This window comes from Globicephala melas, chromosome 11, assembly GCF_963455315.2.
Source record: "Globicephala melas chromosome 11, mGloMel1.2, whole genome shotgun sequence".
In the NCBI taxonomy this organism is placed as follows: domain Eukaryota; kingdom Metazoa; phylum Chordata; class Mammalia; order Artiodactyla; family Delphinidae; genus Globicephala; species Globicephala melas.
Window position 1 is genome coordinate 78,447,060 of NC_083324.2, and position 143,419 is coordinate 78,590,478.

At 43.6% G+C, this 143,419-nt stretch overlaps 5 protein-coding genes across 8 annotated transcripts; 1 reads left to right on the forward strand and 4 right to left on the reverse strand.

The window, feature by feature from the left end:
• Nucleotides 1-2,584: 2,584 nt before the first annotated feature.
• GSTA4 (glutathione S-transferase alpha 4) lies at nt 2,585-29,211 on the reverse strand. 3 transcript variants are annotated; one of them, XM_060308969.1, is made up of 8 exons: nt 29,099-29,211; nt 28,023-28,127; nt 20,858-20,909; nt 19,248-19,380; nt 18,225-18,366; nt 16,268-16,399; nt 13,011-13,148; nt 2,585-11,226 (listed from the first exon to the last, which is right to left on the reverse strand). In XM_060308969.1, the coding sequence occupies exons 2-7, from the start codon at nt 28,110-28,112 to the stop codon at nt 13,026-13,028; spliced, it is 672 nt and encodes a 223-aa protein (XP_060164952.1). In that variant the 5' UTR covers nt 28,113-28,127; nt 29,099-29,211; the 3' UTR covers nt 2,585-11,226; nt 13,011-13,025. The 3 variants fall into 3 exon arrangements, with proteins under 3 accessions (XP_060164952.1, XP_030726329.1, XP_030726327.1); XM_030870469.2 differs by having other exon boundaries at nt 2,585-11,256; XM_030870467.2 differs by lacking the exon at nt 2,585-11,226 and having other exon boundaries at nt 12,547-13,148.
• A 3,531-nt stretch (nt 29,212-32,742) lies between these two features.
• On the reverse strand, nt 32,743-67,291 carry CILK1 (ciliogenesis associated kinase 1). Of its 2 annotated transcripts, none has more exons than XM_030870465.2 (13): nt 67,054-67,291; nt 63,649-63,703; nt 59,119-59,240; nt 58,047-58,126; nt 51,546-51,678; nt 49,899-50,070; nt 47,225-47,392; nt 44,664-44,975; nt 43,102-43,292; nt 42,840-42,988; nt 40,640-40,768; nt 37,252-37,374; nt 32,743-36,286 (listed from the first exon to the last, which is right to left on the reverse strand). In XM_030870465.2, exons 1-13 carry the CDS (start codon nt 67,152-67,154, stop codon nt 36,132-36,134), a joined length of 1,890 nt encoding a protein of 629 aa, XP_030726325.2. In that variant the 5' UTR covers nt 67,155-67,291; the 3' UTR covers nt 32,743-36,131. The 2 variants fall into 2 exon arrangements, with proteins under 2 accessions (XP_030726325.2, XP_060163805.1); XM_060307822.2 differs by having other exon boundaries at nt 44,640-44,975.
• On the reverse strand, nt 67,184-84,363 carry LOC132598107 (uncharacterized). The gene is made up of 2 exons (XM_060307823.1): nt 84,221-84,363; nt 67,184-67,326 (listed from the first exon to the last, which is right to left on the reverse strand). Exon 2 carries the CDS (start codon nt 67,301-67,303, stop codon nt 67,184-67,186), a length of 120 nt encoding a protein of 39 aa, XP_060163806.1. The 5' UTR covers nt 67,304-67,326; nt 84,221-84,363.
• Nucleotides 84,364-87,568: 3,205 nt separating this feature from the next.
• On the forward strand, nt 87,569-109,256 carry FBXO9 (F-box protein 9). Its single transcript, XM_060307701.2, has 13 exons — nt 87,569-87,793; nt 90,781-90,867; nt 93,270-93,423; nt 96,084-96,143; nt 97,574-97,673; nt 99,681-99,811; nt 100,821-100,935; nt 103,462-103,580; nt 103,778-103,868; nt 104,453-104,548; nt 105,002-105,095; nt 106,654-106,805; nt 108,665-109,256. The coding sequence occupies exons 1-13, from the start codon at nt 87,791-87,793 to the stop codon at nt 108,771-108,773; spliced, it is 1,311 nt and encodes a 436-aa protein (XP_060163684.1). The 5' UTR covers nt 87,569-87,790; the 3' UTR covers nt 108,774-109,256.
• Nucleotides 109,257-122,103: 12,847 nt separating this feature from the next.
• Nucleotides 122,104-138,441, reverse strand: GCM1 (glial cells missing transcription factor 1). The gene is made up of 5 exons (XM_030871098.2): nt 138,367-138,441; nt 127,142-127,394; nt 126,000-126,112; nt 124,239-124,367; nt 122,104-122,838 (listed from the first exon to the last, which is right to left on the reverse strand). Exons 1-5 carry the CDS (start codon nt 138,439-138,441, stop codon nt 122,104-122,106), a joined length of 1,305 nt encoding a protein of 434 aa, XP_030726958.1.
• Between the last annotated feature and the right edge of the window lie 4,978 nt (nt 138,442-143,419).

Here is a 143,419-nt window from a genome sequence, read left to right on the forward strand (position 1 = left end):
ATGTATTTCTTTTTAATAATTAAAAAATGCTATTCTTAAACTACAAAACCTATGGTCACCTATTAGAGAAAATGTTTGTAAGGAACTGGAATAGAAGCCAGGTAAAGTCTGGCAGTGGCAGGAATCATAGAGAGAGGTCTGAGGATGGGCGACACATCAGGAAAGAGGCAGTGCTGTCTTGTAATAAGGAGGAACAAATCTGACTCCATATTAGATCTGGTCCTTTTCCTGTGCTTAGTCATGCTGGCTTTGCACCTTTTGTAAAAGAATGTTGCCTGTGGCCTGAAATATACAGGATAGCCTATTTTCAGGGCTCTAACCTTTAAGAGTCCATTCATATAGAGATAAAAAGTTGCAGAACAGAGAATAACATTTGTCTTGTTGAAGGTTTACAGGAACATTGTGACCTGACCTACTGGACAGCTGCAAGAACAAAGGATTCCTACACCAGAAAGTTTGCAGCAACTGACCATGCCCCTCCCTCACCTTCCCTTTAAAAGTGCTTTGCTGAAACCCTTTGAGGAGTTCAGGGTTTGGGTGCACAAGCCACCCATCTCCTTGAATGGCCCTGCAATAAACCTTTTTTTGCTCCAAACTCCCACATTTTGCTTTGTTTGGCTCACGGTGCATTGGGCACATGAACTTGTGTTTGGTAATACTCTGAGCAGAGGCTCTGAGCAACTGAGGGGCTTCATGGGGACCCCTGGCATCAGGGGGACTTAACGGGGCAGAACGGTCTGGTAGGAGCTGGGGAGGAAAACAACACAAGCAGACCTGTCAGCCTTGCTTCTTTAGTAAAAACACACTCAAAGCACTACAAGAAATGGAAAGCACTAAATGTTTATGCTAGAAATCAAAATAATCTATTCTTTCTCCCTCCATAAGGTTTTACTTCCTAAAAATCCTATCTGAACAGAAATCTCATGTCCTTTCATCACCCTTGGTTTACTCCAATTCTGTTTGGTTGGAGCTTCCATAATTACACTTTGTTTGGGGATCCTGATTAAAATTTCGGTCCAAATGCAGTACAGCTCTAACAGAGCTTCCGTTTTTTCAGATTTCACTCTTTATTCTCATCAGCAGTAGGAAATGTCACAGTCCTGGATCCTGGAGGTGGAGGAGGGGACTTGCTGCGCTGTGCACCCCCCTCCCCCAGTTCTCGTCCGCCCCTCCCCCACTGCCTCCTGGGCTGAGGGGATTGGAGGGCCCTGGGAGGCGGGGACTTGGGGGGGCCATCTTAGATGTCTGCCCTACCCCGCCCTTCTCCCCGCCGTAGGATCCGAGCGCGCAGCTGTCACCGACCCGGACCTGTGCCACACCCGCCTCGGCCAAATAGATCCCTGCAGCCTACCTTTGCAAAGACAGGGAAATGCCGGGTTTTAGCTTTCTTCACTATTAAAGCTGGGTTTTCCTCTTTTTCCTCTGGGGGTTAGAACGCAGCCAGCGCCACCATCATAAGGTTCAGGATGCCATGGGCATACATGTAGATCCCGACAAGACAGGTGGACTCTCAGTCGGAGAGGAACCTTTGAGTATGGGGTTTCCTGATTCGCCACTTTTTTTGGTGCAATTAGATATTGGGGAAATGACTTTTTTTTTAAATTGAGGTAGTTGATTTACAATGTTGTGCTAGTTTCTGGTGATTCCGTTATACATACATATATGTATTTGGGAATCTTATGTGACTCTTTGTGCTCACCGTTTTCCCCCACTTACTTCTGCTCACCCCTCGCACATTCTCAAGGCACGTAGGAGGTTGAAGGATGTAACTCGGGAATCCAGAATGGGATTCCAAGGGACAGGATCATTCCCCTCCCCGCCACCACCTCCAAGCCTTCCCTGGTGCCCAAGGTAGCCCCCAAAGCCCAGGGTTACAATGAAGGAGACCCCACTTTAGATAAACAGGATTGTAATCTGCAATCCTACCTTCCTGCCCAAAAGAAGGAGACTTTTTTTCTGGTCGTTAATAACCAGCCACTACTTCGTGTAAAAGTCTCAGCAAATGTCTGTGTGCCCCATTGATGGCTGTCTCTAGCCAGCCAGCTGCCCTCCCTCACCTCTTAGCCTGGGCTCCACAATATTCTGAATTGGGCTCCCAGGTGAACGATGGAGTCTCAGCAGGACTGCAGTCCCCACCCCAAACCCGCCCAGGAGGAACTAGAATAGCAGAGACAGAGGAGGGGCCCAATATCTTTTTCAGTCTCACACCCTAGCCAAGAGCCAACTGTTCCCCGGGATTCAGCACTGCAAGACCCTAAGGAGACGGCCAGCTCCTGGGAGGCAGGGATCTTGGCATGGTTCCTCCACCTCCTACAGAAGCAACCCCATGTTATCCCCGACACACAGTGGCTTTTACCTCAGTGAGCCACTTTGAGAGACAAGTTTCTTCATTTGTTAAGATCTCTGTGTTGGATCTGTCATTCTTTCTTTCAACATCAAACATTCATGGAGCTCCTTCTCTGGCTACAGTTGTAGGTTTGGACACTCCAAGCATACAAAGATAAATAAGATGCAGTTCCTGTCATCGAAAACCTTACAAACCTTCTATCTGGTGATGGGAATAACCACACTACCAAGAGGTAAGTCAGAATGAAATAAGTGTTTAATAAAAGCATAATATAGTATTACAGGAATAGGTATGTATTACAGAATAGATATATATAAATATGTTTGGTTATTTCAGCCCCTCCCTTCCCTGCCCCATGGCATAATAGGTTAAGGGCCTAAACCAAGTCCTTTAGTCCTTTTTCCTTGACCTCTAATGAATTTAAACAAAGATTAGGATAAACCACAGCTTGGTAATACAGAGGACCAAGTTTATGCTTCAAAAAGTAAACCCAGTTCTCACTGTTAAAAAAAGTACATTGTCAAAGCTTAAAAGAACAGGTGCAACGGAAATATTCATTCTGCCCGTGGGAAACGAAGAGCCGGGAACAAAGGAGTTTTTTCTGGATTTCACCCAAAAGGCAAACACTCTGAGAACACAGCTGCTAGAAGAACCAGAACCCAGGGGGTCAAGCTGAGTCTAAACTCACGCCCACCTCTTCAACTCTGCTTTTTGTACTGACCTTGACAGACAGGTTTGTCCTGAATTAAACACACCTGGTTCTCCAAGTAGGCTCCGCGCATGAAACTTTAGACCTTGGAAAATGAGACCCCACCTCTGAAGGCTGTCGAACTTCACCTGGGTGCAGCTTTACCTGAGATGAGCAGGGGTATGCATGGCCCCACCCAGAGCCCCAGGTGCCCAAGGCAAGGTGGACAGAAAGCAGCCATAATGGCATGAAAACCCTTGGATTGTGGGAGTGTGGTCCTTGGGTAACAAACATGCCCTAAATCTTTTTTCTTTCTTTTCCTTTTTTTTTTTGTGACCATAAAGCAAGCAATGATTTATTTGATAAAAAATAGAAAGCATAAGCCACAACTTTGAAAAATGCACTTATCAGTATTTAAAACTTTGTTCCTTAAAAGGCATTTTTAAGAAAAAGAAAAGGCAAGCCAAATATTGGGAGAAATTATTTGTAAAGCATATCTGATAAAGGGACTCATCCAGAATATATGAAGAACTCTTATATATCAATAATAAAAACAAAAATCAACAATTAAAACAGTGGGCCAAAAAAAAAAAAAAAAAACCAGTGGGCAAAAATGTGAGCAGATAAAATAAAAAATTTTAAATATCTTTTAGAAAATGTGGAAGAACACGTATCTGAGTTAGGCTCTGGGTAGCAGGAAAATCAAAGACCTACATCCAAATTTCAGCTCTCCCTCTCATTTGAGCAAGTTTTTTTAACCTCTCTCAGCCTCAGTTTCCTCATAGTTCCTAATTCATTTGTTTAGTGATGGAAATGTGATGTGTGCAAATTGCTGAACATAGTAAGGAATCAAAAAATGGCACGCGCGCGCGCACACACACACACACACACACACAAACACACAAACACACACTCACGTATCTGTATCTCCAGATTGCAGCAATAGTCACATGTGAGAAAAAAGTCAATTTTGCTTCAAAAAGGAGCGGAAGGCATTCTCTAGAAGTGTGATTTTGGACCAGCAGCACCAGCTGTACCTGGGAACTTGTTAGAAGTGTAGAATCTCAGTCCCTGGGCCAGATCTACTGAATCAGAGTCTGCATTTTTCACAAGCTCCCCAGGTGATTCACTTGTACACAGGCAAATCTCAGAGAAATTGTGGGTTCAGTTCCAGAACACAGCCATAAAGCGAATACTGCAATAAAGCGAGTCACTTGACATTTTTTTGGTTTCCCAGTGCCTGTAAAAGTTATGTTCATACTATACTGTAGTCTATTAAGTGTGAAATAGCATTATGTCTAAAAAAACAATGTACATATATTAATTAGAAAACACTATTGCTAAAAAAAAATTCTGGCCATCACCTGAACCTTCAGCAAGTCATAATCTTCTTGCAGTAGTAACGTCAAAGATCACTGATCACCATAACAAATAGAATAATAATGAAAAGTTTCGAAATACCCCAAGAATTACCAAAATGCAGCACAGAGACACAAAGTGAGCATATGCTGATTGGAAAAATGATGCTGAGAAACTTGCTTGAAGCAGTGTTGTCTCAAAACATCCATTTGTAAACAGCGCAGTATATGCGGAGCACAATAAAACAAGGTGTGCCTGTAACTAAAATCGAGTTTGAGAAACCAGGTCTAGAGTGAGAACCCAACTAAACTACACCTGGGGCTCAGTGTGTGGCCCCAGGTCCTCCCAGGGTCTGCTGGGCAGGCACGAAGTGCAGAATCTGATGTTTAAAAAGCAGGCTGATGGACTTCCCTGGTGGTGCGGTGGTTAAGAATCCGCCTGCCAATGTAGGGGACACGGGTTCGAGCCCTGGTCCGGGAAGATCCCACATGCCGCGGAGCAACTGGGCCCACGTGCCACAACTACTGAAGCCCGTGCAACCTAGAGCCCATGCTCGGCAACAAGAGAAGCCACCGCGATAAGAAGCCTGCGCACTGCAACGAAGAGTAGTCCCTACTCACCACAACTACAGAGAGCCCTCGCACAGCAACGAAGACCCAACACAGCCAAAAAATAAAATAACTAAAAAAAAAAGCAGGCTGAGCAAATTGTGATGTGCAGGAGTGTATGAGGCTAAGAACAGAGAAAGGGAAGGGGAGAGGAATGAGGGAGAATTATAAGTACGTTTCCGATGTTGGATCATTTATATTGACCCCCTTTAAAAGAAGAATTCCTAAGATGCGAGGCCTCCTCCAATCCCCAGGTTTAACCAAGTACCAGGTGTGTAGGTTCCAGCCTTGGGCAGGTCTGGAAGAGATGTCAGTTTCCTCAACTCTAAAATGAGGAGTTGGTTCAGAATTAGATCATCTTCGTCTCCTCCAGTTTTAACAATCTTTCTGGTCTTATTTCTCTTCCCTTGTATTCATTCGCCCTGTGCTCCTATCTGCTGAACACACACGTTGGGAAATCAGCCAGTCTTCTGGGGTGAAATTCTACTGATAATGTTAACAGTCATTCTGGATAATTTAGGCAAAACAATGCACATTTTTCTTAATTTCAGTTAGGTAAAAAGCAGGCTTTTATTGAATTTTCTAGATAACGGAAGTTTTAAGGGATTAACTTAAGAAGTTGCCAGTTTTAGCAGATGCTTGGGGCCAAAATACAAGACGCCAATTCTTCTTCTTTTTTTTTTATTGGAGTCAAATTGCTTTACAATGTTGTGCAAGATGCCAATTCTAAATCTATTATCACTAGAAATATCCTTGACATTTACTCTGGCTTCTCCAATGGATAAGAACTGCCTAGCTTCGTAACAACCAGCAAGATCAAAATCCGTCACCAAGACAAAAAATGCTCCGAGAGAATCCTGTATTCCCCACAGAATTTAAATATGCCAGTTTGGAAAGAGGTAGCATTATTCTAGCTTTAAGTGTATAATGTTTCAGAGAAAGAATATGTTAAAGTTGAAAGAACAATATTAACAGCACAACCAAGACTTTCAGTATAGCTTTAACATTACAGCTCATTTTTTAAAAATTAATTTTTAGTGGAATATTGTTGCTTTACATTGTTGTGTTAGTTTCTACTGTACAGCAAAATGAATCAGCTATACCTATACATATATCCCCTCTTTTTTTGATTTCTTTCCCATTTAAGTCACTACAGAACACTGAGTAGAGTTCCCTGTGCTATACAGTAGGTTCTCGTTAGTTATATATCTTATACATAGTATCAATAGTGTATATATGTCAATCCCAATCTCCCAATTCCTCCCACCCCCACCTTTCCCCCTTGGTATCCATATAATTGTTCACTAGGTCTGTGTCTCTATTTCGGCTCTGCAAATAAGATCATCTATACCATTTTTCTAGATTCCACATATATGCATTAACATACAATATTTATTTTTCTCTTTCTTATTTCACTCTGTTATGACAGTCTCTAGGTCCATCCACATCTCTACAGATGACCCATTTTCGTTCCTTTTTACGGCTGAGTAATATTCCAGCGTATATATGTACCACATCTTCTTTATCCATTCCTCTGTTGATGGACACTTAGGTTGCTTCCATGTCCTGACTATTGTAAATAGTGCTGCAATGAACATTGGGGTGCATGTGTCTTTTTGAATTATGGTTTTCTCTGCTTATATGCCCAGTAGTGGGATTGCTGGGTCGTATGGTAGTTCTATTTTTAGTTTTTTAAGGACCCTCCATACTGTTCTCCATAGTGGCTGTATCAATTTACATGCCCACCAACAATGCATGAGGGTTCCCCTTTCTCCACACCCTCTCCAGCATTTATTGTTTGTAGGTTTTTTGATGATGGCCATTCTGACCAGTGTGAGGTGATACCTCATTGTAGTTTTGATTTGTATTTCTCTAATAATTAGTGATGTTGAGCAGTTTTACATGTGTGTGTTGGCCATCTGCATGTCTTCTTTGGAGAATGTCTATTTAGGTCTTCTGCCCATTTTTGATTGGGTTTTTTTTTGTTGTTGTTTGTTTGTTTTATATATAACAAACCCACAGCAAACATTATTCTCAATGGTGAAAAACTGAAAGCATTTCCTCTAGGATCAGGAAAAAGACAAGGATGTCCACTCTCACCACTATTATTCAACACAGTTTTGGAAGTCCTAGCCATGGCAATCAGAGAAGAAAAAGAAATAGAAGGAATCCAAATTGGAAAAGAAGAGGTAAAACTGTCACTGTTTGCAGATGACATAATACTATACATAGAAAATCCTAAAGATGCCATCAGAAAACTACTAGAGCTAATCAGTGAATTTAGTAAAGTCACAGGATACAAAATTAATACACAGATATCTCTTGCATTCCTATACACTAACAACGAAAGATCAGAAAGAGAAATTAAGGAAACACTCCCATTTACCATTGCAACAAAAAGAATAAAACACCTAGGAATAAACCTACATAAGGAGGCAAAAGGCCTGTATGCAGAAAACTATAAGATACTGATGAAAGGCCACATTTAATTGATTATGAATGATTTCTCTTCTATTTTTCTATTTATGACATATTAGCAAAATACTTATTTGGTTGGATTTGACATATTAATTAGTTGGATTTGACATGCTACCAAAGGGAAAGTATCCTACAGGGAACTAGCCCCCCGGGAAAAAGAGCTCAAGTGTTTACATGTTATTTTTAAGACACAAACAACTGAACCCTATTCCAGGGTGGGGAGGGAGTAGGGGTTACTTACGTAATAGGATGGTTAGGGAGGTAGTTCTGTTCCAAGCTCACATGCTAATAAGCCTCTTCTGTGGAGAGCCCTATATTTCAGTTATAGAAATGAAATTTCCTTTCCGTTAGGGTCTAATGGATTGATTCATATTGACATCTCCCCAAGGCTAACAAACTTACTTAAATGAAAAATACAGCTGAGCCGAGAAGGAGACTTCACCCCAGGTTGCTTGGAGAATAAACAAAGTGAACCACTGCATGGCCCACTGCTGTTTCAAGACTGGAGCAAGTCCTAGAAAAATTTGTGCCTGGACTTGACTTAGATACTCCTGCTTTCAAGTTGGTGCCATCCCCTGGGGAGGCAGGACCCCAGAGGAAGACCCCAGTGTCACATCATTTGGACGGAATCTTCCAAGCATCCGACGAAGGCAGGAGGTTGAGTTTACCCGTTAGGCACCTGGCACAGAGTGGGTGATGCCTGTGTTCTTTCCAACTGTGTCCAAAAACATGAGATTTGGCAGAGGAGGAAAAAAATGTAATGGCTCAAGAATTAATAAATGCTTAAGTTCTACCAAGCGTGTTATCAACTGAAGCACCACCTGACTCTTACATACTTAGTTCTAAAATTACATTTAACGTGCGACACAGTGTGGGGGGCATTTTAATGTATGATATTATGCACATTTCATGCACAAGCAATGAAAGTCTTCAAAGGTTTTGTCTAGATGTACATTTGCATCTCGTTTTCATTTATGTATCGACTCGAAAGAAAAAAATATCTCTGCCTTTTATTTAATATAGACAAGTTTAGAAATAATAGTCATTAAGTTAACCATAAAGTTAAAACAACCGCTAACTACAAGTTGCAAATTTGGCCATGAAAACTGTCCAACCAAGGCCAAAAAGAGTGGATAAGAACATCACCACTAACCTTAGCTTTTCCTGGCTCTTGTCTTGGGGTGCTGTGGGTGGATTAAGTGAGGGTTTATAACCCTTTCCATTCTAATTGAAATCTCCACCCCCTCAAGGGATTGGCCAATGAGCATTCCAGTTTGTACACACCTCTGGGGCTTCACTTTACATCCCTTGTTTGGGTATTTGATAGAGCATCAGGATACTCAAGTAAGAAGAAAGTAAGATTCCACTAGCTCATTCAACAAATATTTACTAAGTACCACTCTGTGCCAGGTACCGTTTTAGGCCCTGGGTCTACAATGGTAGGCATGACAGACCCAGTGTCATCGGTGGTGCTTACATTCTAGTTGGGGAAGATAGGCAGTATAAATATATAAACAAATAAATGCAGTGTATTCAAAATAATAATGGTAACAATATATCACATGATTATAGCTTATGAATAAATGAGATCTACGACAGTAGTGTTATAAGTGGTAGGAGGGAGGAATTGGGAATATAGTTATAAGGTACCCGCACTACCCGTGAAGTGGTATAGTGTTATTTCAAAGTGGTCTTAGTGTAGTTGCATAAACATATTGGAAACTTTAGAACAACCACTAAAACTTAAAAACAAAAAAAACAACAACTATAATTGACATGCTAAGAGAGGAGAGAAAATGGAATCATATAAAATGCTCAATTAAAACCAGAGAAGCACTGCAAAGTAAAGGAGCTGTTACCGTGGGGGATTACTGGACTGAATGTCAATATTATGACAGTGTGAGTGTGTTTCGTGTTTGGTAACTGCAATCATTGTTGCTTTTGTTGTGGTCATCCATTTACAATGCTTGGTGTCAGTTTATTTATCTCTTGAAAAAATAAAATACAGTGTGTGTGAAAATAAATAAATAAATAATAATAAAATAAAATAAAACCAGAGAAGGCAGAAAAAGAGTGGAAGACAAAAAAAAGGTGGGGGGAGAAACAAAGAACCAGGGCAACAAGTAGAAAACGGCCACAAACATGGTAGAGATTAATGCAACTACATCGATAATCATTTTAAATGTGAATGTCTTAAATGCACCAATTTTAAGACAGAGGCTATTGTGAGTGGCTTAAGACCCAATTCTATGTTTTCCATAAGAAACCCACTTTAAATATAAAGACACAGATTGATTAAACAGAGAAGATTGCCGGGGGGTGTCGAGTGCTCTGAAGAAAATAAAATAGGGTGGTGAAAAAGAGGTATGGAGTGTGTGGGGTGAGCTACAGAGTTCGTGATCAGAGGGTTCCCTTAGGTGGGGATGTTGGCGCCTAATAGAGCAAGGAGCCCACCATGGAATCTTCTGGAAAGAGGGAACATGAGCAGGTATGACAGCTGGGGCTGGCGGCTGTTTGCCGCAGACACTGCCCCCTAGAATCCCCCTTCTGCTGACCCGTCCCCAGGAGCCTGGCACCTCCATGCATCGCCCCGTCCCCCAGGCACCTGGTCCAGAGCGTCAGGCGTTCCCTCAGGCACCCAGTCCGCCAAAGCCCCTCTGAGTGGCTTAGGCTGGGTCCCAGGCTCATTAGGCGCTGCAGGTCCTCCTCTGTCAGACACCAGAGCCCCACACCCATCCAGCTCCCCCTTTTGTCGCAGACACTGGAGGACCCACGAAGGCGTGCACTTCTACCCCGTTGGCTCAGCTGCTGTGGTGTCTAGCCGGTGAGCCTCGTGGGTGCCCTCTGCTCCGGCTCCCGGCCTCACGGGTCCTACCTAGTTCATTCCTGAACGCTCAACACACTGACGTCTTTGAGGACAACCATCCGCTGCCTGACCGCCTGCTCTTTCACCGGAGTCCGGTGGCTCGTGAAGATGGGAGGGTGGAGGGTGTTGAGACTAAAGGGTCTGGACCCAAAAGCTGGGGGACTCCACCTGTGCAGGATGGGGAAGGGGAGATTGTTTCCAACGTGGGAAGTGAACTGCGCAATTTAAGGTCAGGTGACCGTGAGCAGAAAGACGTGGGAACCTGTCTTCAGAGGAAGCAGCTTGGCCTGTCCTATTTATTTTCTCTAATCCTCCAATTCAGTGCAGAAGCCAACTTCCTCCCTGGTTGTTTTCTCAAAGAGCCAGCCTTGAGGGCCCTCTTGTGTCTAAGAGAATTAAAACTCCCAAAGCACTGTTTGCACTACGGCTTACAGTCTACACAGCAGGCCCTTGAGTAATAGTATCAGGCAGTGGCCCTGGGTAGTAAAATCCCGCCCAAACGGTCTTAGCTCAAATTTCCTGCCGTCCCATAAAACTCAATGATAGAGACCCCTCGGTGTAATCACGTCAATGTCTGGTTCCCACGTGTAAATTAATCTCCAAATGCGTGTAAAGCATTTCCCCTCCCTGAAGAGTTGGAAGGAGTAATCCAAAAGCCCGCCCTCGCTCAGAAACCAACTGCAGGTTCAGGGAGTGTCCCCCAAACACCCTCAGGTCTGGTAATCTGCTGGAAGTACTCGCAGAACTCACAGAAAACGGTCCTACTCACAGCTTCGGTTTATTACACGGAGAGGATACAGATAGAAATCGGCCCAGGGAAGAGATGCACAGGGCAGAGTCCAGGAGTGTTCCAGGCTCGGAGCGCTCAGAGGTCTTCATTCTGCAGAGTGACGGACAGTGCTAACTCCTCCTGACAAGCATGTGTGACAACAGAATTCTGTCACTGGGGAAGCCCACCCGCGTCTGAGTGCAGAAGTTTACAGGAGCGCCATCGTGTGGGCATGACTGACCGCCCACGTGGCTGATCTGTCTCCAGCCCCTCCAGAGTGGAGCTGACCCCACATGACCCGGAGCCCCTGCCCAACATCATGTTGTTGGTGCGGCTCAAAGCCTACACCTGAAATCATATAGCTGTTATCTGGCTGGCCCAGGGCCCCGGACAAACAGAGATACTCCTATCGGGCGTGTCTCTGGATAGTAAAATCCCACCAAAATGGTAGGAGAGGTTCCAAGGCTTAGAGATCACCTCCCAGAAGCCAAGGCCAGACCTGTCTCTGGGGAAGGTGAGACTCTTTACTGCATCCCCATCCCCATTTTCTTCTTTTTGTTCTCTTGCTCCCAGGAGGCTGGCGGAAACATCAGCCGGGACCACCAGTGCTCCTCGGGCCCGTCCGGTGGTGCACCTGCTGCCCTGCCTCTGCTCCTTTAGTAGTTCTAAATATTAGAGCGACGACAGAGTGCTTGCATTGTGAAAATGTGAAGACAATCTTCACGTCTGCGTTGCATTTTCCTCTAATAAAACCCTGAGGGGCTTGCATTGACTGGGACAGGCATTAAGGATCACCTCGCAACTGTCTGTTTTTCACATCTGGGCAAAAATCCCTCCTGTAGTAAGGAATGAGTGTGTCCACTTTATGAGATGTGGATCAAACACTTGCCTTTTTCCCGTTTTTAAATTCCTAATTATTAGACACTCTTAAAGCGGCAATTCTTTCTTTTCTAAAATTACTTCTGCTGTTGACACATCTATCTTGCCTACTGCGTGGTGAATTTTTTCTAAAGCAAAATATTCTGATCTAGGCCTCTGATCTAAGGTTTTGTCTCCTGGCACCATGCTTGGCACATAACAGGTGCTCAATTCATATTTGAGATGTAAGTCAACACATGTTTAAAGCAGTATTAATAAGCCATACTTTTAGTTCTGAAATGCAAAAAATTAGAAGCCTCCAAATAACCATTTGGGTAGTAAGAGGACAAAAGTTAAATATATTTATATTTTCTTATACTTGTGTCAAATATAACTGGAAGGATTATACAAATGATAATGATGTTTGCCTGTAGGGAGCAGAACCAAAGAAAACTGGGGGGACAGGGCTGAAAAGAACACTTCCAACTGTATAGCCTTTTATACTTTTTTGATATTTGAACCATGTGAATGTATTCCAAACGATTTAATTTAAAAATTCTAGCAGCAGGGCAATGAATTGTAAATCCTTTATTTTGGCAAATATCAATGGCATTCATTACTACCATGGATCTATTATTATTATAGCTCAGAGGAGAGTTACTATCTAGTGAATTCCATTGTTATTAGACACTGAAAACAGGAAGAGACTGGAGGGGGTTGAGAATGGGATAAGGAGAGGAGAAAAGAAGCTCAGGGGACAACATGAAGTCCTACCCATCCTTGTTCCCAGAAAATGAGTAGACAGAGCAGATCTAACTTAAATGCCAGCCCCTCCAAAAAGGTGTTCAGAAGAGGTCCCGTAACAATCACTCACTGGACAAAAAAGGTTGATGTTTCTAAAAGAGATCTCCTTGACATGAAAGACCAACTTAGGAACAATATACACAGCACCACGACAGAGCTGGATCACGGCAGCCTGGCTTCAATTAAGACACAACTGTGGACACAGCGATTTCTGGGGGACAGCGCTCACTCACGGCCGTGCTGCTGTCCTACGGCATGAAGATGTTGTACACGGTTCTCACGTAGATGTCATCCGGGGGAGGCTTCCTCTTGCTGCCAGGTTCAAGGAATTTCTTAATTGTAGGGATATTACTTATTTTCACTGTGAACTCCTGCAAAGGGAAAACGCAAAAGTTCAAGGCTAAAAGCAAAGGTATTCATTTCTACGAAAATAGGGCGGTGCAAAATGGCCCATCAGTTTGGGGTTAGTAGATGCAAACTATTACATATAGAATGGATAAACAACAAGTTCCTACCGTACAGCACAGGGAACTATATTCAATATCCTGGGATAAACCGCAATAGAAAAGAATATAAAAAAGAATGTAATAGATATGTGTATAACTGAGTCATTTTGCTGTACAGCAGAAATTAACACTGTAAATCAACTATGCTTCAACAAAAAAGTAAACAAAAAAAAAACCCCAAAATGGTCCATCAGAATACATTCAATAAATATTTGCTATAGAGATCCAAATAGAACTGTCATCCAGCACCTGTTTAGGGTCTGATATCTTGGTATGATCATTTATAATCTCTGCCAACAGTGGCTGGAATCTAGGCCAGGCTCTATACAAATCTCACAGTTCATACCAAGATGTGAACTCTTTTCAGAGACAGAAAAATAAAAAAGATACTTAGGATAGGAGTATACTTGCTTACATGAAAAAAGGAAGGACGAAAAAGACATAGGAAGTACCTTAAATGTATTGATCTCAGAAAAAATGCATTTAAATAAAAGTCACTTAAATAAAATTGTTTTAAAAATTCATCAGATAGTACAAGTTACATTTTAGGATTCAGCTGCCTTGACAGTTTTACTCCTATTAACAAATGAATCCTCTTTCTGGCTGTGTGTGAAAGATGGCCAGTTGCATTTTTTTGTAGCCAAGGGCTCAGTTATCAGATACCAGATATTCACGTTAACTGTAATGGAAGACAAAAAATCTTATTTTTCATTCATAGAGTCAAATCTTACCAATTTTCAGTAATTAAGAAGAAAAATCCACTTGATCTGGTGAAAATTCTGAACTATACAAAGAACTGTATATCCATCATATATAAGTATTCTAACAAAATCTTTCAAAATAAAGAGGTCACTTATTTAAAAAGCTACTATTTATTAAATGTCTACTATGTACAAAGCACAGCCTTAATTAAGCAGGCATACAAACATTCATACATATATCACTAATATTAACAAAAACTCTAATGATTATGTCAATTAATTCTATGTAAATATGACAATCTTCTCTTCTTATTACTTATTTGAACTATTTGTATTATGGTATTTGTATTATTTGTGTTATTACCAATAATTAGAAGCTTTTTCCAAAGGATTTATCGTTTCAAGATTTACCTGGGGCTTACACATGTCATGTATAATAAAAATTTTGTGACTTTTGACTTTTTTTTCCCCCTTTAATCAATGCAAGAGTGACCCTTTAATTTAATCAGATCTGGTGTTAGATTTTGAAGTCCTTTAATATTGATACTTGACCTGTTCAGGTATTAAATTTGTTTACACAGAAGTACCTGGGATTTAAAAACAAATTGTTAGCATCATGGATGGAAAATGTCCACAGGTCCTTGGGCCATTTCAGGGATCTATTGGTATTAAAGTCAAACTTTAAAATGCCCATCTCGTGGCGCCACTGGTGGCGCAGTGGTTGAGAGTCCGCCTGCTGATTCAGGGGACACAGGTTCGTGCTCCGGTCCGGGAGGACCCCACATGCCGCGGAGCGGCTGGGCCCGTAAGCCATGGCCGCTGAGCCTGTGCGTCCAGAGCCTGTGCTCCGCGACGGGAGAGGCCACGGCAGTGAGAGGCCCGTGTACCGCAAAAAAAAAAAAAAAAAAAAAAGCCCATATCTGTGCCTGCAGGAAGAAAGGAACAGAGAGCTAAACTATATAATGGCTATTTGCCTTGTTGAAGATTTCTGTTCTCATTTTCTGGGTCTATGTATTTAACCGGTGGTTGCTGTCCTCATTAGTATGTCCAAATGATGTTCACTACACTTGGGAAAAAATTTTTTTTTAAAGTATATGTGTTGCTACTCTTTGGAGATTTAGCGTGTGTCTCTCTTGGCTTTTGATAACTTGGTCAAAGATGTGTCCATCTGGTCTTTATAGGGGGTTGGCAACCTTTCTCTATAAAGGACCAGTTAGTAAATATTCTAGGCTTTGCAGGCCACATGGTCTGTATCAGAACGACGCACCTCTGCTGTGGTAGCACAGAAGCAGCCTTAGACAACGCATAAGTGAATGGGCCTGGCTTTGTGCCAATGAAATGTATTTACGGACACTGAAATTCGAACTTCACATAATTTCATGTGTCAGGAAGTATCACTATTCTTTTGATAGTTTTTCAACCATTTAAAAATGTAAAGACCACTCTTAGCTCAAGAGTGATACAAAAACACGTGGCAGGCCTGATTTGGCCCAAGGGGCCAACCCACCAGCACAGAAGAAAGCCCATTGCATTTGGAGATAAAAGGCTAAGATTCTAGACAAAGTTGAGATACCCATTAACGAGGCCATCAGGCTGCTGACGTCTTTACCCTGGGTCTCTATTTCTTCATATGTATTCAATATATTGAAGGCATTGGATGAAACTTGCTTTTTAAAGCCCTTTTCTGCTTCTAAATTCTATGATCGATCCTGCAAGAATAACATCGAAACATAAACTGAGTCACGCACAAAAGTCTGTCCTTGGAATCTGAGGAAGAAGAATGGTGAGAATCCTCTGGGGTGATGTTTAGGGTGCCTCTTATTAGCTCTCAGAATTCAGACTCCAAAATTTCCAATTTGAGACCATGTTATTTCTGAGAAAGGGAGCCACACCCTGATGACGAGGCTGTTTTTGACGGTGACTCTCGGGTCCTCCCGTCAGCACATACAGCACAAGCAGATGAGCAGCCCCTGGTCCCTACAACTACGTCTACAGCAGGTCCCTACTGGCAAACTGTGTATGGAGTTTGTTGCAAGAGTGTTAGTCATGCAACAATACCGAGGGACAACTTCTTTCACACGTAAACGATCTTTCAGCTCTAAGGGTCTGGGAACCAGAAAACCAATTTCAAGTCTGCACCTTCATTTCATTTTACTAACTAGAACCTAAAAGAATTACACACACACATGCGCACACACACACATACACAGCCTACCAAACAACAGATATCGAAGGAAGGCCTAAGAGTTCTGGGCCAATCTTCTCAAACGTTGTTTTATGTACCTGGAGGTGAGGAAAGGCAGACAGGATATTAGGAATTTTCTCTTCTAGAGCCAAAATGGTCTGGAGTAGAATTATGTCTGCAAGGCTCAGCTGATTACCAACAAGAAACCTTTGTCCATGACCCCGTAAAACCTGCAGGGTATAAACATTTTACATTGGTTATAATACTTGAGATGGAGAAAATGATGAAGCTGTGGAATCAGTGCCGTATCTGAGAAGGGCTGAAACTACAACCTTGTCCTTTTATCCTGTTACGAATAACATCAACTAAGAAGAAGTTCCCCATATGAGAGGGAGAGAGCAAAAAAGGTGCAGAAATGAAAGCATCCTTAAGTATCTGCTTCACATCAGAACGAGACCCTAAAAAAGGGAAGGAACTAGGAATTCTAGATTTAGCATCCAGGGCTTTAAAAGGATACCTCTATCCCATAAATGTATCTACAGAAAAGAATTAGCCCTGATGCATTCAGGGGGAGTGATGTAAGACGTAAGCCACTGGTCCTGTCCAAGGAGTCTGATCTCATTTGCCAGTTCTGTGTTTCTGTGTGTCAGGACTCACAGTCATAAACTAGACATGACAGTAAAAAAGCAGGCTTCCTTTCACATCTTCTAAGACAGGGAACATTGAAAGAATGAGAGTTCATCCTGACTCCCATTTTGAGAGTAACACAGGTGCAGAGATTCATAGGCATAGACGGTGATCGGGAAGGGGCAAGGGACAGTGGTAGAACAGGGAAGATGCCCTTTGCGGATGCCCATGAGTGTGAGTATGTGTTTACGTGTGTGTGACCAGGACCCTAATATGACTCCAAATCAAACAGAGTTACTGGAGCCAGACAGGGAGAGCACGAAGAGTCCAGAGTTGCAGTCCTGGCTCCTGACTTAGGCATGTCACCCAGTCTCTCTGTGATTCTATTTCATTACGGGAAAAAGAAGGTGACAATTATTTAGCTCATATGTTCGGTGGAGCCCTGACACAGTCTGGGCCACAGGGACAGAGGAACTGGCAGTGACCCTTCTCCAAGGCACCTGTTCCTCCCTCGTCCCAGCACATTTCTGCATCATCGTATTTTACATTCACAAACTGCCTATGGGCAAGATGCCACGAAACCAGGCTTCCCTGGTGGCACAGTGGTTGAGAGTCGGCCTGCCGATGCAGAGGACACGGGTTCGTGCCCCGGTCCGGGAAGATCCCATATGCCGCGGAGCGGCTGGGCCCGTGAGCCATGGCCGCTGAGCCTGCGCGTCCGGAGCCTGTTGCTATGCAACGGGAGAGGCCACAACCAGTGAGAGACCCGCGAACCGCAAAAAAAAAAAAACAAAAAAAAAAACAAAGAAAAAAACTAAACAAAAAAAAGAGGCTACGAAACCAAGGACAGAAACACTCAGAAAATATCTCTCCTCCTTCTTACATCTAATTCCACATCAATGGCCAGAGGAAGTCTGCCAATTCCAGATTTTCACATTCTCTTGGTTTTTAACTAAAGCGTTTAAAATAGTCCCTCTGAGTTGAGGAAAAGAGAGGAGGAGTTTGAAGCTCAGAAAAACAGATACGGTAATGAGACAAGAAATAACAAAAGAGAAAACAAAAAGAGCACAGGGAAGAGAAATAGAACAGCAATGGTTCTTCTCTTTATACCAAACTATCAGGTAGGATGACGAAAGAATGAATGAAGTAGGTGGTTTCTTCTCTTCTGTATCGTGCACGAGGTGGCACCTGGCTAATGTAAGCAGTGACAACGCACACATGGGTGAGCCCATCTTTTCCCCAGAAAACATGGAAGACTCTGGAAGAGTCTGGGAGGCTCCAAGACATCCTGGCTTTGTGCCGATGGCACCTGTGAGCCCTCAGGATTCCAGGAGGTTGGTCTAGCAGGGCTCAGCTTTACTCCGCCTGAGTAGAAAGGGGTGTTTGTGGTCTGGTGATGCCGTGTTCACAGGCTTCACTGCCACCTACCTTTTCGAACACAGGAAAGTATCTGATTATGGCCTTCTGGGCCATGTTCACCACTTCCTTTTGCTGATCATCTGGTTTGAGGAAAGGATGCATGATAATCAGTTCCAGAAGATCCAGGGTCCCCTCCACATACATGTCAATCCTTCAAAACACAAAAGAACGTTTTCTCAGTCACCCCTCTCTTTGAACTCATTGGCTTCCACAACTAAGCATCTAGAGTGTTTTTCTCTTAAGGCTCTGGCAACTTAAGCACCAAGAAGCATTCATCTCCACCTGTCCCTTTAGAGCCAAGATGCAAAGTCAATTCTAGCTGCGATTCAGAAAAATCTTTCAGAAAAACCTGTCACGCATCTCAAAGCACGAGAGCCACGAATGTCCTCTCTCCTGGTCCCTACTCTGCCGCCCCCACTCCAGCACCCGGGCTTGGGGCGGGTGGAGCTTCACATTTGTAAAAATAGTGGGTATTATTTATAGGATGCTTGGTGTGTACCAGGCACGGTGCTAAACACTCTCTATCCGATATTTCATTGAATCCTATGGCATTATGAGGAATATGCTGTTATTATCCCCACCATACTGGAAACTCATCAGGACACTGGAGCGTAACGCTTTGCCCTGGGTCATGATCCAGGAGGTACAGGGACCAGGCTCTGAGTTCAAATTATCATCCAGTGCACAGTATCCTGGGCCTTGAATGTCACAGCAGCTTTCTATTCCTAATACTCAGCGATAATACATTTGCAAGAAAGGTATAAAAAAAAAAACTATCAAAGCATTTAAACGTGTTGAAACCTACACCACACCCCAGAAACAGGCTCTAATATCTGAACTCAATTCCTTTCTCTCATTTTACTCAGACTCTCTGTACTGATTTTCTAACTGGTCTTGACCTTTCTGGGGCTTTGTTCCCTGTTCCCACTAACGATACAGGACATGAAGTGGACGGGTGTGCTGTAGAGGACGACTAATCAGTTAAGCATCGGTAAGTGGACAAGTGAGAACACGCCAGAGGGGCCACAGTACAGGGTTCTCTCCTTGAGATCTTTGCCGAAGAGATGGTGCTTTTCTGCTATATAGTGGAGGATGCTCCGGGTCTGCACTAGCTTCATCCCATCAATTTCAACCATTGGCACTTGTTGGAACAGCAGGTGGTTACCTGGGAATGGAAGCCCAGAGTTAGAAGTGATCTCTTCCCTGCACCCCCATCAAAACATGCCCTGCTGAATGAAAAGGGACAGTGGGATCACAGCCTTAGTGTAAAGCTCCCCCCACTTCATTCAGGGGTGCAGACTTAGCCATAAAACAAGCCCGAAAACTAGCATTGATCCAAATCTTCCCTTTTGACTTTCACCCCAGGAAAAACACCTAGCTCCAGTGACAAAGGGTAGGGGAGGTGTAGTGAAGACGTTGTTTTAGAGGTGCGCTGGCCAATACAGTAGCCAGTAAGCAGCGTGTGTATAGTTAAACCTAAATTTAAGTTAATCAATTTTTTGGTGTGTGGCTGCAACGCACAGCTTACAGGATCTTAGTTCCCCGACCAGGGATTGAACCTGGGTCCACAACGGTGAAAGCCCAGAATCCTAACCACTAGGCCACCAGGGAACTCTAAAGTAATCAAACTTTTGAAAAATTTAAAACTCACTTTGTTAGTCGCCCTGGACACATTACAAGTGCTCAAAAGCCACATGTGGCTGGTGGCTCCTGCGCTGGCCATTGTAGAACAGAACATTCCCATCGCTCTAGAATGTTCTATGACTGCACTGCTTTGACAATCTGATCATGAAACCCAAGTCACCAGCTGATACTCACGTACAGGTGTCCACTACCACAGTCCACCTACCACCGAGTACGCTGTCACTGGTCAAAAAGTAACCCACTGCTTTCTTCAAGAAGCCTGTCTCAAACACTTTCCCCACACCAAATGTCGGGGAGAGTTGCAAGTATAGCATACGGCCCAGCCCTGGGGGGGCTCAAGGCTTGGGGGTGCATGCGGGTCGAGGGGAGATATGTACTCAGCACAGGCCTAGTGACGCCAGGCAGTGTCACTCATGACGGGGGCGTCACAGCCCTGCAGAGCTGGTCCCTCTCCGAGGAGCCTTGAGTTGGGCCTCAGGATCCTGCTGATGGCCGGGAGGGAGGATGCTTACAGGGGCCTGGGTGTGGAGGGGGAGGTGTGACCAGGAGTTAAAAGGGGGCCTTTCACTGATGTCACACCTGTTTGTACTTATTTCAGAAAGCAGCCCAGTGTAAATGGTGACTTTTACCTGCGTACTTCAAGCAGGTGCAGATGCCTCAGGTAATTCAGAGGAGGTGGAAAATGAGGAGGGAGGGGATGAGGGAGAGGAAGAAAGGGGGGGAAAGGTAGAGGAGGGCGGGGGAGGAGAGAGAGATGGAGAAGGGCTGCCCACTGGGACAGAGGGAGGAACTGGCTCCTTCCCTTTCGCCAGCTTTTATAGAACTACTGAATACGAAGAGACTTCCTGGCAATTTCGGCTACTGTTTCCTCTTGCTTGTCTGGTTTTAGGATACTGGTCTGGATTCTTAGTGCAGCAGTATCTTTGCCCTTCCACGTAAATATGGGTTCTTAGAAAAGAAAATCAGCATTACCGACAGCAATACATTTTGATACTCACCATCCTGCAACTTCTGCAACTGTTCTTTTGTTTCTAAAAAGTCTTCATCAAACTAAATTCAAAGAGACACCCCCCCAAAAAAAAGAAGCGAAATGTCATTCCAGGTTCAGGACTGAAAATACCAAGTTAAACTGCCTCAGAAGCAGAGAGAAAGAGCATACTCAGTACCCACATCTTGTTTCTAAATATCACTGGACTCCCAGAAGCAAAGGTTGACTCTGTTATGTCAGAAAGTGAGGACGTACTCAAAGACTAACGGGTATGTCAAAAGCAAAGGCATGCAGGACCCTACCCGAGGGATTCTCTAGCCACATCTGGGACAATTTAAATATCGAAAAGAGTGATATCAGTTATGGATTAGAACACAACAAAAAAATCCCTGTGTCCATAAATGATGATTCTAAAAAAAAAAAGGGAGAAGAAAAGCTCTCTTTTACAGAATTAGCACTAATTAATGTAGAATTATTCCTAATTAATGATAAAATTAGAAAATCACCAATTTTCACCCTATAATGTAATAACTGATTCTGACAAGGATCATAATGGATGTTGAAATCATTGGGTCATGGGGCATAGAATATTCACACAATCTCAAAGTGTCACCCCACAAGTTCCTTATTATGACAAAGAAAAAACACCTCTGCAGATCTGGAGATCCCACCATCCAACTAACCAAGTGGTCAAACTCAGCTCCCCACTGGGGGACATCCTGAGACATCACGTGCTCCCTGCTGTGACACAGTGAGGACACTGCACCACTGCAGAAAGAGCTCACCAACCGATTTCACTTGGATCAAACTGCAAGGTGAAAATGGGGCATATCCAGGATGTGGGACACTCTGTAACATAAATGGCCTGTTTTGTTTCTAAGCTCCTCCAGGATGTGCAAGGTTTGGAAACTGGTCTGGGGAACTTTCTGCCTCTGCTGTTCCCACTCTGTGGTCCTCACCACTTGTCTGGCTCCCGTTTCCTAGCCATCTATCCTCTTCCCGACCAAAAGCATGAATTCTGCTCTCAAGGGCAAACCTTTATTTAAAAGGGAATCGACTTTAGCCAGGTAGCCCTCTTCTGATAATTCTTTATGTCATTTGGCCTCCAAGTCACATAACTGATCCCTTACGTCTGTTGGCAGAAATTCATGCAAGAGAGTCAATTCCTCCTTCACACATTCCTTTTCTGTTAAGTGAAGGGTAGGGAAGAAATGAACAAAATGCAGGCTCTGTTCTATTGATAGATGAAAAGAGACTAGAGAAATAACCACCAAATATCTGAATCTTGATTAGATCTTGGATGGGGGAGGGGCAGTTATAACTGCTAAATAGTTAAATAACAGTTACATAGACTTTTGGGGGACGAGAGGGAACTTCTGAATATGAATTGTATATTAGATGTTGTAAAGTTAGTGTTAACTTTCTTAGTTGTGACAATGATATTGCAGTTATTAGGACAATTATTTCTTTCTTTCTTAACAGGGAGATACATGCTGATGTCTGTAACTTACTTTCAAGTGATTAAGAATAAATAAAGCATGAGAAAACCAAAATTCAAAAAGAGTCATGTACCAAAATGTTCATTGCAGCTCTATTTACAATAGCCCGGAGATGGAAACAACCTAAGTGCCCATCATCGGATGAATGGATAAAGAAGATGTGGCACATATATACAATGGAATATTACTCAGCCATAAAAAGAAACGAAATTGAGCTATTTGTAATGAGGTGGATAGACCTAGAGTCTGTCATACAGAGTGAAGTAAGTCAGAAAGAAAAAGACAAATACCGTATGCTAACACATATATATGGAATTTAAGAAAAAAAAATGTCATGAAGAACCTAGGGGTAAAGCAGGAATAAAGACGCAGACCTCCTAGAGAACGGACTTGAGGTTATGGGGAGGGGGAAGGGTGAGCTGTGACAGGGCGAGAGAGAGTCATGGGCATATACACACTAACAAACGTAGTAAGGTAGATAGCTAGTGGTAAGCAGCCGCATGGCACAGGGATATTGGCTTGGTGCTTTGTGACAGCCTGGAGGGGTGGGATAGGGAGGGTGGGAGGGAGGGAGACGCAAGAGGGAAGACATATGGGAACATATGTTTATGTATGACTGATTCACTTTGTTATAAAGCAGAAACTAACACACCATTGTAAAGCAATTATACCCCAATAAAGATGTTAAAAAAAAAAAAGAATAAATAAAGCAGAGAGAGAAGAGGGAAGGAAGCAAACATGGCAAAATGTTAACAACGAGTCAATTTAGTTAGAAGGTGTCCACTGTACTATTACAACTTTTCTGTAGGTTTTCAAGTTTTCAAACTAAAAGGCTGGGGGGGGGCGGGGAAAAACACTGAAAAGTTTCTTTTCTTGTGATAGATAAAACTCGTGCTAATGTACTGATGCCCTTCACATGCCCACTGAGTCCCCAGATGGTTCCCCACCAGCATCTCTCCCTGCGCTGCTCCATCATCCCAGGAGGGGCAGAGCTGACAGCATAGACATGGCCATTCTCTCTTCCACCTCAACGGGCATCAGGATGTGTAGGCATGGCTTCTCCTACTCCCAGCGTCCTCCCGTGTGAGGAGGGGGCCTCAGTGTCCCTAGAGGCACTCCATCTGTGGCCCAGGAAGCAGTAACTTCAGGGCAAGAATGTTCTGGGCATTTGTCCAAATGCCCAGCTGGTCAGGTGTGATGTTGGTGGTGTTCCCTCTGCACCACGGCTCTCACACTTTTATGACCACAATCATTTATAAAGCACATGGGAAAGCGTGTGTGTGTGTCTCTAGGCTCATCCCTCAGAGATTCACATCCAGTAGTTGGGAGAGACCAGAAATGTACATTTTAAAAAAACGAGTCCTTCCAAGCAACATGGATGGACCTAGAGATTAACATACTAAGCAAAGTAAGTCAGACAGAGAAAGACAAATATCATATCATATCACTTATATGTGGAATCTAAAAAAAAATGACACAAATGAACTTATTTACAAAACAGAAACGGACTCATACACATAGAAAACAAACTTATGGCTACCAGGGAGGAAAGGGGGTGGGGGAGGGATAAATTAGGAGTTTGGGATTAACAGATACACACTACTATATATAAAATAGATAAACAAAAGTACCTACTGTACAGCACAGGGAACTATATTCAATATCTTGTTATAAGCTATAATGGAAAATAATGTGCAAGATATATATAACTGGACCACTTTGCTGTACACCCGAAATCAACTATACTTTAATTTAAAAAAACTTTTTTTTTAATTCCTTCCAAATTGTTCCGATTCTGGTTTTTGACTTCTGGGAACACGTAGCAAAATGCATGCTCTCTCTCACTAGAGAAGCTCTCTTCAGTCAAACTTTATAAAACTTGGTCTGTAAGAAGAATCTAGCACCGGAACAGGAGATTAGAGGGTAGGAGAGGGAGGAAGGGAAAAAGTCCCCAGGCAGAGCTTGGGGGAGCTGGCGACTGTCTGGCTGCTGCTCCGGGCTGTAAGGACAGACAGACAGCGTGTGGCTTCCATCCACGCCATCAGCCGTCTCTGTGCCCTGATGGGGTGCCGTTCCCGCTGGGATCCCTGGAGAAGCGCCCGTGTCCACACCACGCGCTCCCTCTTCGCACGCCCCCTTCTTCTAAGTGAACTGCCTAGAAGTCCTGAACGAGGAGCTTGTGGCCTTCACATCTTCTCTTTTACTGTTCATCCCCCTCTCCACAAGGAGGATCTGACCAGGTTCGGGGTGGGGGGGGGGTGGTCTTTGGGCACACGAAGCTCCAAGCAGCCGAGAAGCAGCATCCGGCACGGAGCAAGGTCTGAGGACTCGAACCGCGCGTGAGATGGAAGACGCCGACGCCCTGAATTAGGCCAGGCTGTCTCTCGGCAGGTGCGAGGTACCTAGTTACTGGGATGCGTGTGCTTTACACATCAGCTTCTAACCGACATCGTGACCCTGGGAATCATGAACCCACCCAGCGGCTGCCAGCCTGGCCCTCCTGTTTCAGATCTGTCTGAGCACAAATGTAGCTGAAAATGTCACTGGGCACAGAAAGGAAAGGGACCCCTGGTACCACCTTTTGGGAATTGTTCCTGCAAACCACGTGGTCAGCCCTCGTGAAGGAGGCCAGCCTAGCTCCCTCCACCCTGGTCAGAGGAGTGGGCTTGAGACCCACGCTGGGCTAATTACTGTACCCAACCTGCCTGCCTGGTTGAGGGTAGGTAGATCACATGACCCATGTTCCTTTTTGTTTTTCTTACTTAGGGTTGGGTTTCTATGACTGTAGCCAAGAATGCTGACTCACAGCAGAGCAGGAGGGGCAGAATGAAGCTAGGGAAGAGGAGCTTTGACAAGGGATTCTAGTACATACTCATATAAGACACCCTCTTCAAAACCTATTAGATAATTGCAAACTCAGAAGCATACAGGGGTTAGACAGGTGACAGGTGATCAAAGGACCAAGAATTGTTCCGCTTTCCTCTTAACACAATTAGAAAATATGTCCTGAGACAATAGGGAATGATGGGGACTGTGCAGGCTAGAAAGGTCCATCTCTAGGGACCGTCCCTACTCAGAAGCAGCAGCTGCTGCCCTATGGAAATGAGGCCCCAGGATCATCAGATCTTCCAACTTCTCAAGAGAAGTCAGAAATCAGAATTTGTATATAAAAATGATATCGATTAATTTAGAAAACTGTAAAAACACTGTGTGGTGAGTTATAACGATAGGTAAGGAAACCAAAACCAAACCAAACCAACCATAAGAAACAAAACCCCAAACCCATCAACCCTCATTTGTCACCTCTGGAGGCTGCTAGGGTAACGACTCATTATTCTGAAAATTGATAAAAGTGGCAGAATCAAGCATCTATCCTGCTTTTCTTATTTGAACTGTACTTCGAGGTAATTAAGTAATCAGTGAACAATTACTCTTTACAAGAGTATCACAGTTAGTAAATTTAGGTGAAATGATAGAAATAGAAAAATCACCATTTTGTAACCTCTAACAATGGTGATGATCAAGGCTGCAAACGACACTTGAAAGGGTGATGGAGGAAACTTCATAGTGTGTGGAACAGGCTAAGGTCACAGAAACACACTGATCAAACTCAGCAACGCTGAAAATGAGACAGGCAGACGTCATGCACCCCGGATGTCGCACAAGAGAAATATGATCGCAGTATCCCCTCTGCCGCAGTCTGGCAGGAAAAAAAAAAATAGAGATAGAAAGAAAAAAAGGAGCCTGGAGTTGATCAGACTTCTGGATCCAACTAGTAGTTTACAGGAAATATAGAGAACAGAACATGTTAAAATGAGAGTAAAGCCGCCAAATCCAGAATGAGGGGCATTCTAAACGCAGTTTCTTCCACAAATGGCACCAGAAACAAATGCAGACACTTGGCACCCAGATCTTGGCTGCTAATACCATTTTCTAATAAAAGGGACCAGGGCTCTTTGGAGAAGTACTAGGGCTAGGGCAAGGAAAATACAAGATTAGCCTGGAGCATCTTGGAGTGTCAGAAAGTGAGAAAATGTTGAAGGAAAAAGAAAAAGTAAAAAGGGCTACATGGAAAGGACACAAGAGCCAACCTGAAAGAGCCTCAGTGGCCAAAGCTGGAACTATGTGAGCAACAAAAGAAAGTATTATTGAATTTTAATCGAAAGGATAAAATAAATATACTTAAATTCATGCTGATATAAACAAATGATGGAATAAATAAATAAATGGGGGTGGGACAAATCTTCCTTACATAAGAATTCTAAATGCAGATACCAGGAGGTAGAGCTTAATTCCCATCCTTGGGAGTGTGGGCTGAATTTAATGATTCTCTTCCAAAGAACAGAGGGAAAATTAGTTGATGAATGAAGGAGCCAAGTGACCAGGCTTAACTGCACCAGTGACGACTCATGATGTCCTGTAACCCCTCATATGATGTAATAAGGACACTTCACTCCGTGGTTTTCTTTCCTCAAACTCGGTCTAATCATGAGAAAAACATCAGACAAACCCAAAATGTGGAGGATTCTACAAAAAACCTGACCAATACTTTTCAAGACCGTCAAGGTGGTGAAATAAAGGAAAGACTAAGAAACTGTCACAGATGGAGGAAAGCGAAGGAAACATGATGACTAAATACAATGTTGGATCCTGGAACAGTAAAAGGACATTAGTGGAAAAACCAATCAGATTTGAATAAAGTCTGTAGTTTGTTATGCACCAATGTTAATTTCTTGGTTTTGATGTGGTTAAGATGTTTTCATTAAGGGAGACAGAGACAGTTACATGGGAACACTCTGCACTATCTTTAGAACTTTTCTATTAATCTGAAATTATTTCAAAATGCAAAGTTTATTTTTTTTAAATGCAGAGGAAATGTTACAGATTTTTTTAAATACTGAAAGAAATGTAATCAAATGCAATGTGTGGACCTGATTTAGATCCAGACTGAAACAAGGCCTGTTTGACAATCAGATTGTTAGCTGATAATAAGGAACTGTTGTTAATTTTGTTGGGTGCAATAATGCTATTGTGGTTATGTTTTAAAATGCTCATCTTTTAGAGAGCAAAACTGAAGTACTCACAGATGAAACGTAAAATATTCCAACAAAGCAAGCAGAGGGGAGGAGATAGGTGAAACAAGATTAGCATAAAGCTGATGGTTGTTGAAGCTGAGTGACAGGTACCTGGATCTCATGGCAATGTCCTATCTTTGCTCGTATTTGAAAATTTCCATAAACAAGAAGCTACAAGAACAGAACAAAAACAAGACCAAAACCACTGTGGGCCAAAACATACAGGAAGGAATGCAGACAAGATAGGAAGGCTGCCAGTCTGAAGCCACTGGAATAAATACGAAATTCACCTAGAGATTCTATATCCACAAAAGTTCTGGCTGTTAACTGGCAAATTGCAGGTTCGTTCCTTTTCTCCTCATTAATAAATATCTACTGGTGGTAGATCAGAAGCCAATGATTAAAGCTGGAAGTTAAATACAATTTCATCAACTACACTCCATTTATAAAAAGAAAAAGTCTTGAGGGGAAGGACTCTTCTGACTCACTGAAGCAGATCTGTAATATTAGTGGGAGAGGACAGGGCTCCGCCATTGACGTTTCCCTCAAGTCTCAACGCTGTAGGACAAATCTGTGCAGAAACAGCATAGAGGTAGGGTACCTCGACTCCAGCGGCAGCTAAAACCCATCGCACGGATTCCATGCGGCCTCGTCCATTTGGATAGTGGAGTTTGGGCTTCGTAGCCATCATGGCCTTTCAGGTTTTCTGAAAAACAAACGCAGCAGCTCCTCGCAAAAGAACAGCCTCAATTTCGAGTCCTCAGCCCAGAGCTCAGGCGCTAAATGAATATTCAGGATTTTGGCACAGAAAACTGTTTGGGGGGTTTTGTGGTGGTTGGAAGGGAAGGGATTTTGTTTTCGTTTTTTTAATTGCGTTTTCCCTCACTCAATAAAAACAGACCACCATTTTAAAACTTAAAAAAAAACAAAACACTTGGCTTTCATACCGTTTCATATCGTTACGATTTATTACTCTGGATCTTGGGAAGCTGGGGCCATTTGCTGTAAAGACATCTATCTGTACTAGCAGCACGGGACTTCACAGAATCAGAACATCATATACTTTGACCTTGAAAATCTGTGATTTCCCAAATTCGGCCTTCACAGTCCAGACGCCAAGGGCCGCGGAGGAGACGTACACACCCGTGGAACCTCTGCAAAAATTCACTTTCACACGCGTCAGATTTGAGCCTCACAGCAACAGGGAGGTGGGGAGGCCGAGGATTACTACTGTCCGTAAGACTTGCGTCGGTGGGCAGGCCCGCGGTGGCGGCCCCGGATCCTGCACGCCCCCGCCCCGCCCGGACACGGGCCCCCCAGCCCCGGGTGCGCCCAGGCCACCGATCGGCGGCCGAGATAGGCTCCCGGCGCTCCGCGTGGCCGCTCAGCCCATGCGGCCCGCCCCGGGGACCATCCGACCCTGCCTTCCACCCAGGGTTGCCGACTCCATAGAGCGCGTTAATCATGATACGCACACCGAGCCAAACAAGACCCCCACCCCAGCCCAGGGGCCCCCGTCTGCCCAGATGGGGGCGGGGGCGCAAAGGACCGGGGCAGGAAGACAGGAATAGGATGAATGCGGGGTGGTTCCGGGATGGAGAGAGAGTGAGAAGCTCGGAGCCAGGAGAAACAAGACGAGGGGAAAGGGCAGGTGGGGGCGGCAGAAGGGAGACAGACCTGGGTCCGCTCGGAGTGACCAGAACCGCACAAAGCGCCCAGCAAGCGGTCTGCAGCCAGGGAACCCGTGGGCCGCCCGAGGCGCTCTCGGTGGGCGAGGCTCCGGAGGATTTCACCAATAGACACGGCACTATTTAGCATGCCCCTCCCACCTGCAAGGCATGCTGGATAATGTGAAAACAACCCCAAATTAAGCCCGTTTTAGCACCAATTTTAGCAATTTTAGGGATTAAGTGATCATTTAAGTGTTAGTTAGGTTAAGACTTTAAAGTGACTTTTAGAGATCCGACTAGACAAACAAGTAGACCTATGCAAAAAGTTAAAAATCTCTTCAGGTTTATATACCGCATGCTCCAGCGTGTTCTTTCGGATGTGAGGGCGATCTGGCTGCGACATCTGTCACCCCATTGATCGCCAGGGTTGATTCGGCTGATCTGGCTGGCTAGGCGGGTGTCCCCTTCCTCCCTCACCGCTCCATGTGCGTCCCTCCCGAAGCTGCGCGCTCGGTCGAAGAGGACGACCTTCCCCGATAGAGGAGGACCGTTCTTCGGTCAAGGGTATACGAGTAGCTGCGCTCCCCTGCTAGAACCTCCAAACAAGCTCTCAAGGTCCATTTGTAGGAGAACGTAGGGTAGTCAAGCTTCCAAGACTCCAGACACATCCAAATGAGGCGCTGCACGTGGCAGTCTGCCTTTCTTTTGACAATGTGACAGACAATGTTTTTAAAAAAGGATCAAGTAATTCATACAGAAGAGGTATTTTTGAAAAGTAAGCGAAGTTTTATATATAGCTATGTAACACAACTCATTTTTGAAAAGTAAGCAAAGTTCCATATATAGCTATGTAACAACTCATTATTAAGTGTGTGATTATATAATTTATATATAAAATATATATTCATTTATATATTATATACACATATATTTTCTATATAATATATATTTTATATATTTATATATACATATATTTTTTTCTCCTCTCCCTCCTTCTTTCTTCCTTGACCCAGTGAATCGTCTTGAGCTTCTCCTTCATTTTGCACACTTTCGACAAAACTGCTTTAAGCCACAGGTTAAACATAGCACCTTCTTGGATGGAAGGAAGTAGGGGCCTTGGGGTAGAGGTATCAATGGGGCTAAAAAAGTAATTTGGCTGGTAGATAAGTTAGAACTTTAAAATATTTTAAAACCGTCAAGGTTAGTATAGAAAAATTCACATGAATTTTAAAGTTAAAAATATATGCCTCCAAAAGGCCTTCAGAACTCTCTCTTGCTTCTAGAGGCAGCTTCTGCTATTTCTCAGGCTATAGATGTTGTTGATTATTGTTTTCACCCAGGAGGGGTTTTTGAGAGTACCTGGCTTGAGAAGCCTGTGCTGCTGATCAATTACAGCAAATAACAAGATCAGATTTTATTTTCCATAGATTTCTCTGGCAGAAACGTGGAGGATGAATTGGGACTGTGTGGGGTGGGGAAAGAGAGACCTGTTAAATGTCCGTGTGAATTATAGTAGCATCAAAAATTTGAAGAAGATGGGTAAGAAAAGGTGAAATATTAATGAGGTGGAAAGGAGAAAGAGAAAAGGTCGAGAATGATGCCCCCCCAACACACACACACACACACACACACACACACACACACTTCCTTTTCCACCTTCCTTGTTTATTTTTCATAACATTTATTGTCATCTAACATACTATATTTTTAATTTATTTTGTTATCTGTCTGAAATTTTGATAGAATGTATATTCCAAGAGGTTAGGGATTTTCATATTTTTTACAATATACTTTTGTATATCCTGCTCTTAGAATAATGCTTAGCACAGAGAAGGCGTTCAGAGAACACTTGTTGAAAGAATGAATGAATGAATGAATGAATGGACGATACCTTGGTTCTAGCTCCATAAAGGTTTGGGGGAAATAATCATGAGTAGGTTTGTCTTTCATTCCTGCGAGCCGTACAACTGGAAATGTCCACTAGACAGTTGAAGAGGCCGGTGGGAGGTTGGGGTGAGCAGATGTAAGCTGTTATATTCAGAATGGATAACAACAAGGTCCTACTGTGTAGCACAGAGAACTATATTCAATGTCCTGTGATAAACCATAATGGAAAAGAATACTAAAGAAAGAATTATATATATGTATAACTGAAGAACTTTGCTGTATAGCAGAAATTAACACATTGTGAATCAACTATATTTCCATAAAAAAATAAAAATAAAATAAAAAAAGAGGCCAGTGACAACTCAGAAGAGAGGACTGAGATGGATTAACTTGCCAGCAAAAGGGTGAGTTTATCCAGAGAAAATATGTAAAGTAAGAAGAAAAAACAAGAACAGCTGGGCACACCAAGAGTCAGGAAAGTCACTTTCAAATACGAAAAGCAATATGTGTTCAATTTCATTTTTCTAACTCTGACCTAACACAGAGATTACTCAAGTTGACATAGGTAGGAAGCCATATATATTTCTTTTTTTTTTTTAAGTGAAAGGAGGTTTACTCAGAGAAATACACACTCCACAGACAGTGTGGGCCATCTTGGAAGGTGAGACAGGCAGAAGCCATATTTTCCAAACCTGCTGAAGGTGGTCATACTTTATCAATTTTTTCAACCCACCTTTCTACAAAGATTCGCTTTCATTGAACTAGGTAGGACAAGCATTATTATAAACGTTGTTGATCAGCCAAACCTTTATCTCCATTTTCTTATTTCTAATTGGTTGAACCATATCAAATTGTTGGTATTTTACTAATTTTTTCTAACTTACAAAAATGGACACTTCATACGTCCAACCTAATAAATTAGGGGTCATATCATCCTAGTAATCTTGTTTACCCGAAAGAGAAACTAAGGCAGTGTCATAAGACTCTCATTAAACAAGCTTGTGGAGAAATTAAAAACTCCTGTTATTTTAATTCTGCTATTCTACAACAGGTATGCTTAGGTCATTCTGCTCCTTGGAAGCCCCTGAAATCATTCTATTCTTGGAGACCCTTGGAGTTGCTCTCAGCCTGGGACAGTCTTACTCATGGTGTCTTTCTACCTACCTGATATATATCAATATATTCAGAGGCCCTGGGAACTCATCTCAGTCTTTGACCCTTCCCCCATCCAGGTCCGTGGATGTTCTGATGGCGAAGGGCACATCACCTACGGATTCACCAATACAAGGTTAATTGGTAAATCATGTTCCCTCAAAATTCTTTTAAGGTTTCAAAGAATGTTTGGGAGAAGAATTTCCTGTGGAATTCTGTATGGAATTCATGAAGTTATGAGTTTCTTTTGAAGGTTTATATTGTACATGTGAGTGTACTATGAAAGCTAGAAAAACGCAAGGTAGGTATTAATCATGATGAAATCAGCAACAAGAAATTGTGTTGACCTGCTTTTTTTTTTTTTCCAAATATTCCTACTCACCTAACTTGCTAAAAGCTAGATTTAAAAAGCCTCCACATTGCAAGATAATGCTTCCTACTGCTAGTCTAAGTGTATGCTTTCAATTTCACAGCAGTAACACTATATTAAGCGTTAAGGAGAAGTTACAGAATATCAAAATTCCAAATTAGGAAATAGTAATGTTACTGTTTGATGGGAGAACATACAAACAAAAACAGAACACTCAAATCAATTTTTCTTAAACTGTAACTTTATTTGGAGCAGAATTTTCCTTAAGTAAAGTTAACGTTTTTAAACACCTTAGGACAAACTATTCAAAAAAGGAACATTTTATTTCAGAAGGGGTTTGAGTAAGTGGTTTTCTGTCTTCCTACCTTCCCATCATATGAATATTTGCTTTATAATTAAATATATTCTTAGTTACTCCCTTGTAATCAAACCAGGAGACTAAATTGCTGTCAGCATTGAAATATCCACATTAGAAGACCGTTCAGGTCATTTTAAATTCACATTAGCACAGTGACTATAAGAAACTGATAATACAGATTAACGTGATATTTGCCCCCAGTTTGTCTTCTATGGGTTTCCATGAGAAGGTCCTCACAATAAATTATATAAAATACAGTACTTTGGTTGGAAATTGTAAAAAATAATTCTAAAAATTAACCACATATATTAAACAAACAAGTTGCTACAGTATGCTTTAAATGATATAAAATAATTAGTATGTCAAACATTTTCTTATAAACACATTGCTTTGGATCATACATTGAGCTGAAACATACAGCCTGCATTCTTTTTCTCTCCTAAATGGCCCAGAACAATGGCTTGATGCCACCTCGTGAAAAGACATGGTGCCTGTGAACTCCAACAGTACTGGTAATTCGTACTTAAAAACAAAACGATTCTTGCGTTACGTGGGTTGCCTTGACTGTATTCAACTTTTGATGACTCCAGATGATGACATAGCGTCAGTTTATTAGACGTATATAGTCCTTTAGGCAAGAGATGTGTCTAAAAAATTGCTTAAAAATCAGTTTTCTTCCTATTTAAATCATACATGAGCTGGGTGAGGGCTTAGTAATCAATGGCAGCTTATTGTCAAATTAACAATCACACCAAGAGTAGCTTTTATGCCCATGCAACTTTCCCTGCAGTTCACACACATACCCTTTGGCATACCACTGTCACTGAAACTTTGGGCACTGTACCATTTCCTGACGTCCCAGAAAGCTTTCTGCCTGGAAATGAGGTACAGACGTGGATAGGTACAGTTAAACTCATCACTCTTCTTGGTGTCTTGCAGTAGATTTTGTAAGTCTATAGTCACTAAAAATATAGGCAACAGGTAGCATTTCATTTTCACTTAACAAAATAATGGTGACTATTTGCTTCTATAGTAAACAGCTTGTATGCTCAATTTATCCTTTACCCGTTTCAGGGCGGGGGGGAAAAGAGAACTTTATAGGATTTTGCTAGTTCTTTAGAATTGACATTGTTTTTTCAGCCTTCTAGTTTGCTCAATGCAGCGTCAGCTACTTGACTTGCAAATGAATAAACATGTTTTGCTTCCCAAGGGAAGTTGTTTGCTGATAAACAAATGAAAGCGGAAGAAGAAGAAAAGTGAAATATTTTCCGAATTTGGGCCCTACAAACGTAATAGAAAAACAATTTTATAATGTGTAATAACCAGGTAACTGGGTTTTTCAATTAAAAAAAATGTAATGACCTTAACATAAGCTAGAGGGCCAAGAATATGGTATTCACAATCCATCTGGTTCTCTAGGGGGTATTTACAATTTAAAACCAGCTTTCCAGCAAGCTGGGTAAGCTTTCAGATTAATTTACTTTTTATACATAATACAGAAAGGGGAAATAAATATTAACCTCATAGTAAAGGACTCATCTCTGAAAACACATTTTCTGCTGCTTGAGATAATGAGAATATAATACAGAAATGAATTCAGCTTCAAGTTGTGCTTACATATACATCTTTATTTCCTGAAGCTTTGCTGCCAGTTTGTTAACAGGAAAATATTACCTCTCAAATCCACTTCCATCGTGTGCTTTTCTCACGCCCCCAGCGATCATGGTGCTTGGTCAGGTATATTTTTGAGCCAGACTCTCCAAAGCACAAATTACTCCCTGATTTTAGGTGAGGGCCCCTTGGGAACCAGCCTGATTTGTTCAAGCTGCAACATATTATGAATACGTCAAAGCAAAAATTTACCAACTTACTAGGTTGAACCATATCAAGGTGCCGATATTCATTTTAACCGACAAAGATGACAATTTCATTGGCTCAACTTGCTATATCCTGGAAGCAAATGAGAGTGACTTGAGCCCTGCGAGAAGGAGAGTCAATATACTCCGGAGACTATGTCGCGTTTACAGACGGTGACCTTCTCTCTTGCCTTTCAGGCGACCATGAGTGGAGGCGAGTGTGCCCACAGAGGTGGATCAGAGTGGACGTTCTGTCTTTTTCTGTCTCCAAACTAGCTTTGTCATTTTCAAAATTGCTGTAAACATTCCTCTCAATGGAACAGCCTCTGCCCACCATATAGAGTTCTCACTGTTGAAAGAAACTACACAAGGGTTAAGAGTTCTTTGAATGTGGCACGTGACAGACACTGACATCATGGTAGCTGTGACTTCCCAGACCAGTGGGACCTCTGCCATCTATCTTTCCTGCTCCCCAGATTGCCATGAAAACCGAGCTAAATGCAACATTCTGAGGGTTAGGATAATAAAAAATCTTCTGCTGCTTTGAAACTTAGCTTTTGGATCATGTATCTTGGCAGGGATATAGTTTAAGTGACCGTGTTAACCTTTATGTGGAGAACATTTTGGCTTGAAAAGCTTCCTTTTTGTGGGTACTTATACAAGTTGATTTCAAAAATGGAAGAAAATAGAGTATCATGGCATAGCTTGGTTTCAGCTGGATATCTCCAACCACCAAAAAGGGTGTTATAAACATTTCTAAAAATATTTACTTAGAGTTCTTTCATCTGGGGAGTAAAAAGAAAACAAAGTGAATTATGTAATAGTACTTTTAGAACAGCACAGCGGTATCAAAAAGTCAAACCAATAACATGGTATTGAGAACGGCAGATGGTCAGTTTTCTGGTGCTGAGGTCAGTCCAAAAAAGCCTAAAGTACCGAATATGCCACATTTAAAATTTAACCACTTCACAAATATCTGCACACACTGAGGGAAAAACCCTTCATCGTGTAGCCTTAAATTGCACCCCTGTTGCAATACTGCATCATTATTATTCTATTTTTAAAAATCTGTATAAAATATTATCTGGAACCCCAAAGGAAAATCAATTAATCTTTAAAAACTTCCTTACAAAGTTGACTGTATAAAATGCTAAAACATAATCCATATATACAAAATGCTGCTGTTTAAGAAAATAATGGGACCCAGTTTTAGAATAAAATAACTTTGTACAAAAAAGGTACTGCATTCAAATCAATATTAAAAAAAAAACTTTAAAAATGAATATTGAAATGTCTCAGTTCAGAAGAATAACTATAAAGTGTTTGCTTTTCCACCATCTGAAAGTCTCTTGCAGGTAGAACACCAGCTGGCTGAGGGAGAGTGTCCTGCTGTCCCCTACAAAGGGCTTCGTGACAGTCATCGCCGAGATGCATACTTAGCAGCCCAGTCCGTCCGGCCGTGCACGGGCTGGGCAGCCGGAGGCCGGGGCAGCGACCCGGGAGTGCTTCTAGGTTGGGTGTGGAAAAAAGGTCGCCCAGGATGAGGTCTCACAGCCTTCAGGGAAGAATAACCTGCAATGAAAGAAAAAGGTGGGTCTGACTGATACGGGACCCATGCAAACAAAGTGCGGCAAAGAGCATCCTGGTGACAAAAATATTAGCAAAGGAGAGCTGAAGAGCAGCCGCCTCTTCAGGGTCCTCCCTCCCAGTTAAGGACAACCCCATTCTATAGTGGTCAGGCCAGAATTACTGGTGTCATCCCTGACCCTTCTCTTTTTCTCAGATCCCACTTGTAATTTTCAGCAAATCCTATTGGCTCTACCTTCCAAACCTACCCAAAACCTGGCCCAGGTCAACCATCACCACCGGCCCAGGCCAGCCTCATTCCTCACCTGGATAATCGTGACAGCCTCCTGGTTGGTTTCCCTACTTCCACCCTGCTCGCCCTTTCAGTCTAGTGACAACAGGGCTTGAGTGAGCCTGGAGATAGAAGTCAGATCCCCTCACTGCCCAGCTCAGAACCCTCCGGGGGCTTCCATGTGGCTCAGAGTCATGACGACGTGCTTACAGTGACCTGTGGGGGGCGCCCCCCATCACCTCTCTGACCTCCTCCTCCTGCTATCCTCCTCTTGTTCACACCATTCCTGCACTCCGCCTCCCTGCTGTTCCTTGCATCTACCAGGCCCATCCTACCTGGAGGCCCAGGCACTAAGAGCCTGCATTATAGGGCTTTCTTGCTCACCTCCTGTAGATCTTTACCCGATGGTTCCTTTGCAGTGAGGTCTTCTTTGGCTGCCCTGTGTAAAATGCATTTGCACCCCACACTCCCTACTCCCTGCTTTAGTTTCCCCTTAGCACTTTAGGAGCATCTTATTTGGTCTACTTATTGTCTGTAGAGTACAAGTTCCAGGAGGACAGGAGTTTTGTGTCTCCTTCACTCGTGGACCCTAGGCCTACAAGGTCCAGCACAAAGCAGCTGTTTGATAACTGTTTGTTGAATCAATTCATGAATAATAATAATCTGAAATAGAACTTACCAGGGGAAGGGTCAGGTATAGGTGCCACGTGGACCCTCTGCACAGTAGAACCGATTTCTTTTTTCAGAAAGGAAGGGATATAGTTTCCAGCCAGTCCACTAGAACTTGTTGAGGTGGAACCAACTGATTTGCAAAAGGAAAAGCTTGTTACTGCCAAGACATGCACAGGACACCAATGGGGGTAAAGGACAGTGGGGCAGGACAATAGAGAACCAGGTTTTGACTTTCAGGGGAAAAGAATTAGGATAAAAACAGTGAATTCCGAGCAGAGCATTCCACCACACTACGCTGCTGGAAACGCTGGGGGATGGGGCGAGAGTGTGCAAGACGGTGCTGACCCTGTAGCCTGTACCCACAAGGAGGCTGGTAGGTTGGTTTGCTTAAAAAAAAGGGGAAATTTGGAATTTTCTGTTTGTAATAATAAGTTTAAGCTGTTCTGGAATTTTCTTTTTCTGCTCCATAACATACAAGAGTTACCCTTCCATGTCAGTATATACAAATTCCAGAATATGGTTAAACCATAGCTCATTTAACCATTCTCTTATTGATCAGCATACAGGTTATGTTAATTATTTAGCTATTATAAGTAATTCTATGCTAAGTATTCTTGTCCAGAACCAGAAAATTAATCCTTATTAAAATATATTAAATACGTTCACTTTTTATGTCATTTCTGTCTTGAGACAGTTTTAAGGGCAGGAACTGGGTGCTATTCATCTTAGTGTTCCAGGCGGTTCATGGACAGCCTTACATATAGCAAGTAATCAATACGTATCAGATGGGTGAATGTGTATCTATAATCAAGGTGCACACGGAATAATGAAGAATGTTATACAAATGGAAGTTATATCCATTCGGAAGAGCTCATGAGGGGGAGAGCTGCTCTCTGTCTTCACAACACAGAGCATTCTTGGCAATTGCTCAAGGCAGAGCGGGAGCAAGGGTCTGAGCTCATGTGTGAGGAGCTGTGCTGGTCAGCCGGAGCACATTTTGCAATTTTGGTGACTAGACAGATAAGAAGAAAAATGGGAAGAGAATTTGAACAAGGAAATCACAGAAGGAAAAAGACGTAGAGTCAGTAAACACAAGAAGATGATCAACCCTCAGTCAATGGGGCATGCGGGTTGAAGCCACAGTAAGATGCCATTGCACACCCTCAGATGAGTACCCGTTGACAATCTCAACAGTACCAAGAGGCATCAAGGGCAGAGCACAACTCCCACACCCTGCTGGACAGCAGCTGGGCAAAGTCCAAGATGAACACAGCCTTTAAGCTAACACATTTACGTCATACTCAGAAACCTCACACGTGCACACCACCTATAGGGGGCATCAATGTTCACTCCGGTGCTCTAACTGTGAGAACTGTCAACAACTTCCATGTTGGTCAAGAAGAGAAGGAATGAATAAATTATGTTCTAAGTGTCCATCAACAGACGAATGGATAAAGAAGACGTGGTATAGATATACAATGGAATACTACTCAGCCATAAGAAAGAACAAAATTTTGCCATTTGCAGCAATATGGATGGACTTGGAGGTCATTATACTAAGTGAAATAAATCAGATAAAGACAAATACCGTACGATATAACTTATATGTGGAATCTAAAACATATTAACAAAGAAACAAAATTGAGTTATTTGTAGTGAGGTGGATGGACTTAGAGTCTGTCATACAGAGTGAAGTACGTCAGAAAGAGAAAAACAAATACCATATGCTAACACATATATATGGAATTAAAAAAAAAACGGTTATGAAGAATCTAGGGGAAGGGCAGGAATAAAGACGCAGACGTAGAGAATGGACTTGAGGACATGTGGAGGGGGAAGGGTAAGCTGGGATGAAGTGAAAGAGTGGCATGGACTTATATACACTACCAAATGTAAAATAGATAGCTAGTGGGAAGCAGCCGCATAGCACAGGGAGATCAGCTCGGTGCTCTGTGACACCTAGAGGGGTGGGATAGGGAGGGTGGGAGGGAGACGCAAGAGGGAGGGGATATGGGGATATATGTATACGTATAGCTGATTCACTTTGTTATAAAGCAGAAACTAACACACCATTGTAAAGCAATTATACTCCAATAAAGATGTTTAAAAAAATATTAACAAATTAATGAATATAACAAAAGAAAAGCAGACAGATATAGAGAACTAGTGGTTGCCAGTGAGGAGAGGGAAGGGAGGAGGGGCAGTATACGGGTAGGAGATTAAGAGGTATAAGCTATTAGGTATAAAATAAGCTACTATGGATATATTGCACAGCACAGGTAATATAGCTAATATTTTATAATAACTATAAGTGGAGCATAACCTTTAAAGATTGTGAATCACTATAGTGCACACCTGTAGCTTATATAATATTGAACAGCAGCTATACTTGAATTAAAAAAATTATATTCTAGTATGAATAATAAATCGTGGTATCATACACTTATATATATTGTATATGTAATACTATACATAATGTGATATATATTCTATGGATGTATAATTGCTGCATATGTAATATAATTATTAAAATGAGTGGAGATCCAGGATTATATGCATATAAATTTTAAAACATGCAAAACCATACTAGGTATTTCTTGTATACTAAAAACAAAGCATGGGGCTTTCCTGGTGGCGCAGTGGTTGAGAGTCCGCCTGCCGATGCAGGGGACACGGGTTCGTGCCCCGGTCCGGGAAGATCCCACATGCTGCGGAGCGGCTGGGCCCGTGAGCCATGGCCGCTGAGCCTGTGCGTCCGGAGCCTGTGCTCCGCGACGGGAGAGGCCACAACTGTGAGAGGCCCGTGTACCACAAAAAAAAAAAAACATGAACACGCAATGGACAAAGGCAGAGAGAAGAGGAGTCCAGATGTTTACTTGGCACGTGGAAGGCGAAGCAGCCCACAGCAGGGGAAGCTGTCTACTGGGCACGGGGTGTGTCTTCCTGGAGGACTTCTGAAATTCATCTGTCTATTATAAAAAGAGTAGGCAGGGGCTTCCAAACCGTCCACCTTCCAACCAGAAGGGGTTCTGATGCCCCGGGCTAAGGCTGGGCCATCAGACAGAAGGGAGAAGCCAGAGCAAGGCAGACCCAGTGAAGCGTGGCCCTGGAGGTCGCCCACCACAGAGCAGGGCCTCGGAATCCAGACCCGTAAGACTGTTTTTCCCTTGCACCAGGGAAGACTGCTCTCGTCCCCTGCTACTCTTGACGGCGGAGCCGGAGGGAACTGGCGGAGTCCCCAAGGCCTCCTGCCAGGTGAGAGAGGGCAGCACGGGCCTGGAAAAGAGGCCCAGGGTTTTCACGCCAGAGAGGCCCTCGTGGTTCCACGGCTTGTCCCCCTGCCACATCCAGAGAATCTGCTTCTTATCATTTAGGGGTTAATCATCATTACTCACCTGAATTTATTTTGCTGATCACTGATACCATCCCTGAAGATTTTCCAGACAAACCAGAACTAGACCATGGATTAGATGGAATAAAGTCCTTTCCTGGATTCGGGAGTATGCCGTTCCTTATATTTATTCCTAATAGGGAAGAAATGTTTTTCAAATGCAAAATTTATATTTAATCTTGCATCACATGTCAGAGATGAAACGAATGCAGAATCCAATTTGTCAAAGACTTCCCGTGTTTCAACAATCAAAGCAAAAACTGACCATGATGATGTCATCAGATAGGTGGCAGAGGAAAGATGCCATCTTCGGGGTGAGTGTGCTGTCTCACTGGTGGGTGGCCTGACAGACCTCAACTTCTACCAACAGATCTGTCCACGTCTGATGTCTTGACCACCTGGTGCAGTCCTGGGCTTCTGGGTCCCTTGGCCTTCCTACTCATCTGCCTTCGGAGACCACTGCCTTTCTGTCAGCTGCCCAAGTTCTTCTCTTGTCCCTCCACACCCCCAAGCCCAGCTCTGCAGCCCTCTGCTCTCCTCTTTCTGAATTCTGAGATTCCATCCTCTCAACCTGACATGGACTATGGGAGGTGACTCTGGTCTGTACCAATGACCCTCACCAACTCCCTCACGCCCAAGGCTGCCTTGACCTCAACTGCAAGCAAACCACTGCCCCCCCCAGACCACCCACTTCCCACTCCTATCAGGCCTTGCAGGTAGCTTTCAGAACAGAAAAACTCAATTCATCCTTTACCCTTCTTCATCCCCTAGAGCCCAAAAGAAATAACTCTCTCTGCCTGTGCTCACTGCAGCTGGAGTCTTTGCCCACCCCCCCCATACCCTGGCATCTGGGAAGTGGCAGGCCAATCTCCTAAGGCCACAGTGCCAAGCCTGATGAGGTCTGGCAGTATTTAGGAGGCCTGTTCCCAGTCAAGAGTGGGGAACCAGTGCATCAGCAGGGCCTCCATTCCCCGCCCTAGGTCTCCACCCTGGGTCTGAGCACCACTGTCCCCACCTGGACATCAGCGACAGCTTGTGGGCCCCTCACCCATGCAGCACACAGATGTCAAAAAAAGCACGTCAGTCCACCAGCTATGACCCTTCAAGAGCTTCCAGTGGCTCATGAAATAAAATCCAAATTTCTTATAAGACACCCAAAGATGCCTCACGCGTCTAACACCTCATCCTCTCTGACGGGGCTCAGGCCATATGCTGGCCTCTCTCAAGCCAAGCCCTTTCCTGCCTGCAGGCCTCTGTACTGGCTATTCCCTCTGCTCAGCATGTCTCTGTGCACCTGGAGTTCTTTCCCAATCGCTGGGGCCCAGGTCGGAGTCGCTTGCTCAGAGAGGCCTTCCCCGACTACTCTGTCTAAAGTACTGCCTCTGCCCCCATTTCATCACCCTTAACGCCAGTTGTCACCATCTGTGGCTATGGTGTGTCCATTTATTTAGGGACTGTCTCCCACCACTAGAAAATACGAGGGTGAGGATACTGTCTACAGGCTGCTGGCTAGAGTCACTGCATAGCCTGTGATGTGAATGGAGGCCCTAGAGGTGGGCAGCCTAGTGGCCCCTCCTGGCTATTGTGTCCACCAGATTCTCAGTGCCCAGCATGGGACGCTGTGCAATACGGATTTACTGATGGAATGAATTTGAGAATGAACGGTTGGCTAACACTGTACGCTTAGAATACGGAGAATGCGAAGAGAGGTCTGGGTACCCTCCAACTACAATGTTTTCACTTAACCCCTGTGGTACAGCCACATGGGGTGACTAAGCTCCCATCTGCTTTCCTGAGAAAACACACAGGGCTGGTAGTTTCTGGAGAGACCTTGGGCAAGCTGCCTGGTTCTTCCTGGTTACTCCTTCCCTGGGGACTGGACCCGGTTTCCTCTACCAAATTTCTTATCTTAGGCAACTACAGAAGATAAGAATGTGAAGCCTGGGAATTCCCTGATGGTCCAGTGGTTAGGACTCTGCACTTCCACTGGTCAGGGAACTAAGATCCCGCATGCCATGTGGCCAAAAAAAAAAGAAAGAAAGAACGTGAAGCCTGGGCTTCAGCTAGTATTTCTATGGTGGTCCCACCAGTTCGGAAGAGAAGCCCCAAGCACTTGCAATCCAAAACAGGATCTTTGTGAACACGTGATTCCAGGGACACGATTTCTTATCAGTGATCAGAGCAGAGGCAGGAATGTTTATTACCAGGCAGGTACCGGGAGTGCTTCAGGTAGTGCTGCTTGGCCGCCGACCTCAAGGTGGGCGTGTCGCACCGGGGATAGGATGTCTGGGTTGGGGCACTATTTCCGGTGCCCACGGGCTCTGAGGGCTTCAGGTCCAGAACACTCTCAAATCTGAGTGGGGAGAAGATGGTTTCGGTCAGCACGAGCTGGGCAGCTCATCGGATATAAAGATGACCTCACAGACCCCAGGTGCAGTCCGTGAACAGACAGGAGCCCACACTTGCCTGCACAGAGTCTCATCGCTCTGTCTCTTCTTGTTTTTCAGGTCAATCCTGGTGAACGATGGGCTGAAGTCCGAGTCATCTAAGTCAGCCCAGCCATCAGAATCCTTTGCTAACCTGGAAACGAGACCCCACCTTCTCCTACTCTTTGGCTTGATCTCACCATTTTTGTGCTCCAGGCCAGTGAGAATTCTCTGTGTATACAAGGAGAGGGGGGAAAAAGCAATACTTGGCATTAACGGAGCTCACCCACGAGTAATCCCCATTCTGAACTTTCTCGGTTATGTAAAGGAGGCTTCTGGGGCGTTTCCTTCCCCAATATGCAATACACTGTTTATTGGAAAGGACAACGGTGGAAAACACAGTCCCGGACCTGTGTCATTCATCCTGCACAGATTACATCAGTTTTCATTCAATGGGGACGCTAAGCTGTGTAAGATAAGGATTTAAAAAAAGAAATTTAAGGTACTTCTCACGTATGAGGAAAGTGGCTGGATGCTGAAACAGGGCTCATCTCTGAAAGAGTTAGTGTGATTGACACTGTCCTAAACAGAATGTAAGAGAATATAGCTAAAGTGTCAGTCACCTGCTCTTTTATAGAAAACGATGCAATTAATGCCTTCTTTGCCTTCTCAGTAGACCTGGATCCTAGTTAACTGCAGAATTAGCTACAGTAAGAAATTGCCAAACACCCACTGCTGCTGCAGGGGGGCGGGGGTAAAGGGGACAGTCTGGAGACACCATCCCTGTAACCTCATGCTGCCCTAGTCGGGAGCCGGCACTCACTGAGTGAATGCTAGTCGACAGATAAAGTATTATTTTTGCATAAAGGTGTTAGAAGATCAGACTCTCAGACAGCACTATAAGGCTAATGGAAACCAGACTTCCATGTCAGATTATTATCTTATTGACTAACACTCACTGTTTCCTTTGGAACAGCAAGAGGAAAAGAAAGAGCTGGGTTCCATCAGCAGCCTGGCATTACCAGCGTCGACTGAGGGCACCGATAGGAATAATGATCTACAAATATTAGTGGGGCACTTGACGATTTTCAAAACATCTTCACAAGCAGCAGGGCCTTTGATCCCCATGAACAGCCCTGTCTGGTGGGCAAGACAGGCATTAGGATCCTCCTTTTCCAGATTAGGACACTGAGTCCACAGGGGTCGATAATAACAATGACTAGCGCTCTCATTATCCACCCCTGTTTCACAGATGAGGGAGCGAGGAGCACAGAGGCCAGGTACCCTGCACAGGGTCACAAAGCTATGAAACAGCAGAGCCGAGATGCGAGACCCTAGTGGTCTGGGGCCGCGTCCAGCCTTCGGCCACCACCCCACGGCCAGGCCCCCAGGCGCGGCACTGTAATTCACAGGCAGAGCCAGAACTTGAACTTAGACCTTTAACTCCAAAGCCAAGGCTCTTTTCACAATTCCATGATATTGCAAAACAGATCTATGATAATTAGACCTTATCTGCTGTAAAAGAAAATATTTCACTCAGTAAGCAGGGTCAGAGGAGGGACAGGCCAGACACAGGGCTCTCGAGCGAATCTTCCTGCTTACTGCCTGGGGATGCTTGGCGTGGAGGGATGGCAAGAGCAAAGGGCTTGGCTTGTCCTCTGGGAGGTGATCCGTCCTGGAAGCCTCGGCTTTGTAGGGGTATGTGAGATGCTGAGGGGGCTGGCTGGCTTGCTGCTGTCTCAAAGAAATGCGCGTGTGTGGCTTGGTTGGGGGCTGGGCAGGAGGGACCGGCTTTATGTGAGGCGGTGGGGCTGCCTTTTCCAGACCGTCCTTCTGTGGTCTTCCTGAATCCTGAAGGCTCTGTGTGGTGCTGCCCAGGGGGTGCCCAACCTGGAAGTAAGGATATCGAAGCGCCTGGAACGACACATAAGGCTGTTTTAGGAGAAGAATCTGGCCAGGAAGGTTGACACCATTCAGGGTTGCTGGCTAGATGTCACGAAATCGGTTTACTACAGTTGCTTAGCCCAAACCAATTATAAAACAGCAACCTGAATCTGTAACACCCTTTGTGAATTTCCTTATCTAAAATAGTGTAAAATGTACGGACTGGTTGCCACACTCAAATTACTTGGGTAAAGCACCCAGGTTCACTGCTATGCCCTTTGCTACTTCTGCCAGTATCCTGGCTTTGTAACTTATTTGCTGTGTGTCTTAAACATAATATTTCACCGTTCTAAGCCCAATTCTTCAGTCCATAGAAAGAAAAAAAATAAAATGGAGAGAGCCATGTATAATGATCCAGGAAGACTCTGAAAAATCAAATATAAAATAAGCAGGTACAGATAAACAACAAGGATTTACTGTATAGCACAGGGAACTATCTCCAATATCTTGTAATAATCTGTAATGGAAAAGAAATGTATATAAAACTATCACTTTGCTGTACACCTGAAATTAACACAATATTGTAAATCAACTATACTTCAACTAAAAAAAAAATAAAATAAGCAGGTGCATCTGCTTTAACACCAGAAACGCCAAGAGTGTAATGCATGCTACAGTTAAACCTTGCCCATCAAGATAATCATGCTCTCTGGATCGCTGAGGGATAAATCTTAAAGTGCTGGGTTTGCAATTCTTTCTGAAATATTCCCTAGTCTTTTTGAGTGGAAGTCATTGAATACAACATAACCTTTCTCGATCAATCTGGGACATAGCTATAAACACCTGTAATGATAGTAAGTGTAGATACAGAGGCAAATAACATGGATACTCCCATAGTGGTCCTGGACCCTGATATCTAACTCGGAAAGGCTTCTCTGTAGTCCCAGGTATTTTTGCAAGTCTCAACTGACTTGGGGGTATTTTTAGCTTTTCTGATACTATGCTTAAAAGTACACATTCCTCTCTTGGTTCCTGGGTTCCTTACAGAATCTTTTTCTTTTCATCTCTAAAAAACTTTACATTGTAAAAAACTGGGTTCATCAGAAAGCTTCCTTCCTGCCCTGAAACCATTTGTTTCTCCAACCTTCTTGAGCCACCCAGGGTCTTGGCTGTTTCTTCTTTGAGCCACTGGACAGCTGCTTTTCTCCCATGCCTTAATCCCCCCAGCCATCAGCTCTCAGCTCTCACAAATTCTAACGTCATGTCGGCCCTATCTTCAAGTGCCCCTGTCACTGTCGCTCAGCCAAATCACTGACTCTGATTAGAACTGGTCACCTTTTTGATTCTCTGAGCAGTGGGATTATCAATGAGACAAGCTGAGAAGGGGCCAGGTACAACTACCACAAAAAGAAGCTGGCAGGAGGCCTGGCGGTGTTTGAAGCCCATGGCACTGCGTGTCTCTTTTGGGTGTACTTTATAATCTAAGTCAAAGTGGCCTTGGGGGAGGGCGGATTGGGAAAACAGGAGGTATGGAATTGGGAAAACAGAAGATGTGTCATCCACGTGACAGAACTGCCATTGATAGTACACGATCTGTACTAGTTACTGGTAGAGGTATTAAGGCAAATCACTTAAGCTTTCTTTTCTTTTCTTTTTTTTTTGCAAATCACTTATACTTCCTGAGATTCAGTTTTCTCATTTATAGAATGAAAACAGTAACACCTATCTCATGGAGACTTCACAGTGTTAAAATCACATAAAAACATACTAAAGCATGTGCAAACTATAAAGTGCTATAAAATGCTAATTACATTTATTATCCTAGCTCTCTCTCTCTCTCTCTTTCTCTCTGTCATCTGTAAAATGAGTGATTTGGATCTTACAAGATATTTTCACTTTGAAACTGCCTTTCAACAACCAGTACTGCCTTATAAACAAACTGCTACATCATCTTAACTCATAGAGAATATATTTGAAAACATCTGCCAAAGACAGGTGGATATATGTTTATTTTCATTTTCACGTATACGGTGATATATGACGTGAATTGTACGGCAATCTTCAAAGCAACTATATTGTTTACACCTTAACTACTTTAGACACAGACAGTTTCAAACTATTTTAAGTTCTTATACCTTATATAGTTCACCATTAGTGGTATTCAATACTAGTTTTCACACATAATGCCTAATAAAATACTTCCCATGAGATTTACAGGAATTATTCACAGTTAGACATGAACTTCAAGAGAAACGCATCTGAAGAAAATGGAAGGAAACCTGACTAGCTGTTGGCCGTTTCTTGGGATCCCACTGCAGCATGTCTCTCAGGAGATGAACTGCTTCGCTGCTGGCATTTGGAATCAGGGTCTTCAAGTTATTGGGCACACAGTGGGGCCAGCGGAAGTTCATAGCACTCGACAGTTGGTAGCCTTCAGGCCAGTCAGTCTGAAAGAAGGAAAAGGTAGAAAATCTCGCTCAGCCAATTGCTGTGATCGGACTTTATAATCTGGCATGTATGACGTGTCACTGCCACGTCCATACTAACTATGGTGGCGGTGGCACTGTGGGTACTGAAATGCAGGAGGATGCTGACAGAGAGACACAAAGAACAGGAAGACTGGGGAACAGTGGGAAAGACACTGGATTTGCCATCAACTTTTTTTTTTTTGGCTGAATCGCGTGGCTTGCAGGATCTTAGTTCCCTGACCAGGGATTGAACTTGGGCCACGGCAGTGAAAGCGCCAAGTCCTAACTACTGGACTGCCAGGGAAATCCCCATTCCAACTTATTTTATAACTTTAACACAAGACAGTTCACCTCTTGAGATTTGGGGGTTGAACCAAATTAGTATTTTCCCAATTGCGTTCCATGAGACATAGGTTTTAGAAACTGCTAATGAGATTTTTTTGGGGGAAAAAATAAAACAAAACACCTTGTTCTTGGTCAAATAAACTTGTGAAAGCCTCCATATTACTATATCCCCATCTTGGTGAGTCAAAGTACAAACGCTTAGAAACCCAGCAGTCAGGATAGCTATTAGTCTCAAGTCCTCCACTTTTTCATGCATCAGACCTACGGGGCACTCAGCGCTGGAGCGAACGACGGAAGGTGCTGAGCAATCAGTCTTTAAGATCCCTGTTAGCTCCAACAAACTCCTGTTTTATATGACACATTCTGATGTAATTGCTTTTTATTTTTTTAAAGTGAAGTGGCAGAATATATAGCTTGTATCATTCATTCACTTAGAGTAGTTACCGAGGGCCTCCTATATACTTAATGTTGTTGGGTATCCAAAAAATAATCCAATATAAATCCTGTCCTTAAAGATATTATGGTCCGAAAGAGAAAACAAGACATTTATTTTAAAAGCACAGTAACACAAAATAAAAAGTAACAAAGGTCACAAGAGAAGTAGAGATACAGTCATCCAGAGGAGGGACAGATTCCAGCAGGAGAGTTTGGAAATCTTGAAGAGGTGGCACTAATGATTCCGTCAGATAATTTTTCTTTTTTTGCGGTACGCGGGCCTCTCACTGTTGTGGCCTCTCCCGTTGCGGAGCACAGGCTCCGGATGCACAGGCTCAGCAGCCATGGCTCACGGGCCCAGCCGCTCCGCAGCACTTGGGATCTTCCCGGACCGGGGCACGAACCCGTGTCCCCTGCATCGGCAGGCAGACTCTCAACCACTGCGCCACCAGGGAAGCCCCCTTCAGATAATTAAAAAAAATTTTTTGAGGGTCTGGTTTGTACCAGCAATGGTGCTAGAATGTGTAAAATAAATGCAAAAAGAAACACGAGACAAATCTGTTCCCTGAGTGAGTTTATGGTCCAGGAAACAGATTATGTACACATGATATATTAATAACACAGAACACAGCTGAACATGAAGAGATTAGAGGAATAGGGAGGAGAAAGATTACGAGGGTCTTGGAAGAAGAGTGGGATTGGGGCACATGAGACATGCACTTGGCAGAAGCGGGAGATTCTAGAGCACAGAGCCAGGAGGGGTGCAAGTGGCGGATAAGGGATTAGAGTTAGGGGGCTGGGCAGTAGATATTTTTAGGAGGGGAGGACAGTACCAGAGCTGTTCTTTAGGGGAATAAGTCTGGTCACAGACTGGAAGAAACGCTGGAGGGAAAAGACTTGAAGGCAGAAAGACTGGGGAGGTGCCCCCCTCCCCAGACACAGGCAGGGCTTCAGTCTGAGATACCGGCTGGAGATAGCAGGATCTATGGGCCAGCTGCTTGGATAAAGGGAAAGGGGAGCAAGGGAGAGAGGAAGAAGGTAAAACTGAAACTCAGCCTCAAGGCTAGGCTCTGGGATGTGATGGGACCACAGGCAGAAGTGGGGAATGAGCGAAGGAGGCTGGTTGGGGGCGAAACAAAAAGCAGTCTGGGGCTCCCCTCGTGGCGCAGTGGTTGAGAGTCCGCCTGCCGATGCAGGGGACGCGGGTTCGTGCCCCGGTCTGGGAGGATCCCGCATGCTGCGGAGTGGCTGGGCCCGTGAGCCATGGCCGCTGAGCCTGCGCGTCCGGAGCCTGTGCTCCGCAACGGGAGAGGCCACAGCAGTGAGAGGCCCGCGTAAGCAGTCTGGGTCAGACGTGCTGAGTTGGAGGTAAGGGTGAGGGTGTCAGGGAAATATCCCAGAGGAAGATGTAAATTTGTGACCAGAGTTATAAAGGAAAGGGGGAGGGCTACAGATCACATTAGGAGACGTCTGCACGGATAAGAGTTGTAGCCACGAGAACGCAGAAGCTCTGCAAGCGAGCGGAGAGGACGCGGGCAGAAAAGCAGAGGAAGCCAGGACGTCTTCCACTGCAGGGTAGGAGAAGGGCGTGGAGGACTACCCAGGGCGAGGAAGATCCAGAACGAGCCGGTGCTGCCCAGGGCGGGGGGCAGGGAACACAGGAAGCTGCAGCTTTGTCCCACAGGCCTTTGTCCCACCTCATTACCTTTTTGGGTGTCCCCAGCACTTGGCAGATTTTGAAGATTGTGTCGATCTCACTGGCCCCGGGGAAGAGTGGCCGGAGGGTGTACACCTCTGCCATGATGCAGCCCACGGCCCAGATGTCGATGGGGGAGCTATAGTTTGTGGACCGCAGGAGCACCTCCGGGGCCCGGTACCTGCAAGACCAAGGAGAAGCTAGTTCCATACCCGCTGGTCAGAAGCAAACTAAATACACACTCAGCTCCTCAGAGCGTTTCTGTATTTCTGTTTTCTGTCTAGTTCAGGGCGGTGCACGGACTCATCAAGCAACAGCTGTAGCTGCAGCGTAAAGCTGGACTCCTCTGCTTCACAGGCTTTTCTATGGAGCATTTCTTGACAGGCCTCTGCTCTATAGCATTTTCGAGAAATACAGACAGTGAGAGAGAAGAGGAAAAGAGCGAGTGAGAGAGGAGGGAAAAGGAGCGAGAGAGAATATAGAACTAGTGGTCTGTAGGCTCTTCTTGGTCATGGCCAACTGCTTAAATCAAATTCTTAGGGCCTGAAAGTTTTAATAACACCAACTGGCTGATTTTCAGACAGGTCTTTGGAGAATCTTTCACACAACTCTTTTAGGAAAAGGTCTTCTGGAAGCTCTATATACAGAATATTATTTAGATTATGGAAAAGCACAAGGGACTTCCTTTTTAAAAAAGTTTTTTATTGAAGTATATTCGATTTACAGTGTGTGTTAGTGTCTGTTGTACAACAAAGTGATTCAGATACATATATTCTTTTTCAGATTCTTTTCCATTATAGTTTATTACAAGATATTGAATATAGTTCCCTGTTGGACTTCCTTCTAAAATTGTTTACAACACAAGCTTTTTTAAAAAAAAATAAATTTATTTATTTTTATTTTATTTATTTTTGGTTGCGTTGGGTCTTTGTTACCACGCATGGGTTTTCTCTAGTTGCGGTGAGCAGGGGCTACTCTTTGTTGTGGTGTGTGGGCGTCTCACTGCGGTGGCTTCTCTTGTTGCGGAGCACGGGCTCTAGGCGTGCGGGCTTCAGTAGTTGTGGCTCAGGGCTCTAGAGCACAGGCTCAGTAGTTGTGGCGCACGGGCTTAGTTGCTCCACAGCATGTGGGATCTTCCCGGGTCAGGGCTCAAACCCGTGTCCCCTGCACTGGCAGGCAGATTTTTAACCACTGTGCCACCAGGGAAGCCCCTATAATAGCAGCTTTTAGGCTTGTACAATGCCAACATTCCTACACATATGTGTTTCAAATGGTGTTCTTAGTGGAAAATTAGTATTTGTGACAATAATATTATCCTCAGTATAATCACATGGTCTTTAAATGGTCTTTAAAAATAAGAAATGCAGGGCTTCGTTGGTGGCGCAGTGGTTGAGAGTCCGCCTGCCGATTCAGGGGACGCGGGTTCGTGCCCCGGTCCGGGAAGATCCCACATGCCGCGGAGTGGCTGGGCCCGTGAGCCATGGCCACTGAGCCTGCGCGGACGGAGCCTGTGCTCCGCAACGGGAAAGGCCACAGCAGTGAGAGGCCCGCGTACCGCAAAAAAAAATAAGAAATGCAAACATTAATATTATCCTCAGTATAATGGTATATTTTTAAAGAAGTGCAATTAAATCCTTTGAGGAAGATGGTACTCACCATCTGGTAGATACATAGTCTGTGTATGGAGGTCTTGATCGGATTTCTCGGGCCAATCCAAAGTCTGCAATTTTCACGAGTTCGGGTCCCATACAGAGGAGGTTCTCCGGCTTTAAGTCCCGATGGAAGAAGCCTGCGGAGGTGGTGGAGAAGGAATTCAGAGGCAAGATCGTGCCTGCATTACTCTTTGCAGCTGTATTGCTCTTTTCATGACAGTGATAGTCTGGTAGGACACTGAAGGCTCTGTACATTCATCCCAATGGTAATGCAGAGCCCTTTGGACCATTCATCTCCCCTTGACAAATACAAAAATGTCGAATCATTCAAAAGTTGATCTTCATAATTTTTTTCCAAGAGAGCAAACTTCTTTTAAAATATCAAAACTCCATTATGGGCTGAGATAACTTGGCAAAAAGAAATTGTCACTCAAAGAAAAAAATATCATGCCTACCTTGCCCCAGTCAGCCAGAAAGAATTTGAGATTAAAACCATTTCAAAAGACAAGTCTTATGGCTACTGAGAGTTTACAGCACAGCAAAAACACAATCACATTTTTGGTTTAAGAAACAAGGGATTTATGAATAGGACCTACTCGTATATGAGATTCTGGTGTGTGTTGCAACAAATGTTTAAATGTCAAATACTGATGACTTTGCCCAGTAAAGAAGCACAGGGGTGCATCTGTAATTCGCATTGTGAAAGGCAGAGCTAACTCACGGGATGGGAAGCCTGTCTCAGCTACCGCAGGGCTGTGGGGGTACATGTAGGAGAGACTCAAACACCCACTGATCAGTATCACATGCCTCTGAAGACCCCAAACCTTCCTCTTGCAGAGAGTACCACTGACAGACATCATTCTACCTGAGTCTAAGTCTCAATGGGTCATCAAAACCGGAAATACAGCTGTGTCAGCGCTGCTGACGGGGTTACTGGTTACCTGCCACCATCACCAATGTTGTGAAGCTGGATTCTACGAGCGCATTTACGGGAGGAAGGAAGAGCTATCTCTGAAGACGTCGGCTATTCCTCACCCACCTCTGTGCCGATGTGCTCAAGGCTGCATCTCTAACGTGCCTGCTCAATCCTCTCCAGACCTGTGTCTCTGATGGGACAGCTGATGTCACTGTCACCCTTGCACTGACCTGTCCCAAACCACTCTTCTCCTCTCCCAAATTCTCTCTCCTTCTTGAACGTTTGATATGACATCCAGGTAGCTTGTAGTTATGCTGGATCCATCTGTCCCCAGACAGTAATGGAGCTGTGTCACATTTTCCATCAAAATACCTCCTATCTGTCCTTTCTGCCCTTTCTCTGACTTAAAAATGCAAGCAGTTATGAGAATGGGATCTTTTGCCAGTGCATCCAGCAAGGCTCCCGTGGCCCCTAAAACATATGACCTGCGAGACCGATGGTCTCTCTTCCTAAACACTCAGAGCATCAAAAGCATGGAAAAAAGAGATGGCAGACAACATTTTCTTACCGAACAGATGGGAAAAGTGAGCCATGGGGGTAGCGGGGGATGAATTAGTCACGATCCTACCAAGAAGTGTGTCAGAGCTCTTGCCCTATCCGGCTCTGTTCTGTCCCTGTCGATCCAGACAGCCAAATCTTGATTTGTGGTGCTGGGCCTCTCAAGTCCACATTCACCCTGTCTCTCCTCTTAGACTCCCTTTTTCTCCTCTAGTTGGGCTACACTGTTGTTTCCAAACGTAAGTGGCATTTCTCTGATAATGAAATGTCCTCCACCCCCAGGCCCCACTGCAACTCCCCCTGCCACCATCTATATAACACCCACTCAACAAACCTGCATCTTCTCCCTGTTCAGTTCATCCTATCACATCAACTATACTCAGATACAAGCATCATTCTTGGACTCCAGACCTCGGACCTTGCTTCCACCCAGGTCACGCTCCAGTACACACTGACCACCTCCTCCCATCGGTCAAGCTTTATCCTTTCCCTGCTAACTCATCTTTAATCCTACTTCCACAGAGAACATGGGCACTAATGAAATGAGGAGAGAGAAGATTCTGGTTCCCCATTTATCCCTCTAAGCAGCTTTCCTTTCTATGGCTCATACTTCAGGCCCAATATAAACTATCAGAGGGAAAATGGCTAGGAAAAAAAGTTGAACTGCAAACAGACTCTTTAAAAGTGACTGATGAAAACTGTATTTGTCAGTTGACATATGTCACCTGTTATACTGTATTCGAGGATAAGCCTTTATAACTAGGAAGCATTTGTGAATATGTCTGTAGAATATCTGGCCCTCTGTTCTTTTCATTACTGAATAATAGCAATAATTATTATCAGCCTTATACCCATGAGTTCTATTCCTTGGTAATTTAAGGTATAAGACCCTCTTGTCATGTACCTTTACTTTTCATCTCTATTTTAACGAAGCATCACGATTTTATCACTATGAGAGGAAACGCTGCACAGTGGTTAAGTGTGTAGACCGATCGGGTTGCCTGATTTCAAATCTGGCTGGAAAATCACTTAACCTCTCTGTGCTTCACTTTCCTCCTCTGTAAAATGGGGAAATAACAGCATCTACCTCATGGGGTTGTTTTGCAGGATTCAGTGTGTTAATATTTGTAGAGCTTTCAGTGCAGCGCTTGGCACATCTGCACCTTGCAAGAGCTTGTCACTGTTAGTAGTACGAATCCTCTCATTTTATCTTCCCCACAACCTGGCAAGGGGGACAGGCAGACACGGCTCCATTTGTTGCAGATAAGAATTAAGGCTCGCGAGGCCGGTGACTGCCCACCCCCCCCCCCCGGGGCCCCCCCGCCTGTGAGGAGGTGGCACTAAGTTCTGATCTGACTCCTGGCTGGGCACGTGTTCTGCTGATGTGTGCACTCAGGCTTGTAACAATGAGCCCACGTCACCCTCTGAGCTTCTGATTCACAGTGGAAACCCTTATTGCTGGGTTATTCAGAGATCAGGCAACAGCAAAGTGCTGTTAACACAGAATCTTCCTGTTCGAAACTGTTTGGCTTTCAGAACACAGGAACAGACCTCCAATTTAATTTCAGGGTACCCCATGCCAGTCGAATAACAGAGGGATTTTCTCTTTCATCCTGGCAGAAAATGCGTTGTGCTTCGTTTTTTTATTAACAACCCTTGGGCAAGGAAAACATCAAGCCACAAAGAAGGCTTTCTCCCCTCCACATTCTGTTCATGAGGAATCTGATAGGAATATAGGGAAATAACCAGAGAATACTTAAACATTATGAATTTCTGTAGCACAACTTCCTGCTAGGGAAGTTGTAATTTCACAGGTATTACTGAATTTAAACCCACAGTGCTTTTATCAATAAGGCCAGGAGGACAGCAACACATAGAAAGGCCAAGGGCTGACTCAAGGTCACGCACAGCAAGACAGTGGTGAAACATGGTAGCAGAGAACCACCTCTTGGGGCCAAACGTTGTCCTTTAAGCCACCTAAGGCATTCTGGATTTCCTGCATGGATATCTGTAAGGGCAGGGCAAGGATGAAACACGGTTTGCATTAATTATTTAATTCCTGCAAAGTATATCTGCTTTGGCATTGCTCGATCAGCTCCAAGTGGAGCTGAGTTTTCATTCCCTGTGGGGGGGAAGTAGTCACTGACATGAACCATGGCCATGGCAACCACCTGCAGCTCTGTTCTCTGCTCCCAAAGGAGTCCACTCCCAGGGACAGAATGCACCTTCTCACAGTGAGAACCAGACAACAGGGAAGAGCCTGACACTCACAAGACAAATCTGCAAAGTGCTTTTGATTATTTCTTTTCTGTGACTGGAGGAAAAGAACAACATTAAGCTCCAAAGTGAAGTCAACACCGTATGAAAACCATTCAAAGTTTTCAAAAATCATTTATCAATGAAAATGAGATAGAACCTGCAAAGTGAATATCCACCCCACCTCCAACTACTATCACCACTTTCTTCACTTCTTGTTCTCTGTTCTCTGTGAGAAGAGACAGGTTTTTCTAGAGAAGTGTAGCAAACGGGCACAGATACGGGAGCTAATCTCCGCTCTACTGCTTTAATGCAGTGCGGTCTTTGGCAGGTCTTTAAACCTCCCTGAACCTCAGTTTCCTCTTCTTTGAAAGGAATAGATACCATCTGTCCTCTCTACCTGAGAAACTGGCAAGGAAACAAGGTAACGGATGAAATAATATTAAGCTCAGACTGGGACTGGCACTTAGCTGGGGGAGAGTGTCCACAAGAATCTTAGGGAGAAGCATGGTGCTGGGGTTAGAAAAGCGAAGGAGGTCTGACCATCCTAAACTGAGCTTTCCCTTCCACCATTTCTGAACACCATCGGAGTATGTAAGGTGTGCAAGGAAGACTGACAGTGCAGAGTTTCAAAGAGGTGTTTTGACACAATAATTTACGGATGCTAAAATACTGGATACGAATATGTACTGTGTGTGTGTGCATACATGTGCATTTGTGGGTACTGGGGGGAGAGTGTATGTGTAGGTGCACATGTGCATGTGTACACGCAGATGTGTGCGTGTGTATGCACAAGTATGGGTGCGTGTGTGTGCGTGCGCATCTGCGTTGATTTGATGGGATTTGGTAGAGACCTGGATAAAAGGATACAAGTTCTTTCTGGCAACAACTATCTGAGTCTCACAAAAAGCAACAAAAAGGAAAGGAAGAGAAAGCCAACACGTATCAACTTTCTTATAGATCCATCATGCCGTTCCCAGTACTGAGCAAAGAGCCCCAGTAACTGAGACGCTATGACGGGTCCCTATGTGAAAACTTCTGGTTGACCTTTCTCTTTGGAGAATTCCTTTGATTTCTCACCATTTCTTTTTCCTGGGCTCTCAGATCTAGTAAGTGCCTCTTCTCCTCCTACTTGTCCCTAAAGACACCATACCAGAAGTTTTCAGCATTTTGCAAACTCATACCATCCCTTGGGAAATTCTTGTGGCAAAAGTGCTCCTTCTACCCGTGTCAGTGGAATCAGAGATACCTTTTACTGAAAACTTTTTACTAGAATTGGTTCATGGGCTTGCATATCACTCTCGAATTATTCAGCACATGCCCGCAGCTTCCAAGAACTTGTACAGACAGCCTCTGTTTGGCCTCTACATGTGATGGTTGCTTAGGGGTCACAGAGCAGGCTGGGAAGGGTCCCAGACGTACCATGCAGCACAGTGTCTTTTCCCCTCACTGCCAATTTGCGTCAAATCTGAACTGACTGTATCATCAAAGGGCTTCCGCCCAGTTTCCTTATTGGGTAATGAAACTCATTTGTTGGTGCAATATTTGCAATGGCAATGATACCCTTAGACTGGGAGGGAACAGATTTCTGTCTGTGCAAGATCAGCTTGCCATCTGTCTGTATGTCAAAGCAACCTCAAATGGCCTTCTGAGGGACTCCTGGCTCCCCTGGTGGACACGTCCATCCCGAGGCTCTGCGTTCATGAGAACATATCGACCCAACCCAAGTTGGGTCTGTGGCCAGTTAGCAACCCAAACTAGTAATACCTCAGGACTTGCTGGAAATATAACCTCAAATGCATTGCTACTCAATACTGTTCAAAAGTTCAGCTAAGAACAATAGCGATGGAGGATTTCCTGAAGGGTATATGACCATCCATACCTCTGGATGCCCTAAATCTCTCCCTGGACTCACCAGACCATTCCCAGAGTGAATCATACTGGGCCCCAGTAGGACCATTTTCTCTGATCAGGTGATGTAATTGGCCTATATTGAGGAAGATGACCTGAAACTGTCCCATGTAACTTGTCACTGTGTTTACCATAAAGTCATGTTACATAAGGATCCATGACAGAAACCTCTCTGGTATCAGCACCAAGAAAAGTTCTGCTTCTCTTGGGCAACTGAACTGTTTTTACCTTGGAGGAACCATGTAGGTTGTAATTGGTCGTGTTTCACGTTCTGCATTGTCTGACAGCAAACTCAGGCTCACATCTGTAGCCTGCTTCTTCTACTTAAGTAAAACTTGCTGACATGTATTTTGTCGATTAACCTCACCCTGGCTATGTCCGTGCCTTGTTTTGCCTTTTTCTTTGCTTATTTTAAGTGTATTTTATTTTCCTGGATTGCATAGATCTTGTTAGACCACTTTGCACCCTTCTGAACAAGCTGAAATTGAAATACATTAAAAAAATGAAAAGCCACAGCAAAGCAGTGTTAGTTAGTAGGTTAAACATCATATGTGAAACTTCTATGAATTCTAATCGTAGGTTCCTGATTAATACACCAGTTAATGGTCAGGAATAACTCTTAGATCTGTAACTAACAAGCTTCATGTTAAAGCCTAACGAATAAGAACACACAGACATGATAAATAATGAGGGAAATTCAGAAATCAAGCTACAGAAGATAACATATTCCAAAATCCATTGTCAGCCTCTCAACTCTTCAATTTTTTCTGAGTCGATTACAAAAGACACTGATGCTTCCTACATCTTCCACCTGATGACAGCATTTCACTGCTATTCCAAAGCACAATACTCCAAATCACCTACCGTGTTTGTGAATAAATGCGAGTCCTTGCAATATCTGATACATGATATTTCTTATAGCAGATTCAGGAAACAACTTATTTCTGTACAGGGCAGAGGAAAAAAAGTTATAAGTCTAGATTTATGAAATTTGTTAATGAAAACAAAGCCCCTGTTTTCATGTTCTTTTGGTTATACAGTAAGAATTTAAGAAAACACTTGCTGACATGCTAATCTGACTAGATCCTCTGATAATAAAGATCAAAGAAAAACAACTGCTTATCCATGTAAGAGAGCCTACCTTATAAGCACCGAATCAGTTATGTTACAAAAAAGCAACGATCAAACATTTAATAACAAACAAAAAAATTCCCTCCAAGGTATCATATAAAAGTCTCCTCTCTCCATAATATAATTAAAGCTTAAAAATTTTTGATGGGGAAAATCTGAGGTCTTTCAGATGAAGGGCTTATGAGATGCAGTGGATAGAGACATTTTCCCTGGTTGGGCAAACCACACAGCTTCTCTGCTGTTATTGACAATGGAAACGATATTTGTTCACTGAAATCACTCAGAAGGATGCTCAGAATGGCATTCAACTGCCACCAGGAAAATGTGCCCAAGAGGTTCTACATGGTTTACTTGTCAAGTCCAAAATGACCATCAGAGGTAAGTTTTTTAAATTAGTTTCTTTGTCTTCCCAGCATGCGAGCCCTGTGCACTGTAGTAAGAAAGGCACTGAAAGGAACCTGGAAGTTCCGATGGATGGCTCAGAATGAATGAAGCTGCTACACCCCTCACTTGTGGTCACTCTGCCCATACAGTCCTGTTGGGAAGGAGAGCTGCAGAGTATCTGTTAAATCTCTGAGCCTGTTAGGGTGAATAACCCATTAAGACATTCAAGACGGCAGCACTGAAAGCAGCTTCTCTGCCGTTATCACAGGGCCTCCAAAGCAGGAATGCAGATGGGGCCCTCATCTCATGGGCAGCTTTAAACAGCCAAGGCCAAGCAGCATGACCACAATAAACAAAAGCAGAAAGAAAACACATCCACTTTGCAACATTTATTTCTAAGATCACGATGACCACACTGTACCTTTCTTTAATGAGTTGGTAAAGATTTTCCTTCATGTACTCAAAGATAAAATAAAGATGATCATTTTCCCTGATAACTTCTTTTAATTTTACTACATTGGCATGGTTGAGCTTCTTTAAAGACTGAAAGGCGAAGAAGAAAAACAAAAAATTAGAGCAAGTCTGTTGTTGAAAAAAGCAATTCCACATATACTTAGGGAGAAACACCTAATTCCAGAACCACAGAGTGCCACAATTCATTTGTTATTGACAATGTGTTAATAAATGGTATTTCTCTGAAGTTGGTATTAACTTTATGTAGAAAAACTATTTCAATTAACTGACTAGAAGGTAAGAACTTGACCATCACTGGAACTCCTGGCTGCCCCCAGGACCAGGCAGTGGGCCAGGGCTATTTTAGGTGCACTCCCTCCAGGTGATGGAATTCACGCCATGAAAGTGGCCAGAGGGGAATCCACTGAGGCTTTGATTGATCTGATACTGAAGAGGCAGCTGCTGGGAGCTGAGATCACCAGGCAGCAGTCTGCAGACACTCTGAACAGGAAATTGCTCAGACAGAGGCTGGCAGCCTGATTCTCCCAACTTTCTTCTGACACGTGTGTGTCCATGGGACGCACAGCGCTCCTTACAAGGTGAGTGTTAAAGGAGGAGAAGAAGGAGGGGAGAAGGAGGAGAAATCTCATGGGAAAGATCCTGAGGTGAGATGGGAGAGACACCTCTGCTTCCAAGAACAGCAAAGGTAAAAAAGTCAAGCGGGGGATGAGGAACAGAGGGTGGCTCAGAAAATGGTAAGTGACCCTCTGATTATTCTCCATGCGCATGTACGGTTTTCCTCCTCCTGGAACATACACGTGAGTGCAGCCATGCGCAAGCTATTTTCTGTTTGCATCACTAGCTCTGTCCACGGTGAACAAATACACTTTCATGTTGGTGAGCAGTAATCCAGTTCATGTGTGACAGCCGGACACCCAACTGTGGGTTTGCTCACCAGGTGATCAGAATTTGATAGACCGGCTCCTTCAAGAATGCCTCAAGGCGTCACCGTGGCAGGGGGTTGAGCCCTTTCATTCAAAAAGCCTCTTCCTCATAGAGACGTGAGTCCGATAATAATAAATTTTAAAGCCCTCTTTATCTTTGAATTTCCTTCAAAGGAACATTCCTTCTATAAAACAAACAGAATGTCTGAAGATGAAAGTGTTAACATGAGTGTCCAAATCTGGAAGGACACTCAGTAACGACGCACCCAAGGGATCAGAGCTGGGGAATGTGCAGTATGACCGAGTTACTTCAAGCAGCTGGGAAGAGAGAGGAAATATGGCCAGTGAATGAGAACAAAATAAGACGCTTCTGGAACCTCTTCCCTGAAAGACAAGCTTTTGCCAAGCGCCTCTCTGGCAGGAAATACTCAGCTGTTTTGGCCAAATGGCCAAATCCTTCCAGAATGACCCAACAGGCTGATTACTTTTTCTAGCTGGGTTGGATTTCTGGTTCTCCATGAGTAGCAAGCATTGCCTAACTTGTAAGCATTCACCAGACTCTCATGGACTGCAGGCGTCTTTCCTGCTTGTTTGCTTAAAATGCACCACCAGCAATGGCTGAGGTGTCCAGTGGATGAGCAGCAGAATGAACAGGGCAGATTCATTCAGAGGAAAATGAAGTCGTTTTCAAAGCTTTGCAAGAAGAGAATTCTAGGCAAGGAGGAGGATACCGTCTGCCGCAAGTGTGTTTTGAGCATGAATTACCGGCCCAGGTCTAACAGTGGCTCCAGCTCTCGTTTCTCAGTGAGGCTCAGGGGCAAGTTAAAGTCTATATCAGTTTAATAGAAAAAGAATTAATTTAAAACATGAATTAATTTTGTGGAGGACGTCATGTGATTCATTTTCAAGAGGTATATTTCCAGAAAGAAGTCATCTTGTGTTGGCTTGGGAAAGGCTTCCAAAAAGATGTAGAGGCAGGACAGTCGTATCAGGCAGAGAGGGAGCATATCAGGGGGATGCTTCAAGGAGGAGGAATCTGCAAGCTCTGAGTGGTCGGTGAGCGTCTCATACACGAGACTTGAAGGAAGAATCAGGCTTGGACAAACTCGGTGGGAGGGCAAGGGCACGTCAGGAGGGAGCCCCTCAGAGATTGGGTGTGGGAGCAAGTGGCCACCCAGTGTTGGAGGGATGAGAACTGCCCGGATGCCAGTTGCATGCCCACTGAAGTCTTCTGACAGACCCTGAGCTTGAGACCAAGCTTCGCTGCCTAGAGCTGTGTTTCCCTCCAGCAAATTACGGAATCTCTGGGCCTCAGCTGTGCCCATCGGGAAATTCAAGATACTAAGACTTTCCTCATCAGGTGGTTGTGGGGATGAAATAAGACAGAGCACGTAAGGTGCTGCCTGGCCCATAACAGCTGCTCAGTAAATGGTAGATGGTGTGTGAGTGAACAGCTGAGTGCTAGGGAGATGAGAGGTGTGGAGAGTGGGGAGCACAGGCCACTGCAATGAGCTATGGTTTCTGAGTGCAGGGGTAGATGATCATTAACACAAGAGGGAGAAAATATAAGCACTGAGGGAGGCAGACATTCTAGAAAATTCAGACGCTGGTGTCCACTAAGCAGGTGGATATATGGGACTGAAGCAGGGGTCAGCAAACTTTTCTGTCAAGGGACAGAGAGTAAATATTTTGGGCTCTCTAGGTCATATGGTCCCTGCTGTAACTACTTAGCTTTGTCAGTGTAGTGTGAAATCAGCCACAGATAATATATAAACAAATGGACATGGCTGCGTTCCAACATTTTTTTTTTTTTTTTTTTTAACAAAAACAGGCAGTGGGCTATTTACTGACCCCTGGTCTAAATGCATAAGAAAGATAAAAGATGTGATGGGGCTGCTGAAGCAAGGGGAAATGAATAAAATCACCCAGGAGGAGAAGCCAGAGCAAAGGAGAAAATTGCTGAGAAGAGAATGTGAGGAATTATCCATACGTAAAGGGTGAAACCATAGAACCACTAGTGAAAGGCAAGAAGAGGTAGAAGAGGTGGGTCAAAGCAGAGTCCCAGAGACCTGGGAAAGGAGAGGAGGAAGTGGTCCACAGACAAGAAAATGTCTGACAAAATGATCCTGGACTTTTTTTTTTAATCTTTTGGCCACGCCGCACAGCATGTGGGATCTTATTTCTCCAACTAGGGATTGAACCTGAGCCCCCTGTGTTGGCAGCGCAGACCGCCAGGGAAGTCCCAATGATCCTGGACTTGACAGCTGGTGGCTTTTAGGAGAGCAACTTCCGTAGAGTTGCAGAGGTGAATGCCTGATTCAGTTAAGTGGAAAGTCAGTGGTGGGGGGAAATGACAGCGGAGGGGGTGCTCTGGAAGGTAAGGTCAGGAAGGGGAAGGGGTGGGAGCTCCAGGGGAGGGAGGGCTGAGCCTGGTTAGACAGAACGGTGGGCAAATTGATAGACTGAAGACAAGGAGCCAGTGGAAAGGAGTTTAAAGATATGGGAAGGTTTATAATAGCCAAAGGTGTCCCAGTGTCCATCGATGGATGAATGGATAAACAATATATACTAGATCCATACAATGGAATGTTAATCAGCCTTAAAAAGGAAGGAAATCCTGACACATGGATGAATTTAGAAGACATTCTGCTAAGTGAATTAAGCCAGTCACAAAAATGACAGATACTGTATGATTGCGCTTATATGAGGTACCTAGTGCAGTCGACAGATAGAATGTAGAATGGTGCTGTCCAGGGGCTGGGAGGAGGGATTCACTGCGAATTATTGTTTAATGGACATAGAGTTTCAGTTTTGCAAGATAAAAAGAGTCCTGGAGATGGGCCATTCTGATGGGTGTACAACATTATGTATGTACTTAATGCCACTGAGCTGTACCATTTTTAGGTCAAATACGCAATTCTGTATCTATTTTGAGTCCTTTGGGTTCTAGCACAGGACACCTTTATCGCTGTTCTAACAATCTGGACTATTTCTCTGATTATCTACCTGGCAACCTGCCACTTTCCTTTGAGTTGTTGTTAACCTTAATGCATAGGCATTGTTTGCAGAAAGTGTGCAGAGGAGCCTTCTCCAGAGATGGCTACAAAATGTCATTGTTACATATGTTCAACTTCTGGATGGTATGACAGATTTTCTGATGTTGTCCAGTGTGCTATGTAAACAAAACTGTGCAAAGCTTTAAAAAAAATGGTCAAAAGGTAAGTACTATGTATATTTCATCACCATTTGAAAGAAAAGAGACGCTAGTGAGAAACTAGTGAAAGCTGAATAAATCGGTGGTTTAGTTAACAGCACTATTACCAAGGTTTAAAAAGAAGTACACGCACACACACCAAAAAACTAAAAAAAAGTGCACACACAGAAATAGCACAGCAATCTTCTCCTCTCAGCTGTCAGCTGCATTACGTTATCATCTGCCTCCTTTTTCAACATCAGTGAAACAATTCAAACTGTATCAACTATAAATCTATGCGTGTATAAAGCTATTTTCATCAACCATACCATAAATTATCCCTTTGTGTATTAATAAATACCTTGACCTCCCGAAGGTTCATGCATTCCTCCCAGGAATAAAACTTTCTTTTCATTCTAAAAGAGAAGAAAGAAACAAACAGCACGTTTATTCCCAGTAACTGGCTATGCTTTATCTTAAAAAAAAATGTTTTTGTTCTGAACCTAATGAACAGTGCTTAAAGTGGGTTCCAATTTCTACCAGATACTATACTATCCAAAACAGCATTTTATTTAAAAACCTGGCAGTGCAATCAATCCTCCAGCACAAAATTTCCCAGCAGAGTTAGCACGAGGGCATTGCAAAGAGGCCTGGACTGCTGTCTTGCTCTGTCACTAATTAGCTAACCCTGCCCTGGAGGAAAACCCCCCCAGGCTTATTTTATCTGGACCAGAGCTGTCCAATCGAACTTTCTGTATTGGTGGAAATGTTCTGTACTGTCCAGTACAGTAGACACAGGTGACTACTGAGCACCTGGCGTGAGGCTAGGGCAACACAGAAACCGAATTGTTAATTTAAATTTTAAATTTAAATGATATATGATTACTTGCCACCATGTTGGACGGCACAGGGATGGACACTCCGGTACAGGGGGTGGCAAACTATGGCCCACGGGCCAATTCCACCCGACCATCTGATTTTATACAGCCCATGGGACAAGAATGCATTTATACTTTTAAGTGGTTGGGAAAAACAAAGCAAAAGAAAATAATAATTGTGACATGTGAAAATGATCTGAAATTCCAGTTTCAGTTTCCATAAATGAAGTTTTGCTGGAACACAATCACACTCATTTGCTTCCATATGATACATGGCTGCTTTCCCACTACAACAGCAGAGCTGGGTTATGACAGAGACCACATGGCGTGCAAAGCCTAAAACATTTACTGTCTGGCCCTTTGCAGGAAAAGTGTGCCAACCCCTGGTCCAGAGCCTGAGGGGAGAGACAGACAGCCTGGTGAGCTGGCCAGAAATCTAAGGGTTCTCTCTTTCATGGCCCTTCAACCACATCATCTCATTTGAATCTTATAGCAGCACCATGAGATAGATGGGATGGGTGGAAACTAAGAAACAGAGAAGTTATGCCATTTCACCAGGGTCTCATTGCTGGCTAGTAACAGATCAACTCTCATCTCTCCCCCTCACTCTGAGAGTCTGTCCCCATGGCACACTGTCTCCCAGCTGAGTGACCATTTCCTTTATTCGTGCCCCAGATATATTTTAGCCCCTGCTACACGTGGCAGAGGCCCAGGCACTGGAGATACAATGATGGGCAAGACGTTGCTCATGGAACCGACCTCGGAGCAGGAAGGCAGGTCATCCATCGACTTCTGTGCTGAGTGCCATGAAGGGAAGGGACAGGGCACCATGAAAGTGGACCCCAACGTGACCTAATCTTGTCTAGGGTATCAGGAAACAGCCTTCCAGTGAAGTGGTATTTCAACCAAGACCTGAAGGACCCGGAGAATTTGGCCTGGTCGGAGGCATGCGGTAGTGAGTAGCATGGGAAGACAGAGGGCAGAAAGGTATCTGGTGAGTTCAAGAAGCCAAAAGGCCAGTGTGGCCAGGACAAAGCAGGCAAGGGAGTAGTGGGAGGAAATGCAGCCAAAGAAAACAGGCAGGGGCCGAGTGAAGCAGCAAGTTGTAAAATTGGGGGCTTGACCCTAAAACTGATAGGAAGACATTAAAAGCTCTTCGTTTGGGATCCCTGAAAGCAGAGCCTGAGGCAAGGACTTGGATGCAGGGAGTTGATTTGGGAGGTGATTCCAGGAACCTAGGGCAAGGAGCAGGGAACCTGAGAACAGAGAGGGGGGAAACCCATGAAAGGACACATTACAGAGCTGACACTGCAGTGGGCAATGGGGGCTCAGTCCTGCTGGGGACCTTCTGTGGACCAAGCAGGAGCACCTTGGTTGAGTCTCCCACGTGCACCTGAGGTGGGATACTGGTGGCAGGCACATCACTGCACACCCCAGCATGCTGAAGTCAGGTGGGACAAGGGGACATGATGGGGCAGCAAAGAAGGTTTGGTACAATTGATTTTAGACAATTAGACTCACGTGTTTAATATAATCCCTTCAGGCTGGAATGGACAGGGGTAAGAATGGAAGCCAGGAACCCTAGAGAGGAAAGTATTCTAGAGGCAGAGGAGGTAAATGATAACGAGTTGAATGGGAGGTTAGCAGTGGGGAATTGGAGAAGTAGGTGGATCAGATAAATATCTGGTAGTTAGAGTCTATAGGACCAGACGACCAGTGCTGGGGCACAGGGAGGGGTTTCGGGGGACTCCCAGGCTTTGCGGGGATGGAAATGTGTCATTTATCAAGATAGGCATTATATGCTGGATGTAAGTTCAGTTTTGGGTATGATGAGTGTGAAGTGTCTTCAGGGCATCCAAATGGAGATGTTGAGAAGGCAACTGGATATAGATGGGTGTGGCAGGCAGACTCTAAAATGGTCCCCAAAACTCCCCATCTCCTGGTATTCACAAACTGGCATAACCCCCCTTCTTTTAATGACTTGCTTCTAACCAATAGAATACAGCAGTTTGAGAGGATACCCCTTCTGTGATTAGTTCACAAATGCAATAAGATGTCACTTCCATCTTGGTTGAAGACTCTCATTGCCTTCTTGATTTCCACGTCTTGATGGAGCAAGTTGCCATGTTGTGAGCTGCTCTTTGGAGAGGCCCACATGGCAAGGGACTGAGGGCAGCCTCCAGCCAAGAGCCAGCAGAGGACTAAGGCCCTCAGTCCAACAACTCCCAAGGTACTGAATGCTGCCCACAGTCATGTGAGTGAGCTTGGAAGTGGATCCTTCTCCAGTCCAGCCTTCAGATGAGATCTCAGCACCAGCTAGCAGCTTGACTGCAGCCTCATGAGAGACCCCAAAGCAGAGAACTCAGCTAAGCCAGGCCCAGACTCCTGACCCACAGAAACTGTGAGATAGTTGTCTTAAACCACAATTTTGGGGGGTAAACGGTTATGCAGCAACAGATAACCAATACAATGGGTTTGGACTCAGATTGCAAAGGGCGACTGGGGTGGGGGGAGCAAAACCGTAGTCACCAGACTATCACACGTGTAAAGGATCCAAAATAACATTTCATTTCTCAGTTTCAGTTTCCTTTCCTATAAAGTATTTCTTAATCTGCTTGTTACTACCTCCCCATATGAGAAGATCCTTGGAACAAGTACTAGAGCTGTACGTCAAGTAGTGCGTCTAACTTGGGGATGTGTTTAAGACTCTAACACGAGCATCCCAGGGTTCACAGTCATCTAACCCACAGCAATCAATGTCTGAGATTCTTCTCCATGCCTCCGCTGTAGAAACTTTTCACAGATGAAGAATGGAGAGCATAGAGTTAAAACCATGTTGACAATGTGTCACTGAGGATGGATTCGTGAGCATGAAGGATAAAACTTACTTTTTAATAGCAATCAGTTCCCCAGACTCGATGCTTCTTCCCAGCAGGACGGAACCATAGGTTCCATCCCCGAGTTGCTTGATGGTTGTGTATCTATTCATGGTGTGCCCGCTCAGGCCGGACACTCATCTCAGGGCCAAGGCGGATCAGTCCTGCAGCCGCAGCAGACCTCCCCGGAGTGTAACCAGATTTTTCTATGGCAGCACCAGCACAAGGTATTCAATAGAACGTGACTATCTCCCAAATACATATTTTCAAAGATGAGTCTTCTGCCTGTAGAGAAAAATGAAAGACAAGGATAAATGTTAATGTACATTCTATGTCTGTCTAAATCAGGGGCCAGCTCTAACCCCCAGTCTGCCACCTGTTTTTTTGTAAATAAAGTTTTATTGGAACACAGTCATGCCCACTCACTTGCATACTGTCTGCAGCTGCTTTCACGCTACACAGCAGAGTAGGTGTGACACAGACTGTATGGCCCACAAAGCCTAAGGGATATATTATTGTACCCTTTACAAAAAAAAAAAAAAGTTTGTTAACCTCTGGTCTAAATAATGCTCCTTTCCAATGTTTTATAAAATGAGACACAGCGTTCTTGGAAAGTGATTTTATCACTGACTCAGAAATGAATCAGCTGCAATTTGATGCCTTTCTGCTGACTAACCACTGTGGGCAAACACGACATGATAACTATGGTCGATGGAAATTGCTGAGCTACAAGAATCCATGCTAAATATACTGTGTTCTGTGTAATTCAGCTACAATTAACAACGTAAACGTACAAAGGCCAAGAAATGCTTAAATTAAGGTTCTCCTGATATAGAACTTACATGTGCTCCATGAACTGTTTGTGGCTAGGCAACAACAGTATTTTATTAATATTATTTTTATTACTAGATATTCAGAAACTAAGCAAAGAACTAGTAATTTTTTAAGGCCTGCATGTAGGGTGTGTCTCTTTTAAAGTCCTTCCGTTGTGTTCTTTAAAAAGATAAGTCATGGGACTTCCCTGGTGGAGCAGTGGTTAAGAATCTGCCTGCCAATGCAGGGAACACGGATTCGAGCCCCAGTCCGGGAAGATCCCACATGCCGCCGACCAACTAAGCCCGTGCGCCACAACTACCGAGCCCGTGAGCCACAACTACTGAAGCCCACGTGCCACAACTACTGAAGCCCACGTGCCTAGAGCCCATGCTCCACAACAAGAAAAGCCACCACAATGAGAAGCCCACATATGTGAGGAAAAGTAGCCCCTGCTCGCTGCAACTAGAGAAAGCCCGCACGCAGCAACGAAGACCCAATGCAGCCCAAAACAAATAAATTTATAAAGAAAAAGATAAGTCATTGATTTTTCATTTATGAAATTGAGTGTCATTCAGTCTGCCTATAATGAAGAAAATGCAGTACATAACTTAAGTGATTGCAATGCCTTTAGGCAAACATTAATAAAATGTAAATGCTTAAATAAGAACACTAAAGACATTAAAAAAATACATCTGTCAAAGTAATAATCTGAAAAATCAAAAGATCGGAAAAGAATGATAGAATAAGTGACATTCTGCATCTAAATCCAGTCAATGCAGCTTCTCCTTCCAGAAGAATTCCAGTCAATAAATGTAGAAGGAAAGAGGGAAATAAGAAATTCGCTATTAGGCAAACGTCACAATTTATTGCAGACAAGATTCGCCGATGGATGCAAATATTGGTTGATGAACGTTTGAGGAGAAACAGGCTATCCGCATAGTTTCAAAGTATCTTTGGGAATTCCCTGGCCGCCCTTTCACTTACCAGGCCCAGTTTCTTCGATCCCTCATTGGGGAACTAAGATACAAGCCAAATGGAGCAGTCCCAAAAACAAAATATCTTTAAGACATTCATTAATGTCAAAGGGAAAGATGGTAACTCTCTAGGCAGAAATCTAACAGAAACCTCCTTACCCAAGTGATCAAGTTCAACATCAACATGACTAAGACATACGACACCATGTACCCTGTATATGATGCTCTGAGGAGGGCACACCGTCACCTCTGTGGTGTTCCGTCAAAAATGCAGAACCTCAATCCACTCATGAGAAGACGTCAAACTCAAAATGAGGGACATGCTACAAAAAACTGACCGATACTCTTCAAAAGTGTCAAGATCATAAAAGGCAAGGACAGAATGAGGAACTGTCACAGATTGGAGGCAAAGAAGGAGACATGACAACTAAACACAATGTGAGAACCTGAATAAGATCCCAGAACAGATAAAAGACATTAGTGGAAAAGTTGGTGAAATTTGAATAAGGTCATAGTTTAGTTAACAGCACTGTGCCCATGCTAACTTCCTGAGTTTGATCATTGTCCTATGGTTATAGAAGATGTTAATATTAGGGTAAGCTGGGTGAAGAATCGCTAAGAACTGTCTGTACTATTTTTGTAACATTTCTGAAAGTCTAAAATTAGTTCAAAATTAAGAAGTAATTCTAGTCTATGTTTTTGTGAAGGCTTTGCATGACCTTGAGAAACCTTAAGAACTGTAAAGGTGGGCTTCCCTGGTGGCGCAGTGGTTGAGAGTCCGCCTGCCGATGCAGAAGACACGGGTTCGTGCCCCGGTCTGGGAAGATCCCACATGCCGTGGAGCGGCTGGGCCTGTGAGCCATGGCCGCTGAGCCTGTGTGTCCGGAGCCTGTGCTCCGCAACGGGAGAGGCCATGACAGTGAGAGGCCCGCGTACCGTGGAAAAAAAAAAAGAAAAACAAAAAGAACTGTAAAGGTTATTCCTGATTTCACCATATTCTACCATATAACTGGAAAACCTTTTAGAGATCAAGCCTACCTGCTCCTCTCCCACTCATTCCCATTTCCCCCATAGAACCATTTTAAGGCCCCTGGTTTGAAGAGCATTTTCCTTCTTTTGAAGCTCTACAGGATCAGACAACTTACAACTTCCTTCAGCAGCTCTTTACAGTGATAGATTCCATTGCTGATTAATAAATATTTATAAAGCACTTCCTGTGTGACAGACCCTATGTTAATATCTGGGGATACAAAGACCAATAAAATACGGTCCTTTTTTTTTTTTTTTAAGGTCTTAGAGTCTCATGGCAGAGGATGAGAGTGGGTGGATGCCTACTCATGAATATGCACTAAGATATTTCATGTACACTGAGGGTACAGGATGTGGGGAGGGGTTAAGGAGAAAGCCCCCTGGCTTCTAACTTGGTTGATTCCACTGGGGCTCAGGAGGGCAGTAAGAAGAGTCTTCATAAAAGACTGAGTCTTGAAGGAAAAAGAAAAGTAGGTGTTTTGTAATGTAGGGGATTCTAGCATTCCAAGGAGCAGAAAAGAAGGCACAGGGGCTTGAATCTGGGGTGGAGAGGAAGGTGGGAGCTTGGAACTGGAAAGAGTTAACCCCAGAAGTTTGCTTGTTGAGAGCCTCAAATGACATTTCAAAAAACATAAGGCTTTGACTGGATCCTATACTAAAGGAGAAGAAAACACTATAAAGGTCATTAATGGAAACAGTTAGGATATGGATGCTAGATTAAAGTACTGTATCTGTATTAAATTTACTAAAGTTGATGCCTGTTCTGTGGTTGTGAAACAGCATAGTCTTATTCTAAGAAAATACACCCTGAAGGATTTGTAAGCAAAGGGCCATAATATATGCAATTTATTCTCAAGTGGTAAAACAAAAATTGTGTGTGTGTGTGTGTGTGTGTGTGTGTGTGTGTGTGTGTGTAGAGAGAGAGAGAGAGAGAGAGAGAGAGAACACACAATGGGGTAAAATGTTAACACAAGGTAAATTGGGGAAAAGGGGTATGGGTCTTCTTTGTACTGTTCTTGCAACTCTGTATGTTTGAATTATTCTAGACTAAAAGTCTAAAAAAATTCTCAAAATGGTAGAGGAAGGAAATCTTTAAAAAGGTAATACATATCTTAAGCATTAAACACTTTAATGTAGATTTACTTAATAAAACCTAGTATGAACTTGCTCATAAGACAGAACACATCATACATCATGGCTCCTCCACTTCACGATTTGTGCATTGTGGACTGTTTTGGATTCAAGGTGTGTCTCAGCATAACATAGAAAGAGCATTTGGGCCACAACATAAGCAATTTTGGGCTCTGTGTTTGTTTCCCCTCTTTTTCTTTCTAATATTTGTCTCCATCTATTTTTGATATGACATATGATTTCTGCATCATTCATAATTTCATTTTCCAACAAATTAAAATTCCCAAATCATTGTTGTATGTCATCTTCCTTAAAAAAAAAATCACTGGAACTTTGATCTGTCAAAAATCAGCTAACTCATAAATTATATGCTTTATTTATTTATTTTTTTAAAGTAGGCTTTGACCTAGAGACAGTGGGGAGTCAATTAAGGTGTTTTTTAAAATAAAGTTATTTAGTTATTTGTTTGTTTGTTTGCTTATTTATTTGGCTGTGTTGGGTCTTCATTTCTGTGCGAGGGCTTTCTCTAGTTGCGGCGAGCGGGGACCAGTCTTCATCGCGGTGCGCAGGCCTCTCACTGTCGCGGCCTCTCTTGTTGCGGAGCACAGGCTCCAGATGCGCAGGCTCAGTAGGTGTGGCTCACGGGCCCAGTTGCTCCGCGGCATGTGGGATCTTCCCAGACTAGGGCTCGAACCCATGTCCCCTGCATTGGCAGGCAGATCCTCAACCACTGCGCCACCAGGGTTTTTTTTTAACAAGAAAATAACATGATCAGATTTGCATTTTGTAATCCAGTTAGAGTATTTTTCTTAACGTCCAACCGAAACCTGCCTATTCTAATTTAAGCTAATTTCCTCACGCTTTTTTTTGTGTGTGTGTGAATATAAAGAAACTATCTCACGAAAATGTGATGTACATCAAATTAGTAATCAAATGTGTATCTCTCAAACTCCTCTTGCTGTAATTTCACAACCTTTCCTCATAGGACCTGTTCTCCACTCCTTTAATTATCTTTGGCATTCATCTCTGAAACCTCACACATTTCTCCACGTCTTTGATGAACTGTGGCAACCAAAACTTAATAACGATCTACATTCCAGTAGCCTGTGGGCTCTCTCCCACTTTTTTTGCAATGGCATTATATACAATAATAATAATTCATATCTATCAATTATTAATCATAGAAGCCTTTCTCTGATAGTTCCTCATCTACTAAAACTGCATAATTGGGACAATGTCTTCATAGATTATCACTGAGGAAAAGCTATCTTGAAAAAATTAAGAACTTTACTGAAATCATGGTAGAGTGGGTCATTCATTCAGTATACAGTCACCCTACGATTCCTCCTTGTTACTGTCTGTCACATTATCATAGAACAAAGTTCAATTTCTCTGGCAAGATTTGACCCTCACCAACACGTGGTGGTTGCTTTTCAATTTTATTTCAGGTAATTACATACCGACTGTAAAATGGATCAGACTAGAGTCTCTCTCCTCAGGCACTGAAGTCAGGTTGACAATTTTATTCAAACTTTACCAAGAGGCCAAGCACTATGCAAAGCTTCTGGGGCACATTATGGGTAAGAGAAGGGTCCTTCCTTTAAATAACTCCTAATCAACACAAACATGGAAAATGTAGGAAACGCTATAAGCCCATGGTAGAGAGAACAACAAACTCTTGGGAGGAGGGAAGGATCAGACACCCGCTCAGAGAAGAGGTAATATTGAGGTTTGAAGAATGAGCAAAGTTTTATTACACAGAAAAGGGAGAGAAAGGAATTCCAGATGGAGGAAACTCTGCAAAAGGTTGGTGGGAATAATAGCTTGGCATGTTCACGAGAGCTTACGGTTCCTACACTGGGTGAACGACAGAATCACCTGGGGAAATTTTAACAAATACTGATGCCCGGGCCCCACCTCTAGAGTCAGGTCGAGGTTGGGGACTGAGTTTTGATAATTTAGAAAGCCCTCCAGGGACTGTAATGTGCAACCCCACTGTGAAGTACAGGGCTAGGACATAAAAGCCACGGAGGGCAGTAAGGAAGTGCAGGGAATGGCTAGAAACTTAGGGTGGGACCCAGCTGTGAGGGCGTACATCTGCCATGCAGGAGTTTGGTTTTTACCCTGCCACACGGGAGCTCTCTGGGGCTTTTAAGCAGGGAAATGACATGAGGGAGACCACCCACCCCGGACTATTCAAACTGATGTTAGAATAGAGAGACTAGACGGAGGGTACTGCAATAGTCAGGTGAAATATGTGGAAGGCCTGAACAAAGGCACCAGACAGGATGAATGTTATAGAGAGTAGGAGACACAATGGGTTCTGTTTTCTAAGGTGTTGAATTTGAGATATGTACAAAACCTCTCACTGGAGATGCTCTAAGGTTGCTTTATGTTTTTTCCCCCAAGGATAGTGCATTATTGGAGTTCTTATTAGGAGGACAGCATTTAGACAATGCTAATACCACGCACAGCTCTGGGGTACTCACAGAACACTACATGGATGGTGTCTACTGGAGTTTTGCAACATGGCAGCTGCGGATCCGGAACAAGGGACATGACAGTCTCAACATACACCTGAATTACTGTTCAACTCTGGGTGACAAACTTCAAGAAAGATATTCAAGAACATAATAAGGGGCCTAAATGAAAGCACGAGAAGAGTAGTTGAAGAAACAGAGAATACATGAAGAAAAAGGGACTTAGGAAGCCGTGGTGATTGCTTCAAGGGTCCAAAGGAGTATCAGAGAGGAGGCTTAGTTACACTATATACAGATCTAGATGGCAGAACCATGACAACTATCTGAGCTTTCTGTTCTCTAGTGAATTATTTCCTAAACTAAAAACAAGGAAGTGGTATTATTCAAATTAGCATTAGACAAAAAGTAGCATTCAACCCATAGTCAACTCTGAGCATATCCTAGCAGGAAGTGGTTACTGACTTTTGAGATCAGTATTGTTCAGTTGTTCACCATTTTCGCGGTGGCCTGAATATGATGACTCATGTTATACTCTGAAAGGAAAGGACAAAAACTCACTGCTGCTCTGGGAAAACAGCAGGGTGATGGACAACGCACTAGGAAAAAGAAGGGCGATGTGACAGATGCCATTGCTGATCTACCCCACAGCAATGTTCCTCTTGCTGCTTAGTTTATAGAGCTCTGATTTTATTCACGATTCAGTACAATCAGGGACGGTAGCCACCTACTACAGCCCCAGGGCATGAACAGTGCTCCGTTGAAGCCAAGCCAGACAATTCTATTGTACTTCCTTCCCACTGAATACCGTTTAGGAGCGGGACTACGGCTCTGACAACCAGACGGAAAGGAAAGTGAGCTGGGGAGGGAAGAGAAGGGCCTCTGGGAGGGAATCTACTCTTTGATAGAGACAGCTGACAAAGAGGTTGCCCCGTGTTTCTGCCTTGAACATGGTTGTATAAAGCTGTAATATTCAGAGCTGAGACGGTCTTCTGGTGATTATGAGACGTCAGCTCTAAAGATGAGAATCCCAACTGCTGAGGATGGAGTAAGAGAAAGAAGCTGAATCCTGGATGACATCACTGGGCTGCTGCACGATCCCTGAAAATATCTGCTTTAGGTTTCTTGTTATATGACCTAATCCAAAGTCTTTGTTGCTGAAGCCACCATCCGATATTCTGTCAAGGACAACTGAAAGCATTCCTCTGGAACACACATAGTGACCAGGGAATGGCCCTTGGGGTAAGTTTCTGGCAGGGCACAGATGGCCAGAGTGCTACAGTTGTACAAGCAAGAAGTCACCATGTGGACCACTAGCCAAAAATCTCAAGGAAGGCTTAGGGCCACTGATCCCTAAATAATGGCTAATTTCTCTCGTCAAGGACATGTCATTTACTGATCCATGCATCACTGGCAAAAACCAATTAGAAAAATTTTTCCTTACTAACAGTATTAGTTTTCCACAGCTGCTGTTCACGAATTACCATAAACTTGGTAGCTTAAAACAGCAGAAATGTATTCTCTCACGTTTCTGGAGGCCAGAGTCCAGAACCAGTATCACTGGGTCGAGATCAAGGTATTGGCACCTCCTCCAGAGGTACTGGCTCACTTCCTCCTTGTCTCTTCCAGCGTCTGGTGACTGTTGGTGTTCCTTGGCTCGTGGCCACATCACTCCAGTCTCTGCCTCTGTGGTCACACTGACTCCTCTCTGTGTCAAATCTCCCTCTGCTTCTCACTTATGAGGACTAGTGTTTCCATTTAGGGCCCACTAAACCTATCTCCATTTAGAGATAGGTAGGTTTATCTCCCCATCTCAGATTTCTTAATTTAATCACATCTACAAAGTCTATTTTGTCAAATAAGGAAAAATTCACAGGTTCCAGGGACTAGAACCTGATATCTTCAGGGGATAGAAACCACCATCCAATGAAACCTCCCAAAGACTCCCACAGTCATCTGAGCTACGGCAGCTGTGGTCTCTAGTCATACAAAGTTGAGTGTCTTAGGAATGAAATCAAGAATCTAATGCTTAGTTACCCAATGAACAAAGGCAGTCCTTTCTGAACGATAGAGAGTATTTCTCTTTAACTCTACAAAGCAGACAAGACTTCACAATTCTGGCTGAAATCTCAGTAGATGACATTAGCATTTGGAGATTCTATCCTGTGTGGACCGGGGGTTGCAAACAGGCAGCCTGAGGATGGAATTCACAGATATGCTTTGAGTTTATATTTAAAAATGGGAACTTTCATATAAATATCGAGATTTGGGGTAGCTCCAGAAAAACTGAAGAGCTAATAACACAAGGTCCTTTGTCCTCCATGGGAATAAAAGCTAGACGAGGGTGGTCACTGGCCTTTTAGGCCAAGCGTGAGCCCTCTATCCCGCCACTGTCCCCAACCTCCCTGTGTCCCTAAAATGAATGTTGTGTCAGTTGCTAATTTTTTTTCTTAGTTGCCATTTATTTTTGCACCTTCACGGCCACTTGTTTTACTAGAAGAAAAATATTTCTCTATCCCTCTGCCTATATCAAAAGTAACAAAGGAAAAAGCCTGGGAAAAAACCTCATGCGAAGAAAAACTGGAGGGAAAGAAAAACTGTTATTCTCTTTTTAAAAGAGAAGAGCAACTCCTTACTGTTTAACAAGCACATAACCAGCTTCCCTGATTCTTTTACATTTCCTCCTCTGCCCCTGAGAGCATCTGAATTCACAGTCCCTGGTATAGACGGTCACTACTGCCTGTGAAGTGAATGGGGTGTAACAGCCCATCCATTAACTTGGGGAATCAGCTAACATGTTAATGGGCAGTACTTCTAAATACCACTCAGACTCCAAGAATGATCTTGGATAATCACTCACTATAACCAATCCACATGTAGCTTACTAATATATCAAATAAGCCAAAAAGGTAATAATAATAATAATTTCAGAACTTACTATGTATACCGTACTGTTATAAGTGCTTTGCATATATTAATCCATTCAGTCCTCACATCGGCACCAGGTAGGTACTATTATTATTACCCCTATTTTACAGATAAGGAAGCTGAGACACCAGCTACTTGTTCAAGGTTATGCAATTAATAAGTGTTGGCAGTGAGATAGGAACCTGGGCCGACTGCACCAAACTTAAGGGAGAGATTGCAAAAGATCCAAAGGTTATGAAATCTTTTGAGGATCTGAGAACGAGAGGAATTAAAAGAAGTACTTTGTAGCTCAAAGTCCAAATATGGAAACCAGTGATGTGGCCATGCTCTAGTTGGCCTCATTCTACAATCGAACTTCAGGGGACCGAGCGGGGACCTTGCCAGCAGCCACTGCCTACAGGGGAGGCAAGTGACTGCGGACAAAGAGGAACTGAGTCCCAGTTTCCACTTGGCACAGAGCACCTGTGACTCGGAGCATCTCCTGGTCCTCGGGTTAATTTCTGTGAGGTGAGGGCACGGGACTTAATGAAGCAAGGTGGTTTCCTGCTCCGTTATTCTGTGGTTCTGTGACACTCTGGGTCAGGAATCAAGCTGGCATTTGTCTAAGAAAAAAAACAGATCAACGTTTCCACCTTTCCCATCACCTGCACAAAAGCTAGCAAAGAGCAGACAGTGCCCCAGAGGGACCCTGTGTGCTATACATCATCTCTCTTCCAGAGCAGGATAAGTGTCTCACTGTCTCAGCCAGACCCCAAAGCTCAGAATCTACTCCTTTTCCTCCCTCCGAGTCCAGCTCCAACATCACCTTTCCAGGACCTCCTGTCCCAACCTGCACAGACACAGCCAACGGCTCTCTCCCCAAGAGGCCACAGTGCCCTGTCCCCACCTCCTCAGTGGTCAATGACACGCAGGCCTGTCCCGGACAGTCATCATGCTTCTTTCATCTCTGCTCTCCTACCTCATGCTCCGCCTACACTAGCAGGTACTCATGGTTTGAATGGTCAAAACATGAATTTTAGTCTTTGCTGTGTATCTTCTGTGCCACCCTTGGTAAGTATCTCGAAACAGAATTCTTCTATTTCTTCCTGTGCAAAGTCATGGTACTCAGATTGTTTGCCCTGAGCAGAAACGTTCTGAAGTTCTGAAATGGGAGAATAGTAAATACTGCAGAAAGGCTAAAGCCGGCAGGCTGCCTGGGCCCTCCCACCATGGTGCTGGAATTACTGGGTCTCAAAGAATCACAGAAAGGTCCCCACAGTGTCGTCAGATCAGGCTTTCGGCTTCTGGGTTAGGCTGTACCCAACTCACAGAGCAGCACAGCTGTATTTCGCTTTCAAAGGGTTCCAGACAAACTTTGAAATGAATGCTATGGTTTTTCTGGCTAGGTGACATTGCGGAAACCTTCCTGCGGTCTGTCCCAATTCCCTCCCCTCGGCTCAGTCCTCAGTAGGGCAGATCATCTGCTCACGGCCGGGGTCTCATTCCCAACCTGGGAAACCAACCAGGCACAGGGTGGTCCACTCTTCAGTTTGAAAACTTAAGAGTCTTTGAATAAATGCCACAATTACTCATTTTTTTAAGATAGGAGACAGAAAATTGTACGCAAAAGTGGGCATCTCTGGGAGTCGTGGTTTACCAGCACCACTTCCACCATTCGGACCTGTGTGAAGAGCTTTTCTCCCTGAGCCTTGATCGTTTTCCACTGAAAAGATGCCATTGCTTTCACCTGTCCTCATCGGAAAACTAGATCATGTGCAAAATCACTCAATGGCCCTTCTCCTGGCACTTGTGAGTTCCATTTTACCTTAACTGGCATGAATTCTAGGTTCAAACATTTCATAACTTTACAAGAGTAAAGTTAATATTGTTACATTTCTTTTAAAAAGGTACTAAAAATAGTACATCTGTATTTCTAATTTTTCTCTCTGGGACCTAATTCTTCTGCCCACATACATTTTAGCAAGAATGTCCTTTAAATATTTTGCCTCTTGGACCAGTGCTTTTTTCTGCTTTGGGGACAGCAGCTACAAGGCCAAAAGAGCCTCCTTTATTGTGGAACGTGCTTTGCCTTTCCTGTGACAAGGAGCACATTAAAGATGCTTCTGGCTACTGCCTTAATTGGAAGGATGGGAGAAGAGGATCCGTTACCTGGGCTGCCCTCTTCTACTCCCCAGAGACTGTTTCATGCCCTGACCTCCCTCACATCCTTCAACCCCAGCTTCTGAAAGAAGAATTCATGCACCAAGTCCTAAATCCCAGGAGTAGGGTCTACCACTTCCCATCACTTCTCCCACAAAGGGCGCTGTGCCCCGAACCTAAAGTCAAGTCTTCCATTGCTTGTAGATTAGTTCTAAACTAGGACCCATCATTCTATGTGGTCTGTGGGCTGTGAAGAACTGAAGGGAAAGGAAATATTGAAGACCCAGAGGAAGAATAACTTTCCTCTGACTCGTGGGAAACTGCGGATGAGTTGGGGTGACAGTCCCCCAGCCCCAGTTGCTCACCTGATTGCCACCCTCTGTTCTAAGGGTGGGCAAGGGAGGGCGAGGTGAAGATGAGGGAGTGAATCAGAACATGTCACACATTCAAGCGCTACTCAAATATCACGGCACGTTTAGCTCAGGGCTGATCTCATGCAGCGTAAGATGCTTCACCACCATGTGTAACAACAAACAAATCAATAAAACATATCGAGGACATAAAGGCTTAACATAAAAATAAAATAGAGCAGGTGTCAGCAAATGTTTTCTGTGAAGGGCCGGTAAATACGTTAGGCTGTGAGGGTGACAGGGTTCTGGCATAGCTATTCAAATCCTCTGCTGTAGCACAAAAGCAGCCACAGATGACACGGAAACAAATGGGCACGGCTGCATCCCGGTACAAGTCTATTTACAAAAACAGGCAGCCGGCAGGACATGCCTGCAGGGCATGATGTGTGGACCCCTGAAACACAGGAAACGTCGCATGCAGGCAGAGCACTTTAGCCCTTTCCACATAATCCTCATGTACCTGTGGGTCACAGGGTTACATATACGTGTATCCTGAGAATATAAGCTTTCTGTGGGCAGAAATTTTGTTATGTTCACAACTGTATTCCCAGCAACCAGACAAGGACCTGGCACCCGGTCGGCCCAAATAGGTGCTCCAAATAAAGATGAGCTGAATGAATAAATTAATGAATGAGTAACTTATGGGTTTATAAAGGGTCACTTTGTTAATTTTCCTATACCATCAACCCCACTCCTACTGCCATCCCTCATAGATTCTTTGCAAAACTGAACAGCTCTATGGAGATGAGGGCGCAAAAATTATGAATCCTTCCAAAAGCTTTTATAACAATTTAGGAAAACATTTGCTTTTTAACAGCTAAGCTGACAGGTAGGAGGATATGGGGAGGGGGAAGGGTAAGCTGTGACAAAGCGAGAGAGAGGCATGGACATACACTACCAAACATAAAATAGATAGCTAGTGGGAAGCAGCCGCATAGCACAGGGAGATAAGCTCAGTGCTTTGTGACAGCCTGGAGGGGTGGGATAGGGAGGGTCGGAGGGAGGGAGACGCAAGAGGGAAGAGCTATGGGAACATATGTATATGTATAGCTGACTCACCTTGTTATAAAGCAGAAACTAACACACCATTGTAAAGCAATTATACTCCAATAAAGATGTAATAAATAAATAAATATTTACTATTAAAAAAAAAAGGTAGGCATATATAACCTACTTTTTTCTCACTCGGTTTCGTCTGAGTTAAATCAATCATCAGTAAATTCATTTTCAAAGCACAGGCAGTGTCCGGGAGGCCAGAACCATTAACTATTGTCTTCTCGGAACTACAAACTCATGCAGATAGTAACTTCCATGACATTGTGAAATATGTAGTTGGACATTACACCACTACTCCTTTATCTTCTTGGTTCTGGGCCATTATCTTTTATATTAACCACGAGAGCAGTCACATGTTATCAGCACTTTATCATAGACCACACTACACCTATAGAAAGATAAAAAATGACTCAAAGTGCAAGGACGCTTCCGTTTCCTTGAAAGGAATCAAGAAAGGAAGCTCTCCGCTTGGATTGTTGAGCAGTAGGATTTTCCGAGCATCAGACAGCACGTCACGAGGAGCAGAGAGAGTGAGCGTGAATTCCACATCAACCTTGGTTACCATCTCGAGGGGACCCTCCACTGCTTCTTCTACTTCTCTGGCTACAAGTAAAGATGCCTCTGATTTCTTCCTTCCATGCAATCTGCCCCAGGAATTGATTTACTTCAGCAAATTGTTTTTACCAGGTAATTTTCTTGAACACACAGGTGTACTAATAGGGAAGTTCAAACTGTTTCAAGGAGAGCACAGCCACAACCTAGGACACGGTTACACTGTAGATATGCGTGTAAGACATCTGGCGCACGCCTCTGCGCGTTCTCTGGGTCACCTCCAGCAACCACAAACACCGAGGCCCACAGATAGGAGGTTTCTGATGCTCTAGTTACAGGCCTTTCTCAGAAGGCCATGGTCAAGCAAGAGAGCCGATGAGACAATTTACAGTTAAGACACTATTCACAGGCTGACAGATCAACATACACAGAAAGGTCACTGTGCCCAGAATTCTGCCAAGAAATTGCTAGGCAACACGTCCTACCATAAATACATACACTCACACATACCCTCACAAGCAGAAAAACAGAAGTGCTGCGTACAACTCCAACTCAGCAAGATCCTGCAAAATGAAACGGAGGAGCTTGCCGCAAAGAAGCAGTGAAAAAAGAAAATTTAAAGGCAGTCGTGTTCCTGGCAAGGTTCAGACGGAAAAACAGCAACAGATCCCAGAAGCAGAGCTGTCACCAGGAATAAGCTAAGCTCAAGCTGTTTTAAGTAAGGGCAGGATAACACTTACTAAGGATGCTGCGTGGTTGCCATCCCCTGGGCCTCCAGACCCAGCCATGACTTGACTCCAAGTCAGCTGACAAACATCTACCAAATATTTGCTACGTGTTCAGGGTTCTCCCAGTCCCTGGAGGGATGAGCAGATTTTTGTCAGGTGTGTTCCAGGTGCTGTTCAGGCACCAAGACCATCTCCACGCTGCAGCCAGGTGGGGAGGCATTTCCCCTATTTTACACGCGAGGACTAATGCTTGGAGAATCCATAAGGCCACATGAGTACCGAGGAGTGAGGCCCCGACCTCAATTCTGCCTGACTTCAAAGCCCACAACCCCACACGACCATGCAGAGAATATGGCTCCTGCCCTAAAGAGGCTTAAAATAACCTAAACCAATGAGAGATCAATATAAGCCCTCGGGCTTCCGTGGTGGCGCAGTGGTTAAGAATCCACCTGCCGATGCAGGGATCAGGCTCGAGCCCTGGGCCGGGAAGACCCCACATGCCGCGGAGCAACTAAGCCCGTGCGCCACAGCTACTGATCCTGTGCTCTAGAGCCCGCGAGCCACAACTACTGAAGCCCACGCACCTAGAGCCCCTGCTCCGCAACAAGAGAAGCCACCACAGTGAGAAGCCCGTGCACCACAACGGAGGGTAGCCCCGGCTTGTCCGCAACTAGAGAAAGCCGCATGCAGCAACAAAGACCTAACTCAGCCAAAAACAAACAAACAAACAAACAACAACAACAAAAAAAAACCAAGCCCTCAGTGCTAGTGTCAAAGTCAAACTTAAAAGAAACGAGTATCTGGAGACTTGCAAGAGAGAGAAGAGAAATGAATAGTTAGAGAAGATGTTATAGAAGAAGTGAGGACTTAGCTTCCTCCTCTGAGGAAGGGTAAGATTTGCACAGGAGATGGGGGAGAGGGGTGAGGGTTTCTAGGACAGCGATCTGAGCAGGAACCATCCTGGCCCCCTTAGTAGAGCAGGCTCGAAAGAAGACCACACCCATAGAGTGTGAAGATGTATGCTGAACTGAAAATAGAATTTAGATAGGAGGCGTGAGGCCTGATTATGAAAGGCCTTAAAAATCAGGCAAATTGTTTTAGACTTGAGATAGTTGAGAAGGGAGAGGACCTGAGGGTTGCAAGGCAAGGAGAGACGTGAGGAACTGATAGTTTTAAAAGACTAGATGGACAAGAAGATGAAGAAACCAGAAGGTGTGTCTCATTCATTCATTCATCCATTCCATCCATCCATCCACTTATTCAGCAAACATTCAATGAGGACTTACTAAGAGCCAGCTTGCGGGGCTAGCTCAGAGGCTGCCCCAGTCTGCAGGAGAGGAAGGGTGAGCCTCTGGATTAGAATATGGAGGGAGGGCGCTATATAAATCACATGTCAAAGGTCTTCATGACTCATTGATAGCAAGGATGAAGGAAATGAAGGAAAAGACTGTTGAAGAGAATTCCAAAAGGTTCGAGACTGACAGGATTTCCACCATTACTGGGAACCTCAAAAAACAATGAGATGAAAACAATGAAAGTAGAAAAAGAGCTTTGATGATGTGAAACAGTCAACAAATAAAACCCCCAAAGCCTGGTTTCTTTATCCTGGTAGCCTGTTTACACACAGTCTGTAAGTAAGAAACTTCAGTGAGAAAAAAGCATTTCTTTGTGACTAAATGCTGAGTTCCCTTGCCTAGGACAGACCTCCGCCCACTCAAACAAGCTCCATCAGCCCTCCAACACATCCTTCCATCATCTGAAACTAAACTGGTCTCACTTAGAAACGTGGTTGTCCGCTCTTGCCCTGCCCCCAGTTTTGACTCTGGATAAGGGGCAAGGTAAAGTGGACAGGCAGGGTCACTGTAAGGGCTGGACCTTAGGGAAGCAAGCAGTGGTACAGGGTATCATTTTAAATAAAGGATCCCACCACTGCTCTTATTTCTACACCCAAATAGACAGGAAGGCCAAATTCTTTACCAAATTGCAGTGCTTTGTTCAGAAACGATTTCAAATGTGCATATTTATGAATACATTAACTCTTAGCACAGCTAGCATATGGTTGAGGCACAAATTCCTCTTAATAATTTATATGTTAGCTACACAAATTTGAAGCTCATTTCAATTTTATATTCAGCAATAGTACAGTTCACTTTGGGGGCACATCCTGAAAGCCCACTCACTGGAAAATGTGAGAAACGAAAACTGTACTTATCAAACTGCTACAAAGAGTGCTCCAAGCAAAAATAGAAAACAAGTGCCAATACCTTAGAGAAATCTAGCTCTGGATGCAAAATTCAGGGTGATATTTTCTCAGTATAATTCAGCTTTAGCAAAAGCAGCTCTTTATTTAGTTATAAGTGGAAACGAATACTCTTTTCTGCAGAATAAGGCATTCAACTACTTTTTAATTTAAAAGTAAAAGCCCTCAATGCTAGTGTCAAAGTCAAACTTCCAAAGGTGCATTAGAAAAGAAACAGGGGTTCTGTAAAGTCCTTCAGCTTCCCTCTCATAACGTCTACTCTGATTAGTAAGAAAGAAATCAGAGCAGAAAGAAACCCAGTGAAAAATGGTTGCACATAAATGTGTGAGGATTTCTTGCTCAGACCTCTTGCGGGACAGCCAAAGGCCTAGTCAGGAAAATTCCGAAAGCAAGTCCTCCATATCCTACCAATGGGGCTTCAAATCGGGCCGGGATCTTTCCCTTCTTTAACGCCAAAAGGTAAACACACACCAAAATCTTCCAGACTCCGAGGAAGCGGGAGTTTTTCTGCCAAGAGGGAGAGACCCACAGGACCGCGGAGAAAAACTACAGCCCGAGAGCCTCTCCCTCGCCCTCAGATCCTTCGCGGGGCCACGGCACTGGGGGCCCTCGCAGCTCCGGTCCATCACCCCGAGTGACAGATCACCCGGCAGAAGCCCCTAATCCGCACCCCACTTACCGGCGCCGCGAGCACAGGCGGGGGCCCGCGCCTGCGGGGAGCGTGGCTTCTCGGAGGGCGGGCGCCGAACTGGCCCGGGAGCGGGAGCAGGGCGACCCGCGCTAGGACGGGCCGAGGGGTCCGCGGAGGGACGCCCGGGGGCGCCGCCGAGGGGCGCGGGCCGCGCCGCGCATGGTGAGCGGCTGGGCACCCGGCCGCCCTCCAGCCTCCGGCAGGAAAACAAACAAAAGGCAGGGAGGCTTCTGGTGGGGACGACCGGCCTCTTTCCCTGGGAAAAGTTACCCTGCAGCTCCCCTCGCAGGCCCCGCGCGTCCCTGCACCGCGGCCGGGCCGCCGGGGGGCGCCGAGCCGCGCGCTCCGCTCTCCACCCGGGGCCTTCTGGAGCCCAGGGTCCCTGAGGCCCCCGCCGACTGCCAACGGGCCCTCCAGCTCCACACGCTCGCCTTACTGCAGAGCGACTGCCTCGGGCATCAGAATGGAGAAGTGCTGGCTGAGGATGCACGTTCGGAGGACATCTCATTACAGGTGATCGAGGTGAACACACTTTCCTGGCTTTAAAAAACGTAACTGCAGTGCCACCGAAAGTGGTTGAAGATGGCAAATCGCGTCATATCTATTTTACCATAATAAAAAATATTTAAAATAAAAACCAGACTGCCTGTTAGCATCCATTTGAACTTCAAGAGTTTCTATATTGTGAGCAACTTTAGTTTGGAAGACTGGATTGTTAGGTGGGGAACAGACTAGATAATGGTCTACAGAATCGTCCTCTGTGTGTTGACTAGTTTTACGAAGTCTAACACTTAACACTTTTTAAACACTGTCACTTGTGTCGTTAGTTATATTGCGGAGGTAAATCATCCTATCAGGATTGGCCCTGAACCACTTTGAAAAAAGAAATTGCTTCGAGGTCCTCGATTTAAATTCACATAACTGCCCCAAGCCGAGGGTGCTTTAGTTGGAGGCATCAGAATCGCCGGGATAGCTTGTGAAAACAGATTGCTGGGCACTCTCCCCAGAATTTTGGTGCTGATGCTACTGGTCAGGGAAACCACACTGTCCTAAGCAACAGTTTTAATTAATAAAACAGTAATCCTTTCACACGTTGTGGATCTTTCTCTGAGTTTAAATTCCCCAGCTCATATCAATTTTCTCTCACTATCTTTGTTTTTGAATTCTAATAACCGAGAAGATTGTTTTTTCTAGGAAGAATCTATGCAAAAGGCCTGAATCCCTCTTTCTTCTTGCTTCTGTTGAAGAAACCTACAAGATACAGGACAAACTTCTTTAGACTTCCTGTCTCAAATGGGAAAGGGTCATCTGGCCACTTGGCAAACGTATAACATTTATCTACCTTCATGTTTACCTATATAACACCCAAACCATATGGCAAATGAAAATTGAACGTCATTGTCAATGAAAAGATAGGGAGACAGGAGGCAGCCTGACAAATCACATACTACTCCCAGAAAAAGTGATTTTTAAAGTATTTAAAATGATCAGTTTTAGTCAAATTCAGTTGTCCAAGCAACTGGCAAATGGACTGTCTTGATCTACCTTTAACAAAGGTCCATTGGGCTAGTAAGTGGCTTAGGTCCATAGTCCTAGCCTCGGGAAAATTATAACCACGTATTATATAATATGATGAGATAATACAACACTGTAAAGAAGCCTAGTGGATAGAGTGGATACTGACCTAAAATTGAAAATTAGTAGCTATGAAACATAACAGCGTTTTAATAAAATAGGTGCTCAATTTATTGATAAAAATACGAATTATTATTTTATTAAACTTTTTTGTTTATTTACTAGAATAATAGAAATCATCTGTGCTAACTGACTAAGCATTCAACAAGTTTAATGAAATAGACTCGTTCTGAAAATATTTCAATACCCCATTCCTCATTTGCAAAACTGATCTTTTGTATTCATTAGTCACATATAACATTTTCTTCTATTATAAATCCATACATCTAATCTTTCTCCCGATTTAAATTTCAAAATACAATTTAAAAGAGGTCATTGGGAGGAAAATCATCCTTAACAGACCTAAGCCCTAGTCTCTTTTAAAAACTGAAAACTAGTAAATTTTTAGTCCCCGTTAAACAAGAATGTACTTTTTATAGGTAGCTGACTTAGGATGCAAATGAAAAACCCATGGAAGTGTGGATTCTAATATTACAAGACAGCAGTTGGGGCTTCCTTATTGTAGCTCACCATTCTGCACCCCTCCCATTTTTTTTCGCCTCTATTTTCTGAAGAAGAATGTACTGCATTACTAAGATCTAAATAAATACAATAAAAGAAAATAATGGATAAGAGATTTAAACTATTGTGAACTCGTGAGAACCACGAGTAGGATCTTGGAAACCTGATGACTATTAGTACCCCACACCTAGTAGAAACTTTAGAAACTACATAAATGTTTGCTGAATGAAGGTAAGAAGCCCCAAGACTAGGTTTACACAGAGCAGAGAGCATGCAAAATTCAGTATTTAAAACAATGTAAAGTGTGGGAAAATAATACACTGCCTGACAAACAAGAGTGCCTTCTGCGGAAATGAAATCAGGTGCTTGGGCTGTAAGAAGTGGGGTCCGGACGGCAAGTGAGGGCTGGTGCTCTACGCGGAACGGCGGACTACAAATCCCAGGGCGCTGCGGGATCCGTCTCCGCAGGACTCGGGGTTCGGAGCCGTAGAGCCGCAACGTCCTCCCGCGTTGCATGATGGGATCTGTAGTGAGACGGGCGTTGGGGGGGGCTGTTTTCTCTCCTGCCGCTACTCTCCTGAGCGCCTCTTTTTCTCAACCTCCAGGACCGTGTCTTTAAAAAGTTTAGTCGTTATAACAGCCTGTGACGATAGTGGAATTTAAATGTCTCCCTGCAATCCCGGAGTGGGACTCTAACCACAGTAGCCGAGGATCGTGTAGTGACCGTCCCGGGCACCCAATTCGATGCCTTCGGGCCGCTTGCCTTAGGGTCTCAACTCTAAATTTGAGTTAAGTCCTGTTCAAGTTTGCGTAAGTTCACTGAGCCGAATACTAGGCTGAGTTTGGCCTTCGGCACCCCGGGCTGACCTCACCCGGGCTGTCCCTCGCGCACACAGAGAGCGCACGCCCCTAGCCCTCCACAGGGAAGTGCGCGGGCAGCGGAGTAGGGCAGCCCACGCGGGCGGCGGCGGGTCAGCACTGCGCATGCTCGCTGCGCCGGCGCAGGTTTCCGCGGCAGGGGTGCATCTACGCTGCGGCGTCCGGGGTCTCCAGCAGGGTCGAGGCTCCGGTGCGCGCACAGTCCTCGGCTTCGGCGGGCCCCAGGCGTCCCTGCGCTCCGCGAGTCCCCGGCCGCCGCCCCAGCGCGCCGCGATCTGGCCCTCTGCCCTGCGAAAATGGCTGCCGTACGCCGGGCCCGCAGTTACTGCCGCTGCCTGGTGCGCTTCTCCGACCGAGAACTCTGCTAAGTCCCGTTGCAGCAGACGGCAGGAGTAGACACCGGACTCCCGGGGCACCTCCTCGCGGGGGCGGTGCCGAGGGGGCGCCAAGAGCCCCTCGGCCGCGGCCGGCTGGCCCGCCAGCATGGTAAAGCGCCGAGGAGCTCGGGCGGGCGGCGGGCGGGACGGCCCGGGCCTGCGGGGAGCCCCGGGGGACGTGGAGAGGGTGAACCTGCGAGGGTTGGGGGCTGCATGGCTACCACCATCCTGGGGCCCTGGCCTGAGGGTGGCGAACAGTGCTAGTCCTGCCCGCTCCCCGGGGTTCCTTCCTGCCGAGCCCCCTAGCTGGGTCTCCAGGTGAGCAGAGCGGGTTTGCTGGACGGCCGAGAATAATGCCTCTCGGCCTGCTGAGGGCCTTGAACCAGTCTCGTCCCTTTAATAAAAACGAGCGTAGATTGAGGTGAGCCGTCGCAACATCTGAAAGCGGGAGGGAGCCTTGGCAAGTGGAGACACTTGTTGATCGCCGCCCCCCGCCCCTCCAAAACAAAAAGCCTGCCCATGGAGCCGCCGTTCTGACCCCTTAAGGAGTCCTGGGTTTAGGAGGCACCCGCCCCAGGACGCGGCAGTTCCTGGGGCAGGGTTTTGGCTGGCGGTCCTGGTGGCTTGGGGTTGGAGGGATTTTGTCTCATTTCACAGCAGTGAGGGCCCAAGCAGCGTCAGTGCGGTCCAAATGGAGGAACGGAGCAAAGCTCCAGAAATTGACAAAGCAGATTCCATGGGGCTACTGCGTGTTGGCGTATGTAGTCTCTGCCCCATGCTGCTTTGCTTTGGCTTCAAATAAATTGTCGTTCCGAGAAACTAATCTCTGGCTAAAGTTGAGTGATTCAAGAGTGAAATGATCCCAAACTCATTAGCTTATAGTAGACACCCAAGTGTTTATGGAATACACGAATGGTTGAATGAACTTACTTTATGAAGTCAATTTGGTGAATAGAAAAACACTAATTGACTATGCTTTTAAACTTTCAGAAATAGTTCTCTGACCAGGATTAAGCACTTAACTTTCTGTATTTCATTAGTCCCATGTGTAAAACAGTAAAAGGATGAACACATGAGCTACTCTAGTGAAAGGTGATGTTAGGTCCAACACAGTTATGAAAAACAAAGTGAAAATTTCTGGATGACAGCCAAAGACCTACTTATTTCAAGTGGTATTTGAGTTGAAGAGCATATGGTAAAACCCCAAATTTGATGGTTCTTGTTTTTGTCACCATACTGTCAAAATCGAAGTCTTAGTGGATGAGAGCTCTATTAACACAGCCCAGGGGAGAAGATGCTGTCTGTATTATAGGCTTCCTGTCTCCTTACCTCATCCTTGAGATACGCATTATATATCCTCATGGCATTTTATTTGTTAATTCATTTTTTGGAGCACTTACTATCAGCCTGGCATAGTGCCAGACCTCAGATCTTGATGCCAATGCACTAATTTCTAGCGAAAGAGACGAAATCTCAATACAAGTCTTAAGTGCTGTGATGCCAGCACAAGTGTAATGGGAAAACCAAAGAGGCACGTGAAAGGATCAGAATTTGTTTCCTCCTGGGATAATCCCTGAGCTGAATCATGAAGGATGAGTAGCAAGTAGCCAAGTGGAAGAGGATGCAGGCGTTCCAGACGCAGAGAGCAAAGCAGCGTGTGCCAAAGCGCGGGGCTGGAGAGAGCAGGGGGAGCTCTTGAAGTCACTTTGGTGGGGCTGTTGGGCTAGAGGTAGAGGCTGAATTACTGAGATACCCCAGGGACCAAGGTCCCCTTCCATTAGCTGTCCTTAGAGTTTATAGTAATAAAGCAGACCCTTATTTGAGAAGAGAGAGAAATACACTTGTTAGATCTATAAACTCAAACCCTTTTATTGTGTAATTTCCCATTACTGATGATCTGAGTAGGAAAAGCTCTCAGCTTAAAGAGACTTAAAAAAATGTATTTGACAGTGCGTTGATGCTCAGATTTTCCAGTTTTCTGGAAGTTCATCCGAGGCTCAGCCTTTCTCTTTTATTTCTCCACTGATTTAGCCTTTCCAGGGTGCCAAGCACTTTACCACGTACTAACTAGTTCACATCTCACAGGCACCTCTGTTGTAAGTCTGGTTGCCAGAGATAAGATAGGGAGCCAGGCTTGTTTGTGTTGTGCTGTGAAGTAGTGCAAGTATATCTGGTTGCTGTGCTCAAAGCTAGGTGTTAATACAGACATTTTAGTCCTGGGAACAAATTACAACCCCAATTGGCAATTGTAAAACTTACCGTGTTTGGAATGAGTGAAGTTAAATAGATTTTATTATTTTTATTTCTAACTAACCTTCAAAGTCACTTCCCTGATTGCCACATTTCTTTATAGGACTGAACACTTGAAGTGTTGAGCAAGTCTTATTTGCTAACAAGTGTGTTAGGTTATAGACCACACCTAGGCAACATTTCGTTTTCACTGGAATATAGGATCCAGTTTTATTTAGCAAACATTTATGGAGAATAAAAGGATAAAATGGACGGAAACTGACCTGAGGCTTCTGTTAAGTCCCAAGCCGTGCACAGTAGTTCCAGCCCAGCTTTATTCCACTTTAAGTCAATCCAATATATGAAAATCTGGATTTATAAAAAAAAAAAAAAATGGAAGGAGCTTCTTTACAAAAACCTTCACTCTTACATGTCTTTGATTTGAGTGAGCTTTTCTAGTACATTTAAAATATTATTAGACTAAAGTCATTCACACATTAATAACATTCCAGTTTGTGTAAAGAAGGGACAACCATATATGGGCTCTATATGGTCTTAAGAGATCCATGAAACAAAAACTATTTGAACTCTATACCACCAACTGTTATTTTCTGAAGCAAAGTTGTTCTTTTTAACCACCTACCAAAACATTTTAAGCTGGAGCCCAGTGAAGTTGTTTATTCTACAGTATTAAAAAATTAAAGTGTCAGACTTTTCTGACTGGAATCATTTAACTTACCTGTGAAGAAGATATTTAGGGAGAGGCAGCTGTGTGTTTCACTGGGCAGGTAGCTGAATAGGAGATGTAGGTTACCAGGGAAACTGTGTTTGCTTATTCCTGAGCGTCGTTTGCTTTCCCCCACTCAGGCAGAAGCTGAGGAAGATTGTCATTCCGACGCTGTCAGGGCAGGAGATGAGGATGAAAACGAACGCCCTGCTGAGACAGATTTGCAGGCATGTTTCTTCCTTTGTGCATTTCGTTCTTATTCTGTTGCTTTCCATACATAAGCAGGAGTTGGTCATAATTATGAAGATTCATAGGTTCTTATTTGCATTGAATGTAGCTGTATCTTCATACCGGTTTTTAGAATACTTAAGTTATGACTATGTTATAGATTTCTTTTTCTGTAAAAAGGAATATCAGTAATTGCTGCTGTGTAATTCAATATGTGGGTTTAAAGTGTTCAAACCAAGGCATAAGCATGACTAAAACCCATCACCTTAAAGAAAAAGATTGACAGATTTGACCTCCTAAAAGTTTAAAACCCATATATAGCAAAAGACCTCCTAAATCAAAAGAAATAATTAACTGGAAAAACTATTTACCATCTAGGGGAAGAGGATTAATATCTCTGATACAGATGTAACATCCTTATAAAAGTAGTAACAACATAGGATAGAAAGATAGGAATGGATAACTAATGGAAAAAATTAATATAAATATTTATGAAACATTAGAAGAGATAATCAGCCTCACTAATAATTTTTTTAAAATACAAATTAAGGGCTTCCCTGGTGGCGCAGTGGTTGAGCGTCCGCCTGACGATGCAGGGGACGCGGGTTCGTGCCCCGGTCCAGGAAGATCCCACATGCCGCGGAGCGGCTGGGCCCGTGAGCCGTGGCCGCTGAGCCTGCGCGTCCAGAGCCTGTGCTCCGCAGTGGGAGAGGCCACAACAGTGAGAGGCCCGCGTACCACAAAAAAAAACAAAAACAGAAACAACAAATTAAATCAGCAAAGAATTTTTTTTTAAAAAAAGATCAGATTAGTGAATAATGCCTATTGCTGTCCAGGCTCTGAGAACACTCACGCAGTATACATGAAAGCATAAGTTGCTACAGCTTTTTTGCAGGGAAGATTAGCAATATGGATCAAAATGAAAAACATACATTCCCTTTGAACCAGCAATCCTACTTCTAGGAAATTAATCCTAAGGAAATAATAGGGGAAGTGAGTAAATATACACATACAAAAATGTTTATTGTAGCATTGTTTATATGGAAAAATGGAGTACAACCTAAATATCCATCACTTGTGTTAAGTAATGATGCATCCATACAGTGAAATATTCTGCAGCCATTTAAAAGGATAGGGTAGAGCTTTGTGCATCGAAATAGAAAACTATTCATTGTAGTTAGTTAAGTGCTTCTTACTGAATTTGTAATCTTTAGAATACTTGTGCGTTTGGAGTGCACCATCTAGTAGGCGTTAAGAGTGCTGCTAGGACTTCCCTGGCGGTCCAGTGGTTAAGACTCCACGCTTCCAATGCAGGGGGCTCGGGTTCGATCCCTGGTCAAGGAACTAAGATCCCACATGCTTAAGTCAGAGGTATATGTGTTACATTCGTAATAGGAAGGTGGGAGTCAAAGCAGTGTGCAGAATGTAGAGAAAAATTATTAAAAGCTTTCATGTTTTAAATCTGTACTCTTTTTTTAAAAAGCCAGCACTAATATATACAATCCAATTACCAATGTCCTTTGGGGGGAAGGGCATCCCAGGTTGGGTTCCCAGAAAGCAGACTCCGAGGTGGGTGTAAGAGGTTTATTAAGCAGTGCTCTTGGAGTCAGCACGTGTGCCAGGGAGGCAGGGAGGGAAGCCTGAGGGGGTTGGGGGAGCTGGACTGCTCTGCAGTCTCAGTGGACCAGCTCAGTTAATCCTGCGGAAGTTCCGAGGACTTCCTCAGAGCGGGGAAGAATGACCTTTCAGAGCGGGGTCTTTGATCACTCTCGTTGATCAGTCGTTGGGTGGGGAGCACTTGGGAAGGGGTGTGGTCTCCCTGAGGCCCTACTTCAGGGCGAGGGCTGAGGGCTGTTCTTCTGTGGCACTCCCAGCAGTTCCTAATGGGGGGGTCTGGGCAGCACAGCAGAGCCCGCCACAGAGGGGGTTTCACTTTTTCTATGTTTAGATTCTTTTTAATGATATGTGTTAGAAAAAATAATTACTTTTAAAAAAGAGAAAGGTTATTAAAAGAAAGACTTGGGGCTCGCATACAGGATTTTGAGGTGATGTATTCCAAGGGAAGAAATGTTTGAAAGCATCTAAGTTCAGTCCCTAAGTGATGGCTTACATTTTCGATTCCAATTAAAATTTGATTTTCTCATACCATTAGATTTCTCCTGTATAGAGAATCTTATTTTAGGCAAAATTTCACAATTTCTTCAAAGTCTTAAGCAAAAAATTATCTTGGAGGATAACAGGTATTTAATGGTAGTATTCAGTAATTTAATAATTTAAAGACAGTGTTTTCTTATCTTAGCATATGTGTATGTGTGGACATCGGTGTTGGACCTGTTGACAGATTGTTCCAGAGTTGAGCTCCTCTTCCTTGGGGGGTCCTGAAACATTCTTCTTCCCTCAGGCACAACTCCAGAGGTTCCGAGCTCAGTGGATGTTTGAACTTGCCCCAGGTGGAGGCTCGAGCAGTTTAGAATCTCGACCTTGGAGAGCAACGAGAGGCTCTTCACTGAGAGCAGCAGACACCAGAGGAAAGCAGGAGCTGGCAAAAGAAGAAAAGTTAAGTGTTAGGGGCGTTGTACTTGGAAAGACGGTGACAAGTGTGCCAGGGTGTCCATCCCTCACCACTTTTTGTAGGCCTTTGGATGACACATTACTCCTTCTTTCCTGCAGGTATACAGTCTTGCCGGAACTCTTTGGTAATATACACCCCTGAGATTCACCTGGTCTAAAAGACAGATGCCTCTGAATCTGTTTAACAGAAGCCCGAAAGGGGAAAAAATTGGTTTAAATGTTAACACCTTCCCAAAGGTCATAATGCAATATTTTGTTATATTTTGAGTTGAACAGATTTATAGTGATGCAGTAATTACTTCCTTATCCTGGAAAATTTTGAATGCTTTCTAATGGTTCACCTCTTTCCTAGTGCTTGTTCACACAAAGTACACTCAACCCACCATTTCAGTTTTCACAACATTTGTCCCTCTGTGTCCGGGGATGCTCACCTTCCTTGTATGAAACGGTGTAGCATTTGCGTGTAACCACGCACATCCTCCAGTATACTTTAAATCATCTCTAGATTACTTGTAATACCTAGTACAATGTAAATGCTCTGTAAATAGTTGTAAGTACAGTGTAAATGCTGAGTAAATAGTTACCATTGCGCAGCAAATTCAAGTCTTGCTTTTCAGAACTTTGTGGAACTCTTTTCAGATATTTTTGATCTGCAGTTGGTTGAATCCGAGGATGCAGAGAGAGGGATGTGGAGGGCTGACTGTATCCTGTTACTCCACAGGGGTTGTCATCTTCATACCATCAGACCTAAGTTTTTCTTTACAAAAATTTGCCGTTTAATAATCGACATTACCATGATAACTAAAAACTTTCATATTTGTTTTGTTTCATTTTAATTTTGAAATAATCACAGATTCATAGCACACGGGAGTCCTGTGCACCCTTCCCATCCTCCCTTGACGGTGACACCTTCCGTAGCTAGACTTCTAGGAAGTAGACCTTGGTACAGTCCACAGAGCTTATTCAGGTTTCCAAGCACTTCACTGTCTGTATGTGTATAAATAGTTCTCTGCAATTAGCCGTGTAGCTTCATGTAACCATCACCACAATCAAGATACAGAACTGTTTTGTCACCACAGGGCTCCCTCTTGCTACCTTGATAGTTATACGCTCTCTTGCCCACCTCCTCCCCAGCCATTCCTAACCACTGGCAACCCCTATGCTGGCCTCCATTTCTATAATTTTGATATTCAAAAAGTGTTGTTTAATTCCTCCGAGGTCTGTCCCAGTTGTTGTATGTGTCAGTAGTTTGTTGCTTTTTACCGCTCAGCCGTGTTGCATGGTGTTCACGTACCCCACTTTGTTTGACCACTCACCTGTCGAGGGACATTTGGGTTTTTTCCAGTTTGGGGCTATTATTACTAGAACTGCTATGAATATTCATATGCAGGTTTTTGCATGAACATGAGTTTTCGTCCCTCTGGCCTAAGAGTGCAATTGCTAAGTTGTATGGTAAGTGCATCTTCGATTAAAAGAAACTGCAAACTGTTTTCCAGAGCGTCTGCACCATTTTCCCTCCAGCAGTGTATGAGTGATCCAGTGTCTTCACATCCCCGTCACCATTTAGAGTTGTCATTACTTTTTTTTTTTTTTTTTTGCGGTCCGCGGGCCTCTCACTGCTGTGGCCTCTCTCGTTGCGGAGCACAGGCTCCGGACGCGCAGGCTCAGCGGCCATGGCTCATGGGCCCAGCCGCTCCATGGCATGTGGGATCTTCCCAGACCGGGACATGAACCCGTGTCCCCTGCATTGGCAGGCGGACTCTCAACCACTGCGCCACCAGGGAAGCCCATGTCGTTACTTTTTAATTTTAGCCATTCTGATAGCTGTGTAGTGATACCTTCTTGTGATTTTAATTTGTATCTCCCCAATGGCTAATGATGTTGAATATCTTTCCATGTGCTGTTTCCTGTCTTTATACGCCCCTCAGTGAAATACCTGTTTGTCTTTTCTGATTGGATTGTTCATGTTTTTACTGTTGGGTTTTGAGAGTTCTTTATGTATTCCAAATACAAGTCCTTTGCTGAATATGTGGCTTGTAAATTCTTTCACTTTGTAGCTTGTCTTTTCATCCTCTTTTTTTTTTTTTGTTTTGCGGTACGCGGGCCTCTCACTGTTGTGGCCTCTCCCGTTGCGGAGCACAGGCTCCGGACGCGCAGGCTCAGCGGCCATGGCTCACGGGCCCAGCCGCTCCGCGGCATGTGGGATCTTCCCAGACCGGGGCACGAACCCGTGTCCCCTGCATCGGCAGGCGGACTCTCAACCACTGTGCCACCAGGGAAACCCTTTTCATCCTCTTAACAGGAAATTTCACAGAGCAAAAGTTTTAATTTTGATGAGGTTTAATTTATCAGTTTTTCCTTTTATAGATTGTGCTTTTGGTGTCAAGTATAAGAACTCCTCGCCCAAGTCTCCCAGATTTTCTTTCTTTTTTTTCCTAAAAGTTTTTAAAGTTTCACTTTTAAGTCCTTGATCCATTTTCGAGTCACTTTTTATGTAGGCTATGAAGTTGAGGTTGACATTCATTGTTTTGCCTGTGGATGTCTAACTGCTGTAGCACCATTTGTTGAAAAGGTTATCCTTCTACCACCCACGCTCACTTTTAGTACAGATTTTCAGAAATTGTTTTTCACTGTTTATTTTTATAGGCTCGAGAACTCTTTCTAAAAGCAGTAGAAGAAGAACAAAATGGAGCTCTCTATGAAGGTAAAAACTCAGGTCCCAGGATCATCTTGTCTTGACAGTTTTGAATAAGAACTCTTTGCTATTCACCAGTTTTTTAAAAAATAGAATATATTTATACAGAACATCAGTCTCTATATTTGATACTGATTTTTAAAAAATAAAAATTGTATTTTTATATAACCTGTCTCTCTCCAAAAAATATTGCTGAGAAACATCATCATATTGGTAGGATTAGTCAAATAACCTTTTTCTACATTTAGGGTTTAGTATTTATTTTTCATTATTAAAGTCTTAAAAATACTGTTGCTTATTGAAAAATAGCAGGATATGCCATTGAAAAAATAGGATATGCGCCTTTTATAGGTGAACGTTATTTCAGAGGAGGAGACTATGAAGGATAGATGGAGGAACATGTACATGCTTTCTAAATTCTAATGTACATTTTAGAGAAGGAATACTCTTCAGCCTTAATTGTCTCTTTTATTAGGCCAGTAGAAATGTGTAAGTAAACCAAGTGGTGGGGCTGTTTACTGGATTAGGTTTATAATTAGGCTTTCATTTCCTGATAGAAAAGCTGTTAATTGGGGCATGGAAAAAAATGCTAGCACTTGAGTGGTTCGATAATGCCCCCCAAATAACATTTTCAAAATTACTGCATTTATCTGCAAGTTTCTTCTAGGGGTATTTCCACTCTGAGATATGAAAAGGGCCCAAATGGTGGTATCCTGCCACAGTCTTTATTAGCCTGTGAGGTTCCTGTGTCCACGTAGTTTACAGTCACTCACCCAGAGCAGCAGAACATGGCAGAGTGGACTGAACTGAGTGGACTTCATCTGTGGGGAAAGAACTAGTCGGCTTCTGCAGCCCCAGGTTCTGTGGTGTGTCTCTGTGGGAGAGACTGCTCAGTGTTCTAGTTCTAAACCTCCTGGCCAGCAGATTGATTTAAAACAGGTTTTATAGGTTACTTAGCTAAATAAGAGGCAGCTGGACTAAAGGAAGTTGGATTTGAAGAATAAATTCCAATAAATTCCAGAAAACCCTTCTCCTTATTCTACTCAGGAGGAAACGTTTGATTTTCTGCATCCTAGGAAGAAGTTTGCTTAAAGGTGTTTTTGTTGGGGCTGCAGCAGTGGCATTTTCAAAGCACAGAGAAAGACAGCCACATATAAGATCATTTCTGACAATATGTGAGAGGCAGAGGGAAAAGATGGGCTAAAAGATAAGAGTAAAATGCAACATCTTAAGTTTCTGTAACGTGAGAGCTTTAGAAAAAGATTATTTCTGACTAGTAGGGTTTGGAAATAAGTTTGCTGACTGCTACTGTTGCATGTAGAAAAAGGGAATTTGACTGTTTGTAAAGAAAGTTACCAAATTAAACCACAGTTAGGGTAATCAAAGGAAATGACAAAAATGTGTGGTCATAGCTAATTTAGCTTTATTTTTTCTTTTAGCCATCAAGTTTTATCGTAGGGCTATGCAACTTGTACCTGATATAGAGTTCAAGATTACTTATACCCGGTCTCCAGATGGTGATGGCGTTGGAAACAGCTAGTGCGTACATAATTTGATAGACAGTAATATATAGAGTTTGTTAAAGTTAAGCGTCTTTGCCCTGTTGACTCTTAACATGATAATGATAAGAAGACGGTGCTAATTCTGTTGTTATATAGTCTTTAATATAAAGACTTGTTTATAAAGTTGTAGAAATTTTTTAATTAGGGAAATTTTAAGAGTAAAGTATAGAAATGCATATTTTAAACAGGTGTAACGAAAATTAGGTGATGAAAGAGTTTTTTTTTTAAATAAAAGCAGTGATTACTGAAAGGAGTAAATTAAAGGACACATTTCAACTTTCTGAAACGTATAAAGTCAAAACTATTAAAACGTGATCAGGGTAAGCCTGAAAAATGTTAATGGTTGAAATTGGGTACATAGTGTTTTATTACACTAGTCTTTCTCCTTTTCTATCCGTTTGAAATAATACATTTTTTAAAAGGCTTTTTATTAGGAAAATGCTGGACTCTAACCAGACTTTGTTGTAGATACAATACTGTTAAGACTGCAACATTTGTTTAAAAACACGGGCAGGACATAAGCGCTTCTAAAAAAAACCAAAGAAACTGTGTTTCATTGTACAGATGCCATTGGCATCACAGTCATGGAGTAGCATTGACTGTTTATATGGACAGAGACCAAGAGAATATATTTTTAAGCTAATACTTTTGAAGCTGTGTGTAAAACAATTATAAAATTGTATTGGCTTAACCCCTCTCTCTCCCAAAGCTTATATTAGAAGGGAAGGGAGTCTGTCCCCACAAAAGGATGTCAGGTTTAAAATGAGCAGTACATAGAAAAATAGAATTTTGGTGATGACATATTATATTAGTTCTGCCATGAAACAATTAAGAGGTTACCTTTATCGATAACTTAGCGCTGATCGCCAGTGCTGTTTAACTGCTTATGGTATTAACACTTAAGCTTTGGCTAAGCCGTATTAAAAGAATCCTGATGAAGTCAGCATTTATTGTCTGGGGCTAATAATATTGTTCACTAAATTCGATTTAATAACGTGAGGTAGTTCATACTCAAAAGGACTCATTGGGGCTTTTTCTAAACCTTCTTTGAATTTGGGTAGAGTCCTTTAGACCCAGCTCTGAGCCAGTTTGATAGACGCCAAGGGCTGTTGAGAAAGGTTGTATTAAAACATTAAAGGAACATTTCTTTCTCTCCCGTCCTGTTACACAAACCCAGATGCTATGAAAGTTCTTTAAGGGTACAGTTTATTTTCTTAACAGACTTAACAGGCCCTAAAAGCCTCTGCTATTTTTTTTGCCTTCTGTAAAAAGCTGGTAGCGTAGCCCTGCAGTCCATCTAGCCTCAGCCGCATGTGCCCTTTGTTGTCTTATAATAAGCCCTTCCTGGTTTTCTAACTGCATCCTCATCCAACCTTTTTGTAAGTCTGATCATTTTTAAGGTTACTGTTAGCAAAAATGGAAAGCTATATATTTTTCTAGAACTCTAACTATGTATTTGTTCATACTGATAAATTATTTGTGGACCCTGCTTTTTAAAATTACATATTTTCCTCTCTAAAGGTAGGGTGATAAGGCACATACGTTAGAAAACCCTTGGTAAGTAAGCGCCTCAGATAACATTTGTATGTTTTATTTTTATCCAGTTACAATGGATTGTGGTCACTTAAAAGGATATATTTACATAAGATTTTTAAAAATCATTTGAAAGTATCTTTTTACTAATTCATGAAATCTCTATTTGCCATAAAACTAATTAATTAAATCTCAACACCTGTATCCAAAAATTTAAATTCTTTCTCTGTGGGAATTAAAATTGCTGAAGCTTTTTTCTTCAAAAAGTTGGTATGGTACTCCTTTGCAAGGCAGGGTAACCATTTATCATATTAAAAAAAAAAGTAGTAAGAAGTTTGCTTTTGGATGACTTTTTCTAAAGCAGATTTTGAAAGTACTGTGGAAAATCATTTTCTAAGCTGTGTTGTGTAGACTGTGGCACTGCGTTCACTCACCTCCCTTATTTTCTCAGCATCGAAGATACCGATGATGACAGCAAGATGGCAGACCTCCTGTCCTACTTCCAGCAGCAGCTCACGTTTCAGGAGTCTGTGCTCAAACTGTGTCAGCCCGAACTTGAGAGCAGTCAGACTCACATATCAGGTGTGACTTCGTGGTCGTTATAACTCAGTGAGAAATACTTTTCCTTAGATTTACGTTTTCCAAACTTACAAGGTCAGATAGCTTGTCAGACAGTTGCTCTAGTTCAAAGTATGGTGGGAGATCTAATTTGTGCATACTGATAAGCTTTTCAAGATCCGAAGTAGAGTGGAGTTTGTAGCACAGTTGTTAAAGGGTGCCATTCTTGGGCTTCCCTGGTGGCGCAGTGGTTGAGAGTCTGCCTGCCGATGCAGGGGACGCGGGTTCGTGCCCCGGTCCGGGAAGATCCCACGTGCCGCGGAGCGGCTGGGCCCGTGAGCCATGGCTGCTGAGCCTGCGCGTCCGGAGCCTGTGCTCTGCAACGGGAGAGGCCACAACAGTGAGAGGCCCGCGTACCGCAAAAAAAAAAAAAAAAAAAAAGTGTGCCATTCTTTTTTCAGTGATGCTCTGCGAGGGTGAATGTGTGAGTTGGGGCGGCCCTCAGGAAACCGGAGGAACAATGGCACCATCAGGCACTTCAGCCAGGTTGGACGGTAGTCCTGAGATGGGCTGAATGTTTAAAAATTGATGGGGTTTTTTTCTTTTCATATGTTAAATGTTGTTTACTTAGCTATGGGACTTTCCAGAGGAGGACAACTGAAAATTTCCAAGGAGATGGAAGTTATTTTTTAATGTTAACAAATGCATACGCATGCATACATACTAGACTATTTTTCTAACATATCCATTTTTATGTATCTTGATGATGAAATGATCTTCCAAGGGAAAGGGGTACTTTATAAAAATACCTTTGGATCTGTTCAATACTGAAAAAACAAAGATATTTTGTGTCTTGATGTTAGGAACCATTTTTACTTCTGGGTAGTTAAATATACTTGTGCTGTAGCTCTGAGCAGTACTGAAGGTGCGGTTTATAAAATTTAAGGAATACATAAAGATATCTGCAGGGAGAACGTGACAGCAGAGTGATGTATAGGAAGGAGAGTCACTGAGAGGATAGTTTCCTTTGCAGCGCTGCCGATGGAGGTCCTGATGTACATCTTCCGATGGGTGGTGTCGAGCGACCTGGACCTCAGATCGTTAGAGCAGTTGTCACAGGTGTGCAGAGGATTCTATATCTGTGCCAGGTACTTACTGTTTTTTTTTTTAAGCAACTCTGGCAGTGGTGAAAAACATATCAACAAAGTGAAAAGACAACCAATGGACTGGGAATAAATATTTGCAAACCATATATCTGATAAGAGGTTGATATCCAAAATGTATAAAGAACTCATACAACTCAATTGCAAAAAACCCCAAATCTAATTAAAAAATGGGCAAAGGACCTGAATAGATGTTTTCCCAAAGAAGATATACAAATGGCTAACAGGTACATGAAAAGTTGCTCAACATCATTAGTCATTAGGGAAATGCAAATCAAAACCACAGTGAGATATTAGCTCATGCCTGTTTGAATGGCCATCATCAAAAAGACGAGATAAATGTGGATGTAGAGAAAAGGAAACCCTTTCACACTGTTGGTGGGATTATGAATTGGTATAGCTACTATGGAAAACAGTATGGAGGTTCTTCAAAAAATTAAAAATAGATCTACCATATGATCCAGCAGTTCCACTTCTGAATATATATCCAAAGGAAACAAAAACACTAACTTTGAAACATATCTGCCCCCCATGTTCGTAGAAGCATTATTTACAATAGCCAAGACATGGAAGCAACCTAAGTGTCCATGGATGGATGAATGGATAAAGAACATGTGGTATATATAAACAATGGAATATTATTGAGCCATGAAAAATGCAGAAATCCTACCATTTGTGACAACATGGATAGACTCTAAAGGCATTATGTTAGGTGAAATAAGTCAGAGAAAGACAAATGCTGCATGATCTTACTTACATGTGGCATCTGCATAGAAAAGGAGAATAGACTTGTGGTTACCAGAGGTGGGGGAGGGAAGAAGGTGGTCAGAAGGTACAAATAAGTACTAGGGATGTAATGTGCAACATGGTGACTATGGTTACCATCGCCATATGATAGAGAGTTGTTAAGAGAGTAGACCCTAGGAGTTCTCATCACAGGAGACCTTTCCTTCTTATTGTATCTGTATGAGATGATGGATGTTCACTAAACCTATTGTGGCTTATTTCACAATAGATGTAAATCAGACCATTGTGCTGTACACCTTAAATTTTTACAGTGATGTGTGTCAAATATTTTTCAGTAAAATTGGGAAAAGAGCTATACTTTTAAAATCTGGTTATGTGAAGAATAATCATAGTTTAGTGTAACTTTATTTAAGACAGGTAATCCTTTATGAATGTCTTATATAAAAATAAATACTTTATCCTTAGCATCTAGAACTTTTTTTATAACTTTATGTAGTTCTTAAAATACAGATGCCTTGTTTTTAAATAACCTAATTTCATTTGGAGTCTTGTGTTTTGGGTAAAACATTTGAATTACTTTAAAGCCTTTGGGGTTTTTTTTGGTGATTCTGTGTGCATTTCTGTTTAACAAGTACCTATCAAGCACCTAGTGGATTGACCCAGCCTTTTGAAATTGGGGTCTCTAGCACTGTTATTCCATTAACTTTCCTTTTAATTACACAGGAGAAAACAAAAAGGGAATTAAGAAAATAAATTTTCAGGGGTAGGATAAAATTTGGTTATAAAAGTATTTGTTAAAAGAAAAAAATTTAAATACGTTGCAATGTAAATTTGGGCGGTTTATCTCTTTTTGCAGTCTGGCTTCAATATAAGTAATTCCTACGTCTTTAAAATGGAATGTTTTCAGTTAAAGATAGTGTTAAAGATGGCGTTAAAATTATTTTGAGTTGTATTAGAACCATGTCAGTTGCGTCGCTTTTTGCAGTAATCCCATGACAAAGTCTTGTTAGGGTTAGGGTTGGTGCTGTCTTCGTAACTGACCTCCAGTCTGACTGTTTCACTGTTTCTCCGAGTACCATTCTGGCTCAGCCACCATTAGGCCTGGTCTGGTTTATGGCATTGGCATCTTGTGTGGTCTCTGGGCTTCCGCTCTTACATACCGGGAGCACATTCTCCGTAGACCACCAGTCACCTTTTAAAAGCATCAGTCATGCTCAGAACCCTCCAGTGGCCTCCACTTCACTCAAAGGGCCACTCCCGCCTGTAGAGCACTACGTCACCTGCCCCTGCCTGCCTCTTCACACACGTAGTCTGCACTTCACCCAGTCACTCTGCTGCAGCTGCATGATCCTTCTCGCTCCTTGTTGAACGTGCTGGCCACACTCCAGCCCTTGGGCCTTGCATGCTGTTGCTTCTGCCAGGATACCCTTCCTCGTCACCGTAGACACCTGCCCAGAAACAAATAGTCTCTGTTTCCCCACCACCATCGTCCTGGTCCTTTTACTCTGCTTTGTTTCTTTTTGTACTGAGCACACTACCTAAAACTTTTCTCTTGTTTTCTTCTCTTTTGTTTGCTTTCCCTGTAAAAGAGCAGGGCCTTTGCCCTGTCCGTCAGTCTGTCCCCAGTGCCCAGGACAGTGCCTGGCCGGCACTCAACCAATATTGCCGAATAGAAGATGGCTGGTGGCAGGAATGCTTCTCATGTCTGAGTGCGGATAGGGACTCACCTGTTATATGTGTTGATGTTGTGCTTTTATTACCTAGAGATCCTGAAATATGGCGTTTGGCGTGCTTGAAAGTTTGGGGCAGAAGCTGTATTAAACTTGTTGCATATACATCCTGGAGAGAGATGTTTTTACAAAGGCCACGTGTTCGGTTTGATGGTAAGTTGAACTCTTTAGAGCAATGGTGACCTGTTGTGCTGATTTTGAGAAATACACAGTCTTAATTTTCTATAACAGAGCAGAGTACTATAAGTATATTTAAAGGAAACCACAATAAAAACAAAACTGGAAACATGTTACATGGTGGTAAAAATTTTTTATTATGTTCTTTCTAAAAAACCTGTTTCTTTTTATAGGCGTGTATATCAGTAAAACCACATATATTCGTCAAGGGGAACAGTCTCTTGATGGTTTCTATAGAGCCTGGCACCAAGTGGAATATTACAGGTACAACTGTAGTAAACTGAGTGAGTGAAAAATTCTCTCTCTCCAAGTATTGGTTCGTTAGTTATTGGACATCTGTTCTTTGTGGCTTTTGCATTTATCCACAAAATGGCCCTCAGTATTTTCATCCGGTGTTATAACAGGAACTGCACTCAAAGAACCAGTAGGTTAAGAGAAATCAGTTAATTCCTCCTGGGCTCTAAACCTAAGAATCACTATGAAGTCACTTTAGAGCTCCTCCGTGTCTTCTGCCTTGTCAGGTAGCTTGTGCTGTTACTCAGGCTTATTGTTCACCAGATACTAGTGTCACTGGGAAACGAGTAAGCTATGGTAACTGCCCTGTAATAGCATTGGGCCTCACTTTTGTTTGACATTAGTTAGTGCTTTGGGGAAAAACACACAAATGCTTTGGTTCTCTTCTGCTGGCCTCACAGGTCATGTTTGTGTCAATGATGTTTTGCCACTTCTTTGGCCCACGGTATTTCCATTCTGGTTTCACAGCCATGAGTAAATAGGTTTCGGTACCAGTAAATAAGGATGTGTTTTCTATTTGCATGTGGTGTTTTGGTGTTTTCCTTGTTCCACAGGTACATAAGGTTCTTCCCAGATGGCCACGTGATGATGCTGACCACCCCTGAGGAGCCCCAGTCCATTGTTCCGCGTTTAAGAACCAGGAATACCAGGTAGTGTCTTTCTGTAGTTTTCTATCCAGTCCAAATTTTAGGTGGTAACTTGCAGATTATGTAACTTAATACTGGATTAAAGAAGCAGTCATCTGGGGCACTTGTGAAAAGTACCAATCCCGGGAATTCCCTGGCAGTCCATTGGTTAGGACTTAGCAGTTTCACTGCTGAGGGCCCAGGTTCAATCCCTGGTTGGGGAACTAGGACCCCACAAGCTGTATGCAGCACGGCCAAAAGAAAAAAAAAAAACACAGCTGATCCCTGGGCCTCTCCGCAGAGATGTCCCTCCGCAGGTCTGGGGCCTCGGAGACTAGACTTACTCACATCCTAGCTGATTGCCCTCAGGCAAGTTGAATAAACACTTCTAACTAACCTATTACCTTCTCGATTACTTAAATAAATACACATTACGGATTAATAGATTTAAAGTGTTGGGTTTTTTTTAATTTTTAGAACTGATGCAATTCTACTGGGTCATTATCGCTTGTCACAAGATATAGACAATCAGACGAAAGTATTTGCTGTGATAACTAAGAAGAAAGAAGAAGTGAGTATGCAAGGTGGAATTGGCAGTTTTCCTTTTAATTTTCTTACCCTGCTCATTCAAGCGTTCTTGATTAGAAAGGTTAAAAAATACCGTTTCGTAATTTATACAATATGGGTGTTGACTTACAGCATATCTCTGAGGAGAGCTGGAGGGTTTCTAAAACACAGTTATTTTTTATTGGATCAACTTATTTGTTCTTCTCCAAGTTTCCTCTTCTGGTCCAGGTTTCTTACGCATGAAAACGTAAAGCCAAAGTAACTATTAGTTATTCCTGTGAAATAACTAGTACAGTTATATATGACTATGTTTTTGCTTTTCTCCTTTTGAATCCTAGGAGATTTTCTTCCTAAACGGACTCATAGAGATAATTCTTTCACAAGGATATTTTTAGAATTTCAGTTTGTACTGGAAATAAGCTGAAGTGAGATAATTTCCTTCTTCCTTTTCTTACAAAAGGAAAAAAAAATGCCGAGTAAATACGATGGCTGAATTATTACATTCCAGAGTGTTTTAAATTCGCTTAACAGATTAAGGGGCTAATTTTTTTCACAGCTTTTCCCCATGTGCCTTTTTTCAGTCCTGGTTGAAAACGCTAATGTGTACTCAAGAAGTCAGTTGTGAGGTAGTTAGAATAAATACTTGCCTGGTGCTTTTATAATTAATATAGCTCTTGAATGAAGTTTCTCTTGTGTTAAACACCCCCTCCCTCCCACCCCCAGCACCATGTATGGGAATAGTTAGGGCGGGTTTCATCTGTGAGTCCTGTGGCCCTCCGCTGTGGCTTCTCTGGCTCCCTCTGGCTCCCGGAATCGGGGGGCAACAGCCTGAGGGGCAGAGTTGCTTGCTGTCACTGTGACCTTGGCCGTGAGTTTACTGAGGTCAGAGCTGGGGAGTCGTGAGGCCCTAGCTGTTTAGATTTTATCTAATAAGAGAGTTTAGGGACTCCCATGCTGATGACCAGTTTTCTCTGCAGAATATGACTCAGTGAAGCCGTGCATAGTGGCGACATTCTGGTGTTTTTAGCAGTATTTACAGAAGTGTGATTCCAGTGAACCTTGTCACATCTATTTCTCCGTTGACTTTTACTGTTATTGCAAAGGATCAGTTATACTCAGTGTTTTTTCTACAGCCTTCACCAGTTTATCACTTGCCCTCTTTAAAAATTCCCAAGTGTTTTCGAGTAGAAGGAAATACTAGGCTTAGAGATGGGAGACAGGAACTTTAGTTCGCATCTCTGACACTGGCCCTGGGCTGCCCGCCCTGGGTCCTCATCCTGTCGGCCATCACACGGCAGCGATGCGGTCGCACGTCACACCTGGGGATGTTGTGATGACTGACTGAGATGGTGATGATGGAGGGAAGAGCCTTCTGCGTTTAGAGTCCTTCGTGTATTTCCAGGCACTCGTACACATTCTCAGTCGATAACCAAAATAGCTGTTTACTATGTGCAGATAGTATGTAACTTAACATGCTTCTGAGGTGTAGCACCATCCATCTCTCTGTCTCTGTCAGTGAAGTGAGGCCTCACTGTTGCTCATGCACCTCTCTTCTTTTACAGAAACCACTTGACTATAAATACAGATATTTTCGCCGTGTCCCTGTACAAGAAGCCGATCAGAATTTTCACGTGGGGCTTCAGCTGTGTTCCAGTGGCCACCAGAGGTTCAACAAACTCATCTGGATACATCATTCTTGTCATATTACTTACAAGTAGGCGAATGCAGTAAAAATCCCAAGGTTACGGACTAGATATGTCCTTCCTGTTCAGTTGAGGGACTCAGATAGGGTTTGATTCCTCAGAGTGAACGTTTGATTACAGAGCAAAACCACAGCATAATAATCCTGCAGACGAAGGAAACGGCCAACTGGAGAAAACCTAAAAGTGGACCAGGAAGTGGAGCGTTCCGAGCTCCTGCCCACTGCCCATGGTGGTGCGAGTGGGCACCGACCCTGTGGGGTTGAGAGCAGCTTCCGTGCGTGGATGGTGCCTGGTCACTGAGCTGTCCGTGCGTGACTTCATTCGTTGGCTTACTCAAGGCAGTTGTAAAGCACCGAGACCTTTTTTCTTCTCCCATGTCTCAGTCTGATCATTTTTCACCTTATTTCCATTTGGTTTATCCCCAGGGATTATACCCAGATTTAAAATAAGTTGTAGTTAGGAAAGTAAGTCTGCTGAAAAGATTTCGTGTGTTCCAAAGCCAAATCTCTTAGTGGTTCCTATTTAAAGTTCTTTGTCCTATGAGTTAGGATTTGCTTGTATGAAATAATTAATGAACAGATGAGAATGTGTGAGAAAGGAACAGTGCAGAAATGAGTCAAGTAAAAAAAAGGAATTAGGAAAGTGAAATGTCAGTTCACATGGATACAGATCTTAGCTGTTGTTAGGTTTGAAGGAACACCGGTGTGTGCCCGAGGGTCTGCATGCCAGTTGAAATCAGAATTCTGAGAGGCAGGTTGTGAGGTCAGCTTCCATTAGCCTCTTTCACAACCTTGACTCCGTTGTTGAAAACTTCCTCTGTCACGTTTCCATCTTACAAATAACTTCCCACTCATCTGGGAGGTCCTGACAGCTGAGAAAGAGCATTTTTCTCTCTTCTCATCCTTACCTCCTGGTCCTACTATCTTCTTTTTGCTTCTCTGAGTAATTTGTGAAGTGGAATCTTTTTTTTTTTTCTTTTCAAAGAAAGAAACCAAACCCAGAAGTAGGACAAAGCAAATGAAAAGCATCACATCTTAAGAGAAAAAAGTGACGTCATTTGTAACTGCTAATGATCACGTTGACGTCCCTATAATAATATCTATAAAGTCACTTGAATTTTATGTTTTTGTTTATTTCTCCTTTTTTGTTTTATTTCTCCTTTTTTGTTTTTAGGAGAAAATTAAAAGCTGTGGTAATGTAACTCGTCACCTGCTTCCCCTCCAACCTGAAATTGTGCTGTTGATCATGCAAATATAAACTCATTAAATTCTCTTCTAGGATTATAATTCTTTCTAAAATACATTTTAACAAGAGCTTTACAAAGTCTATAGCCTTTGACTTAGAAATTCTGCTCTTAGGGATCTGTTTTGTTTTGTTCATATTCAAAAATATCACAACATCATTTTTAATTGCCAAATATTGAAACAGCCTACATCTCCAGCAAAAGGAGAATTTAGTAAATGTGGTATAAGCAGACAGTGAAATATTATGCAGCCACAAAAATGGCTTCTGAAGAGTATTTAATGACGTGAGGAAATGCTTATGTCATAATGTTTTAAAAAGGCAGGATGACAAGTAGAGTATGATTTCAGCAGTAAAGTTTGATAGCAAGGTTGAAGTGCCTGGAAGAAATGCTTCATGAGGCTGTATCTGGGTGATGGGGTGATGAGTGATTTTTCTTTACATTTTTCTAAATTTTTCAAATATTCTATAATACACTATATTATTTAGAATTGACTGAGATGAATTAAATTTAAAAAAGGCTAAAGCCTAAAATAAACTCCTCCCCCCCCCACCGCCCCAAAAAAGGCAAGGATTTCAAATGAGTTGATATCTCCTGGTAACGAGTGATTCTGTGCTTTCTTTCCAGATCAACTGGAGAGACTGCGGTCACAGCTTTCGAGATCGACAAGATGTACACGCCCCTGCTGTTTGCCAGGGTGAGAAGCTACACTGCCTTCTCGGAGAGGCCCCTGTAGCCCTCACGTCCACCCCTGCCGTGATGCATGGATAAAAGTATATAGAGAAACAGAGCACCTAAGTTATAAATGTACATATATTATATATATATGGAATTGGAACTTATTTTACATTGTTGGAGTTCTTTCAAGAAGAGTATAAATTGATTATTTTTTTTATGTAAAGAGAGAGTTGATTCTTGGGGAGTTTGTTTTGAAATTATTATAAGTTACAGTACATTTATGTTGTGAAAAACCACATGGGATTTAAATCGTGCCCTTTTTCAAGCAGATTTCTGAGCAGATTCTGTCACATAGGTCGTCTTCTGACTGATCAGCCCAGTATTTAAATGCGTCAGGGGAGCACCCCACGGGATCAGCATTTATTTCACGCGTGACGTAGTGTCTCTCACTAAAGGCTCAAAATGTGAACACCTGTTCTGGATTTGTTTGAAACTTTGACCAATAAAGATCATAAATAAATGTTTCTTTCAAGAAAATGTATTTGGACAGCCTTTTTAAAATGTCAGAATGATAAAACAATCCTAAGGTAGCCAGTGAAGGCTTACGAATGAATGAGCGCCTCTTTCGTCTTGGTCTTCATGCACAGCCACAGACTATAGTATCTGTACACTGAGCCTACCCAGGCCCCCTACAGATACGTGACATTAGGTGAGAAAGGGTGACTCCCTCGGGGCCAGAACTCGTCAACAAGCTCAGCCAATCTTCTTTGTTCATAAAAGAGCAGGAGTGGATCATATAAACCCAGGCCTAACTCTCTCCAGAACCAAAGTTGGGAGAGGGCCAGCCGCCAAGTGAACTGTACGTTACTGCCCCGGCGGCAACGCTATGGGTAATTTCAGAGTTTGCGTTTGGCACATCTCTACCAGATTCAGGTTCGGTTTTGGTGATTCAAATACAGCTAGAGTCGAGTACCTGTGTACTTTCAGAAGAAAACACCCGCAGCCAGGATTGCTTTCAAGTTCATAGTGACATTAAAAGATGCTTCGGGGACTCAGCTGGTGGTGCAGTGGTTAAGAATCCACCTGCCAATGCGGGGGACATGGGTTCGATCCCTGGTCCAGGAAGATCCCACATGCCCCGGAGCAGCTAAGCCCGTGCGCCACAGCTACTGAAGTCGGCATGCCTAGAGCCCGTTAGCCACAACTACTGCAGCCCGTGCGCCTAGAGCCTGTGCTCCGCAACGAGAAGGCACCGTGGTGAGAAGCACACACACTGCAACGAAGAGTAGCCCCCACTCACCGCAACTAGAGAAAGCCCGCGTGCAGCAACGAAGACCCGACGCAGCCGAGAAAAAAAAGATGCTTCGTAAGTTCCCACAGTTCAATGTGGGGCAGGCCTTTTAAAAAGCTAATATATGTTATGTTAAAGATGAAAACCGGACTTCCCTGGCGGTCCAGTGGTTAAGACTTCACGCTTCCAATGCAGGGGGTGCAGGTTCAAACCCTGGTCAGGGAACTAAGATCCTACGTGATGCGTGGTGCAGCCAAAAAAGATGAAAACCCCCCATCCGGTGTGTGTTTAGGAAGAAAAAGTTCCATTTAGTTTGGCTTTTTGCAGCAATCTGAGAAATGTGGGCACGTCACAGGAAAGTGTAAGCCGGTGGATGCCGTGTGCCACGCTCAACCTCGCTGGGATGGGTGAGCCAAGACCGGAGCTAATTAACTCCCACTTAATCTTAGGCTCAGCACCTCTGTGACACATTCCTTGATTCCACCAGCAAGTGTCCCTTTTCTGCGTTTTCAAAACACCCCACGTTCCCGCCATCCCAGCAGGTATCACACTTCTAATTTTTGTACATGTCAGTGTCCCTCGATAAAACTGGGTTCTTTTAGGACAGGGGCTCTTTCTCTTCAATTCCTGATCCCAAAGCACCTCTGTGCTGTGAACATTAACCCCTAGGAAGCAGCAGACATTCCACGGGTCTTTCAACACTACCTTTATTTATTTATTTTTATTTTTTAAATTAGAGTATCGTTGATTTACAATGTTGTTAGTTTCCGCCGTACAGCAAAGTGAATCGGCCATATGTATATACATATATGCATTCTCTTCTAGACTCCATTCCCATATAGGTCATCACAGAGCACCGAATAGTGCTCCTGTGCTATGCAGTAGGTTCTCATTAGTTATCTTTTATATATAGTAGTCAACACTACGTTTCTTCTCTCAAATGAATGAACTATGCTTTTGCCACTAGGTGACGGTCTTGTCCCACTCTTTTAAAGTTTGCCTCTTTTTCTCGTCAGTGTGAGGGAGGGAGCTGGTTTTCACACTCGCGGGAAAATGGGGCGTTCCATGGCCCTCTGATTGGCCTTCAAAGCTGCACGTGATAGGAACTAATACAAGGTGTGTATCCAAAATGAGATGCCACCCTGACCACAGAGCCCTGACTCCCGCCTGCTGAACTCCTCAATTACCAGCCAAGGAAGCCCGGTCTTCTTGGCCAGTGTTTATCTGGCCGGCTTGTCTCGGCTGCAGGAGGAAACTGAATATCCTGTTTGGAATGAACAGAAAAGGGCTCCTGGGATGAGTCAACTGGGGTCGGGTTAGGAGGTAGACAAGATGGAAAGGGGAACAAGAGAGACCGACCTTTCCCCTTTTGACACACACGCGGCCTGATTTATTATAACTATTGCATACTTTGGGAGGCCCCGAGCCCTACTTCCCAGTCTTCTGCCCAGTACAGATATTTGCTGCATCACCCCTAAATCCACTCGAATCTTCCATATCTGCACCTTCTGCCTGTGACTCCAATAGACATTTAGTCGTGGAATTGAGATTCATAAAAGCTTGCAAGACTGATCCAAGATTTGACTGACAGCAGATGCTGCGTGTGTGTGCGCGCAGCAGATTGAGGGGGAAGAGCGGAAATTTCATCAGCACAGGCTTCTTTCTGACAACTTGGATTTCTGTGCAGACTAACTTTTCCTTGAACACTGGAAATACACTCAACCCAATATATTGTGCGCAGGCCAAAGGGGCAGTAAGTTGAAACCTGCTACGGAAGCAAAGTGACTGTATAGTCAGGTTACCGTCAAAATCAGGACACTTTTTAGGGGAAAGAGGAGTATGTTCTGTAATTACACTGAGACAACCAGCATAACACGAGACTGTCCTGGGCAAGTGGGGATGGATGGCCACTACACACCAGGCATTGCGAAGGCCCTACAACCAGCTTTCCATCAGATTTCACTTGAATGAGGTTATTTGTTCGATCTATTTTTCTTCCTCTTGACAGGAAAGAAGAAAACGCCTTTGGTTTCCTAGTGTGTGAAGTGACTGCTTTGGGCCCCGCTAATTTCCCTCGGAACGTCACCAAGTCTGCACTTGGCTGACGGAGACTTTGGTGCGAGGCATCACCGACAGCATGAAAAAGTGCTGATTTCTACTCTTCGTTAGTTTCTACTTTTCTCATGTCTCTTCTTGATTCATTCTCACATCTGTGGCTGGGATTCTGTTCAGAATCCCAGGTACCTGAGGACAGTTGCCAAGAGACGTCTTCTTTTTGCCTTATGACTTTCATTCCCTCCAAGTGTGGGGCTAGAAGCCAAGTTTCCTGCCTCGTGCCCTCTTTGTTCTCATCTGTGGACACCTACTCTGCGTGATCATCTAGAGGAGTGGGTTTATTTGGAGCACTGTGACATGGTGTGGTTCAAAGACCATCAACTGGATCAAAGGACCTGCGCTCAGAGCGCCTAGCACAGAGCCTGATGAATCGTAGGTGCTCGGTAAATGTGAGCCAACACCCAGTCAGACCGTCCTCATCAGTGCAGGGCCGGGGAGCAGTGGAGGGGCGGCCTCTGTGGCCTTCTCGACCAGCAACGTATCAGAGGAGGAGTTCCTTGCCTGGGGCTCCCAAGTCAAGCCTCCAGTAATAGGCGCTTGTACCGTTCGGAGCAAGTGGTAGCTACAAACATTGGGGCTTCTCTAGATTGAGGGTCTTTAGGCTAAGCATCCTTCAGACCTAAGCGTGATTCCTTTGAGTCCCTGGAATCTGAATAGGAAGGAAAGATTCTTGTTCCTCCAGATGTGAAGGAGTAAGGTTTTCCCCTAACTCAGAACTTGAAGGGAGAAGTAAGGAAATTGCGTAAAAGGGTAGAAACACGCTGGACTTTGGAGCTGGATAGCTGTGGGTTTGAACATCCACCCTTACCAGCACTTATTATCGTAGTCAAATTCACTTAAACACCTGGAGCCTTATTTGTAAACTAGGCATAATGGTAACTAGCTGCAGGGTTGCCATGACAGCAAAATACTACATATCTTAAGCCCTGGCACAAAATAGGCTTTTATAAATGGAAACTATTATCGCCTAGGATTATCTAACAGAACAGTAACACTCAGGTAGGTGGGGGAAATAGCTCTATGACTGGGAGCCCCCAGAAAGAAGATCCTAACATCATAAATCTTGAAAGAGAAAAAAGCCCTAAGACTATACCTGTGACCTATCTCAACTGGGCAGTTTATATCAGAAATCCTCTTGTCCTGGGGCAAGTCAGATTATGTCAAATCTATGACTGGATTTGATCGATTGGTAGGGATTGCCTGAAGTGCAGTTGAGAAAGATTCTGATGCTGAGTCTGAACTCAGGGAGGCATGCCAGAATTGATTGATTAATGATGCCTGCCCTGGGTGCAGGACTGGGGCGGCACATAATTACCCTCTGTTCCTCACTGACCAATGCATAAGACTGCTCTTAACACAGGCAAGGGTCTGGACATCTAGAGCAGCGGTCAGGCTTTGGGTAGCTCAGGGGAAATAAATGGAAGGCAGTGATGCTCTAAAGGCTGATATAAAAGGAAAGGTGTGGAAGATCATGGGAAATCCTTGATAGTATGTTGGACAAATTCCAATGATTTCCTAAATCTAACCAGGAGCAGCCCAAAAGGGGCAGCCAGAAGTGCCTGAGAAATTACCTGAAAGAGTCAAGAGAAAATTACACGTTTAGTGCCCATGACTATACCAGCTGGCATCACGCAATGCTGCACGGCCCTCCTCTCTGTGGTAGGGTCCGCAGGGGGCCACAAATGAGTCACAGTGGGCCAGGCGGGTAGACAGTTGCTAGCGGGTCCCTGTGTGGCTTGCCTGAAAGGGAATCAGCTACTAGGCTCCTGTTGACTGTCTCCTTGAAGCCAGATCTTCCCATGTTTAAAGAGAAGCTGGTTTGTGTGTGAAATGTCCATATTTTTAAAATTTGGATCAAATTAAAAAGACACACACATGCTATACAGGCCAAACAAAAGCCATCTGCAGGATGAATGAAATCAGCCAGTGTTTGACCTCCAGGGTCCAGGCTAAATCCAAAATCATGAGCTTTGCACTCTAGGCTCGGAATGACTAGACAATGACCTACCTTTCCAGTGGTCCTTCCCGCTCATGCCTTCAGCTAGCCACGAGTGGTTCTGGTTCCCAGGACACCTGAGGCACCTCCCTGCCCCTGCATCTTTGCTCTGCTGGCTCTGGAATTCCTTTTCTCCCAGCTCCTCCAGCTCTACCTTGAAAGTTCTACTCCTCTTTCTGGAAGTCTTCCCTGATGTGCCCCCAGCCAACGAATAATTAAATAATTACAAACAATCTACCCGGCTGGACACTCTCAAAGTGTTATATTTCATCTCTTTGTTTTAATTTCTATTATTCTGACATGCCCTACCCATCAGAAGGCTTAGGAGAAAAATGTTTTTTAATTAATTAATTAAAAGAAGAAAAAGATCGGGGCCATAAAAAGAGCACATCTTGCAGGGTCACTAAGAGCCCAAAGCAAGCTGCCCAGCCCACATCTCGTCTATGTCCTGATGATGGGCTTGGCCCAAGAAACCGGAAGCCAAAGAGAGAGACAGCTTCAGGTTTCTGCTTATAGGACAATTACTCAGCCATGCAGACTATGTCAGGCTTTGATGGCTTCTGCGAAATGCCAAGCATTTCTAAGGAAGCTATCATTAAAGTCAGCCTTTTGATCTCTATTCATCCAAAGCACGTTTCCACATCCCCGCCAAGAATTCTTCACATTAGCCCAGAGTGCTGTGTCTCCATCCTACGGTTAAGCCCTGGCAGCTTTTGCTACCACAGCACCAATGAAATGCAGCAGGAGAAGCCACGGTGACTCTGATGAAGCAGTCTGCTGGAGACAGCATGGCGACCAATGCACAAAGGCGCGTGTGTTTGTGTGGGAACCTTGGGGACGCTGTGGAGTATTGTGGAGGTGGGGTGGCTTTGCCAGGCCCTCGTGGTGGCGCCTCAGTGAGTGTCACTGGATGTTGTGGGTGCCCAGCTGCAGCCCTGAGTCCTCTCAGCACTGAGTGACAGGTGTAACTCAGATGTGACTTAAGCTCTCCTGCTTGGGTGTCAGGGACGGTCAATCATGCTAGCAGTTTGCCCTGAAGTCTACCTTGCCTGCTGTGTGCCACATCCCCAGAACTTATTTGTACACTTTGACCAACATCTCCCAGTTCCCCACCCCCTTGAAGGCTCATTATCTTAACTAACCCTTACTCTGCACTGTCTCCTGGGTGTCCTTCTGAGTTACTTGACATCTCGGAGTTCAGTTTTCTTGTTTGTGGAACAAAGACAATCACACTTTCTACATCATTGTTTTGAGGATTAAATAAGGTAGTGTATAGATTGGCACAACTTCTGGCACATTCTATGCTCTCAATAGAAAGTCTCAGGGCAGTCCCATCAACAGAAGGATGGACAGAGATGATGTGAGAGATCACACGCACACACACACACACACACACACACACACACAGTGGAATACTACTCAGCCATAAAAAAGAAGGAGATTTTGCCATTGGCAGCAACCTGGATGGAGTTGGAGGGCAGTATGCTAAGTGAAATAAGTCAGAGAAAGACAAATACTGTATGACATCACTTATACGTGGAATCTAAAAAATACAACAAACCAGTGAATACAACAAAAAAGAAGCAGCCTCATAGATCTAGAGAACAAACTAGTAGTTACCAGTGGAGGGAGAGGGGCACTACAGGGGTGAGGGAGTGGGAGGTACAAACTATTGGGTGTAAGACAGACTGAAGGATGTATCGACATGGAGAATGCAGCCAATATTTTGTAATAACTATAAATGGAGTGTAACATTTAAAATTGTATAAAAAAATAAAAATTATTTTTTAAAGTCTCAGCGTATTTAACCTTCTCTCCCAGCCTTCATGAACAGCTTTCAGCATCTCAGGATGGAGTCTCAACAGCTCATAGACTTGAGTTCCTCAAAGGATGTTTTCCATTTGCCTTATAACCAGAACAAAACCAAATGGTTCCAAGAAGTGGGAGAAGTCCAGTCCGTGGAAGGTCTGTTGAGGACATATGAAGAGCCTGAACAGACAGGGAACTAGACACAAGCTCTTTCCTCTCTCAGGGTAAAGAGGACAGTGTTCTGTGCCATTGTTTGCACAAGGAGAAAATTGCTGGTATGAGGTCACACAAAAGGAACTTGAAGGAATGAGAACTCTCAGGCTGTACATCTCAGCCTGCGTCAGCCCAAAGAACCCTGTGTCTCCTGATTAGTGCTGACTCTTGTATTTTATTTTGTACCAAAAGGAACACAAGTTCTCTGTGACAGTTAGATAAACAACCCCAAGGCTTAGCAGAGGATGCTTAGATTTCCAAAATAATTTTTTTCTTAGCAAGGCCAAGGAAGCTAGAAAAAGAAACAAGTCAGGTGTGTTTCTTCTCTCCTGATGAAGAAAAAAAAACTGCTCTGGAGGAATCCTCCAGATATTTGCAGGATGAGAGGATAAACCACTGAAATCACCCTGGGCCAAAAGCCTCCTGTTCTCATAGGACAATGCTCCCATTTTGTTTTGTTTTTGTTTTTGTGGTTTTCTGCGGTGCGTGGGCCCTTCACTGTTGTGGCCTCTCCCGTTGCGGAGCACAGGCTCCAGATGCGCAGGCTCAGCGGCCATGGCTCACGGGCCCAGCCGCTCCGCAGCATGTGGGATCTTCCCGGACTGGGGCACGAACCTGTGTCCCCTGCATCGGAAGGTGGACTTTCAACCACTGCGCCACCAGGGAAGCCAATGCTCCCATTTTAAGGGAGGGATTCTGGTCAGAAAATGGAGAATGATTCTTTCTATTTGGAACAGAATGAGAATTGGGGAGTTGGTTCTGGTTTTAAAATTCATTCCATCCTCTTTTCCTCAGTCACCACGTGCAATTATTTATCCTCCATTCCATCTCCCCCAACCCTCCCCTCACCCACTCTTTTTTTTTTATTGAAGTACAGTTGGCTTACAGTGTTGTGTCAGTCGCTGCTGTACAGCAAAGTGACAGCCACACACACACATATATTCTTCTTTAAACATTCTTTTCCATTACGGTTCATTCCAGGAGATTAGATGTCGCTCCCTGTGTTATACAGTAGGACCTTGTTGTTTATCCATTCTAAATGTAATAGTTTGCACCTACCGCACCCAAACACCTAGTCCAACCCTCTCCCTGCCCCCATCCCCCTTAACAAGCACAAGTCTCATCTCTACGTCTCCCTCACCCACTCCTGAAGCCTCCCCATCTCACTCATGCTGTGAGCTTGGGGGCATCCAGCTGGCCACCAAGACAGTCAGCTTCCAGCCAAGTCCTAATGTCCAGGCCCAGTTTAACTTTGACCCCTACTGGTAGGGCTGGTGGACAAGAGGCAGCGATGGCTGTTAAGGCACCATCTGGAGTCAAGGCCACTTAGAGGCGGGCAACACCTAAACAAAATGCCGTCAGCTAAAAGAATTAAAGTGGAGTGTGGGGAAAGGGCTCGGGAGTGGGGAGGGATGGGTAGAGATTGCTGTTATCCGTCAAAAGTCTGGTGGTGCTATCTGATGTTTCAAGCTATGTACATGTTCTTGCTTTGATAAATATCAAGACTGTCGTTTTCTAGAGAAAAGGGTTTGGGAGGGCAGAGTGCCTAGCTTAGTAGATGTGAAATGTTTGAAATACCCAGAAAGCCTTGGACCAAATAGAAACTAAAGTTCCCACCCACGCAGTGGCTGTTCCTTGACACTTTCTTGAGGTGCAGCGGGAGCCTCCCAGACCCAGGAGACTCCTCCACGCCCATGGCTTCATCCCACAGCCTGCTCCACCCTAAGCCTGTCCTTTCCTTTTTTGGCCTTTTGAATATTCAACAGAGCCTAATTTAAAGGTCTTTCTTTGTAATCGCTGTGGCTGCCAGACGGTCCCTAATCTAAAAAGTACTTTGGATTCTGTCCAAAAGTTTGAAATCCCACGTATTGTGGTCAGTGCAAATGTTAGGTTGTTTTGACAACTGCATCTTAAGGATAAGGACTAGCATTTTCAAGGTCCTTCGCTTGGCTTTCTGACTTACACAGACTTGGATGCCTGGCTGTATGTAAGGCTTTTAATATTTTTCAACTGAAGACCTAATATTTTTTCCTTGTCCTCAGGGAACAGTAAGGCATCCTTGAAATGACCTGAATTCAAAGCACTTGATGAAATTACTATGCTGATTATGTTCTGAAGGAAAGAATTTCTCTTCTCTGCAAAGATACAAACACATGCTGGATAAGCTCTTGTTTGGGAAGCTGTAAAGGAGATTCATGTCTGTTCAGATATTTGCACAAGTGACCTTTAAACTTTGTTCAAACCCTCAGATCCAATGGTTATAGGTCCCTAATCGGTTGTTTATACTCAAGGACCATGCAGGGTGGAGAGATGCAAACTCCTGGGGCTCTCCGAGGGGAGGTGAATTACATCAGACACTTTTTATCAGACAAAATTCCTAGAATTTTGAGCCCAAATGTTTAGCAAGCAGAGACACCTGTCTTAGAGCATGGAGGAAAGGCATTTCAGGTGCAAATAAATAAATTTAATGCATCAATGAAAATAACAAAGTACAGCTATACACAACAATATGATGATTCTTCTGGACACAATGTTGAGCAGAAAAAGCAGATATGAGTGAATTTGCACTTGATGGTGGCCAGACTGCTGTGTTCTTGTGAGAATTTACTGAGCTTAGGCTATGACCGTGCACTCTTTTGTATGTACATTATAGTTCAATACGTTTTTAACAGTACACCACGTGACTCTATTTGTTAGGTTCTCCCCAAAAAGCCAAAATCAAATTATTGTTGAGTAATACATATAAAGGTAGTAAAAATATAAAAAGCCACCTTAGCAATCACCTTCGGGATGCAGGAAGGGGCTTGTGATCAGGAGAGGGAGGGACTGAGGGCTGCAGTTAGGGGACCTTCTTTACCACATCTTCTGTACCCATCCATCTGTTGATGGACATTCAGGTTGTTGCCATGTTTCGGCTATTGTGAACATTGCTGCAATGAACACAGGGGTGAATGTATCTTTTTGAATTACAGTTTTGTCCTGGTATATTCCCAGGAGTGGCATTGCTGGATCATATGGTAATTCTATTTTTAGTTTTCTGAGGAACCTCCATACCGTGTTCCACACTGACTGTACCAGTTTACATTCCCACCAACAGTGTAGGAGGGTTCCCTTTTCTCCACACCCTCTCCAGCATTTATTGTTTGTAGACTTTCTCATGATGGACATTCTGGCCCATGTGAGGTGATACTGGGGACCTTCTGAAATGCAAGTTCTGTATCTTGGCCTGGATGGTGGTTATACAAGCATTTGCTTTGTAACTCTGCTAAACTGAATATATAAATTTATATACTTAGACAAAATAATTTACTAGATTCAAATCAATCTAAATTTTTATCAGTAGGGGACTAAATTAATTATAATATAGTCATTTAATGTATTACAAACCATTAAAAATGAGGTAGCTGTGGTCCTTTATCCTTATAAGGATCTGATGTCCAAATTGTGTCCGAAAATGACAAAAGTCATGTTAGAAATGAATCTAGTATGACACCACTTACATATATAGCAGTCCCCCTCTTATCCATGGTTTTGCTTTCTGTGCTTTCAATTACCTGTGGTCAACTGCAGTCTGAAATATTAAATGGAAACTTCCAGAAATAAGCAATTCATAAGTTTTAAATTGCGCACTGAGTCATATGATGAACTCTTGCTCCGTCTGGCTCCTTCCCACCCAGTACAAGAATCATCCCTCTGTCCAAGGCCTCCACACTGTATATGCTCCCCAACAGTCACTTGATGGCCGTCTCAGTTATCAGATCAACTGTTGCAGTATCACAGTCCTGTGTTCAAGTAACCCTTATTTTACTTGATAATGGTCCCAAAGTGCAAGAGTAATGATGCTGGCAATTCAGATATTCTTACTGAACATAATTTACAAATTAAACTTTGCCATCAGTATGTATGTATATATAGGAAAAAACATAGCATAGATAGGGTTCAGTGCTATCCATGGTTTCAGGCATCCACTGGTCTTGGAAGGCACCCCCCCCAACGGATAAGTGGGGGACTACTGTATGCAGAAAATATCTCTAATCTTTGGAAAACAGACAAGAAACTAGTCGATGATGCCTTAAGATGGAGACTAGGAACCAATTTTGTATCATGTGCATTTGTCACCATTCAAACAGAAAAGAGCATTTATTTTGAAAATGTTTGCTGATTGTATGGTTCTTTCCAGATTCTGTCTAGGATCACCTTTTTGTAAAGTACTTCAGCAAAAAAGAGGTAGTGGCATTCAAATACAGCTGCCTGACCATGGCCATGTTCATTACACAAGGACTCTTCCAATCAAACATTTCTCAAGCACATATTTTGAGCCTGGTGCTGTTAGGCACTGTAAAAATAAAGGTAAATGGGACAAAACTGGAGCTCTCATGGAGGACGGTGAGGAGGAAGAAGAAGGAAAGGAGACCATTTGGTGCCACTGGAAAGTCTCTTCCTGCAGCTGTTCAATTCTGCTGCTCTTTGTGTTCAGGAAATGCGGTTGGGTCATAGCCCGTGTCTTGACGAGTCTTAGAACTCAACTAGAGGACACATGTTTCATAAACCAACCCCACAAGTTTCATACTAGACAAAGTACTATTACTTCAGTGGTAGCATCTTCGTCTTTCTGTTCCTCTGAAACTCTTTCACTCTCTCCGTTCCTTCATTCTGTTTCCAAGAAGGCATAGATGAGATCCTGGGCCTTTCACGTCTGCTCTGTTTGAGATGATTCCAAGGACATTGAAAATGCAACAGATAATGCAGTTGAGGTGCTGAGAACCCCAAATATTGTGGAGAAAAAAAAATAGCCGAGGACATTTCCTGCCACAGATGGGACAAATTTTCAATTCTCCCTCAGGAGTACTCTAGCACTCCTGAAAACTATCCTAGTACTCTAGCACTCCTGAGGAGTACTCTAGTACTCCCGAGGAGTATTCCAATATTCTAGTACTCCCGAGGAGTACTCTAGTACTTCTAGTACCCCTATAGTACTAGAAAGGAGGAGGACAGGCCAACAGATCACTTGTGTGAAGAGAGAAGTCTTGCCTTCTGCTCGTTGTCATGATTCTGATTTATCTGTGGTTACCTTTTGAAAACCATTTCCTAAAGAAATTCTTTCAGCCATTTCCCAAAACAGCTTTTTAAGTGGCTATAAAAGATTTCGGTCATTTTTCTCCCCCGGTTTTACTGAGATATAATTTTATTGAGATATCACTGACATATAACCTTGTATAAGTTTAAGGAGTACAACATAATGGCCTGATATATGTATATAGTGCAAAATGTTTACCACAACAAGTGGCTGATATCCATCGCCACACAGTTATATTTTTTCCTTGTAATGAGAACTTTTAAGATCCATTCTCTTCTTAACTTTCAAATATACAATATGGTGTTGTTAACCATAGTCACCACGCTGTACATTACATCTCCAGAACTTATTTATCTAAAACTGGAAGTTTCTACCTTTTGATCACTTTCACCCAGTTCTCCCACCCATCACCCTCCACCTCTGGCAACCACAAATCTGATCTCTATTTCTATGAATTCGGGTTTTTAAATTTTCCACGTGTAAGCGAGTTCATACGGTATTTGTCTTTCCTTCTCTGATTTATTTCACTTAGCATAACGCCCTCAAGGTCCATCCGTGTTGTTGTAAATGACGTGATTCCTGTTTTTTTATGGCTCAATAGTATTTCATTGTGTGTATATATACACACCACATTGTCTTTATCCATTCATCTGTCTTAGGTTGTTTCCATGTCTTGGCTATTGTAAATAATGCTGCAATGAACATGGTGGCGCAGATAACTCTTCGGGATAGTGATTTCATTTCCTTCAGATATATGCCTAGAAGTGGGATTGCTGGATCATATGGTAGTTCTACTTTTAATTTTTTGAGGAACCTCCATGCTGTTTGCCGCAGAGGCTGCACGAAATGACATTTCCACCAGCAGTGCACAAGTCTCCCGATTTGGATCATCTTAAAGGACAGAGGTTTAGAAGCATTTCGTTGTTGCAGTGATCCAAACCCATGTACCTCATCTCTTCATCAAAATCCCATTTGCTGCTCTTGCCAGGCAGAGAATATTGATGATGGGGCTGAGAGGTGTAGGTGAGGAGAAAGGGGTCTTCCTGAGGTGAATGGCAAGTGGTGGAAGGGTGGTAGCTGTTAAAATCCACATGCACCTTCTCTTCATAAAGTTCACCCCCTTGATTTGGCCAGAAGGGGTGACAGCTAGTTTTGGGTGCTGGTGGTTCCATGGGAATCTGCTGGAGAAAGGGTTCTGAAGAGCTCTGGGAAGGGGAGAAGTCGTAAGGCCAGCTGGTCAGAGGAAAAGGGTAACTGGGACAACTGTTTTCATTGGAAGGATTTCTCCCCAAAGCAACATTCTTATTCCATGTTTGCAGATCACTGTAATCAGAGAAGACTCCAGAGACAGGAGGCTGAAGCAGGTCCTGGCTGCTGGAGACCCGACTATTGGACAAATTGCATTTCTCGTAGAGCTGAGTGGGGCCCAAGGTGGGAGTGGGGTCTCTGGGGTCAGAGGTTCTCCCCAAACCATAACTCTCAGAGAAGGACGAGCCATCATTCAGTGCCTTCGGCTGGGGAGCGTTACCTATTAAATGTCCACTGTAACTACTAGGCAATTGGACACCTTCCTGGAAAGACCAAGTTAAACTTTCCCAACTTTGTGTTTCACCTGGAAGAGGCTGGAAAGGAAAGAGAAAACTCATGTTAATAAGTTAAACTGACCTAACTACCCCAGGCACCCACGAGTGACCCTGCACAAATCAGTGCTCTGCAGATTTTCTTCATTCCTTGCATACTTGAAGCACAAACACACGCAGGGCTTTGCACAAGCACCCAAGGCCTGGAAGAACTAAAGGCTGCTGCCATTTCTGCTTGGAATCTGACCAACCAGGAAGGGCCGAATTGCCCTTTACTCAGACAGGAGTGTGTTTAAAATGTTTCCCCTCAAACGCAAGTCTGATATCCTAACTGACTCTGTGAGAAACTTGTAAGGGGCTACTTAAGAAATATCAAACTTTATCTTCAAAGCTTTACCTTATCCTCAGTATAACTCTCAGGGGAACCACATTTCCCTCCTTGACTTTTCTATTTTTTAGTGCTGTGTGGATTCCATGAGACCAGGGCTTACTTCTTTTCTCAAGAGACTTTGAACTCATTTTGTTAAATTGTAGATCTCTGGAATACGAGGTGGTCAATTTATTTTTACCAATGGAGAAAGTAAATTGTCCTCCAGTTAATCGCAAGGAAAGAATCTGGTTGAGAATTAAGTTATCCTCTTATTTATGTAAAGCTATCGACCGATGGGGTTGGAAAGACTGTGACCAGGTAGGGTGAGTGGGAGGAAATACCCTTCAACTTCTCCCAGGGCTGGGAGATGGGATAAGACCAGTCATTGGGATTCAGGGGCTCCTATTTCCCTACAAAAGACTCAAATTACAATTTTTTTTCTTAAGGTACTTTAGAGCCTCCAGGGATGGACTGGCTTCATTTCTGTACTCCTGAAATGTGGAACATTGGACAGTAGAAAAAGTATAGGAATTAGTAACACTATTAAGCAGACAAACCCACAAACATACAGTATGACACCCATAAAGCCATGAGCTTCACATCACAGTTTGACTGCGGGAAGACGCCTCCAGCCCCACATCCCTGGATGAGCACTGTTTTCAGAAACTGCCTGGTTATTTCACCTTGGTGGAGTGCGCTGAGGAAATCATCTGCTTTAGGGAAGAATGAAAAAGCACGAGGCTCATGTTTTGTGCAGATCATTTCATCTTGGTTCTATCAGAAATACAGAGCGCCAAACATAGGTTAAGTGCTAATTCGAGTCTCTTTTTAATTGTAGGGAAGACGATTCTGAAATGCTATGGACTTTACAGCTGAGGGCATGCTACAAAGATGGTAGAAATGAAGAGGAAACCCGCAGATTCAGTTTCTTTGGCAGAGGCTGACTCACAGGTGAGCCTGAAGGTATGTGATTTTCGGCTTCATTCATAGGTAAGGGACAGGGAAATCTACTGCCGCCACCACAGGGGTGGCAAGTCGTCGCATGTTGTGAAGCTGCATGGGGCAAGGTTACCTTTATCTGTGGGCCCTGCTTCATCTTCGAGGAGACAGAGGACGACGCAGAGTGCGCTTTCTTCAGTGCTCTTCTGGCCTCGGCTTCCAGTTTGGTTTCTGGCTTTGGATGGTCATGCTCTCCCTTGGACTTAGAGGAGACGAAGCAGTGAAATAAATAACTAGATGCGCTTCACGGTGCGTAAAGCTTTATCCTGCGCCCTGCCATCGGACTGGGTATTGCTGCAGTTGACTACTAAGACAAGATTGGAGCAAGCTTTTTTTTGTTTTAATTAATTTTTATTGGAGTATAGCGGCTTTACAATGTTGTGTTAGTTTCTACTGTACAGCAAAGTGAATCAGCTATATGTATATATATATATCTCCCCACTTTTCTGGATTTCCTTCCCATTGAGGTCACCACAGGGCATTGAGTAGATTTCCCTGTGCTATACAATAGGTTCTAATTAGTTATCTACTTTATACATAGTATCAATTGTATAAAAAATAGTGTATATATGTCAATATATATGGGAGATATGTATATGGAGGTATATATATCTCCCAATTCATCCCAGCACCCGCCCTTTCCCCCTCGGCGGAGCATCCTTTTAAGATGCTCCCAAGCCCCCCAGGCATGCTCCTGCTTGCCCACCTGCCTTTGCTGATGATGCTCCTTCCTTGCGTGGTGTCTCTCCCCAGCCTGGCCAAGTCACATTCATAGTGATGACAAGTAATGCTGATTACATAATTCTCCCTGAACCTTCGGCACAAGGCTGTGAGGGCTATACCATTATCATCCTTCTCAGGGGGCATGGAGGGGTCATACCACCTGGGAAACCTCCCCTAGTACGTGCGGGAGCTAGGATTCAAAGTGTGCCAGAGCCAGCCAGGCTGAAAGCCAACTGTTGGCCATTCAGGAATTCGTGAGCTGGTTGTAAAAACAGCTTGACACTTTGCTGTACACCTGAAACTAACACAACATTGTAAATCAACTATACTCCAATAAAATTAAAATTAAAAAAAATATATTTGATGAAGAAACCGAATTAACAAAGAGGAAAGAAGGGAAAGAAAATTTCAGCTCATCTTGCACACTTCTACCAAAGAAATCTTTCCAGAGAACCTCTGTCAAGCTTAATATCTTCTATTCTCTTTTACCTTCAATATTAATTTTTAATGTGCTTTGCCATGAAACTCCATGTTCAATCTTATGATCGTATAAGTAGTATGAAAGAATATATAGTAAAATAATTAGCTTTTTCAAACAAACAAACAAAAAAAAACTGGCTTGATATCAGCCACGATGGGAATTGTTATATCCCAGAAACTGGCAAACCCTACACATCAGAACATTTTCTTTTCAGACAGGTTTAGCACGGACTCAAACCCAGGCAGTCCAACTGTCAGAGGCCACTGTTTCTACCACCTCCCCCATGAGGACTTCTTAACACATTTTACAGAAAACTGGGGCTCAGGGGAGTAAAGCAATGTGTCCACGTTTACAGAGCTGGGTCTGTGGAAGGCCAGTGCTTGCCTAAGCAGATTACTGACCGCAGCATCCCCTTCGGAGCCTGAGGCAGGGGCAGCCACCCCTGTCCTGGCCTCCAGCCCCTGACTCCTGTCTCAAGGTTTGGGGTACAGGCGTTTGCTCGCCCAGAGGGTCCCCCAGGAAGGGTGCAGGCTCCCCTCCACCTGTGCATTTCCTGGAGGAAACTCCTGCTGGTGCTCTGTGAAGAGTTCGTGAATTAAAGAGAAATGGAATCTCTAACTCAAATCCAACCTGGAAAAATATGAAGCGTCCGTCGTGCCTCCAGAAGTTAGTGACAGGAAAGCCCCCGTGGCCTCGGCAGGGAACGAGCTTCAGGGGCCCATCGCAGTTGGGACAGTGTTTCCCTACAAAGGAGCAGAGGAAGGCGACTTAGGAAGGTGACCTAAGTCTGTGCGGCCCTGCCGATTTCAGATTCCTGGATGGCAGAGAATCCACCTGGGTACAGTTTTATAGGCTTTCGTACACTGGGCATGACCCCTGAGCCTAGGAGGCCAGACCACCAAAGCAGCGCAGGTCACTTTCACACGTGGTAGAGGAAGCAGTTGCCTACAGAGCGGGATATCTTACAGGACAGGGGAGAGCTCCTTTGAGCAAAAAAAAAAAAAAAAAAAAAAAAATCCCTCCCTCCTTATTTACTGATACTTGAAATTCTTTGTAGAGAAGCAGAAAAAAATTCTTTCACTTCACAATTAGAACTAAGGGTCAAGGAGCAAAACCACATGACGGAGAGAACGCAGCTACTAAATTTTCACTAAAGTGTAAATGACTGATACCAGATCCTGCCCTGAGAGCAAGTTCTGAAAACAAATTACAAGGAAAGAACATGAAGTAACTTGAGGTCTGAAGTGGGCAAGGCACAGGGAATGCCAAATGCATCTATTTCACAATCTGATGAATATGATAAAAAACAAAATGAAGAATTATCTCAGCATGTGATTATGGATGAACCTAAATGGCATGGAATTGAGTCTAACCTCAGAGTCAGTCCCGGCTCCCACTCTAGATCAAAGCACTCATTGAGATCATTTTGGGGACCCCATTCCCCAAGATGTGAGATGGCGAGCGTGATACACAACTTTCTCTTAAACTTTAGGTGGATGTGCTGGTGAATTAATGTTAGTTCCCTAAGTGATGTGTCTTCCTTTTAACAGAGGCCCCGAGTCAGGCATCTTAACCTGAGGGAGGTTCATGGTGGGTGCCCTGTGCGTGGCAGATCTTTGGCACGGATACCGGAGCCCAGGGAGCTGGCTGGCTTTCCTTAAGATAACCTAAAGGACCGGCCTTGGTCTCCACCACCCTCCAGTGCGAAGGATGGGCCATTGGGAGGTGCGGGGACGGACGTCGTGGCCCCTCGGGGCAGGAGCCCCACTCACTCTGCTGCTTCTGCCGGGCCTTGTCGCAGATGGCAGGCCTCAGGTAGACCTTGCGGCCCTCAGCGACTAGGCAGTCGCGGCTGCAGACCACCACGCCCAGGCAGGACTTCTTGAGGATGCGGGAGTTGTGATTGTTGGTGTTGCGCATGGCCCAGCTGCTCATGTGCCGCTGCGCACTCCTGTCCTCCGAGCTGTAGATGTGCTTCTCGTAGGCATCTGGCCATTCCTGGAACCAGTCCGTCTTTTTCACATTCTGATGAAAACACAAAGAATATGATTATAGTTTCAGCTGGAAAACAGCACTGTGCTTAAAGCTGCTTTTGGCGCTTGAGAGCTGGGCACGAGAGCTTTAGCAAAGACCAAACTGGATTTCACTCCGCCGTGAGGGTCTGAGCACACGCAGCACAGCCGCGAGCACGTGATTCCTGGGTCCACCCAACATCTGCTCCCTGGACCAGAGTGAGTTGTGATGCCGCCCCTCTCCCCCGATCGCTGTTTCTCTAGCCTTTGGTGATAAGAGTGAGGACCGTTTCACTGAGAATGTTGGAGGGTGAAGTAACATGACTGTGCTCTTGCACAATGAAGAGGACAGCACTGGGGCAGGGCAGTGAGATAATGTCTCTCGCCGGGCGGTGGTTACCTTGTTGGGAAAGCGGAGGGTTTATACGAACCCACCCGAGATATGCGGTGGAAGGCTGGAGTGCCGCTTTGTCCCCCGTGGAGATTTTCTCCCCTTTGCTCTACACTCATGTTCACGCGCCTCAAACAGGGCAGAGGAGTGAGGAAGAGTTTACTTTGACTGGAAACGTTTGTGTTCTTGCCCAGGACGGGCACAATTCCCTGCCCATGAATAGCTAACTAAACTCTCCTTTGAGTGGGCAGAGACACAGGATACTCGATCCTTATAGCATAAGTTATTTAGCTTTCTGTGTCTCAGTTTCTTTATCTGCATAATAGAGATAACTAACTAGACCTGCCTACCTCAAGTGGGTCTGAGAATTAAATAGGATAATATATAAAAATTACTTAGCACAGCACCTAGCCTGGAGGGAGCTCAGAATAAATGTTAGTCACTGAAGTTGTGGCTCAAAAGGATGTGGCGTTTGACAGATTCTTAGGGTGAGAATCATTAAGGGTCTCAGTCGTCAAACGTAGGCTGTGCCCACCCCCGTGGCTTCCAGAGCCTTGGTATAAGAACATTTTCAGCAAGAAGATTATAGAAGATTATGGTAGAAGATTCTAGAAGCTCCAGGAAGAGAGATCAGGGTGCCTCTGCTTTGCTTCCCCAACAAGAAGACACAGCATAGGATATGAGAAAGGAAAGACAAGACGTTTGAGAAGGAAAAAAAGCAAACATCATTAGGATGGAAAAGCTACTCAGGGAAGTCGGTGTCTCTTCAGTTAGATTTCAAGTTTAGAACATGCCAAAGAACTTTGTAATGTGAGACTCGGGGCCGGTGACTGTCTCTGAAGCCGAATTTTGCTATTCTCTAAAATGGGGACATTGATAAAACATGCTTCACAAAAGTACTGTGGAGAGCAGATGTGCTGTGAACAGTAAATTTTATATAATTAATGACAGCTGTCATTTTACGGAACTTCATGGGAACTGAGGTGGGTCTGAGGAAATAGAAATGAGAGGTCTTATGTACATGAGAGTTAGTACTAGTTGATAGCGAAGAGTTGTGGTCTGAAAACTAGGGCCATGGGCCTAATCCAGCCCAATGCCTGTTTTCATAAATCAAGTTTTATTGGAACCCAGCCGTGTTCGTTCAAGTGTTGTCTGTGGATACATTTACACACCATGGCAGTGTCCAGTAGTCGCAGCCGAGACTGTATGGTCCACAAAGCCTAAAATATTTCCTATCTGGCCCTTCACAGAGAGCTTACCAGCCCCTGGTAAGAGCACAGCCTGTGAAGGCCCTGGGTGAGGGCTTTACAATAGTTCCTTCCCTCTCAGGGCTCCACTTCCTGCTCTGTGAGATGGAGGTCACAGGACCACCTGCCTGGCAGGGATGCTGTGAAGAAAGACTGAACGAGTTAGCACACACAGAGCATTCAAAACAGTGCCTGCTATTCACAACAGCCAAGACATGGAAGCAACCTAAGTGTCCATCGACAGATGAATGGATGAAGGAGATGTAGTATATCTATACAATGGAATATTACTCAGCCATAAAAAAGAATGAAATAATGTCATTTGCAGCAACAAGGATGGACCTAGAGATTATCATACTAAGTGAAGAAAGTCAGAGAAAGGCAAATACCATATGATATCACCTATACATGGAATCTAAAAAAAAAAAAAAAGATACAAATGAACTTATTTACAAAACAGAAATAGACTTACAGACATAGAAAACAAACTTATGGTTACCAAAGGGGGCGTTGGTGGCTAAACTAGGAGTTTGGGATTAGCAGATATAAACTACCATATATATAATAAACAGCAAGCTCCTACTGTATATCACAGGGGACTATATTCAATATCTTGTAATAAACTATAGTGGAAAAGAAAACAAAAACAGAAACAGGGACTTCCCTGGTGGCCCAGTGGTAAAGGATCCGTCTTCCAATGCAGGGTACGCGGGTTAGATCCCTGGTCGGGGAACTACGATGCGCCTCCGTGAGAGAGCCCGTGTGCCGCAGTACAGAGCCCACATAACCTGGAGCCTGCGTGCCGCAACTAGAGAGAGAAAACCCACATGCTACAACTAGAGAGAAGCCCGCGCGCTGCAACGAAAGATCTCACGTGCCTCAACGAAGATCCCGCGTGCCACAACTAAGACCCGATGCAGCCAAAAATATAAATTAAATAAATAAATATTTTTTAAAAAAACAGTGTTTGGCATAGGGAACTGTATTCAATATCCTATAATAAACCATAATGGAAAAGAATATGAAAAAGAATATATATATATGAATCACTTTGCTGCATACCAGACACTACATTGTAAATCAACTATACTTCAATTTTTAAAAACAAAATAAAATAAAACCAGTGCCTGGCACACAGCAAGCTCCACATCAGTGTTAGCTGTTACTCTGTCGGATCCGGGGCCACACACACCAGCCAGTATGATTGTGAGGGCCACCAGCTTTTAGGACAGAGATGACCCCCAGAGAGGTCACTTCATGCTCGACAGGAATCCAAGCCCCTATAAAACAAAAGCTTAATTGGTGCAGATCTTGTTAGTGACCTTTCTCAGAGCAGTGACAATGCCCCTCCGCTGCTGCCCTGTAGCGTGGGAAGGGAATGCTGCTCGAAAAGGGCAGGAAGAAGGGGGATGGCATCCGGAGGAGTCCCCTCTGGTCCATCGGGCAATTACAGTCGAGTGTCTAGGAAAGAGGCCTGGCCAGGCCAAGATGCTGAATGAGCTGTTTTTTCCAGTTCTTTCCCTCTCTCCCCGACTTCCCTGGTAATTCTGAGCTGGACAAGACTCAATGCCCGGGGTGAGGAGAAGACCTCAGGCAACCCCGCAGGCAGCCCTGTCTCCTTCCTCCACCCGCTTCTCTTCTCTTCCTTCTGACCTAAAGCTCTAAACAGTGCTCTCTTGTCCTCTGCCACAGAAATGCTACAGAAAACATAATATTTTATCTTCTGAAATAATAAAAATGTAGGTTAAAATGTTAAACTATGAAACTTTAGCAATTTGGACTGTGGATTTGAATTCTTCAAATACAAAGCACAGTTGTCAGGGCAGCAGAGAAAAGGGTGAGGTGGACTTGAAGGAAAGCTGGGATTTTCATGTTTTAAAGGTGAGGGGCCTAGATTCCACCAACCAGGAGGAATGACAGTGTCTGTGAGAGCGGCTCAAACACTCCAGTTAAAGCCAGTACTCCCTGCCTGTGGAGGAAGAAATGAGCTCCACTGTCTTTTTTCTCTCTCTCAGGTTAATGTATATTTTGATCTCCCTTTGAGGTTTCCTCTTTGATGGATTATTTAGAAATATATTGTTTAGTTTCGATGTATCTACAGATTTTCCTGTTGCCTTTTGCTATTAATTTCTAGTTTGCATCCATTGTAGTTGGAGAACACATTCTGTGTTTTTGATTATTTTAGCATTGTTGAGGTTTGTTTTAAAGCCCGCAAAACATTCTACATTCCAAGGTCTGTTAAGCACTTTTTTTCAACAGCTCTTCCACTGGTACCCTAGTTTTCCAATTCCATTAATAATGCAGTAATAAGATTGACAAAGTATGACCTCAAGAAAATTACTTAAGAGTAAGTGTATTTACATCAAGATATTCTCTTGGCTATTTATTTATGACCAGTCTTTTGACCTGGATACTTAGTGAGATTTTTGACATTTTTTGACATTTTTTGACATTGCAGCTATGAGAAAACCCAGATTCCAGTGTTGCAAAGGAACCCAGGTGTCAAATGAATGATAAGGAACTCTGAAAAGCTCCCAGATTTAAGGCACTAGAGAGGAAACTTTTAAAAGGAAGAATAATTATTTCTTAATCTTGTTTAGCAAATCCCCACAAAACATTTTTTTCTTTTCAGATCTTCTGTTTATTTTAATTTCTAACTTTTCATGAGTAACTCTTTGTTTTTCCTCTTGGTTAAGAAGTTTATAATTTAAAGGGAATATTCTTAAGGTCTCCAACACGTAAATATAACAAATTTATATTTTATAATCTCATGAGTAATATCATTGGGGGTTTAATGAATATTTCTGTGCCTTATGTATGCAATTTCTTTCCCTAAGAGACTTAATCCTCTAACTCACTCAAAATCTTTGAAACTCGATGCTAGGAGTCCCCAGCCCCCAGGCCGTGAACCGGTACTGGTCCTTGGCCTGTTAGGAATCGGGCCGCACAGGACGAGGTGAGAGGCCAGCGAGTGAGCAAAGCTTCATCTGCCGCTTCCCATCACTCGCCATCGCTCACATTACTACCTGAACCATATCCCCACCCGCCCCCCACCCCCCACCCCCCACCCCTGTCTGTGGAAAAATTGTCTTCCACAAAACCGGTCCCTGGTGCCAAAAGGGTTGGGGACCGCTGCCCTATGCAATCAGAGCACCCTTCATCCTCCCTTCATTCTAATTCATTTAACTACTTGAAGTTTTAATAGGGTAACTTAAGAATTAAATATACACTATTACATAAAACTAATGAAGTAAAATCAAAATTCTGAAATAAGGTATCAAAAATATTTACATTATCATGTTATTATATTAAATTTGATTTTTCCCTTGGAAAATAATCTATTCTAATGTAAAGCAATTATCTGCCAGGTTTTCTTTAATAAGAATAGCTTATTAATTCCTTGTAAATAAATGTCTCCAAATAAAGCCGGGCTAGCAAACAGATACACGTTTACACAAACCAGAGAGAGGAAAAAAGTAGATGTTACTTATGGAATACAGAAAAAAAAATTCCTCCAGCACTTTGATTTATCTTCAACTTTTCAGGAACTTATCTCTCCCAGTCAACTGGAAACCCAACTCCAAGTGTTTTCAAAGGGAGAAATTCATCAACAAAATGCTTTTGAGTTAAGCATTACTCCTTTGACTAATCTTGCAATTTCCTACCTTTGTTAAAGGGTCAAGATGCAGGAGAAAAAGTTCCTTATTTGTTCAGATAACACTAAGGTGGGACAGAGTGCCCCAGCTTTCAAACTCTGTTACCCCCTCTTTTCTCTTCTCTCTTTCCTTTCCAACTCCACCCAGCTAAGCAAGGGACCTCCTGGGCACCCAAGGAGAGTCTCTGTTACCACCCCCACGACCCCAGAAGCACAGGGTAGTAGAAGAATTCTGGTCCCAAAAGTGGGGGGACCCAATGACCACGGGGTCCATATACGTGGAACTGTCCCAGGGAGTTCAAATGACCTTGAGATCAAGGACAATGCTGGACAAAGAGGACAAAGTTACGAGTGTCCCCGTCGGACCAACAACAAAGTGACCTGATGGTGCAGTCAGATAATAATTGACCAGAAATCCAGAATCTGGTTTACCCCTTAGCTCCCCAGAGCCAAGACAAATCTGATTACAACTAGCTTGTTCTGATCACATTTAACCACACAAATTCACAGCACAAGCTCAGAGATTCACCTCTGCTCCTAAGATCGAGGCAAAGGAAATTGTACTGGTTAAAATCACAGTCCGGGAATGAACTCATCAGAGACGTGGCCTCTTTGGGGTTGATTCTCCAGGCTGCAGGTGGCCCTGTATTTATGTTTAGCCTATGTATAGTTTTAGGTTTTCTCTGCAAAAAGTATACTTAAACCTTGGAATTGTGTGAGTTAATGGCTTGGTGTGGCTTTGGTCATGAGTTTCATCTGGAAACTGCTCATGTTCATGAACAGAGTGATTCGGGGTGTTTGTCTGCTGTGGGGCTATTGGAACACTTTGTGCTTCTGCTCAGAGAACCTGGCAGGTGCTGGGAGCAGAGTGGCTGCTTCCATCTCCCTGCTCAGTGGGTACTATTTAGGAGAACAAGCAATTGGTTTTCTTCCTGATTTTCAACCAGGAAAAAAATAAATAAATTTCTTAGGGGTTCATGGCTCCCAAGTATTCACAATCAGTATTAATAAGAAGTATCCCTGTAATGAACCATGTAGTGAACATTTTTAATAAAGGTAAGACTAACCCAACCCCAGACATTTGCTGCTTGGACCAAGCAAACCCTAAAGCAATTATATTTGAACTTTGAAAATGCAAATGTAGTTTAATGGAATAGGAAGGGAAAGCAAAATTAGTGTACTACATTGGTCTGGAATAAAGAGGCTTTTATCAATGATGGTTTTGAGTAAGTTAAGTGCCTGAAGTTCTGGGCTGACTCTGTGGAGGCTGGATAAAGGAGAAGTGGTATCAAAATAACCAGAAGCTAGACAAGTGATCAGAAACGAGTGAATGAAGGTTTATAAAGACATACATGCAGCTTAAAGCAGGGAGAAGAACACATGAAACAAATCCACGGAGGGATGATTTAGTGAGAGCAAGAGACCATCCAAGCCCTAGATCTGATCATGATGCTTTCCAGCTCAACAAGCCTAACGGCTTCCCACTGCCTTTAAAAAAAAATAAATAACTGAATTGGGACTTCCCCGGTGGTCCAGTGGCTAAGGCTCCGTGCTCCCAATGCAGGGGGCCCAGGTTCGATCCCTGATCAAGGAACTATATCCCACATGCAGCAACTAAGAGTTTGTATGCCGCAAAGAAGATTGAAGATCCCGTGCGCCACAACTAAGACCTGGGACAGCCAAATAATTAAATAATTTTTTTTTTAAAAAAAGAATGCTTTAAAAAAATTTAAAAAATAAAATAAAATAACTGAATCATCTTAGGATAGCCTGTGTCCAAACCACCTTTCACGCCGGTAGCCTCCCAGCTCCCCTTGCTGTCCGTGCACAGCTTCCCCATATGTAGCCTTTGAACAGTCTTCAAAGTGCTCTACTCTGCCTGGATTTTCTTATCTTCACCTGCCCTAATCCTCTCACCTTTTACAATGTATGTGTCCAGAGAGCCTTTTGCCAGATGTTATGCCTTGCTCCCCATGCCTGAGTCATGCTGAATTACGTACGTCCTCTTTCAGCGCCTCCGGCATTTTTCTACACAGCATCGATTCTCTGTTTGGACACTGGTATTGCTTCACTGGCCCAGAAGATCATGAGCCCTTCCGTGAAAGTTAGCATAGCTTAACGGCCCCTGTATCCCTGAGCCTGCTATGGTGTCTGGCACATCCCCGGCACTCAAAAATCTCTGCTATCCTGATAAGGATGTCATTGTTCACTGTTGCCAAAAATTAACCCACAGATCGTGATCTATCTGGGATGTATAAAGGGCTATGGAGTTCCCAGGACCAAAAGATGCAGTGAGCACTCTTGTAACCATCTCAAAACTTGAAGCAGGGGGGTGCATTAATAAGAAAGGAACTTGTCTACAAGCTACAGGAATTTGCAGGAATCCTGGCAAGAATATAAAAATATGAACAATAAACTGTAAATTCTTTGTATGGGTGGGAAAAAGAATGAAATTGGGGAAATGTATAATAGTAATAAGCCAGTGCATGTTATTATAGATGTAATCCTTTAAAACATATGTTTTAATGCTCGAACAGATGGTCTGAGGCACACTCATCGCCCAAGGGGCTCCATGAAAAAAGGGCTCTGTAGTCAAAACTATGATAGGGCAACAATGCCAACAACTTCCTCTTGGGAGAGCCGCCAGTGCAGTAAGAAAGGCGCCATGTTGGCAGTAGAGAAATTGGCGATCCAGTGGTTAGGACTCCGCGCTTCCACTGCAGGGGGCACGGGTTCGATCCCTGGTCAGAACTAAGATCCTGCATGATGCACAGTGTGGCCAAAAAAAAAATTGGCTTAACTTCATTGAACTTAGTCCTTTTCTTCCTTCGCAGCATCCATTAAAATTCCTTGTAACTTACACACTACAGAACACATTTGTTCTAAACAGCTTAGACATTTAAGAAAGGTATCTAAGGAATTACTATTTTCATTTTACAGAGGAGGTAATGAAGACTTAAGAAAATAGATTGGTTTAGAGTCACACAGATAAGCCATAGAGCCAATCACTCGTGAATTTCGTATTTGTTGTTTGTGTTTAACACGTACCAGGCCCTGTGGTTGGCACCCGGCCCCCATTCTAGGGTGCAGGCCGTCTTCCAAATCTCAGGTCACCGAATCCTAGACTCTTAGAACTGAAAGGGTCCGTAAGAGACTATTTAGTGCAAGCACTTCATTATCAGAAGAGGAAAGGGAGCCTCAGAAACGCTAAACCACCCCGTGAAATTCTACAAATAAAAGGAGGCAGGACTGGAATTCAAAGCCAGGACTTGGTCTCCTAGCCCTGTTCTCACCATACACCACTCTGCCTTCAGAAACACTCTTGAAGTATAAAATCTACTGTGCTTGGAAATCCTTCCAAGACCTTTTATTTTTCACCTCACCTAGGTCTTGATACGATTCCAAAGCCAGCATAAACCCAGATGAGGATGGTGTTGACTCTGCTCAGAAAATACTAAGGAATATTTTGCTCTTTTAATCATTTCCCTGGCATATTTAACGAATTGAAGGGCACTTACCTATTTCCACGAACAATCAAACTTTTTCTACGAACTAAAAATGATACACTTCCAAAGTTGAATGTGTATTTTTATTGTAAATGTCTCATTTTAATGTCTTGGATAGCTGAGAATGCTTGAGTTTTGGAAAATTCATGTTGGAACATGAACTTTTATGAGCCCTGAGATCCCCTCCAGGGAAGTGTTTCTTCCTTTTGTCTACAGATTTGATGAAAGATATGAATCCTCTGTCCCAGAAAAAATAAACGTTAGTACAGTGTTGCCCGCCATTTCAGAGGGTTCTTAGACCCCATTAAAGCTCCTACTCTACGATGTGACTTTGCAAAATCGTCTATGTACCTGCTTCCTTCAACTCTTGTTTTTGAGGATGTCCATCTTCTCTATTTGAGAGCTGCAATCATGAATTAGGAATATGGGTCCCTGAGCCAGGAGTAATTAAAATTTACCTTAAAGTTTCCTCTAAAACAGCTACAACTATTGTAAACCAATTACAAGCAACTACAAAGATAGATCCTTAAAATAGATATTTGCATGATTTAGCTGTAGTGTATTGAACCATCCTTAAATGGATGGAAAGTAGGGCATACTTGGTGCTTCCCAGCTTTTCTAAGACCTACCCAGAGATAATACGGGAGGAGATTTAAGGGTAAACATAAAAAGAAACAGAAGAAACACTTGGGGGACTTCCCTGGTGGTCCAGCAGTTAAGACTGCGCTTCCATGGCAGGGGGCACAGGTTCAATCCCTGGTCAGAGAAATAAGATCCTGCATACCACAGGGCTTGGCAAAAACAAACAAACAAACAAACAAACAAACAAAAAAACTATAAAGAAACACTTCACTAGAGTGAAATTTGGAATGATCTGGAAGCCTTCATTAGAGTGAAATCTGGAATGATTATAAATCAAGACTGTGGCATCTCCATTCTCTCTCCCCTGCTTGGGATAGTTCAAACTTCTTGTTCTCCAGAATCAGGCAGATGAGCTTGACCTTTCACTGGATGGTACTGGTGGTCTCCCAGTCTTAGCTTTCCCAGCCACCTTTCCCAAAAATTTCCAGTGAAAACATTCTTCACTGGAACATTCTTCACTGGAAGAAAGGCCAAAAAGGGAGGTCAAGAAAGTCAGTTTTAAACAACTAATGTTGGGAATTCCCTGTCAGTCCAGTGGTTAGGACTTGGTGCTTTCACTGCCAGGGTTCAGTCCCTGGTTGGGGAACTAAGATCCCACATGCCATGTGGCGTGGCCAAAAAAAAAAAAAAAAAAAAAAAATTAAAACAACTAATGTTTTCCACCAACTTAAGAGTTTAAAATGTCAATTGCTGGGACTTCCCAGGTGGTCCAGTGGTAAGGAATCCGCCTTCCAATGCACGGGTTGTGGGTTCAATCCCTGGTCAGGGAACTAAGATCCCACATGTCTTGGGGCAACTAAGCCCGCGCACCACAACTACTGAGCCCGCGAGCCTCAACTAGAGAGCCTGTGTACCGCAAACTACACAGCCCACATGCTCTGGAGCCCTCGCACCACAACTCAGAGAAAACCCACATGCCACAACTAGAGAGAAGCCCTCGCACCACAATGAAAAGCCCATGCAATGCGCCGCACATAAGACCCGAGGCAGCCAAAAAAAAAAAAAAAAAAAAAGTCAATTGCCAAAGACAAAGCAAAGAAAACATGAAATGAAAGTCACTCTGTAGTTGGAGAGGAGCCCCATGTCTGTGGACTGTGTACTAGTTACAAAAGGTCTAGAAGAGCACTCTCACCGGGACATTCCAGTGACAGATTTAGGTTAAATCCATGACTATAGCAAATAAGGTAGTATGGGAGCCTGTGCATTACAGAGGGTCGATCTATGGACAAACACATTAGCGTGGATTTTGTTTTACTAGATAGCAGGCGGGTGCCATGTGAGCCAAGCCAACTTTGAAAGAGAAGGGAAGTAACATTTTCTTTGCTTCTGTCTGTAACCGGGTGAGTCTGGTTGGTAAGGGCTTGCTCAATTCATAGATCTTAGCACCTCCTCTCAAAAGTCCTCAGTCAGATGTCCAGCCGAAGCTCTGGAGGAGAAGTGTTTACCCAGCTGGGACCCTCACCAAGTTCCTTCCAGGTCTTAGCAAGTTACCGGTCAAGGCTTCACAGCCAAATGCTGAAGCCAGTGTTAAAGCAAGTACATACCTGTGGCAGTTTCATATCATTAATATCCCAGCTTAACGTCTCTTTGTCCTCAGAATCAACGTTCTCAAGTTCCATGATAAAGTCGGGTCGCCCACAGGTTTCCGTCTGTCCAACTGCCCTCAGGAGTGCTTGAGAATTTTGCTCTCAAAGGCTCTTAACACAGTTGGATTAGTCCGCCCAGGCAGTTTAGACCAGTGGACTGTCTTCTGACACTAAAAAATAAATGACAGTAATACTGACCATTAAAGTGATAAAAATCAGTGCTCGTCTGCCAGAAAAGCCTGTTTCATTGATATTTTGGCAAGCACCAACATACAAACAAAACCAAAATGTAGGAGCCCTTAGTGACCTTGCTGAAATAAAGCTTGACCTTGGGAAATCAAAAGGAGATCATCACTTTCACTCTCAGATTTAGGTTTCCTTCCTCATTGCTAGCCCCAAGCAGGAAGGCCTTAGTAAGGACCATTGTCACCTGTAGCCAATGGTTAAAACCTTATCCTCCATGTACCTGTGTTGGGGCAGGAGGGATAACTGGCTTAGAGTTGTTTCCATGGATACACCTTCATAAATTAGCTAACCTGGGGTGTGTTACAAGAGGTGAACATCACAAGCAGATGTGTCTAGAAGTCTTTTTTAAAATCTAAATTCCATAGAGATGAACAATCCAGTATGTATTTTATATCTTCAAATATCATCAAACGATAGACTCCTCTAAAACCTTGGCGATATTGACATTTCAAACCTGATAACTCTTTGTGGTGGAGGTTACCCTGTGCATTGTAGGATGTTCAGTAGCATCCTTGGTCTCTGCCCATTAGGTGTCAGTAGCAACCCACCCCTCCTTGTTAAAAAATATCTCCAGACATTGCCAAATGTCCCCTGGGGGTAAAAACTGTTTGAGAACTATTGCTCTAAAATAGTGTTTCTCAACTTTGTTTAATTCAAAGCACCCTTCAAGACTTTCTGGCTTTATCTTTAGCAATCTCACTCTTCCCTGCCCCCTACAAGAAAATTCTGTCTGACTTTACTCTGATTAAATTGTATTGTATAAACAATAGATGTTCAAAAATGTTTGTGCAAACTGTGTTTTTTTTCCACCATGAGAAATACTAGTTTCTAGTTATAATTGGTTAAAGGAGATTTACCCCCCACCAAAAAAAAAAAAAAAAGAAAGAAAGAAAGAAAAGAAAAGGAAAAAAAAAGAAGGATAGAAATTTAAAGTGTTCAAGTCTGGGGGGGAAAAAAAGACAATCATTTTGAGATGAAATGTGCTTGTTAGCAGAATATGAAGTAAAACACGTTTACGTGTGTGACATTTCCATTCGCTGGTGCGCTAGTAAAAACAAGGGCCATGGGCTTCCCTGGTGGCGCAGTGGTTGAGAGTCCGCCTGCCGATGCAGGGGACACGGGTTCGTGCCCCGGTCCGGGAAGATCCCACATGCCGCGGAGCGGCTGGGCCCGTGAGCCATGGCCGCTGAGCCTGCGCCTCCGGAGCCTGTGCTCCGCAACGGGAGAGGGAGAGGCCACAACAGTGAGAGGCCCGCGTACCGCAAAAAAAAAAAAAAAAAAAAGTAGTAAAAAACAAGGGCCATAATGATGTTACATAGAACTACTTAAAAGTCACTCAAACCACAAGTTAGTTTAATAGTCTCAACCTTAGGAAGTCCCATGCACTCTGCTCCTCAGTTACTTAGCTTTATGTAACCTTAATACTTGTCACTCACTGAGATGTACTGAGGGCAAGTGTATGGATATAGAAGACTGTTGACCGGAACATGTAAATGAAGTTCTTGGCCACTAAATAACAATCTAATAGGAGTCTCTTCCTTCCCTAATGCACCTACCCACACTCACCTACAACTTAGTAGTCCAAGACTTAAAAAGATGAAACCCTTGCCCCCCAGTTCAAACACTGATGTGCAAGATTAAATCCCCATTGAGTTTTAAATCAAATTCTATGTCTGGCAAATAAACACTAAGTTACTGAAGAAATGATGCCATAGACTTAAACAAGTATGTTAGACGCAAATATCAAGGATAAATGTGATAGCAACAGTTTTATGTACTTCTTTAACATTAACAACAGTAACTTGGATGGTCTAAAATTTGTTACAGCTAACTGGAACAGGTTGACCTTTTTAAAAAACCTTGAATAACAAGATTCACATTTCAAAAAATCAAAGACATTGTTTTAAGCCTAGGCAATGTAAATAGATACAATTCTTTTGTTTTTAAATTAAGGGAAGGGGAATCAAAAATCCTGCTGCAGAAAAACTACATTGCTTTTTCGATTTTTTTCTGATATAAATTCTTGACAAATGAATGAACATGAACTTAATATTTCTCTGAAAGTTAAGACCAAAACACAGGAGAGAAGAAAAGATGGTTTACAGCCTTTAAAACATAAACAAGCCAATTCAGTTTTCCTCTAGGATTAAAAAACTCCATTTGTCAAGACTTTCTTTTTTCAAAGCAACTTGGGCCAAGCTTGAAACTTGTTCAAGTTTCATTATTTCTACAGAAAACCGACCAGAACAAATGAAACCCTGTAGAAATGAGGTGGCCATTATCACATCCCTTACATTTGTCTCTCCTCAGGATTTCTGGCTTCTTTACCTTTTTTTTTAATTGATGTATAATTGATTTACAATATTACTTTCAGGTGTACAACGTAGTGATTCGATATTTTTATACATCACAAAATGATCATCATAAGTTACCATCTGTCACCATATGAAATTATTACAATATTATTGACTATATTTCCTATGCTGTATATTACTTCCCCATTTTTTTTTTTTTTAATCTTACAACTGAAACTTTGTAATGGTTTCCTTACCTCTGACTTCTTATGGAGACGTAGACAAAACTGTGTCATAAAAATCTCATCTCTGGTTCAGGTCCCAGCAAGCTCTGATCATTTTCTATGCAGAAGCTGCTGTTCCCTAATCCAGGTCAAGGTACACTATGCTAATGAGCTCTGGCAATAATCCAATCAAAATCTAGATGCTCTCAGCTTGGGATAGGTAAGAGTGACCTGGGAGCCACTTAACCAGCCCAATTCTTTGCAGAATGCCAGCAATGTGGTGAATATTCTATAGTACGCCTATGAACTTTCCCCTTGTTTATGTCAAAAAGGCATTTTAACAGAAATGGACATTGCAAAGATTCTCATGAGGAAGTCCAGATGTTTTCCTTCTTGTAATTTCAAAGTTTGAGCCCAAGGCAGACTGATTAACGGTAGATTCTAATTCCTCCACCATCTACCTCTGCATGTGTACTAGCGAGAGAAGACAGACAGAGAGAAACGTGACAGTGATGGAATTTATTGGAATATATATTGGTTAACCAACATCTCCAAACCAGAAGCACTAAAATGCTGTCCTGCCCCTAACTATGATGCCCCACTAATTCTGAGCGTTCTAATCTCCCAGAATAATATAATCCTGCCTTCAAAAGACATTCTCAGCAGTCGGGGCACAGCCCACATTGGTTCAGTTCGCCTGCCATGTTCCAGGCAGTCTGCTAGTCTCTGGAGATACAGGGGATCATTAAAGCCATGAAGAAGTTCAGTGGTGGAAAAGATGAACAGACACTGAATCAGCCTAAGTTAACACGATGCATGGAATAGAGGTAGTCTAGAAGGATGTACAGGGGGAAGGTTTTAAGCTGGAGGGAAAAGACTCAGGGGAAACTTTTTACACCAATAGGATGCCTGATCAGCCTTTTGAAGGACAAATAGTCAAGGCGTCAAGGAGTAAAAGAGGTTGCTCTAGGTAGGGGCAACACCATGGGCAAAGGTAAAGTGGTATGACAAGCGTGTGCTCAGCCTGATGAGAAGTCGGTACCTGTAGGAAGGTCCAGACCATCGGAAGGAGGAACGAGCACACCGGAAGACAAGATGCTGGGGAAGCCTCGCCGGCTGTGTTAGGCCCCGGGAGACCTTGGGCAACGTTGGGAAGATGTCTCACTAGGCTTTCAGTTCACGAATGAACTCCTTCTCCATCTGGAGGTTAAGACCCTGCATGATTTTCTTGTGCTTTTTCTGGCTAATCTCGGTCTGCTCTCTGTAGGCCCTCCTTGGTCAGGATCTTTCTCCACCCCCTGAACAATGGTAGCAGGACACAGCCTGGCGTTGTGCCAGCTGGCCAAAGAGAAATGTCCATAGGGTCCAGCTCCAGAATCAGGAAGCAGAGCAAAGAGTGGACGTGGAGCTGAGGAGCAATAAGGTGATCATTAAACCTGCCATGATTATCCACTTGCTCAGGGCTCCTCGCCAGAGCTGTCTTCTCCCCTCTATACATGTGCACCCCATCCATCCTTCAGGAGTCCCCAGAATGTCACCCCTTATGATGTCTTCCCATGTTAGTCTAGAGCACAGGATTTCTCACTTCAGTGGTGTTCCAGAACTCTTAACTGAGTTATAAGTTATCTTACATCACTTAAAACTAGCACTTTTTTTCTTAATTACAAAATAAATTCATAATCTTAAAAAACAACAACAACAACTCATGTTCCCATCTCCTAGAGATTCCCACAGGTAACATTTCGGTCACTCCTTTCAGGCTCTTGTTTTCCTACATACCTCACCAAATGCAGGTCTTACTTTGCATGATCGTAATACGACTGTACGTACTGTTGCTTTAACTGTTCATGCCCGTTAGTCCTAGTTCCCTGCTAAGCTGCTATTTCCTTCAAGGTGAGGTTGGTATCTTCCACTCTTCTTCTCTTTACAGAAGGATCTGCTGGAATCCCAGCCTCAGCAGCAGATCCATCCTTGTCCCTTGACACGGGGGGAACTGAGGTGCTCCGTCTTCATGCTCTGGTTGAGCTCTGACCTTATGTCCCAGACAGGTGACGGCACTTCTGCTCTCTTAAGGCCACGCCCTACATTCTTGCCCAAATTCTCCTAATTGGATCTCCTCTGTCATTGTTATTAATAACAATGGTAATTACGAAAGCTTTCCTTGACCAAACGCTTACTGTGTGTCAGGTGCCACGCTGGGCACTTGGTCCTTAGAGCATCCCTGTGAGGTAGATGCTATTCTGTAGT

Coding starts and splice junctions, on each gene's coding strand:
- GSTA4 (XM_060308969.1), bottom strand. CDS start 28,112: ATGATGGCTACGAAGCCCAAACTCCACTATCCAAATGGACGAGGCCGC. Junction 19,381..20,857: donor GTTGCAGAAGTTGCAGGATG/GTGAGTATCAAA, acceptor TTCCATTCCCAG/GTAACCACCTGCTGTTCCAA. Junction 16,400..18,224: donor ACTTTCCTGTGTTCGAAAAG/GTAGGTGGCAGT, acceptor TATACCCTGCAG/GTTTTACGGGGTCATGGACA.
- CILK1 (XM_060307822.2), bottom strand. CDS start 67,154: ATGAATAGATACACAACCATCAAGCAACTCGGGGATGGAACCTATGGT. Junction 59,241..63,648: donor TGAACCTTCGGGAGGTCAAG/GTATTTATTAAT, acceptor TTCGCCTTTCAG/TCTTTAAAGAAGCTCAACCA. Junction 58,127..59,118: donor TACCAACTCATTAAAGAAAG/GTACAGTGTGGT, acceptor TGCCCTGTACAG/AAATAAGTTGTTTCCTGAAT.
- LOC132598107 (XM_060307823.1), bottom strand. CDS start 67,303: ATGTATTTGGGAGATAGTCACGTTCTATTGAATACCTTGTGCTGGTGC.
- FBXO9 (XM_060307701.2), top strand. Junction 93,424..96,083: donor GGAGCTGGCAAAAGAAGAAA/AGTTAAGTGTTA, acceptor GTTTATTTTTAT/AGGCTCGAGAACTCTTTCTA. Junction 97,674..99,680: donor GATGGCGTTGGAAACAGCTA/GTGCGTACATAA, acceptor TTATTTTCTCAG/CATCGAAGATACCGATGATG.
- GCM1 (XM_030871098.2), bottom strand. CDS start 138,441: ATGGAACTTGAGAACGTTGATTCTGAGGACAAAGAGACGTTAAGCTGG. Junction 126,113..127,141: donor GGCCCGGCAGAAGCAGCAGA/GTGAGTGGGGCT, acceptor GCTCCTTTGTAG/GGAAACACTGTCCCAACTGC. Junction 122,839..124,238: donor AGCAGGGCCCACAGATAAAG/GTAACCTTGCCC, acceptor TTTCCTTTCCAG/CCTCTTCCAGGTGAAACACA.